Source organism: Lagopus leucura, unplaced genomic scaffold, assembly GCF_019238085.1.
Source record: "Lagopus leucura isolate 7727_CA_CO unplaced genomic scaffold, USGS_WTPT01 Super-Scaffold_100027, whole genome shotgun sequence".
In the NCBI taxonomy this organism is placed as follows: Eukaryota; Metazoa; Chordata; class Aves; order Galliformes; family Phasianidae; genus Lagopus; species Lagopus leucura.
The window spans coordinates 6836484-6949747 of NW_024962278.1; the positions used below are offsets into that span (position 1 = coordinate 6836484).

Consider the following 113264-nt stretch of genomic DNA (forward strand, 5'->3'; position numbering starts at 1 on the left):
CTCCTGTGCCTCTCTGTTAAATACAGAGCAGCTCTGCAAAACGTAAAGAATGGAAAGAAAGAGAAGAAGCCCCAGCAGCCCAGTGTGCAGCCCCATTGGTGTGGCTGCAGCAGGATCTGCCCCTGGGCTTGAGGTGCACTGGGCTGATTACTGCAGTGATCTGCCAACTTCTCTACAGTTTGAAATGCAAGGCAGCCCTCTGTACTTGCCAAAGTTTTATTTGTTTCATAAACGAGTAAAATTATATTAATGTAAAACAGGTAAATGGACAAAAATAAAACACACACGGCACTGATCACAAGGCTACAGAGTATTGACATGTAGAGGTGCAGCTCCCCCCCGTGCGTCCCCCCCACACCCCAGTCCCAATGAGTTGCTTGAGAAGCTCAATGCAGAGGTCCAACATCTGTGTCAGCTTCAGCATGTTGTGCAGATCACAGGACTGAATCATAAAGGAAGCAAGAGTAACTGCCTCTAAAGGGGAAAGGAAAGGGGTTCCCCTCACTCTGCTGTTTTTTCCCCTCTCTTCCTCTTTCTAAGAAAGAAAATGAAATCAATAGGAGCAGGGGGAAAAAAATATCAATGGAAATTAACACTATTTTGCTACTATATATATATATATATATGTAACTTCATACACATATATATATATATATAAATACAAAGCAGGCTTCTTGGTGAACACAAAACTCTACAACACTACCATTGATCTGTGTTATGTTCTCCCCGTTTTATTTTAAAAGTTGTTTTTAAAAAGGATAAAAAGTGCACAGACACCCTTATAAGGCACAAACAGATCTTCTGTACAAATCATGTAGCATCAGACTGTTTAAAAAAAATAGCAATACGAGTACTAACGATTAAATCTGTTAAAGGCTGCCTTTTCCTGGAACTCTTTTTGAGGGGCCTCTGCCACTGTTTTCAAAAAATCCCTGTTGCTCTCTGGCAGGGAAAGCCCCCACTGCTGCCTGTTACCCCCTGTGCTGGGTGCTGGCACTACTCATTCCCCCCAGCAGCTCACTGTTGCTGGTGCTGCCCTCCTGGAAATCAATCGCAGCTGCAGCAGCAAAACCCACCCCTCTGCAACCTGCCTCAGCTGGTAATTTTTGCCATTTCTCTTTGCTGGCTTAAAATATAAGAGCTGCACCAAAAAATGAACCAGGTGTGTGCAGTCAGCCCTGCTTGTTGAAGACCTGAGGTGCCAGCCAAGCAAATGGGCTACATGCATCATTGCAGCTGAATGCCAGCTCCAAACAGAGCAGGCAGCCCTGCAACAGGGAGTGTGGGGACAGCCAGTGGCATCTGTTAGTCCAGTGTGATCCCACCCAGCATCATTTGCTGTGAATTCAGCTTTCCTTGAGCTCCTCCTCATGCTAAGAGTTCCCCCTGCAGCCCATGCACAGCAAGGGCACAGGGCAGCCCACCTGGCCAGGTGTCACCCAACAGCCCCACCTGCGCCACCGCAGCTCCCCATGCTGTGCCCACTAACTACAGCGAGGCCTTGAGCTATAAAGGCTAGGCTAAGCAAGTGTTTGGGGGATCCACAGGCAGGCAGCCTTGAGGTCATCACTGCAACACTTCAGCTGCTGGAAAACACCTTGGCCTCTTGATTATGGTGGTGCTGTACAGGCAGGGATGAGCCACGTTTCCCAAAAGGGCTCTGCAATACCAGCAGGCACTCGTGTCAATGAAGCAGGACAGTGGCTGAGAAATCCCATTTTAAAGCAGCCTCTCCTCCATACACTTAATTGAAACGCTCATTAGCTCTTTAAGTTTTAAAACAAAAAAAGTTTTCTCTATGCCCTGCCTGCTGGGTGTATGTAGGACAGCTCACTGCCCCCAGGGAGAGAGAGAGCAGCCCCACAGCCCCCACTGGGCAGCATGGCCAGGCCACCAACAGCAGTAGCAGCAGAGAGTCAGCAGCACAGAGTCAGCAGCACACCCATGGCATGGAGGGACAGGAGCATCCCTCTGCACTCAGCGGCCCTGCAGCACATGGGTTGCTTTTCTCCATTTTTGGACTGAAATGTGACAACTACACCTTTCTTACTCACTTGGTGGCACACAATCATTGAGCTAGAATGACATCAGCCCCTCTTTCAGCCTCTGGTTTGCATCATGAAATGCAGCCAGGCCTGAGTCTTGTGTGGGAGGAAGCCTGCAGGGGGACAAAGGATAGGGGAGCTCCTGTGGGAGCGTCAGGGAGGACACCAAGCCCTGCACAGACCCACTGCCTGCCCATACACTTCCCTCCTCCTCTAGATTGCTGCTGCTCATGGCTGTCTAACACCACAGCTGAAATACGTTTACCTTTTAAGTCTAATAATAGCCTCAGAGCCTTTCCTTCCACCTCCCCAGCAAAGCCAAGTTTGATCCCTATTCATCCCAATGAGTTCTTGCCTGTGGCTGAAGCCTCTCCTGGCAGCCAGTGTGTGGGCAGTGGGAGCTGTGCTGGGAAATCCAGAGAGGCAGAAGAAAAATGGCACAGTGCCCAGAAAGAAGGTGAGCCCACAGGGACTGGGGAAGGATAAGAGACATGAGCCAAGCAGGTCCCTATGAGACCGCAACTGCCCCATGCTGGGAGGAGCAGAGCAAGACCTGGGCCCTGTTCCACCAAAAAAAGAAAGAGCTGCTGCAGCCAAGCCAAAGGAAGCAGCTCCTCCACATGCCCCAGCAGCCTGCTCAAAACCCAAACAAATGACAGTCTAGTTGTGCTACTATTTTGGCCTTTGCTTGCTCCCCTTAAATGGATGGGTATTAAATTTTCAGATCAATTTTGTCCACTCCAAACCCTCCCACTGGGCCACATTCTAATTTTGCTCCACCACAGCACCAGCAGCACAGAGTTGTCTGAGCTCTGGGGCCGGGCAATCCAGCAGCACCCAGCGAACTGCAGCGTTCCCTCCCAACCCACATCACATCAGCCTTATCCTCTGCAGGATAAAAAAGCTTGGCACAGGGAATTTCCCATCTGCAGCTGGGTCGGATTCCTACCGCAATTCACTCTGTGGGCACACAGCCCAGCAGCACTGCCCCATGTGATCCTTATCTCAATTTGATCCCTGAATTATGCCCTACCAATCAAATAAGGAAACACAGATAACGAGCCACTTGATTACAACTGACCAGCACGATAACCCATAAGCAGGGACGGAAAGGCATGGTTACTGCTAGCGGCGGTCTCCCTTCCCAAGCCCAAGCCGGGCGCTACGGGCGGTAAATCTTAATAACATCTTTGATGACCCGTCGGCAGATGGGGCAGCAGGCGTTGAGCTGCTTCTTCAGCTTAAGACCACAGGTGTTGCAGAGGCACATGTGTCCACAGGTATAGATCACTGTGTCCACCTCGCTGTCAAAGCAGACGGTGCATTCCCCGTTTTTGCTGCTGGATGGCTCCGGAGGGGGGAAGACGGGAGAGACAGGGGGGCTCAGGGGAGAACTGGGAGCAGTCACTGGAAGAAGGAAGAAGAACAAGGTCATTTAGTCACAAGTGTGCACATTTGATATTATACAACATGTGGGTATGAGTGAGGATCGACGGTTGGACTAGATGATCTCAGTGGTGTTTTCCAACCTCAATGATCCTGTGACCATCCCCAGGTCTATGTTTTAGGCCCTTCTTTCTATAGCCTTCCCCACACATGGCCCAGCATCCTTCACCAGCCAGTATCCACAACCCACTGTGCTGCCCACCCAGCAACCCTACGCTAAGCCCTCCTTACCAAGCGAAGACTCCGAGGCAGACGATGACCTGTTGACACTGAAGGCCATGTCAGAGTCGCTGTCGTACTGTGAGCCACCGGGGGACCCTGAGGGTGAGACGGTCACTGGGCTGGACTGCACAGTGCCTGCAAGTACAGGAGAGGACTCAGCCCCCTTGGGACAGAGGGACACATGGACACACAGAGCTGAGCCCCATGGTGAGCTGATACCAACCCACAGCACCAGAGCTGCCCTCACAAAACCCACTGCTCTTAACAAAGGCAGGAGTCTAACACCTGTTGGCTGGAACCATGGGCTTATAAAGAATCTTCTTTACACACAACTCTGAAAACTAGCCAGATGCACACACAGCTCTCCTGGCTTCCTTACATGCTGTTCATTTTACCTCTTAGATCTCAGCCCTTCCTGGAAGGTTCACAAAGGCATCTCTGGCAGTGACAGCTGCCATGAGTTGCTCCCTCCTGCTCAGCAGCACAAGGTTGGGTCAGAAGCTATGTATGCTCATCACTGATCACCTTACACAGGCAGGTGACGACAGCCCATAGCTCTCTTTTACCAATCAGGTGCTCCCTGTTATTCTGTCCTTCAATAACTTACCCAGTATTTTGAGCTGGTTGATTACACCATGGATTGTAAAAAACACCCAGAGAGACTGCGAGGTATCCACGCACATCAGCATGCCACGGCTCGCTCCATTCACCCCATGGTGCACCTCGCCGTTTGGCAAGACCGTGAAATTGAGGATGTCACCTCCGCTGAAGACCGGGAAGGCCCGGAACACCACCCAGTACTCTTTGCGGTCCAGGAGAGAGTCCGGATCTGCTGGGAGCTCGTTTGTCCTTAAAGTACTCGGATCACAAGAAGTGATGCCAAACGAGAGGGCCCCGTAGTATGGCAACCCAAGGTGTCCCACTTCCACAAACAGGCTCTCGCCGACGTGCAAAGGACGGTCAGAAAACACCAAAGTCCTACTGCTCTCTTGCCAGTTGGTGCAGGCGACCATCCGGTCCTGGGAAAAGGTGATGTCAGGTCCATGGGTGGGGTGAAATCGCAGGTCTGTGTCCAGGAAGGCCGGGACCCCCTGCACACGCAGCCGCCGGTTGGGGCAGCAGGGGATGATGTGGTTGTCTGTCGCAAGTCCCGGCACCCGGCTCAGGTTTAGGTTTGCTATTTTGGCCACCACTTGATTATTCTCCAGTTCATTGTTATTGAAGTTGGCCGAGTCGTGGTTGCTCTGGGGAAGGCAAGAGCTGAGACGGGCGGTGTTGAGACGGGCAGTGGTCTCTGCAAACATGCTATCTGTGAGATAAACCCAGCAACAAGGGGCATCAGAAACAGTTGGCTACTTTTACCACTACTTGTGTTGTTATTTCAGCCTATGGATGACCTGAGTTCTGTTCCTCTGAATAGAAAAACAATGGAAAAATTAGATAGAGGTCAACTGCTGGCAAACAGAGCACTCATGGGGAGCAGGCAGCAAGCGAAACAGCTGCATCTTGGCACCAGCTGAGATGTTGTGAAATACTCATCTAATCTGGGAGCTCCTTGTACTGGTGAGCCAGGAGAAGCTGCAACCTAGCATGGTCCTCCAGCTTTCTTAGGACTAATACCTTTGAGAATACTTTTTAAAAGAAGAAATACCTCAATATCCCAGTATCCAAAAGTCTTTCGCAAGCCAAGTCTGCAACGCAATGATGGGTGAAGGAGTGGAGGAATCAGTGTGTATGTATTTTGCACGTCTTGTTACCTTATGACAATGACATACGTAGGCACTGGTGTGTCTAAGAGAGGTCATTCTACAAAAGCATTTCAAGCCTCATACCTCAGGGTGCAGCACTGCAGAGACTTTGAATCACAACACTAGAACGTGATGGAAAGTACCACAATAATAGCATGGTGGCAAAGTCTTCAGCTACAGCAAATAAGAATGAACTCAAATGCAGCAGCCACAGAAACACAGGAAAAGAGCTGCTTACCTTCAGAAGGCCTCAGGTAGGCAGGGATCTCCAACAAGAGATGCCCTCACCTCCACTGCCATCCCTTAAATGAGGTCTGGGATTAGCTGGCTCCATCCCTTCTGGTCATTCAGCTGCATTGCATGCACCTGAGCTCCACTGGGTTGGCCCTGCCTTCCCACCAGGTGCTCAATCACTGCTTCAGGCCATGACTCAGTATTTCCACTACAAGAGTTTGTATGATAGCTCCTTGCTGCTGATGTCAGAAAGAAGATTTTTTACAATAAGGGTTGTTTTCCCCTTTTACAACAAAGGTCAGGTCAGGATGATGACTTTTAACTCATTTCTTCACCTTGGCCATGTCAGGCCCAGGGGGGATTTCAGGATTTGAGGAGGTTCAGGAGTTGTCTTCCTTCTCCATGCCACCTGAAGTGGCATGAAATGCTTCCCCAGAGCTGCAAGCCACATCTAAGCTTCATGATGCTGAAAGATACATTTTATGCATCTGTATGCTGGCTGCATTTCACAGCTTTCTCAACTTTCAGGATTTGGGGAGGAGGAGTCAGAGAGAGGAACAGGTCTGCTAAGGCACCACCACATCTGGAGGGAGGAAGACGCATCTGCTGGTGCCCAATGGCTCAGCATCACCCTGGTGTCTGGGACAGTTTATGGGGCTTGGCACCCTGATGCAAACCAAAGCAGAGCACAGGTGCCCCTGGCACAGGCTTTCACTGTGCACTCTGCCTCCACAGGCAGGATGGAGTGAAAGCAGAAATAAGCAGCATTTTATTTGTCTAACTATAACCTACTGAGGAAGAAGGGCTGCTCTGGTGAAGCAGCTGAATTGGGCAGAAACAGCAAACACCTCCTCACCTCTTTGATGAGCACCAGAGGCTGGAGAGTGTCATGGTTGCAATTGCAAGATAAGCTACAGGAAAGGTTTAATTACACATTTGAGACAGAGCAGGCAAGGGCAAAGTGTTGTTTATGCGTAACTTTCTGGGCTGTAAAATAATTGGTACCATTCTGAAGAATCTGTGTCAGAGCTGCCTGCCCCTAGACTAACCATTTTGCAGCCTGCAGCTGGGACCTGGCTGTAAAACAGCACCATGTTTTTCCAAATCCTAGTAGCAAATCTAACTCCGTACAAGCCAAAGAAAGCTACATGTAAAGATTTACATCTAGCCCATCACATGGCTGCTGTGATGTACAATGGAGATTTAGATTAGGGGTCAGAGAGTGGTGAGGCACTGGCACTGCTGCCCAGGGCTGTGGTGCACCATCCCTGGAGGTGCCCAAGGCCAGGTGGGATCGGGTCCTGCACAGACTGATCTGGTGAGAGGCAACCAGCCCAGGGCAGGGGTTGGAAGTGGGTGTTCTTTGAGCTTCTTTCCAACCCACCACATCCTGTGATTCTATGACTCTTAGGACTTTCCATGACTGATTTCTCTGAAACGTCGTGTTTTCTGCATCCCACGCCAAAAGAAAAATCATTAATTTGATGAACAAAACCAATCAGAAATTAGTTGTTCTTAAGTGTCCCACAGAAGCAAACAACCAGATAAACCACGCATTTGTTTTCCAAAAAGATGCTGCAGTGGAAAGAGCAAGCAGAAGAGCAAGCCACGGGCCAAAGACACACTTACCTAGTATTTGCACTTCGTGGGTAATTCCATAGACATCTATGAGTGCCCAGAGAGGACCGGAGACTTTAATACCACAGTGAAACAATATCGGCTCCTCGTCATTAATACTGTAGAAGACTCTCCCGTGACGGTCAACCCAGAAGGCCAAGACATTGTCCCTGACAGCAAACCTTTCTGGCAGGGCTTTGGCCCAGTAGCCGGGCCGGGTCACCAGGTCTGGGCAGGCGTACTTTGGTATGTCGTCAGAGCTCATCTGCGACGGGTCGTGGATGGTGAAGCCGAAGCGCAGGGCCCCGCTCCAGCCATGGTGCACAGCCACCAGCTTCAGCCGCACCTTCTCGTAGACGTGGATGGGCCGGTTGGTGAAGGTGAGCCCGTTACAGAAGCTGTTCCTCCGCGTGGCCCGTCGGGAATGGGCGTCCAGCCGCACGTTTTTGCCCTTGGCGTGGGAGTGGAAGCGCAGCGGCTCCGTGACGGTGAGCACTGAGCGGCGCTCATGGCTGCTGTTGGGCAAGCTGTAGTAGGGACGGCTGGAGACCGAGCGGGTCTGGTGGCCTGTGTCTGCAAAGGGAGAAAACAGCAGTCTGTCAGAAGGACCTGAGCGTGGCCGTGTGTTGGCTCAGCCTTGAAACTCCATTACCAGCCTTTCCCGGTCTGGTGCTTAGCACTGTGTGCTGGGAACGACAATACTTTTAAAATCACAGAATTGAATCACAGAATTGTAGGGGTTGGAAGGGACCTCCAGAGATCATCGAGTCCAACCCCCCTGCCAAAGCAGGTTCCCTACACCAGGTCGCACAGGTCGGCATCCAGGCAGGTCTTGAACATCTCCAGAGAAGGAGACTCCACCACCTCCCTGGGCAGCCTGTTCCAGTGCTCCGTCACCTCACTGTAAAGAAGTTCTTGCACATGTTTGTGCAGAACTTCCTATGCTGCAGTTTCCAGCCGTTTCCCCTTGTCCTGTCTCCACTCACCACTGAAAAGAGTCCGGCCTCGCCATTCTGCCCCCCACACCTGAGATATTTATAGACCTGGATCAGGTCCCCTCTCAGTCTCCTTTTCTCAAGGCTGAACAGACCCAGTTCACTCAGCCTTTCCTCATAGGGGAGATGCTCCAGGCCCTTCACCATCTTCATGGCCCTTTGCTGGACTCTTTCCAAGAGATCCCTGTCTTTTTTGTACTGGGGAGCCCAGAACTGGACGCAGTACTCCAGATGAGGCCTCACCAGGGCAGAGTAGAGGGGGAGGATCACCTCCTTTGACCTGCTGGCCACGCTCTTTTTAATGCACCCCAGGATGCCATTGGCCTTTTTGGCCACAAGGGCACACTGCTGGCTCATGGCCAACCTGTCGTCCACCAGAACACCCAGGTCCCTCTCCGCAGAGCTCCCCTCCAGCAGCTCATCCCCCAACCTGTACTGGTGCATGCAATTATTCCTCCCCAGATGCAAGACTCTACACTTGCTTCTGTTAAACCAGTTTAGCCCTCTGCTTTGTGCAGATATAGAGTAAATGTGGCTCTTGGGTGGAAAGGTTCGCAGCTTTCCTCTACACCCTGCAAAGCTGGACAAAAAACTTCCTTTTGTTCTCATTGAATGCATCCGACTGCATTCGGAAAGGCCTGATACTTTCAACTGCAGCTCCCCATTTCCTATGTAAAATGCACGTGTTGTTAAATCATCATTCCAGCTGGCTGGTGCCAGATTCGCACAATCTCTGAGAATCTTGCTTGTTAAGATCAGAGATGTTCAACATGAAAGGCATAAGGAAAATTTTTGTGGGATGTGTAGCCACTGGCTTCTCTGCCCCTTAATTTTGTAATGATGAACAGGAGCTTTTGAGCAACACAAACAAACCAAGACATTTAGCAGCTGCAGGACTACCTCTACATCACCAGAGTGTTCTTCCAAAACTTTCAGCCCAGCCCTTGGTTCAGATATCAGATCCAACTGGCACAGGAAGGAACATTTCATCCCGCAAAGGCTCGCCTTTACACAGAACCTCCCATTTAAGCTCAAAGCACTTCATAAACCATGATTGTTTGCAGCTTCGCAGCACCACAGATGGCACAGAGATCCTGCCATCCTCCTTTTACAGATGGAAGAATTTATGGGTGAGATCTCGCAGCGTTTGAAGTCAATAGCAATTTCGAGACCAATTTCAAGAAAAGCAGATCTGGGGCCTAAAGTGAAGTTCAGACAAGCGTGAAGCAGAAATGAAAAAAGGAACACTTTCAGTATTGAGCCCTAGCTGTACGTTCCTGGAGGCTGAGACCTTTGTTTTGCACATCCTGAAAGCAGGTCTCTGCTCTGGGACACCCATAATCACCACCACAATGTCACCACCACTTTGGTCTCCTCTCTCTCACTCCCCATCTTCTCTTCTTTGCAGATTTTTAAAGCAAAAACGAACGGCACCCTGGGTGCTCAAAGTCACGCTATTAAATATAGCACCACATCACACACACACAGCCCTTTTGAGACTTTTTGCCACGTTTGAAGCTTCAGAAAACTCCTGCCTGGCCCTTCCTTCAAGCTGCTTCCTCCCTGTGTGCAGCCCCTGGCTTTGCTCTGGGACAAGGGAAGGATTTTCTGACGCCTTCCTCTCATGGGAAGGAACATCCAAAGACACCGGGAGCTCAGCTGGGAAAGCTGACAGGGGAGCTGGGCTAGGACACCTTGTTAGCAAGCAACACCAGCTATAGAGGTGAGAGGCTCCTGTAGCCACTGAGCTCAGTGGGGCACTCCTAAATTATGACAGGCAAATGCAGTGGCTAAATAAAAGCTCTTTTGTGTTCTCCTCATTCAAATTGCATGTAACCATGGCTGCTTAACACAAGGTAATGGTTAATCCCATCTGCACGCTCATGTAAATAGATGCATCCCTACCCTAATGCCAGTAGGTGATTTGCCACTGCAATGCCAAGGACAAGGAGTCCTGGGTCAGACGGGCAGGGGAGCCCCGGGCTGTGGCCATCCTCACACAGAACCTTCTCCACAGCACAGGGCAGAGCAGGAGCCCCCAGGAGAAATCCCCCTTGTCTGCTCTCACCCTGCCAGCAAGGAACTTTGGGACAGGGTTTGGGGATTTTTTTGTTGTTTGTTTGTTGTCAAAACAGGAAAGCATATTGTGACTGAACAATAGGAAAATCTCCAGAAGGAAATGAAGGGATCATTTATTTATAACGACGTTCCCCCCGCACGAACACCTGTCTGCTGCCACCAGCCTGACTCAACGTGGGGCAGCCAGGCATGGCCTGCCCTCTGCAGTGTGCTGCCATGTGTTTTGCTCATCGCGTCCCGCGGGGGCCAGCCAGCCCAACAGGATGTTTGTGCACTGGGATTGCCCTCATTTCCTAGTTCGCATCGTGTTTCAGTACTGCTGCTATTTCTCCAACCTCCCCTCTCTGACCTCAACACGGGGTAATGGGGACCAACACAACCATATCTAGTTATCACACATTTGAAGGCCCTGCACCTTCTTTCCAGAAGCCCAGCGCACTTATTTCTTAGGTTGTGCTGACCTTTGGAGAGGGTTTTTAATAAACATGCACTTTGCATTTCAGAAAGATACGGCGGTCAGTACAGTACCCCATCACTGGAAGTGCCCAAGGCCAGGTAGGATGGGGCCCTGGGCAGCCTGATCTGCTGGGGGACAGCCAGCCCATGGCTGAGGTTGGAATTGGATGGGCTTTAAGGTTCCTTTTCATCCATTCCATGACTGCATGATTCTATGAAAGGCTGATGTATTCAGGTATGGGACAGAGAGCAGCCCCAGCCCGGCCCCATGGGCATGGGGCAGCCAGTGGAGAAAGCAAGCTAGCCCCAAAGCAAGGAGAGGAAGACAGTGATCTGCATTTCCAGTGTGCTCCAGGTATGTCCCAGGTTTGCCTTAACAGTACAACCACTGCATCATGATGCATTTGCTTGGACCCTTCTGAGTAAATCCATGACAAATGAAGCTTGGGATCACAGGGGAAGCAAGTGATGGGTCAGCAGGTACCCAACAGGAATACATGCTGGAGAAAGCAAGGATGTGAAGGGGACAGAAAGCACTGAGACTGCTACTACGCAGCTCACCAACATGCATGATCACCCCGTGTTGTTCATGCAAGGAGAGAGAAAAGGCTGAAGGGTAGCAAGAAGCACAAAATCCATCCAGTAACGCTCACCGCACAAGCGAAAGGGAATGGAGCCAGTGCACCGTGCCTTATCTTTATGGTCACTGCTTTATCAGCAACATCAGGACTTTTTCCTACTACAGTAGATAGGTTGCTGCTACAACAACCCTGTTGAACATTAAACAAGGCTTCTGGAGAGCAGGGCAGGTGGCTTTTTCTTTGAAACAGGAATAATACTAACAGGTGGGGAAAAGGCAGGCAAGCTTAATGCCCCTACTGCACACCTATAGAGCCACTCTTGTGGACCTAACAGCATCCATGCATAACCCTAGTCCTGCTGCATGCTGCTGCAGAACCCCAGCAGCACACTGCCATGGCAGGATCTTATCTGCTCAGTACAAGAGATAAAATCTGGTCACCTAAAAATGTAGTGCATGGACATTTTCTTTTTTCTTTTTTGAATACAGAAAATGTGTCAAAGCTCTCTGGGAAGTGCTGGGTTTCCCATGTTCCACACTCAGCCATGTGCACGTGTAGTTGGGCTCCCAAAGGCACTGTACGGCTGCTGCACAAAACCAGCCCTGCTTCCAAAACCCTGACTGATTCCAGTGTGCACCAATTGGAAAATGCAACCATACAATTAATAAATATCCCCACTGGAATTCCTGTGGTTTGCATGAACAGCCCAAAGCCCAGTGCTGACAGAGGTCTCAGCCTCCCACCAGTTACTCTGATCCTTTTCTACAGGCAGCAAACACAGGCAGGGAATGTGCCAGAGCCCTGCAGAGCCACCAGCGTGTACTTCAAAGTTATTTCTAAGGCGGCGAGGCCCTGGTGCTGCTGCCCAGAGCTGTGGGTTCCCCATCTCTGGAGGTGCCCAAGGCCAGGCTGGATGGGACCCTGGGCAACCTGATCTGGTGGGGGGTGGAACTGGGTGACCTCTAAGGTCCCTTCCAACCCAACAACATTGTGATTCTATGACTCTCATCACTAAATACAGTGTAGGTGTGACTTTGATGTGTGGCATTTTCAGAACAGTGTCTGCTGCCCCAAAATCTCCTAAGGTGTCTGCGGATATCATCAAGTCCCCCTGCACCCCCTGCATTCTCTCCAGCTGTGCCTCTCACTCTCGCTGCGCACACGCATGAGTTCTGCTGCAAAGTTGGCACCATCTTTATTACAGGTTTTTAGTCCTCCTGCATATAAATAGCACTAAGAATATACAGAAGACAACGATTAAGCAGAGAAAAAAATCTCCTCTCCCCCGTATTATTAGTGAATCTGGGTCAATGAGTCTGCAACTCTAGTAACAAATTCTTAGCCTCAGTTAAGGAGAGACAAAGCAAGGGCGAGCGGGACAGAGCTGGAGAAAAGGCAGAGTTCGTGCCATAATCCCTGCTTAAGCACTTTGGTGCACACGCTGAAAGCAGCAACCTTAGCAATTCAAGTATGGATCACTATGACTTCTTATTGCCACTGCTTCCCACAAGAACACAATGAAGTGCACCGTGAGGCACGGAGCAATGGAAGACCCAGCACTTGGGGCTGGGCAGCAGTGAGCTCAGCTGGGGACGAGGAATAGCAGAGGGCTGGGAAACCCTCTTATTCTGCTTGGTTTTACTGAATGCATACAGAAATGGGGTATTAACATCTAATCTCCATAGGTCTGCAACACTAACCTATTTTTGTTCCCAGTGGTTATTGCTTTGGGCAAGGCTGGAATCCACTCCCATCTTTCCATGAAAGATGTTTTGTTAAATCAAGTGCACTGTGCTCACTGCCAGTTAGACCCAGCTTAGGTCAATGCCCAAGGATCTCACTTTCAGTAGCAGTTCTGCTGTTACATCACACACTGCTCTCCTTGTGCATTCCCTTTCTCCACAGTCTGACTCCAGCACAGTCCCACCGTGCTCTTTTCTCCCATTACTCCTACAGTCATTAGACATTGTCTTGACTGTGCAGCACAGCTCAAGTATGGATTTTCAGAGACACATTCGCAATTTTCATGGCACACTGTGCTACTGGGGTCTGTCTCACACGTACAGACCATAAGCACAGCCTAAAGACAACCCAACGACCTCAAATCCAAGGACTCCCAACCCAAGGACTCCCAGTGCCGGCCATGTCCTCAGACGAGAGGAGTGTGTCTGTGGGACAACCATTGTGTCACTGCTTCATCATCCTGCATGGGATCCTACTATGATATTTCTCACAGACTAGAACACAAACCTGGTTTCGTCTCCTTGCCCCTGGTTTCTCTCCACTCATTAATTCCTAATTTCCAAGCCAACTTTTTTCTCCTCCCTCCGGCACAAACTGCTCAGAATTCTTTCTCAGAGCCATGCTTCATGTTTGAAACCCATTGCTTTGAAGTCGTGTTTTGTTTCCCCAAACATGACAGTGATTTGTTGAAGAGTTACGGGCACACACGTGACTGGTGGAATCGCCGACGCTGAAACGCTCCACGTCCCCTCGCCGCCGGCAGAGCACATAATGACCATTAATGTGAACAGCCTCCCTCTTTCCATCAAACCTCCTTTCTTCTGACCAGCTGCACCAAGTCATCTGCACCGGGGGTTTATAAATAGTGGCCATGCCATTCCAGTGCTAATGGCTTTTAATGAAATCGGAGAATGAAATGCATTCCCTTCTAATACTCTCAGAGCAGCAGTTTTATTCCATCTCAGAGCTGCAATACGGGGCTCATGGAAAGAGCGCTGCAGCCCAGCACATCCTTCCCATCGGCCCATCCAGCACAGGCAGGAACAAATAGAGGGAAAGAATTTTATTGTCTTGGACGCAGGAAACCCACCCATCCCCTACAGACACACCAGGAGGGCAGCTTGTGCAACAGGAAGCAAACAACACGTGAAAAGCTGCGGAGGTGCCTTAGCCTAGCTTTGATTCCATTGTTCCCTCCAAACACTCACAATGTCGGTGTTTATATTGCCTTCAGCACCAAATTCGGGCTGTGCACAATGCACACTTATCCCCTTCCTACCCCAAAACAGCCCGGTTGGAGGCCAGCCAGCACCCAACCTGCTGCTGGATCCCGGTTCCACGGAGCAATGCTGCCAGCAGGGCTGTGAGCCCAGCCGGACTCCCAGTCTCTGACAAAAACACATGAAAACTTCCCCGTAAGCACTGAGATTGTTCAGAGACAGGGCTGCACAAAGGAAGAAAAGCACAGGTGAAGAGTGAGAGCAGCACTTAAGTGATGTTACAGGAGCAGAAAGGAGAGCCAGGCCGTTCATTTCAGCTTTCCATTTTTTTTCCAAGAAAGCCCCACAATAAAAGGAAAAAACCTGCTATTTTTCTTTGCCTCAGATTTGTTATCGAAGCCACTGGCATCTTTATCTCCTCTGTACGCAGTGGATCTAAGAGTTTTTTTCCTTCCCTAATTACAACTTTTCTAGACGGAGGACAGGAGAGAATTCAGTTAAAAACGACGGAGCAATTTCAGTCCAAACAGGCATGGATAACCATCAGACATCACAATGGCACCCATACGGGGCTTTCATCTGTCCTAAGGGAGCCACAAAACCACAGGCAAAGGGGAAAAAAGGCCTCTAGGAAGCTGTGCTCCCAGCAGCCCTGCGCCCAACATGGAGCAGCGTTTTTAAACTGTCCATAGCTCTCTTTATATTTACACACAGTTTAAACAGTGATCTGGCAGAGAGAGGGGAAAATGCTTTGGGAGGAACGCATGGCTGAGGAAGCTAAATAAAGAAGTGGCCAGGTCTTCAATCATCCTATATTTTATATATACAAAGGCTGTGATTTCACTAAGCTTTTCAGAAACAATATGTAAAGAATCCAAAACAGGGCAAAGAGATGGGAATAACTGGTTACAATTAAATCCAGGGGGCAAAGCACCGCTCTTCCACTGGGCCAGGAGAGTCTCCTGCAGGATCCACAATGCAAAGGGGGAATGTGTTGGAAATGGGTCCTTGTGGTTGGTGTCCGAGGCCACCACATCCCTCCAGGGATTGTACAGTTGACTGTACATCAACTGGTATTGGCTGAACCCTGACATTGGCCATAGCCAAGCACGCCCAGCCCGTGTGCAGCAGCTTTCCTAGTGCTCACAGCTCGCACAGTCTCTCCTGCCCCAGTGTTTCTTCTGATTTGGGCATTTCTTACCAACAAATGTACATTCTGTGCTTCCAGCTATGTCAGACAAGCAGATTTTTCCGGAGTGGATCTCAGAATGTTATTTTCGTAGAATCACAAGGTTGGAAAGACCTCAAAGATCATCAGGCCCAACCACCGATCCACCCCACCATGCCCACTGATCACATCCCTCAGTGCCACATCTTCACAGTTCTTGGATACCTCCAGGGATGGTGACTGCACCACCTCCCTGGGCAGCTGTGTCAACGCATCACCACTTTCTGAGAAGAAATTTCTCCTAAAATCCAACCTTTCTTCCTTTCTTTATTGTTTCTCCTCCCTCCCTGTCCCATCACTTGCTGGATGTTTTAGTAGCTGCTCTAAATAAATTTAATTCTGCAGCATGGAAATGAACATGGGAGGGCCCCACTTGTCCCTACTGTTCCTGGTTCTCCTTCTTTCACCGCCTTTATTCTCAAGCCCTTTGATGCCACTGCAGTTCTCCTTGTTTTTTATGATCTCATCACAGATGGAAAGCAGGATAATTTGTTAATTATTTTCTTTACCATTCAACTTGGGGATTCTTTTATTTATTTTTTATAACGAGTCTTTTCCCTGCCTCTTTTTGAAATAGCTCTTTTTATGGCAGCATTCCCAACTGCTTAAATCCTAAAGACAGATTGGGTTTAACCATAACCCAGAGAGGGGCTCTCAGGCCAAGCAACTGAAACTGCTCAGCACAAAAAGCTCCAGCTATGCAACTGCAGATGGACATCTTGTCAGGGATAAGGAGACTTATTGCTGGAGATCCTTTCAGATATCTCAAGCAATGTAATGCAGAATAAAAGGAGCATCTGCCTTTGCACGCTATGCCATGATTCTACAGTGTTTCATTTAATCAGACAGCTCTTCTGAATGTCTGACCTCCTCATAACAAATGTGCAGATGGGATTTCACCTAACTCACATGCAACTACAGTACACCTTTTACTGGCTGGCTGCTTCAGTTCACGTTCAGCTGAAGCTACAGATTTTTCTAAATACACACCTTCAGAAATAAAGCCAGAAGTGTTTAAAATGAACAAGCAAACAGAAATAAAAGAGAGAAGAAAAATAAACAACAGAGCATTCCTTGCTGGTGGAAAAGACAGAAGGAGGAAAAGACCAATTCCTTTTTCCTCGGCTGAAGCTCTGTGAGATGTGTAGCTCTGTGCTGCAAAGCAGTGTGAGATGGAAGGTTGTGCAACGCTTGGCTGCCGTGTGGCTGAGATCCCTTTCCATGATATTTACAGGAATTAATCAGAGGAAACAAGAGCCACTTCAAGAAATTAAACTGTCCAAACAAAAGAAAATACAGTCATACCAGTACTGGACACACAGTGACCTCAGCCCCTTTCTTCAGCTCAAACGCCTTCAATTATTTCAACACAAGAAGGATTTGAGAAAGAGGTTAATTTTTAAGCCTTTTAAGCATTTTAATGTCAAATGCCAGCAGGATTGGATCCCAGCACACCTCAAAAGATGTCTTTCCCCCTTTTCTCTCCCGTTGTGGCACCACGTCCAGAAGATGACAAAGACAGAACCCTAGCGCTGTGAGACATTTCCTCCCCTGAAGATAAAACTTCTTTTTTTTTTTTTTTTTGGCCAAAAAAGAAGGAGAGGCACTTTGTCATTCCCTCCTTCCAAGGGAGGAATTGCTCCCGAGAGATGGGAGCTAATGTGTGAATTACACACACTTTGGGAGCAGAGCTCAGACCACTGGCTCAGCGGAACACACTCAGTGACTTCGAAACAGTTTGCTGCGGAGGTGCAAGCTGCTGCTTTCTTACAGCTGGTTCACATTTCTTTGTGTTCGTCATAGATCACTTACGCCAATAAAATCCCACTGTATGGTCAACCAGCACCCTCCTTGCTAACTGTGGGACTGGGAATTCTAGAAATCACAAATGAAACAATATAAACAGCTATCCGAAACCTCCAGTTTCCACCCAGATGGCTCTTGTTTCAATTAACAGAATCAATCTTCAATTCAGAGTCCGTCACTGGCCCTGTTTGGGTTTACTTGGAAAAACACTCCTATAAATCACCAGAGAAAAACTGTGGAGGGAAAAAATTGGTTTCTCTCTGGGTGTTGTTTTTTGGTAGAGCACAGCGCTGCTATCAGACAAAGACTGCACACTGCTGTGCTGACAGCTGGGTGCCTCTGCTGGTCTGCAGTACGAGCTGTGGCACAGACACATGTCCCTCCACTACTTCAACCCTCATGGCACCAAGTATCCCCGAAACTGCACATGACTCTCTCAGGGGTTTCTGATAAGGAAACATACAGAAAAAAGGATGCCAAATGCATGGAAAGCCTGAATCCACCAAAGCAGGCCCAAACAAGGGCTGTTCCCCAGACCCAGACCTGCAGGTCCAGTGCCATCGCTCACAATGCCCTGAAACCATCCCGATGGCAATGCCATGGCACAGCCTCATCAGGAGCAGCACAGTCTGGAGGTGACAGTGGTGGCACGGGTCCATAGGGGACATCCAGCACTGTGCTGTCACAGCGTGGTGAGCACACAGCTCAGTACCTGGCTGTGCTTCCCCCTGGCACCCGCAGCGAGGCACTGCCACCTTCATCCCAAGAGCCAACTGCCTCGTGGTGACACTTCATGCCCCACAGCACACAGTGCTGAATGCATTCCCTCAGCAGCCCTCCTGTGACAGCAGGACAGGGTGTTTCTCCCTCTTGTCACTCCAACAAGATGTTCCCCATCAGGAAAAGCTCCGGTGCGCTGCACCCACCCACCCAAAGGCACTCGAGTTCACCTGAAAGGAGGAAACGCTGGGATGGTTTCAAATAAGAAGCGGCTTTGCCCTCTCTGCAAGGAGCACACCTCTGCCCCCTGGGACGTCTGCTGAGGGCTTGAGGAGGTGGAAGGGCAGGGAACGTCTCCAGGGAGCTAGGAAGCAAATTTTCATTTGTTTTGCTTCTAAAGCTCGCTTTTCATATTTCTAGGAGCAAGAGATATTTCAAAAGCAACGTGATACCCTGAACGTCAATCCTGAAATGGGGCTAATTTCTAGTGAAAATAAATTTTAGAGGAGAAAAATGCGAGCACTTCTACAAAGTGACACATCCCAGCTGTTCCATGCAGGGCCTGCACTGGGGGGCAGAAAGCTCTTCCCAGTGCTCCCAGTGTCCTCATGGGGCCACTGCTCAGTGCTCCCACTGCCGAAATGAAGCAAGGAAGGGATTGCTGAGTGCTTGGGGGTTCCCAGGCCTGGAACCCCCCATAACACAGGTAGGAAATAGCCCATAGTGCTGGTGGGAAGGGGTGCAAGCTGGCACAACTCTTGTCTGAGTGGGAAAGGGACTGCTTTAACCAATGAATTATTAAGGAGATGAAACAAATGAAGTTCTGTTCATAGCTGCCCGAGCTTCCATTGTAGTTCTGCTCTGAGGGATCAAACCCTCCAGACAGCATCTGTCAATCTGATGGTTCTGCTGTTAAATGGGGGAGAAAAACACGGTTCTCTCCCACCTGCACAAAACTGCCTGTGCTTGGTAACTTGTTGCCTTGATAAATTCAATTTGCTTGAGTTTCCCTTTCTAGATTTGGCTGGTCAAACTAAAACATGAAGATTATTCATGGAAACGCAACCACAGTTGGTTACTAGGATACAAAAAAATCACTCAGTACGTTTCTCCAATGAATAATCCCAGCAGAACACGCACAAATTCAATAAATTATGAATTTCTCTTTCTCTTTTGCATAAGCAGTGCGGTTGCAGAGGTATTTCTTGGAACCTTTTAAAATAAATTAATATCTTAATTACTATGCAATAGCAAAACAAACAATAGCACCAGCTGAGCCCTGCAGGTGAGCTGCATCCTTTGTCCAGACATGCACGTTGTTTTGGAACAAAGCAGGGTGCAGAGGGACAGCGGAGCCATCACTCCAGTATCTGCAGTACATGCTCATGTATCGGAGCAGACAACGTGAGCAGGAGGCTGCATCGATTTGGAAGAAGGCATTCTTTCAGCAAAAATTCTGTTCCCGCACAACTCCATGTATACAAAAGGTCTCATGTAAAACCATCTGCTGCCCATTGCTGAGCCTACAAGTGGAGGAGAGAAGATCTGCTTGGGGTGGCAGCTGGCAAGGTGCTCCATTGGAGGCCTGCAGCACCATTGCTGCAGCGGGGAAGCACTGCTCAGAGCGCAGCCAGAGCAAGGCCGCTGTCTGGCGCTCAGACATCTCTGCAAACAACACCCAAATTTAGGGATTGATTGCGGATACTGAACAGCATTTGGTCTTTTTTGGTGTGTGGCATTATTTTGCTTTACATTTCCCTCGCCCTCGTAATGCCCCCTAATAACAGCAATCAATCCCCAGGCACGACACGGTACAGACCACTGTTCAAGGCTGCGGTATTTAAAGACACACCAAAGGCTCTGCTGGCTAAGATCAGTTTTTATAAACTTTAACCGAGATGGATTTCCTTGAAACTGTGACTTGTGAAGCATCTGTCCCTCTCCCCCTCTCCCTTTGATCACATTGGCAGCACTGCTGCTATGCTGCTGGCAAACCGCACGGCAATTGCTATTTCAGACTCACAAATCAGATGCCAGCGTGAAGATCTGCCTTGTGTTCTTCAGAGGACATCTCCCCTCCAGAAGAGACCAACCGAAATGCCTGGCATTCTGAAATGGCTGCAAGCCCTCTCCCACCGCATTCTGTTTCCCAGCTGACGGGGTCTCACTGTGCAGGTCCTGTTCCCACATCCCCGTGTCCCCAGCCCTGCTGGCACACACTGATATTTGTCACCACTGGCCCCAAAGAGCCCTGCTGCTTGTGGCCAGGTGGTACCAGGCCATTCACACTCTCCTGCCACTGTGCAGTTGGTCCCTGCAAACCATGGCATGGAAGTCATCACTGTTTTACAAGCCCACCCAAAGGACATAGCACTATTTACAGGCTAATGCTATAAGTGAAGCAACAGGCAATTAGTAAACGATTAAATGATTTCAAGTCTCATACTTGGAAGCCCTTTTCAGGATGAAGTCATCAGCAGTTTTTGATGGCATCCCAATGAGAGCCACAGAACAGCCCTGGCAGCATCCCTCAGGGACATGGTTAGTGGGCATGGTGGTGGTGGTCAACAGTTGGACTTAATTTTAGAGATCTTTTTCAACCTTAACAGTTCTATGATTCCAAGGCTCACCTGGCTCTCTCTCACCCCAAAGGGCCCAGCTGATGAGTGGGTTGGTCGTTAGGATCTCAGGGATGCATATCACTCCAGTCCCATATTCCACCACGGTTTTGCTTTGCAGAACGTGTGCTCTGAGGTCTGCTCCTCTCCTCTCCCCAAAACTGCAATGTTCTTCAGCCTTAGTTGATGTTGGCAGCAATTTGGTTACCATCAGTACTCCAGTCTGGGCATCTTATCCCAGTCCCAAAGGCCACCTGCAGCTGTAGGGCAGCAGGAGTGAGGCAAGCTGGAGCAATGGGTCTGCAGCCTCAGCTCTGCTTAAGGGTTTTCTCTCATCAAAAAAGAGCTCTGCCCAACCATGTCAAGTTCAAGACCCCAAGAAATTGCAATTTCCCTTCATTAGGAATTATGCTTTCAACCTCAGCATCGCACCGAGGAGATAACTTCTGAACTTCACTCCATAAATCACAAAGCACGTTAAGCTGAGAAGCCAGAGCCCCGTGAGACCACAACAGAAAGCGGGCTGAGAAAAGCTGCTGCCACAGCGTAGTTATCACCGAGGAAAGAGAGATAAACCTGAAGGAAATTATTTCATTTCTTCTGCCAAACGGGATATTCTATCTTTTATCTTCGGCTTGTCAAGCGGGGTTTGGAAGATGTAACATTCGAGTTATGGAGGAGGGCAAAAATCAAACAGCTATTTTCCCTGACATTTGGAAACCCGACGGAAAACTTTCGCTCAGGAAATTCTCCCCTGTCTGCCTGCCTGCCTTCCCGTGTTGTTGTTACACAGGCTATGAAAAGCTGAGATTTGCTTTTATGTGATCTATTTATTTCTCCCACGTAGCTGTAAGGCATTATGCCATCAGGAATGCAATCACAAGAAAACAGGAGTCACGGACATGTGGATGGTTAAAATGGGACAATTCCTAAAATACAAAAGTCTCATTATTATGTAAATATCCACAGTGGAACAAGAAAATGAAAGTGTTTTATGCGTGTATCTAGAAAACAACTCCACAAACACAACTGCATCCATTTTCTTCTCTTCAAAGAACAAGTAGCTCTTACAGAAATCCTAAATGCGATTTCCCTGCTGTACCAAAAAGCTTTGAAACGCAGTTAAATGGTTTTATTCTTTAAAGAGTCTTCCTGGGTAATTCTCAGCAGCAAGCGAGAAGTCATTGCTGATGTTCTGATTTGGTTTCTTCACGCCAGTGGTGTTGGTGTAGGAGGGAGAAAAACATGGGGCAGGGAAGGGATGGGGTCTGCTCCTCCTGGTGGGAGAGCTCTGAGCTGCCCTGCTGCTGGAGGGCTGAAAGGACAGGAGAGAAAACACTCCTGGGAGCAAAGCAAGCCCAAGCTTACACAAAGCAGAGGAAGAAATCTCCCTGGACACAGAGGGAAAAACAAATTAACAAGCAAGAAATCACCTTCCCCTCCCTCGCTCTGCCCTAAAGCCCTGCTTCGTCTGTTCAGACACCAGGAATTCAGTGCTCAGAGACAACAGGCAAACCAGCTCTGGAGAGAGGAGCTGGCACAGGTATGCCAAGATGCAGCTTTCAGACAGACGTCTCAGCGCCAGTGATTCATGGTTTTTAATGTATAAGAGAAAAAAATGCAGCCATCAACAAGATACAGAACAAGGCAGAGGAAACTGCACCTCCTGCCCAGCCGGCACACACCTTACCAAGGGACCCATGGGGAGCTGACACCCCGTCAGCACCACTGCCTGTGCAGCCAGGTGGGACAGAGTGGTTCTCAGGGCGGTGGCAGCAGCTAGGGGCATCGGAGTCACCGAAACAGGCACACTGACCACAGCCCTCCAGGACGTGGCAAGCAAATGATGTACATACACCTCTGGGTACAGCCTGGAGAACCAGCAGCCATGCTGTGCTTTGGTGCCAGGAAGCCTCAGACAAGCCAGCAGCTTGTTAGCAACCAGGATCAGCAGTGGGCACAGGGAGCCAAAACGCTGCGGGCACGAGAGAGGAGAACAAAAGGGATAGGCAGATGGGAAGCCAAAGAGATGGAGGAGATTGCGCACACCTGCCCCAGGTAGAAGCTGGGATGAGAGCTGACACGTGTTCCAGGGATCACATCTGGCCTCATTGCACCTCATTACCCCACACACGTCCCTGCTCACAGCTCCAGCCAGCTCTGCCCCTGCCTGGCACATCCCACCTTGTGCACACCTGCCCTGCGTGAGCCCTCGGCACGGACAGGCTCCATAGGCAGCAGGAGGCCAATGTTTCCTTGCAAGGCTAACGGTGCAGCAGGACAGAGAATGCCTGAAATTGCAACTCAGGAACTCAATCAGCTCGAATGCTAAATGCAGAGGGGCTAATGAGGAGCAAGGTGCTTATTTTCGTCCCTAATTGAAAAGCCATTGTATGCGATATGTGAGAAGGATCCTTACTAGAATGGGAAAAGAAGCATGGCGTGAGCTTCCAAGTGACTCATCCTCTGCACGCCAAGTAAACATTAATTCCTGCACATTCAAACTTGACTGCCTAAAATTAAACACCTTAAACACACTTAAGCACGTCCATGGGCCATATAGCTTTCGTGGATGGGAAGCAGCAATTTCCTTTCCCTGCAGTGAGAGCTCTCCAGCAGCTTTGCCTGCAACCACAGCCCGAGGTGTACCACAGTAAGGCTCTGATGGCGTCACGCAGGTCCTTACCTGTAGCAATTACCAGAGAAATGAAAACGTGCTGTTTACCGGATCCTCTACCACCTCATACAGCAATTCCCCTTCCGAGTAACAAAACAGGAGGGAAGGCACCTGCAAAGCACAGCCCAGCACAGAGAGCAGCGAAGCGTGCTCTGCTCCGATGACACACTTGGCAACGTGCTGCCAGCCTCTGGCAGCCCCGAGGGCCACAGGCACAGCTCAGCGCAGCGCTGCCCTGCCGGGTGCTGGCCTCCCAGCCCCACTGCTGCACCACCACGGATGCCGATGGCAGTGTGGAATTAATCACGCCAGTTGGCTGTGGCACATTTTTGGGTATGTGCTGCGCGAGGCTGGTTAAAGATAGTCCTCAGTAGGAGATCAACCTGTTCCAGCTCTAAATCACAGCGAGGGCTGAGCAGTTTCACAGGTTTCCTTTTGAAGAGTGGAAAAGCAGAAAGCTACAAAGGCAGCAGTGAATTAATCTATTCTTTGCACTTCTGTGACCTTTCTCCTGGAGATGCTTCATGTCTGCATGTTAATTAATTAACTCTCATATGCCCAAGTGAGCCAGCGCTGCCTACCTCCCCAACTACAAAGCGAGACGCAGGGAGATAAAGCCACTTGCTCAAAGGTCGCACAGGGAGTGGGCAGCAAAATCAGTGACAGACTCCAGAAAGCTCAGCTCCTGGGATGGGAGAGGCAGGAGAGCAGGCAGAATGGGGCTGTTATGTGAGGCAGAACAAACACCTGTAATCACAGACATGAACTGGATCCAAACCAAAAACTGGGCTGAACGGGTACTTTCTGCACTCAGATCTGAACAGCCTGAAGTGTTATTGTGTAGTTTTGCTGAAGTCAAGCTGAAACCAAACCAGAAACCTCACAGCATTGATAACTCCTCCTACAGTGTACCACTGGCAACTAAACGACGAGGAGAGATAACAGAACAACTCTAAACAAAAAATGCTTCTTGAAGCTGAGATTTTACCCCTGGAAAAGGCAGAGAGATTTTTTTTCCACCAAGTGGTCATTGCTGCTCACTCCATTCGAAAGAACAACGTACATTTCTACAATGGGCCACAGAACACTAACAGGGATACAAAGAAAGGACACCTTTTATCCACAAGCTAAGAATTGCTGCTGCTCTGTTGTACCTGGGACCCCCTGACCATCACCACTTGGAGCCCATTCAGAGATGGATGCACCAGCCCAAAATAGGTCAACTACTCGGATTTCTGACTTGCTGGGAAGAGTTCAGCATTAAAAGCATTTTTCTTGAGCGTACAAAATAATGTCTAGAAAATAAGAAATTGAAGCCATTTCTCCTAAAAGAAGCCCCTTTCTCTCTCCTGTTTACCAGACACAAATGCCACTCATACTTGGTATTCCTCGCGGTTGTGGGAGAAGCGCTGCACCCAAATCCCAGCCGGATTCTTAAAAGGGAATTTGGCTCCTTTGTTAAATACCAACAGCCCTATTTGGGCCCGGATCAACAACTGCATCCCAACTGCAGTGTCCTCTGCTCGCCTCCTGCCCTCCTGCCCAGCTGTCCTGGTAGCACTGCAGGACACTTGCCGCTTGCTAGCTGTCACCCCTTCGATCTCCCACACCTTCCTGCTCCATGTAAGGGCTTCTCCAGGTCAGGGCACTTTTACCCTCTCCCAGTCTGTCTGTCGTCACAGGGATCCCTATTCTTCACACCCTCATCCAGCTGCTAACCCAAAGCAAGCAATTAGCAAGGAGAAATTAGCACCATCCGCAGCAGCCCCAGTATCAGCAGGGCCATGCAACCCCGCAGCAGGATGCACTGCTCAGGTTCTCCCCACCCACCCTGCAGGTCGGGACAAGTTCCTCCCGTCAGCTGCAATGCTGCAATGCTGCACGGCCCGTCCGTCACCTGTAGGAGACAGAAAAACGACCTGCCTCAATCACCAGGAATTCGCTCTTGCCTCATCGCCTGCCCGCAAATTATCCTGAACAATGGGCAAGGGTAAGGAGAAGGAGGCACAAAGCCTATGGACATCCAAGTGTGAATTTCCACAGCGAGGTCACAGCGTGCTCCAGGAGGGCTGGGAGGCGAGGAGTGGGCGCCTATGGAGGGCTGCCACCCAGCACCCGGCTGTCATCACAATAAGAGCACTTCCACCAGCACGCACCCCAGGGCCACCGTGAAGCGTGTCTGACACATCTCAGCCAATTCCACCCCAGTGCCTCCTCAACCAATTCAAATCTAGAAGCTGCCTCTTGTCAGCCCGTGCCTATTACTCATTTCAGTGCCGCTCCGGGTAGAAGCCTTACTGTTAATTTGACAATGCCTTCATCCATTGTGTGTTAACCACGAGGCACTTGGCAAGCACAAGTTTCCCAAGCTCCCGATACGAATTTCTCCCACACTGATGGCGTGTGCTCCTCTGTCATTGAATGGAAATGTGGACAGAGGGGATTTAGAGCTGCAACGAGCACTGAAAGCCTCTTTGAACAAATTTGTATTTAAAAATGAACTGAATTGTGTTCAACAGGATTTGAAATGTAATTTCTCTGTTTGAGGAGAGCATGTTCGTTTATGCATAAAACCCAAACTGCTGATTTTTTGGCTTTTTCAGGGGCTTAAGGATGAAGGTCCCTCCAAATTCTCTCTACAACTGAATAGAAACAAAAGTCATTTTCCACTTTTACCTGTCTGAAGGAAAGAATGAAAGTGGAACAACTTCTGCAGGTTTCATCCATTAGTCAATGTAATATAACTAGTAAGCAAATATTGGTGTGAAGGAGTTTCATTTTCATTTTATGTTTAAATAAACTATTGAATGCCATTGGACTGCGATGAGCAATTCCATTCTTAGCTAAAACAAGAGTGAAAATGCAGAGCTCAGCCTGTCAGAGTGAAAAAAGAGGTGTACTTTGGACAAAGAAGAGGAAAGACTTAATTCTGACTGATCATCTTGGAGTAATTCTAAACAGCCGTGGCTTTTATAAATAGGACTCCATCCAATCATTCCATCTTCCGGAAAAACTTCACAATTTTCAAACCTCCTGTTCCAAGAGCAGCCCTAAGCCCACCTCCCTCCCTAATGCCACGTGACTGATGAGAAACAACGCACCCAAGAAGATCGATATGAAAAATGGCTGAATTGCTCAACAAGACACATTTTTATACTTCAAAATAGCCAGCGTCCACGATCTTTTCTGCAGCCATGGGCAGCGGCTTCTTCTGACCACCATCACTCCATAGCAACAGGACATGGCTCCACGTGGGGAAGACGCGCTCTGCCGGCATCTGTCAGCACATCAGCAAATAACATCCAAGTGTCCTGCGTGGCTTTTGCGCAATATGACAAATGGCTGCGAATGGACTCTCCCCAGTAAGGCAATGCTCTGCAGACAGCCTCCACCTGGCAGGACGGGGCTGAGCCTTTCTAGGCCGTGAGCACAACGTTAGATTTGGGAGGTCTACATAAATCAAGCCTTAAGGTTTTTTTTCTATCCAACTTTTTCTCAACGACTTCTAAAAGTACCACGAGGAACTCTTTCATCGCAGAACTGCGGTACTGATGTCATCCCTTTTTTTAACTTCACGTGTGTGAGGCTGTGCATGGGAAGGCTGCTCAGCAGAGACAGCTCTAGCAACGGCAGACACAACGCTCAGCTCCTGCACAACAGCTCGCAGCGAGACCCCAACCCCTGCAGGTACACAGATCCTTCCTCTGGGAAGTCCCAGCCTGACCAGGGGACCCTCCGCTGACCCCAGGATGCAGCCCTGGCTCTCCAGGCTTTTGGCATACATCCCTTGGCATAGCCTGCAGCTGAAAAGCTGACCCACAAAATGCATTTTCTCCAAGGTCATGCACTCCTTACAGCACCAATTTGGGAGGTATTTTAAAAAAATGTAAACTTCCTTCTCGTGAAAGAATCCAATTTCCCATTTAAATGTAACAGAGAGTGAGAGGAGATGCACAAGCATGAAACTAGAAACCTAATGACAGGTTCAAACCACAAGCCAGAAGCTTTCTTTTGTGCCTTGAAGGTCCCAAGTAGCCCCTTAGAAAGGCACATCCAAATGCAAATTCATTCCTCCCTTTATTTCTATATTCAGCTCTCTGGCTGATTACAGAGAGGTTTGTGTGCGCTTGATAGGTCCTCCTGTTTCTTAAATAAGTTTAATACCCTTTTTTTTCATGGGAGCCCAAAGTGCAAAGGATGCAATACAGCAGCAAAGAGAAGCTGAGCAAACTAGCTGAAGATACAGACAGGCAAGGGCTCAGCGATCCAGTAGTGATGATTCTATAGGAACCACTGTCATTGAGGAGGAAAAAGCCCAGCAATTATGAGCTTGCAAAGGAAAAAGGATCTGCACGGCTCTCGTGTAAGAGCAGAATTAGCTAAAAAAGCAGGTTGCAAGCAGGGCAGGCTACCAACGTTTCGGAGCTGCTTTCCAACGGTTTTCCTCTGGCGACTGCTAACAACTGGTGGCTTCCCGCGTTACAAAGTTGCGTTAAAAGAAGAAGCGGCAGCAGCAGAAGAAGAAAAGGAAGAAACGAAGCGGAGAGGCGCTGACAGGACCCGCCGGGCAGGCAGGGATCGCTAGCGGAGCAGCGAGAACAGCTCCGCTTGGCCGCTCCGCCGGCTCTCACCCGGGCGAAGCCGTACCCCGCCGCCCGAGCATCCCCGCGCCGTGCCCACCGCACCACCCGCGGAGCATCAGCGGGGCTCCGTCCCGGCTCCGAGCGGCTCCGCCGGGGTCCGAGGGCGGCACCGCCCCGCCGAGCGCCTCCCGCCCGCCCGCGGCGCCTCCAGCTCCGGGACGCCCCGCAGCCCCCCGCTACCTGCCAGCGTCTTGTGCGCCGTGTTGCCCATCGCTCCGCTCGGCGGCGCGGCGGAGCCCGGAGCTCGGCAGGGCCATGGACAGCGCCCGCCTCCTCCCTCCGCCGCGCTCCGCTCCGCGCCCAGCCCGGCCGCGCCGCCCCCCGCCCCGCGCCGCCCCGCCCCGCCGAACCCCGGCTCCCCGCCTTCCCGGGACGCCCGGAGCCGCGCTCCGCCCCGCGGTGAAACAGCCGGGGGTCAGCGGGGCTCGGGGGCTTCCCGGGGGGCAGAGCCCCCAGGAACCGACTGGGTGCGGCTTTCAGGCTCTGCGCTTGGGGCCGATCCTTCTATCGGCGGTGGTTGCCCCAAGGCGCTCAACCCCTCCGGAGCCCATCAAGCTGGGCGGTTTTGCCCTCCTTTCCATCTGTGAGTCCGAGCGGAGGCATTCTGCGTCTCGGTGACACCGCTTCTCCGGTTTGTGGCACTGAGGGCACTAACGGGATTATTGTGTGGGCAGTTCATCGCTAGCTTGAAGCCCACCGATGCCATGGTGACGGAGGACACCGCAGCCACAGCCCGGAGCGCAGCGCTGCCGACACTCGCGGTGCAGTTCTGCCTTCCCGGCTCAGCCGTGACAGTGAGCAGTGGGCCGCACTGGAGATGAGCACAGGGTCCCACTTTCCTCCTGGACCCGCTCCCACTGAGGGATGATGCCACCAGGCATCTCCTCCCTGAGGCTGTTTTCTTATTTTAAGGATGGAGAAACGGGAAGATTAGAGCCACAGCACGTGCTGCAGCTGGCACCAGGCTGATGCCAATGTGCAGTGTCTGTGAAAGGCCATCACTGCTCTGAGCAGTAGGCCATCACGTGTCCCAACACAGAGAAAGTGGGATGAGAGGGTGAGCCCAGCAGCCTGGCACAGAGCAGGCTCTGGTCTGCTGCAAGGAAGCTGAAATACCACCAAGCCTTTAATCCCTAGATCGTGCTGAACAGGTCAAGTGTGGCTCAGGAGATGAGAAGGGACAGAAAAACCTGACATCCAGTATTTTGTGCCGTCGCAGGGATTTGTTAAGAAATGGGATTATCAAAGGAGACACAAGCAGCTGTTCTTAAAAGACCTTGCCCCCATCTGCTGTCATCTCAGGTTAGCATGTGTCTCCCAGTGCTTCGGTGCAGGAGCTGTGGGAGGGCAGAGCTGAGATCCAAGCATGGGGCTGCCCTGCAGGGAGAAGGGGAAGGGAGCAGAGCTGTGCCCACAGAGGGGAAAGTCCTTGCTTCGCTCGTGAGCGGGAGGCTTTGGCTAATCCTGAGCAGTTTCCCTCTGCAGGGAGTGGCAGTTGTTTAGGGCTTAACCGAGGCTCCGGAGCCAAGAGCACCCAGGGGTTCCCGCAGCGGGGCTCTGCAGCTGCCAGGGCAGCAGGCATGCCAGCCCTGTGCCGGCTGTGTGCCACCTCCCACAGTCTGTCTCCAGCAATGCAAGGCAGTCACTGCCTGACCCAAGGGTGTTCCAGCCCTTCCTGCCCCCCAAAAAGGGACAAAAATAGAAGACAATGAAATGGCAATGCGTATCCTTAAGGACATGGAGACAGCCTTCAGGAACGCAATCAGCACTCCTACTTCTTGGCATTGTAAGAACGTAGGGTTTGTTAAAATAACCACTTTGCACAATGCTAAACAATAAGCATGAGAAATAGTTTGGTGAGGATGACTTCATCCTCTCCAGAAACCACAGTGAGGAAGTACAAGGAAACCAGAGGATGACACTGAGCGGGGACTGAAAGGCGAGGCAAAGCTGCCCCTCAGCTGCAGGAATCATAGAGTTGTTTGAATTGGAAGGGACCCTTAAAGGCCATCAGGTCCAATTCCCTGCAATGAACACGGACACCACAGCTCCATCAGTGCTCAGAGCCCCTCCAGCCTGACCTCATGTGTCTGCAGGGATGGGGCACCACCACCTCTGGGCAACCTGAGAAATGCAGAAAGGACATGGACTGCCCAGAGCAAGGCACCACGAATAAGAGCTCTTTAGCATGTTGAAATTATTTCTGCTCCAGCAAGATTGGGTAACTATCAATAACACATCTGAGTGATTTCCTCTGTAAGCCTGGCAGATGGCTGCTCCACTGCAAAATCCCCATCCCTCTCTCCCCCTCATGCTGACCAAGGGATGGGATGACCTGTGTATGTGTCCTTCGCTTTAGTACCCACATTCTCACTTCCAGACGTAAAAAAGTAATAGCACCCAAGTTCTTCCCCAGTGTTTTTTTATCACTGGATCTTAAACCATTCCACAGATGAGGTGAGTGACATTATTCTTCTTTTATAGGTGATGAAAGTGAGGCACAGGAGGCACACACAAGGTCACTCAGCAGCAGCTCAGAGCACAGCCCTGACTGGAGCAGCCCCAGATGGATCTGTGTGGGGTTCAGCCCATTTGACCAGTTGCACTGAGACACACACACTACACTGCTGCCTCTGCATCTCCTAAGCCCCCCATACCAAATTCAATTCATGAAAAAGGATCTGAAAGGCATTCTGTATTACACTGATGTAAGACATCTCTTTCCAGTTTGCTTTAATCGCCTCTGTGATGTGCATGGATGTGTAACCCAGGCCTCTCAAATCTGGGACAGTAAAAGGAGCAGACAGACAATCTTCCTTCTGAATCAGACATGGATGAATTCCACCTAAGGGTTGTTACAGAGAGGGACCCTCCTACAAACCCTCCTACACCACATCAACCTTTCACAAATGACATGGGCTGTACCCAGTGGTAACTCTCACAGAAACATACCTGTACATGTAGGGACTCAAAGCATTCCCACCGACTGATACCGACCTCAGGTAACTCTTCTTAGGGCACCAAAAGAGTTGCGTTGTCCGTATCAGTCCCTTCAGGCTTTGGGTTTTTTAGGATGAGGGACGTGAGATGTAAGGTATGGCTGTTTTCAGCTATCATCAGTGCATATCTGACAGGTGGCAGTAAGTGGTGACAGGCTCAGCCTTTTTAACAGCAGCAAGTTAAACCTGACAGATCTGTCCACCCCTGCCCTGCAGGGCAGCCCCCTGCTCCTGCTGATCCTGCAGCCACGTGCTGGGTGCTGCCAGTGAGCCTAGCTCTGCTCTCTTCTCCCAACACTTCAGTCATGTTCAGAGCTGAGCTCCACTGAAAACTTCTCTCATCCATTTTGCTTTTCTCATCTTTAGAGATTCCCCAAATCCCCATCTTCAATGGAGGTCAGAGGGCAGGATGGGGTCAGAATTGTATGTATGAATTGTATGTATGTATTGTATTGTAAGTATGCCTCCAGAGCCATACTTAGCACTGCTCCACAGCGCCAGGGCTGTCCCCTCTCGCTCCAGATTCACACCCCTGCACCTTCAGTTCTGCTTCTTCCTCTGTGGCTGTAAATCTGAATAGACTCTTGGAGCATCCATTTCTTTTCATCCCCAGCTCTCAGGAGCGCTGAGACTGCCCAAAGCACTTCCACTTCCATCACATCTCTCCCTGAGCCCTCCCACACTGAGCAGGAGCTCCTGAGAATTCTCAGAGGCTACAGAAGGAAGATACCCTATAAAAATATGTGAAGTGATGGTTGGAGCCTCCAGTGCACCTCCAGCATGCAAATATCACTGCATCTAAAAGTGTTCAGACTGACACACAGTTACTCTGGGATGGTACCGGTGATACAAAGTGCATCTTCTGCAACAAGCACACATCCAGCATCAACACACCAAGCAGTATCACCAAAACATCACAGAATCACAGAATGGCCCAGGTTAGAAGGGACCTCAAGGATCATGAATCTCCACCCCCCTGCCACATGCAGGGCTACCAACCTCCCCATTTAATACCAGACCAGGCTGCCTAGGGCACCACCAAATCTGGCCTTGAACACCTCTAGGGATGGGGCATCCACAGCCTCTCTGGGCAGCCTGTTCCAGCACCTCACCACTCTCATAGTAAAGAACTTCCCCCAAAATAGTTTCCTTCCTACTGTCTGCACAGCAAAAAGCTTGTTTCTGTACTGCTGAGTAGCAAGACGTGCTTCCCCCTATGGAAGTCACTCCCACTGGCACCTTGTGCTTCCTCTCCCCAAACTGCTGGCTCAGGCAGCTGCCCGGGGACACGGCACATCTGACTGATAAGAACAGCTATTTCTCATCTCCCAGCCTCAGCACCTCTCCTCTGGAAGCAGAAAACTAACAAGCCCCACTCCCTCTCAGAGAGAAGCAAAAAAGCTGTTCCCTGAATTCCCATAGCACGCACTTGGGAGGTATTTGTTTAGGAGGGATGTGCGTACAGAGCGTCCTCCAGCACGGCACCGTGCCGTCCTGCCACCCATACGTTCCAACTGCTGCGAGCAATCACTTTCCATTGCTTCTCTCCCTGCTCTCAGCACTAGCACAGGATGCACGGGGTCCCCCCAGGTCATGCACAAACTGGCTTTTACTTTCTTTTTTTTTTCATTTAAGAAATCAAGGGAAGCGGGAGCTTCCAGCCCAACAGTAGGAAAACCCACACTTTGCCAAGAGCTTTGTGAACTGGCCTTGACTGCTCAGCCACTGAAGCTGTTTCCTGATCCAAGCCCTTGCTGCCTGTTGGAAAAGTGGCCGCCATGAGGCTCGTTTACCCAAACTGGGGACATTAAAGCACCTTTTCTGGGAGATAGAGCAGAATGGTGTTAGACTAGAGGTGACCCATGGGATTCGATGCAGACAGGGAAATGCAGCCCACAGAAAGGCTCAGCCCCATGGCCAAACAATCCCACCATGGAACAGTGTCCATCCGCCCAGACTGACAGCGCTTGCTGTCCGCAGAACCAAAATGCACAACGTCATGTTACTCCTTGCCCTTTCCATAGGGCACGGGGAGAAGGCACTGCGGTCCCACAGACGTAGAACTGCTGGGGGTGCCCCGTCTGCCCGGCCCAGATGGATGCCCTTTCCTTCGGCGGGGGCAGTGGGTGGGTTGGGCCCCTGTAAGGAAGAATTTCCAATTTAGAAATGAACAGAGGCTGTTCCTATTACTGCTGGTGGAATGTCAGCGTCTCTGGTCCCAAGCACCGCTGTCAACAAATGTACTCACAAACACTCCTTCAGCTTCAGCCAAAATAAAAATACCCCCCCACACCCCATTTCTTTCAAGGAAAGCATCTCTAACTCAGCATTCATCACACACATAACAAGCTCTCTTTTTTTCTTTTTCAACCCAGTCTCGTCCACGTAATTTTAACATAAAGGAACTGGCTGTGGGCTGCGTTATCAAATGAGTCATCATTTTATGTGACAGTATAATATGATTTTGAGAATTCCTGGCACGCCAGCATGGGTTGTGCATTATAATCTCCTAATTTTGACTGCACAGCAATGACCGGAGCGAGAAGGAAGGAGCAGGTTGTCCAAATTACAACTGCTCCGCGGTGTGACCTTTGCAGACAAGTTACCTGCTGTGTGCCTCGCCTGCTCCAGCTGCAAGGCAGAACCATGCCTGTGTGTAGCAGCAGAGTGAGCTGATGTTTGCAGAGGAGATCTGAAGAACATTACTGAAGTGCAAATTATTATTTTAACAGGAGGAGAAAAGCAGAAGCAGTTTGTTTTGGATGCAACAGGCTGAAGGCCGGCAGTACTACCAGAAATTCCCAGGACACGATCCCTGCATGCTGTATACCAGTCACAAGCTAACTGGGGGTAATGAATGATTTTCAGAAGCATGAGGAATAGGAAGTGCTAACAGGAAACCTACTGATTTGCAAACTATATCTCTTGGGGAAATAATTTCTGACAAACATTGACACACAGAAGATAAATAAGAACCCTTGCAGAAGCCCTCTCAAACATTGCATGGTTATGCAGTCCAAACTGGCTCTGAAGCCAAATGCACTTACTGACAAAGAGGAAAAGAGGCAGTGACAGAAGCAGGATGAGCTCCTGCTGCCCCCCAGCTGAGCACTGCCTGGGCCACAGGGGTGAGGAGAAGGACTGGTTGCCTGGTTTGGCTTCATCTGTGTCATTCTGCATAATTCGATGGTTTGCTGCTAGCAAGGAGCAGCAAGGAAGAGTGATGTTATAAAACCTAAATCCTAAGAGAGGCATTCTGGGAGACTGAGAAATCCTCCCAGAATGAAAAATCCCATTCAAATGAACTAAAAAACACACTCTCTATTTGTTGGCAGGAGGAGTTTCTTTTGAGCTCTTTGAAAAACAGCATACTCCTGCCAAAGTGAATGTGTTGGAGCCGGGAGACATCTGTGGTGGATGGTTGCCGTTCAGGGCTCACCGAGCAGCAGCATTCCCAGCCAGCAGGCATGGGGAGGTCTCTGGGGGGGGGAAGGAATGACCACAAGCAGCACAAATATGGGATGCCCGTTCGTGTTTCCAGCTCTCTCCCATTACTCATTTCCCCAGCCAGGGCAATGACTTTCAAATGCAGTAGCTGGTAATAGTTTCTGTCTTAAGAGTTTGTGTGCAAACAAAACAAACTGAAACACTATTCTATACTACCTCTGATATATTCCAAACATGGAAACAACTTCTTAAGTGCTTACTTGAGAGTTATTCCTTTGAAGTCAAATAGGAAAAGGAAAGTGAAAGGAGGAACGATGGATAGCCCTGAAAACCATCAAGGGAAAAAAGATCTTTTGCTCCTTGCTCAACCTTCTCAATCTTTGACACATTGCAAAAGGTAGCTGACCCTCGATGGCTGGCACTTAATGTAGAAGCAGGGAGCTCTGTGCCCAGGGTATCCCATGCTGCAGTGACAGCTGCCCAGAGCAAGGCTGCAGCTGCTGGGGCAGAACAGAGCCCACCAGAACCCACACCTCTGTGCCCATCGTGCCTGGGCTTTGCAGGGAATTGCGCACGTCATCGTGGGGAAATGTGCACACAACGGCCAGAGAGATTCATGGAGAGCTACACAGGAATGAGCACAGCCTTTTCTTCTGCACATCCTCTGCACCCCACTCAGGGCATCCAGCACAAGTGAGGGGAGATGATTCACGGCTCTCACGCACACTGGATTCGCCTCGCCAGGGCTGAGCTCTCGGATTCCCCAGGAGGCAGATCATCGCTGGGCAGGGGCAGCACTGGGCACAGTGAGCAACGACAGGACTGAGAGCAGTGCCACCAAACGCCCGGTGGTTCTGAGCCCCAGCTCGGAGCATCCACTGCACTTATCAAAAATCCCATTGGGATAAAGGAGAACCCAAAGGAGACAAACTCTGGACTTTCCCTTAAGTGTGAACACATCAGGGCTGTGTGAATGTTGTTCTGCTGTCAGCTTCAGCACTCACAATTAATGTTATTTCCCATTTTCCACAAACTGTCCTTCCGGAGCTGCAGCAGTGAGCCCTGACCCCACGTGCAGAACACTGCTGCCTTTATCCCCAGCCTGGAGAGCATGAAATCAGTTGACAAAGAATCCAACCTCAGCTGTCCTCTTCAAGGCAGAACAAGACACGATTTATAGGTTTATATACACACATGCCCATCTATTCATCCTCTTAGCAAACAGTTCATGAAGAGTGCCTTAAGCCTTTCTGAATTGGGCAATTCTCTGTGTGGACAATCAATCCCTAACTGAGAGTCTGCAGGGAAAGACATCATGTTGCAGGAATGCTGCAGAAGCTGTTGCATATACTGTTCTCTTTGTTGAGAATAGCATCCTTGCCTTGGATATATTTTTTTTTCTCCTTAGCCATTTAATTCCATGAAATGGGGCCCGGTTCCAGCAGGCAAGAAGAACATAGTTAGATTTTGCTTCTTCTTTCCTGAAAGGCTGAGAAACCAGATTTAAAAAATGTGTTTAGTGGGCGTTTGGTGGGACGAATTCTCTCCCATAGTTCGGCATTTTTGAGACAGAGCAAGCAATAGTTCCATTGCATATGGTGCCTGGTTTTCCTTCCAAAGCAGGTAGCCTAGAGAGCTGTAGCTTCCCCCGCCCCCCAAAAAATCCTGATAGCTGTTTTAATTCAGAGAAACAAGTTTTGCAAGATGCTTCAGGTTAGACCTCTTGTAAAAAAGGCTCGGTGCACAAATGTCTAGAAATTTGTTTAGTGTGCAATGTAATGCTGTGCATAATGAAAAGCAGATCTACTTTTACAAGGGCACAGCATGTCTCTCTGCAGCTCTGTGCAGAATACAACATGGATTCCCAGCACAAAGCTGGGGCTATTGCTCTTTCATATACAACCATAGGAACAATAATAGTGAGAAACATCTGATTCACCTCTCAGATGGACTTTAAGCCAGGTGCAACTCCCTTGCATGTAATGTGGGGGACAGCAGGATCAAGGCCAACGTCCCTACTCACATAGGAGCCTAAGGGTCTCATTCAGTATAACCATTCCTGCAGAGTTGGCAAAATGGGCAATATGGCAATTCTGACCCCATCCTGCCCTCTGATGCCATCTGCAGCAGCGATGGTCCCACTGAACACCCAGCCAAGCCTTTTCTCATTGTATTCAGCAGGTGGAAAAGGTGTTGGAGCTTGGGCTTAGAGACCAAGAAAACCATGGTGATTCCATCTTAAGCCACTGCAGATGGCAGGTGTGCAGATCTGGCTCACTCAACACATAAAATGAATCATAGAATGGCCTGGGTTGAAAAGGACCACAATGCTCATCTAGTTCCAACTCCCCTGCAGCCCTGTGCAGCGTTGCCAAACACCAGACCAGGCTGCCCAGAGCCACATCCAGCCCAGCCTTGAATGCCTCCAGGGACAGGGCATCCACAACCTCCTTGGGTTGTGTCACACCAGACACTCGCCTGCTCAGTGTGCAGAAACACAGAAGGGTGCTGTGGAGATCCCTGGGCACCACTGGAAAGGGTCAGGAGAGCATGCAAGGAACACACAAGGGGAACAAAGCAGAAGGGTTCCTAATGAATGACACTCCTGTTTTTGTGCATTCTTAGTAGCAAATTAAAAAGGAGAGACAACAGTTGCCAAGATGTGGTGTGATGTGCTACATCTGCAGAATTGTCTCCAAATTAAAAGTGTGTACTGGTTCTATAAAGCATTTGTAATTCTCAAAATCTATTGTTTTTTTAGATACCAATTTTAGAATCTTCCCAGGAGATTCAGACCTAAACCTGCTATCTCAGCCATTAAAGAAAGAAATGGGATTGAAAAAAAAAACAACCCACCACACAACAAACAACAAAGCAACACCCCTGAGACTCAGCTCGGCCTGGAGCAAACAGCCCTGCAGCCATGAAATGCAGCTTGAAAAAGACTCCATTAAACAGCTCCAGTTCCTAAATCTGCCAGGCCAACCCTCAGCTCACAGCACAGCCCTTTGGCACCGACTTGCTGCTGAAAACAATCTCTTAGACCAACACACACTTCCTCACAACCCACCTTGATTTACGGCTATTTGCCTATATTTTAATTTTTAACAGACAATTTCTGGCGATGAATTCCAATCCCGTGACTGCTGGGAGCACAGCCAGCACTAAGCATACAGGGCTGTGTCCCAGCAGGTGCTCAAGACATTGAGTTCGCCCTAGCTGAGACCCAGTCCATGCACCTGGTGAGCCTCCCTCCCATAAGCAAGGCTGGGATCTGAATCCTGATGCTTTGTTTTCTGTGACTGGGAGCAGGATCCAGGATTCCTCTCATGTTTGGAGATAAGCAGCTGATAGACAGCTACTACAGTGCCACGTGGATTTGGGGATGTTTACAAAACTGCAGAAACCAGAGCTGTCTAATAAAGGGAGCACGCTGAATTCATTACGCCCCCAGGCTGGGTTTGGGCTCAAAGAAATTTCAGATGCAGGGGATGTTACGAAACTTAACAGGACATTAAAGCCTTTCTTTTATGGTGGAGAGAACCAGCCTTTTGTCCTGACATTTAACCCTTCCCTTTGAAAAGCCCCATCCCAGGCTTTGCACACACACACACATAGTAAGACCCAGCAAGTCCCTTAGCCTGCATGTACCTCATGAGATGCACACCAAACCAGCACCAAAACAGCCAGGGATGAGGAGCAAGGTTGTGACCTGGCCACGCACACTTCTGGCAGCTGATTTTCCCAGGATAAGGGCTCAGCTCTTTCTGGAAACTTGTCCTTTTCCAAAGCATCTCAGGTATTTTATGTAAAAATAAAAAAGAGAGAATGCAGCAGTGATGCAGAGTTTTTGGTAGGAGCCCCGCAGCCACCAACTCCCAGCAGCTCTGGGATGGGGGCTGTGTTGGTGGGCATAGCATGGGAGAGACATTCAGGCTCTGCACCTGCCAGCAGCTCAGCTCTCGCCCCTTGGACCAGCTCCCTGCCAAGCAGTTACGTGATGCCACATCCCCTGCTTGTGACAGATGGATTTCTTCATCATGCACCTATTCCAGCTCAGTGGCGGGGTCCTTTGGCCTGGACTGGGTTTGCTCAGGGTTGAAACTGCACTGAGTTCTGAGAGGAATTCGACAGAAAAACTGTCACTGATTTTCCTATGGCCACAAATTCAGACAATGCATTTTAAAAACATGTCTATTCTTATTCTGAATGGAAGGATCCATTCTCACAGCACACTTTGTTGCTGTGGGGCTTTATCTAAGTCAAAGAGGAAGCAGCATCTGTTTTATATCTGCACAATGAAGAGATGCTTTGCAATGCAGTGATACATCCAGGTACTGAAGAGAACAGTTTGCAAGACATCACCTCCTCTGCCTGGCAAGGGCTGAGCCTGCTGCCTTCACTGTGCTCTTGGCTTACTCTGCCCCATCCATCACCTGCCTTTTTAACTTGCAGTGATGAGGAAATTATGCACGTGGGTAGCCACGTGCAGCACAGGGTGTAATTCCTAATGTCCCATAGCAAACATTTTTCCTGATGCCAACAGGTGTTCCAGTCCTTCATCTGGACTTCTATGAGCAGCGCCGCTGGTATCTCCCTCCAGTTGCTCCCATCAGCTGTGTGCCAACTGGGAAAGACAGCAGGGATGGTTTCTGGGGCATCCCAAGCATCTAGGAGTGCACTGAGGGTGTGCACTGCCACCACCATTAGCTTAGCTGTAGGGGCTGGGGAAGGAGGAAGGGATGGGGTCGGTGGCTCCTCATGTTCCCTTGGACTTGCTGGGTTGTGTGCACAGCCAGCACAGCACAGGGCAGCGTGCTGCAACTCGGCCTGGGACACGAAGCCATAGGACAAGAGGGTCACTCAGCTACGGGCCCCACAGCAATGCTCACATTGGTTTGAGCTCTGCACAGACAGACTGTGGTCCCTTCTTCCTGCCTTGTGCCCTAACAGCTGCTCCGCCATCACAGATGCACGCAGCTTTCTGGGACTGAGTAAACTGCACTGTAAGTAAACTGTGGCAAGGAGCATCATCTCCAAGGCTCATCCCTGCAGCTCAAAGAAACAGAGGTCAGAAGCACTCAAGCTGTGCCTTTCCAAGGAGGGGTTCACCTCCATGCATCTCAGCACTTCATAACATACACACAAGTCTCAGAGCACTGCTAGGAGGCGAGGGCTGTTGTATGACATTTCTGCTTGGAAGCCCAGCAAAGAGACATCACATACCTGGCTACAGCCCATAAGCCACCAGAAAGTCTCTCTACTTCTTTGTGGCATGTAGAAAGGGCTCTGTGCTGGGGATAAGCCTCCCGTCAGGCTCCAAAACAGCTCTCATCTCTAAGCTGTACCAGCCCCAGAGGCCAACTCTCCAAAAACCAAAAAGTCAGATCACATAACTCTGCAATGGATGGTATTTCTGGGTTTGCAGCTGTATAAAGTCCTCAACAATGAGAGAGGCAGGGCCCCAAGTCAAATCGCTGATTAACAAAAATGGCATAAGGAAAAACAGGATATGTGTTTACTTTCCTTACTTCTTTCTCGGTAATTGTTCCAGATCTGTCCAAGGAAAGCATCCCTCAGGGCTTATCAGAGCAGCCACCGCAAAGGAGAACAAAGGAAACACCAATCATTTCCAGCAAATCAAAAAATGACAAGCTTTAACCTTCAGGAGGGAGCAGATTCCTGCAAAGGGTTTGGCTGCTCTGTCTTTGAGTTTCCTTTTCCCCAGTCCCAGTTTCCTAGCAGAGATTTCCTTAAACAATAGAGATCAGCATCAAAAGAAAAAAGATATTAAAAAAAAAATGGCTGTAGAGAACTGAAGGCAGTTCTCCCCTTCTTGACACCAATTCCCTCTGCACTTTCTCTCAGCTCATATGCATATGCTCAGATGTAAAACAGATTTACAGAGGTCTCTAAAGGCAGAAATGGCTGAATGTCGATCACGTGGCATTGAGGGACTCTGTTCTCCTTTCAGAAAACCACAAGATGCTGAGCAGGATGGGCATGAATGGGAATTCAGTCCAACCTGAGAACATACTGCTTTAAAAGTAACACCTGAATCAGGACACGTAAATGAACCACACAGAAACACACGTCTGTGACTATGAGAAAAGAAACCATGCAGGGCTGAGTAACCCAGAGGTTCCTTGAGAGATGCAGATGTGAGATACAGCTGGATAATTGCCCTGGCTGCTGCAAACCTGAACTCAAGGGCCGCTTTTTCATGGAGGGTGCTTTTCAAAGCCCTGCAGAGAAAAGAACAGAAAGTCCTTTCTGCTTTATTCACACATCTTTCCTCACCTAAGGAAAAATATTAGAAAGTCTCAAAATATTTTCTGGGGAAAAAAAGCTCCATGGTGCCCCCACCAGTGCTGCTCCTGGATGAGCAGTGGGCTCAGCACAGGCAGGGCATGCTATGGACAGGTTTGATCCTCGTCCCTGCTCCCCCTCCATTGCTTTGCCATCCTTTAATATACCTGGGTTGTGACTGATAAGAAAGATTTGTTCTCTGGGAAGAAATGCCTCAGTTGACTGCAGCTGAAGCAAGAACTATGAAAGGGTAAGTGGCTGCTCCCAGGAATGTGCCCCAGCCTGAACAACGGGCTGTGCAGAAGTCTCTGCTCAGACCTCAGCTGGAGCCAGGAGCTGCAGAGTGCTGCTGGTTTGGCTGTGCACGGTGATACTCAGCAGTGCATGCAGAGGGCTGCTTCCAGCAGATCCCAGAGCCCCAGCACTCAACGTCCTGCCTCACACAGGGGATGGGTTCTCAATCTTAAGAAAGATGGAATCAAGAGGATCGCAGCCAAGTGGGACTTCCAGTATTTTCCCAGTCAGCAGAAGTCTTCATGCAAGGAATAACTGAACAGAAAGGAGGTTAGCTAAAGTGAGGAACGGGTGATGAAATGGTAAGAGACAATCTGAAGTTTTGTCAGTGCCGACCTGGGGAGGTCCTGGCTGCAGCCACGGGCAGCAATGGGCTTCCCTAGGAGAAGAACACCATCACACTAACATTGCCTTATAAATAACCATGCCTTTGCCCTCCTCCAGCAAACTGAGCTACCTAATCACGATGCCCTGAGCATTGATACACTGCACAGCCTGTTTGGCAGCTCCGTGTTTGAGACGTGACTCACCAACACACTAGCAGCTCATTGCCTACCCAACATCAGCAGGAACATTGCCTGGCAATGGCCCTGCCAAGACCTAGGGATGCTCTCAGAGCAGTTTTTTCATTTTGACAGGAAAAGATTATGATTGTGAGGCTGTGCAGGTGCTCACTGCAAGTACAGAGCGGACTGGGAGACTGAGAACAAGTGCTGGTCATGGAGACTCTTCATCCTTCCTTTGCATCTCCAGGATAAAAGGATTCAAGAAACATAGAATCATTAAGATTGAAAAGACCTCTAAGATCATGTAGTCCAACCATCCACCTACACCAATATTGCCCAGTGACCCATGTCTCTCAGTACTACATCTACCCCTTCCTTAAATACCTCCAGAGACTCTGACTCCACTGGTTGACTTCCATGCTTTGAGGGATGCTTTCTGAACACACTAGAGCTTCCCTGACCTATTTGCTACAGTTGTAAGCTAAGGATAAATTGCTGGAGACTCACTTCTGTGCTATGGAAATTAGCCTTCAACAGAGTGATCTGTCCCAGTGGTTTCCCCCACAGACAGGCAGCAGTGACTCTCATTAATGCCAGGCTCCAGAAAGTCCAACATCTCCAGACAACGGTTGTTCTCAGCATTACAGACACCCTAGCAGGTTGCCGGCTATCTGCAAGACAGGGAAACACCAGGAAAGGAACTTGAACTTGCTTTGGGTAATTGACCCAACCACAGCACCCATATATCTCTGGAATCTGCTCTGAACACAGCTGCCAACTCCTGAAACCCATCTGCAGGAAGAAAAGTTCACATGAAGGAAAAAACCTCCCGGAACAAAGCTACGCTTTGCAGAGTGTCCCAGCATCACATTCAGACTCCTCATCCTTCAGTATCCATCACCTCCAAAACCAACCACTATTAGCTGCTCAGAGGCTCCACATCCACAGCCCCAAAGCCTCAAAACTCTCTGATATGACGGTGCTTACACAAATAAATGCTACTCATGGAGCAAAGCCCTCAAAAGCAGGCTCTGTGCTCATCTCCTTACCCAAGCAAGGTTCTCAGAAGACATGTGCATGGAGTCAGTGTGGAACTGAACTGACTGAAGAGATATAAGATCTCAGGAAAAACTCGTGCTTACACAGTAATGTGTTAGAGCACTCAGCCAAAGAGACTCTTTGCTCACTGTGTGCTTTGGTTTTCCCCAGTAATCATGCTGGAGTTATCCATGTTCCTTTTCCTAGTCCAGCTTCAGTTCTCACTGTGGAAATGCTGTTTTTTCCTGCCAAAAGTTAATAAAAATGAGGTGAATTCCCCGTCAGAATGATCAGCCGCAAGAAAAAGCCATCGCACAACAATAACAAAGCTTTTGTTTGAGACCTCAGAGGCGTTGTGGAAAGGAAAGTCTTTTCATCAGCATTTCATGCGCTCTGATATAAACTTTGCTGTTGTAAAATCTCTTCTGCTTTGAAGTTGCTGTAGTCTCAGAGCAACCTGATGAAGTTTCTGTAGTCTCAGAGGAGACTTAATTATGCTAATGAGAATCGGGGCACATGAGGAAGCCTTTTCATAGCAGTTTTTGCATTGTTTGCCCTGCTGTTCCATCAGCTGTTTAATTAATTAAGATAACCTCAAAAAGTCACAGAGAGAACAAGATGAAGCCCTTTGGTTTTGGAGCACCCAGGCACAGCATTGCTCAGCTCAGCTCTGTGTCCATCACTGCAGGACCTCATGAATACACAGAGCCAGCCCACACCTGCAGTGACAGTAACATAAACGCACCCCTCTTCTGATCTCACAGGTCCCTCCCTCCAGGTTGGCTTTAGCCCAGGTCACTTATCTAATCAGCTCCTGCGCTTGCACATAGGAGAGGAGCCGGTGTGATGGCAGGATGAATGGAGGCTGCTTCTTCTAGTGCCAAAGGTGCCTTTTGCCCCTGAAGTACAGGTGAAAACCTGCCCTTAGGTGCTTTCTGTGCCAGCAAAGGCATCCAGTGCAAGCCTGGATGAGTGCCAGCATGAAAAGCAACTAGAGCCACCACACTGCTGTCCTGAGGGGTCCCATCTTGCCATCCCACAGGTTTGGTTGATAGCAAAATAAACCGTAATTTATTTATTTATTTATTTTCTGCACGGGAACAATTAGTAATTTGCCTCCATTTCACTTAATTTCCTTCAAGAAATACATTTGGAGACCGTCCTATGTCTGAGCCATTGCCCTGTGCATTTGCAGTAGAGAAATAACCCCTATAAAGGAAATGGTAATGGAGGTGAACCATAAAGACTCTTCTTCAAATTAACAAGAGAGAAGCTCATTAATTTTATATAGATGGAACTCTAGTTTTCAGGAGGCTTTGAAATCCCATCCACTGAATTATTAGATTTACAACCTAAAGGCTGTTCTGTTATTTTCCCCAGTATGCCTTTTCCCTTTTAAAGATACGGGCAACATGCAACTGAGGAGTGAGAGGAGAAGTGGTGAGCAGCTCGATGCATGAGGACAGGACACCTGGCTCCTTAATGGAGAGCAGATCCCTTGGGAGCATGAGTTAGCTCCTTTGATGTGCATGAGCACCGCAGATAGGCCTGAGTCCAAGAAGAGAGTGCTCGGGTAGCTGCCAGCGTTATGATTTCTAGGATGAGGATGGTGTCCAAGAATAGTCCACTTGTTCTCCAAAGACCATCCAGTGAAGTCACAGATCAGGAGGGACATAAAACAACTCACAGAATACTTATATATATACGTATAAACCCAGAAAGATGTGCCCAAGCCCTGTAGTTATGGCTCCTGGAAAGGGCAGAGAGTTGGACATCTGGTGTTTTTGGTGCCTGGTGTGCACTTCAGACTGAAAAGTGCCTGGAATTCATGGGCTGAGAGTCACTGCTTGGAGACATCAAGGGACTCTCTCAATGCAAATGAACCAGGTTCCTCTCTCCCAGCCAAGGTGTTTTCTCACCTCACTATGGAGAAGGAAAATTCAGATGGCATTTAAACCATGCAGCTGCTAATTAGGAATGATTGTCTTGCATGCACCTCATCTCTTGATTCCTTTAATTACAAGGTGGGGTCCTTAGTTCCCTTTGTCTACTCCAAGGATAAGAAAAAGTTGGAGAGAGTTAAAATATCTCTTCTGGGACAGGTATCCCATTTTCCCTGAGCCAACTTACTTTGTGTGACCAACTGCAGTGTGTATAACATGCAGTGTACAAATCTGCATCTCCAAACCCGACAAGTATGGGGCAACTATATGTCTGTGCATCTATTCCTGCCAGCATACCAGGCCTGAGTTAACACTGCTCCAGTATGCCCCTTTTGGGACAGCAATGTGACTGGTATGCAGGGACTGGAGATGAGCAGTGCTGGTATGTGGCATCACCCAGCCCCTGCAGCCCTCTTCCAGCTCTCTGTTCTCACGGCACCTTGGGGCTTCTGGGCGCAGGCACAAGGCATTCAGCAGCAGTGCAGGGTTCAGATATCTGCAGCCCTTGCTGCTTACTGCCATCCTTCTGCCCTGCCAAAATGTGCCCAGGCCCCATCCCAACTACTTAGCTGCCTGGGAGTGCTGTAAATTCAGGGAAAGAAAACTGGTTCAGCTTGGAGAAAAGAATTCTCCACTCCCATTCACAGTGAAGGTACAGACAAATAAGACTTAGTGCAGAAATGGGAATAACACGGCGCTGCCAACCAATAGTTTATGATACAAATCTACTGCCTTAAATAAAATCTACTGGGCAGCCCATATGACCAGAGCACCTGCCGTGCAGTCCCTGGGCTAAAGACATTTCCAACCCAAAACTTAAAGATAGAAAGGACACACCTGAAAAGGGCAATCTAAATATAATTTATGAGGTAGGTAGACGTAGAATTAACCCAAAATGTTCAATCCTTGTTTCTCTTAACATAAAGCATCCATTACCCAAAAACCCAGGAGCAGGCACACACATCCATCGTGGTTGTTTTCTGCCCAACTCCTGAATGCAGAATCAGGGTTTAGAAGAGGATTTATTGTTATGTCCTACAGAGTTCAGTGGGAAAGCTAAGGGTGAGGCCAGGTCTTCTCTTTGTCTTAGGCCTAGAAAGGGTCATTATAGTAGGATAGGGTCTGTGCCTCCCACGGGGGCTTGGGAGAGGTACAAGACAGTGAGGCATTGCCTCACTCTATAAGGGCTGTGTCCACAGCAAACACTTCCACATCTCTGCATCCTTTTATAGGTAAGCTCAGAATAAGCATTTGGTATTAAAATTAAGTCTGTGAGTATTACTGAGCTTAAGACAAGACTAGAAACCATGCCAGATCTGGATTTTATCATATTGAGAATTAAACATGTGTAGTTAACCTATTCTTAACCAAAAAGTAAATTTAGCAGACAGGCTCCTCTTGTTCTGAGCGCAAACCATGGCTGTAACCCTAGCCCCAAAAGCTGCCTGAGGCTGACAGATTAATGTCAGTAGAAGGCAGAAGTTGGAGTTTCTCGGGGGTCAGGGATTTTCCAGAAGACTGCATTGCCCTCACCTGCGTGACAAAACTGAGTTGCACAACAGAGTTAACTTCATCCACCCACTCATTACATCATTTCAGACTGCAAGTATAGATTCAGTGATGTGACTCCTGGGACAACAGGGTTTTCCCCTTCCCCACAGAGCATCCAATTTCCAGTGGAATTCAAAAGATCATTTCCTGAGCCAGTTCAGCCCATCCCAGCTGGGGAAGGCCAAGCGGGACGCTGAGGAATACGGCCCATTCCAATGGCAAACAGCTTCTTTGTGCTGGGGGAAGGGGGGGAGGGGGGCAAAGACTTGGAGCTGGGCTGGTGCCAGGCAAGTGACTGTGGGGAGCAGACACTCCATGCTTCTGCACATACAGCCTGTCGTTCTGCAGAGCTGCTTTTCAGACTTGTTAAAGCTACTATGCTCAAGCAGACATCCAAAAGATGGATGGATGAGCTAAGATGTGTGAAATGAATGAGCACCGCTCTCGTTCCTGAAAATGAGACACTTCACATTTGGCAAGAGCATGCAACCAGTCTCTCAGCTGCTTTCCCTGTGGCCGTACCTGCTTAGAGAAACACCCACACTGGCTGCAGAGTTTCAATCTCTGCCAGAGAACAGCCACCAACAGAGCACAGGGTGATCCCACACAGAACAATCTTTGTTTCATGTTGCTCTTCCTATTTGCAGGCAGATGTTCCTCTGCCATTCCTAACAAACCCTAATGTGCCTTCCTCAGGGCATAATAAAAGCTAATGCAAACTTTTCTCTCCATTTTTTTTATATCTTACCCTTTATATACATTATTCAAACCTTTGCATCTACCAGCAAAGAGAAGTGCCTTCTGGGCACCAAGGCCACCTACTGCCTCTGCAGAGCTATCCAAATGGAGAAGCAGCAGCTCACGAGGAACATTTGCACAGCAGTGGGACAGCAAAAGTGCAGAGACCACTCTGCTTCAGTCACAGGTGAAGGGCTATTGGAAGTTGCGTGCATTAGGGCATAAACTCCAAAACTTTTCCCATAATGGCAAGAAGAGGCTATGAGATACGGAAATAGTGTAACTATCAGGGTTTTCAAGAGGAATTCTATTTTGGGATCTAGGAGGAGAACTCCTTAACCTTTACTCTTGGAAGGAATTGTTGATGATCTCACTGCATGGCTATCAGTGTCCTGGGCCAAATACTCCTTATGCTTTTGGACTTCTGATCAGCTAAGAACGCAGATGCATGTACTAATTAAAGAAGCAGAGCCTGCGTCTTCTGCTCCTTACAGCTCTATATTCAGTAGCTGGTACACGACACTTCGTGAGCTGATGCTTGTCTGTCTGTGATCTAAGATGAAAGAAACATTCACAAAATAATCCAAGGGGATGGGAGACCAAACACTCTCTTCTTGGGCTGTATCAGCATATGAAGAAACAAAATCAATTACAGAATCCCAAATTCATGGGCTGTAATTCTCCAAAATGCCATTACAAAAATAAGCTGATCTCCTCTGGCAAAAAGCACTTCATACCTGAGATGACACCACGTGGTATTTGTAATCTGATTTTGCAAGAGGACAGACTGTGACCAAGTTCCATGGGTCTTTTCAATCTTTAATAGCTATAGGATATATTAAACCTATAGCATATTCCATAGGAGACAAGAGACAATAACAGAGCTGCGTTAGCTTGACTCTGAAAGAAGCATAAATGATCTCAATGCCATTAGCTTACTGCTGTTTGACATAGGCTCTCAAGGAATTTTTATAGGGCACATGAGGAATATCATTAAAAATAAAGCAAACTAACATGTGATTTAAAAAAAAAGAAACCTTCTCTTTTCTGAGTTATTTATTAACCAGTTAAGAATCTGCCAAGACCTTCCTAACTATTAACAAACAATTCCCAAGATCAAGACAGAATCTCAGACCAAACGGCACGATTTAACGAGATGACATTTGGAAATTTATTGCTCTCCTTGTGCAAACACTGGTCTGCAGCTGCACACAACCACATCTCCCCCACATCTCTGAGAGGAGGGCAGAGCACGGGGTGCTGCTCTCCACAAACACCGCTCCCAGCACTGCAAGGTGAGGCAGGACTAAGGAGCCATAGAAACTGAAGGCTGACAGAAACACTCCATGAGGATGACATTCTCATACACCCACTATTGAGAAACATATTTAGCTGAGGAAGATGTATGTGACTGCCTGTTTTAATACAGAAAATATGCCACACATCTAGCAGGAAGGCAACAGGCACGGCAGGCATGGTAGGACACATCTTGGGTGAAATAACGACCAGAAAACCAAACTTCTTAGCTTTCAGTGCTTCTGAACAAAGCAACTAAAAGCACTGAGCCCTGCACCAGCCCTGCTGGGCTCTCAGATCTGCTCACAAGCACCAAGGCTGACGCAGACACTGAGGGTATTATGTCATGAGCAGCACTGGGTAAAACACAACCGATGTAAGAGGAAAGCAATAACATGAGTTTGTATCACAGCTTGGAGTCTACACTTCTGGAAGTCAACTTTGAGAAACATGACATTTCAGCTTCTCTTTTTCACCCACCAACTCCATGTTACAAGGGCTGCCTGTGTTGGCCTCTGCAGCACAGAAATATCCCCATAACATGGACAGGAGCTGCTAGATGTCACACATCACATCACCCTCTTCCCAGTGCTCCATACAACCAGTTCACTATGTGGCCCAGGTGAGCACTGAGAGAAGGTGCCACTCTGGCCTCCAAATCCAGGCACTGCTTCACCCCATGCCATCTTATCCACACTGAAGGAGCAGGGCGCAGGCAATGACTGCGTAACCACCTGGAGTTCTCAATGCAAAGGCTTCAGAGATGGTGGGCATTAAATTCCCCTACCAAAGTGTGTTGTTAATCCATCTCAAGATGCCCAGCTGTGCTCGCAGAAACATCCTTCTGGGCAGCACCAGCAGAGGAGAATGAATCAGAGAACCTGATAAGAACCAACTGGTCCAATTTCATGTCCTGTCTGATAATTGCTTGTATGGGTGGAAAAGAAAACCAAGTGAATTTGTTTACCACTAAATAAGTTCTCTTATCTATAAAGAGGCTCAGTTCAACGGAAAGTTCCTTTGGGCAAGGACATGGCATTTAAGTTATGGCTGTGGGCACAAAGCACATGTCTGATGTACCATAAAGATGTTCTTTTGACCATTATTTACAAAGCGCAATGAACTAGCATTGCTGGAAAGCTGTATTTTGACATTTCACTCCCCCTGCCTCTCTCACGGGTGTCCTTTGGGCTCATCCCAAATTACAATTGGAAAACATTCTCTGTTTCTTCCTTTTTCAGCCTTTTATTAGCGTTTGGATGTCTCTGTCCTCCCCATGGGCCATAAATGATCTTTGACACGCACATCCTCCTCAAAGCCTGAGTCATGGCACAGTGAGCTGTTGTGCTGACTAGCAGAAATCTGCCTTACATCAGTTTGTCCCTAGAAATTTCAAGCAACATTATCCTAGATTTCACCTCTAAGTCAACATAATCCAACTCAGGTTGGATATTAGGAACAACTTCTATGAAAGAGCAGTAATGCCCTGGAATGGGCTGCCCAGGGCGTTGGTGGAGTCACCATAACTGGAGATGTATAAGAAATGTGGAGATGAGGCACTGAGGGACGTAATCAGTGAGCAGTATTGGTAGCAGGTGGATGGTTGGGCTAGATAATCTTAGATGTCTTTTCCAACCTTAATGATTGTATGATAATCACTGGTTATTAGGATCCTTCAGCTCAAAAATGCCCAGCCACATTCCTCTTGAAAAATGGGCTTTCCTTCCCATCATCTGGAATGTGTTCTTCCAAACTAGGAACAACTACTCTTTTTCCCATTGATTTAATGCCTTTTCACTTGAAATATATCAGCTTGTGCTACCTCCTCCCCTTCTCAGGGACCACATGCCAGCACGGTTCTGCCTCGTTCAGCTCCTTTTCCAAGAACATCATCAGTACTTCCCATCAACACTAATGATGCCCTGGAAACAGGACTTGTTAAGAAAGGCACGCTCTGTGCTGCTCGCAGAAGAGAGCACAAATACTGCAGGGTCCCTGCAACACTGGTTTGGACTGCTGCGATGGTTTGACTTCCTTGATACCAGGTCAGCGAGCTCTCCTTCGCTGTTCTGATTCTGCATCCTGTAAGCTGTTGAAATCTCCCAGCTGTATTCTTGCATCTAGAATCGTCCCCTGGAATAAGGAGTCAGTGCTTGGTACATAGCTGTTGTGAAGGCATAAGGTAACATGAAATCCAGCTGACAATTTTTGTTAGTTCTAAGCAATGTGTCAACCCAGAAGAAAGGAGGGGAGCTACTGAGTAACAATAAAGTCATTTTTACAGTCACTTCCTTAACAGTTGCCACATCTTCCACGTGCAGTTTGCTCCAGGCTCTTCATTTCACTGCTCTAACTGACTGTCACTCGCTGGTTGCTGCCATTTCCCACACAAATACCCAAGAGAAATGTGCTCCACTTATATTTTGATCAAAAACATTCATCTGATGCTCCTGTTTCTCTGCAGACATCACCATCCTTGGGGCAGCCAGTGGATTTTGCACTTTGCGTTGTCCAACACTTGTTCTCCTGCATGCAGCCCACCTTCCCTTACTGCCCTAAAGCACAAGGCATGGGTGAGACAACACAGCCCTATGCCAGCTGCTCTGGATAACGGAGCCCGGAGTGAAACAGGTTCAGAAATGGGAACACAGACCCAGCTTCTTCCTTAGATGTTTCGTAGGAAAATATCTCTCCATTTACCTTCGTATTTTAATGTCCAGCATCCTCATCCCACATAAAGGGAGACGGCAGATGCCCTTACCCCACTAACAGATGGACACCCACTGACATCAGTTCTTGGAGAGGTATCTTAGCTACTGTGCCTGCAGTGTTTTCTTGGAGCAAAAATCAGACCTCAGCTACACCTGTGCAGCTTTGACAAAGTCAAATGCCACTGCTTGGCACAGTGCATGACAGCAGAGCATGGATTTACAAACTGTAAAATCCTCATTCATGGAATGTATCACAGAAGACAGTTTCTAACTGCTACCTCGTACTTTCCCCAGGGGCATTCTTGTTCTCTGTATGAGAGACATGCCTAAGGTTCTGGGAGACGAGGATGCTAATGGAACAAAGACAAGACACGCATGTTTTCCTCCCTACAATTGCCAAAGTTTTGCAGTTCCTCAGAACTGAGTTTGAAAGCAGTTGGAGACCACATCCTGCTCCCCTTTCCATCAGGATTAACCCCAAGAGTTGCTTTTTTGTTATTTATTTTAAGCAGATGCGAGGACAAAAAGCAGGACCAATGGCAGTGAATTTCCACTATGCTCCTGCATACTGTTAGACTTTAGTTTGTGGATGCAGAATTTAAGAATACCTAATCAATTACAGATGTAATCTGGAAGGGAAGGTCTAGTTTCCAAAGCTCATGACCTCTGGGACCTGACCTGCCATTGGGCGTCTGTGTCTTCATGGGAGGGCACACAGTAGTAAGGCAAATAAAATGCATAGCTATTATGACAGAGGAGGATTCTTGGAAAGTGAGGCATTTCCCCACACCTGTCTGAAAGGACTTTGTACTCGTTAAGTTCAGATTCTGCTGATAATTTCCAAAAGCATGGGGTTACCAGGGGGACACCAAGCAGAGGCACTGGTCACCTTGCTGCCTTAGTCACATCTTATAGACATCTAAGGCACTGGTTATAACCCACAGGGTCAAGGCAATGAGAGCTATTGCTGGGAGATGCCCAACCATCTCTGATCTCTCCAGAAGATAAATCTTTTTGCAGTGTGACTGACATCCCTGACTCATTCTCCTGTAAGGACACTGCGTGGCTGTGCAGCCCCACCTGACTTCCTTTCATGAGTCTTAGTCACTTTATGGTAACACAAGGATCCTGCTTCAGGTCACAGATCTATGCAACTGTACTAGGTTTCAGAAGACAGCTTTGTAGCAGTCAGAAATGTTTGTTTTCCTCTGTGCAATGGCATTATGCATCCCAAAATACTACCAGCCACCAAGCATGTGAAGCAATGATGTTCAGATTTTACCCCACCAGTTTCAGCTCTGGTTTGCCTGCTGCGTTATTCACTGATCCTGGGGTTTTTACGTCCTCTCTGCCCTAACACCACAGTTCAACTGCTGGCCCTACTTGTATTTAATTGTATGTGCCTTACACTATTAGCCCGTTAGAGCAGACCTTTCCCACACCACCGTACATCAGCTTGCAGCTTTTGATGTGATTGAAACCGCTTTGGGTTGGCAGTCACCAAACAAGAAGCTATGGACAGAAAATCCACTTCATAGAATAGAATCATAAAGGTTGGAAAAGACCTCGAAGATCATCTAGTCCAACCATTGACCCACCCCTACCACGTCCATTAGCCATGTCCCTCAGTGTCACATCTCCATATTTCTAGGAAGCCTGCAGGGATGGAGACTCCACCACCCCCCTGTGCATCTTGAACATAAACCACACAGAAATGCAACTATTCTTTCACAAAAGCAGACTAGTAGCAATGAAACCACTCGGGCCCACAAATACCTTTAACTTACATTTAGCATACACATTCCTTTGCCAGAATCCCACAGCTGTGCAATACTGTACTGAGGCTCTGAAAATCCAAATCTAACTTCAGAGAGCAGTATGCAGATTGGACGCTGTTCTCTGTGTTATTTTAACTTTCTTTCTAGCAAGACAGATCCTCATCCATCAAAAGAAACCCCATTTCTGCACATATTTATCCCTAATCCCCTGCCAGGACTTCAGAAAGCGTTGCTGTGGAGACCGGCGTACGGCCACGAGCTCCAGCATAGCGCAGAGAAAGGGATGAAGGCTGTGCTGGCCAGCGCTCCGTGCTGCTCGGGGCATGAAGCCCTGCCTGCTGAGAAGGCTGTGGAAGAAAGCTCTGGGCTGATACACAGCATTTGGGACCAAGCAGAAAGGACAACTACCCCTGACAGCAGAAAGAGTTGCCCTTGGCCTCGTCAGAAGCCCAGGGCTCTTTGTGGGATAAAACTTGCACAGCTGCAGAGCAGAGAGGAGCTAACATCCCTTGAAGTCAATGCCAGGCTTTACACCGGCTTCACCGTATGCAGGATGAAAGCAATACTCAACTCTTCTCCTTCACCCCAGGGCTTTGAATTATCAGACTTTTTCTGAGGGGAAGAAGAAACTCGATTAAATTCTCTGCTAGGAGAGAGACCAAAGAAAACACAGGTTCTGAAACCCAGCTTTGGGTGAATGTCTTTACTTCTGTGATGCCTGTTCAAATCGGGAAAGGGAAAAACTGGAAAAAAGATTGTCTTCCACAGAGTCATCTCAAATCAAGACCCATGCTCTTGTTGCCAAGGTAGTTAGGATGTTATAAAAGACAGACATCAGTAGGTGGAAATGAGCAGAAAGATCAGCTGAGACTCCAGTTCCATGCAGAACACAGTATGAAAGGGAAAAAAAGTCCCCATACAGAGAGACACAGAAGATGTAAGCAAGCTGGCTCAGGAACAGAATGACCGTGACAACAGAAGATCACCTGCTCCTTAACAGTAGGCTGAAGGCTGCATTTCCTATTAGGCATTACCATAAAATAGGAAATATTCTAAATAACTTTAAAAATATATTTATATTTGGAGGAGGGGGAAGAGAGAATATATGTAAGTACAGATCCCTGCAGCCAGTAGGGCTTAGAGCCAAATCTACTTCCTGCTGTGCTCAGTCATTGAAGCACTCAGGACTCCAGACTTGCTAAAATTGGGTACCTCCAGACTAACATTTTAACTAAATCCTATTTTCCAATAGCAGAATACATCTGGGACCTCAGCTGAAGAGCTGTCGCTTCTTTTAGCATACGCGGGTAGCTCATGGAAACCATGGGCTCCATCTTGGGTGTTCCTAGATGAAGGAAGTACTGTACAAAATAGAATTTGTTATGTAAGTGAAACTCAATTTCATATTAAAGCAGGGGCAGCTGCCTTCTATTCCATACCATCATAAGCAACCTAAGAACCCCCTGCAAGCTAGCTGACATGGCACTACCTCACATGGGTTTGGGATGACCCTAGCTCAGATCAACGACATGCCCAGAGAAGTGGTGGGTGCTCCAAACCTGGAGACATTCAAGGTCTAAATGGGGCTCTGAGCACCCAATCGAGCTGTAGGCGTCCCTGTTCATTGCAGGGAAGTTGGTCTAGATGACCTTTAAATGTTCTTTCCAGCTAAAAACAATTCTATGAATCTATGACATTTCAGGACCAGGGCAGCACAGTCACCAAGCTGCACCCTGATATAGCTGATAAGGCAAAAAAAAGATCTATACATCAGAGCACCCAGTCATTGGCTCATTTTCAGTGACTGGGCTACTGTTTTACGGGCCACTGCAAAACCCATCTCCTTTAAGTCCAAACTTGTGAAGGAGCCAATGCTGTGCTACTCACAAGTCCACTGGGAGACTGCATCAAGCTCTTCCATGGCTATTAATAGCACGGAGTCCAAACAAGGACTACCAGCAATGTTAACTCATTGACACTAGATTCAACAGAGAAAACACAGCCTTTCCACAGCCTTATCAGCATGCTACTGTCATCAGCAAGGGTAGGCAGAGGGGCAGAGAGAGAAGACTTGCAACCACCTGAGCCATTTTTTTTATCAGCCCAATCTGTCTGTATTGACTCCTCTCCCCTCTATATTTAGTGGCCTCATTGTCTGGTACTGAAGTGTGTTGTCAGGAGTCACATGGGTATCTCAAGCCCACCTCTGTGGTCTTTTTTTTCTTCCCTTCTCCCTAAAATCCTCAAACAATTTCTTGCAAATAACCTTACCCCCCCCCCCCCCCCACCACAAGCAATGCTATCAGCTGTCATCCAGCACCACGTGCTTCAGCCTTAACTGGATCCCTTACACACCCCACACCACTCTCCCCAGGTCTGTCATAGTTACTAAAACCTCCTAACAAGCTGCTTTGCATCTAATCCCATCTGTCATCAGATCCTCCTTAAACACCAAGAATTACCTCTCTAATGCAGCTACTTCCTCAAACAGGACAGCTTTCTTCCATTGATCTCGAAGCACTCCACAAGACAAGCTGAGCTTCTCTGAGCCCCTTCGTCTGCATGATAATTGATGCACAGATAAATAGGGCAGCCCAAACTCAGTGAACAACCTGGTGCCAGGAGGCACAAAGCCCAGATGAGATATCCCAGCCTTGACTTGCAGCTACAACATCAGGCTGCCCGCAGCACACATCTCTCTGTTCCCAAACAATGGGTCACAGGCAGACTAACAGCATGTGAAATCTGGAAACACTGCAGGTCAAAGTTTGTACACACGCACCAGAGAGAAAGAACCTTTTGGTGTCTACAAAGAACCATGTTGGCGCATACAAGCACTCCCATACCATGAGAGTCTACCTGAAGGCTCCCATAACATGCCTGCATGAAGCAGCAGAAGCCCTATGGGAACTGCATCCCTGAGGCAGCATGGAGGGCAGGCTGCAGAAGTAGCCAGTAGTCATTCTTGTGTAAGAGAGGATGCAAAAAGAAAAGCTGGGCAACTGTGCTTGTTATTATTCATTAAATGTACCGGAGATGCCTTGTGTGCTAAATGTTCCTACCCTGATGATCTTACCAGCTAATTAAAAAAGACTGATGAAGTAAGATAGCAGTAATGGGTTGGTACTTCCAAAACGCAAATGGAAAATTGAGGCAGAGAGAGCATACATACATATTACCTACATGAAATAGAGAGTATGAAATTCTGTACAAAAGCTGGCCCCGTTCCTTCAGATCAAAACACTCCTTCCTCTCTTTGAAACCCTGCACTAGCATGACATATCAGCAACGTCCTCCTTGCCAAAGTAATTACCTGCTTTGTGATGCAGGCCAACGGATTTGAGGAGTCCAGGATGGCTGATCAGAGAAACCGGTGTCTGGAAGCATGAAGGCTGGGAAAGTTCTGCCAAAAATACTGCAGAAGTTGTCCCCATAGAAATGCTGGCCTGGGGCCACTTTTGGAATTGAACATGAATCAAGCCTTCTAGAAGGGCTTATTTATACTTACACGGGTTGATGACACCAAGTACTGGGATACAATGAGAAAGCTGGTTCTCATGGAGTTTTCCATCCTGCATTTGAGTTGTTCAGATCATTCAGTGGTCCAAAGCCCTTGGAAAGAAATCCAGCTCTACACCTTTTGGGCCTTCTCCAAATAGGAGAAATAGGGATATCACAAGTTATAACTCCAGTTCCCAATATTCCATCCAGATGAAAAATTCCCAGTTAGGTATTCAAAAGACTAATTCATCACCTGCATATCATAACTTCAGCCAAGGAAAGGAGTTCAGATTCCAGTTACACTGTTCAGTTTACTATTGTTTCCATATTAATTATTACAAATACTCAAAATGCTAGATATTATTGCAATGAAAACCTTGGCATCCATCCTTATGACTGGCCATAAGTCTTGAACAAGTTCCCTGTGATTTAGCTCCTACTTCCAGTCAGGCTGGAATTCTCACGGAGCAGCGTCTATCAGAGTTTGACATCAGAAATTACAGATGCTGATGAAAATGGAAACAACAAAAAGCCAGCTTAGGTTTTTTGTTGGATTGTTGTTTCTTTTTTCTGGATTGAGACTTTCTCAAGAGATTTACGTCGAGTCTGATTCACAAGTCTGGACAGGTTCCAGCTTCATCCCAACCTGCTTGTCCTTAGTATGGCAAAAAAGCTGGATCCTATTTTCACTGACTTCAGAAGAAGGAATATCAAGCCCAACAGTCACATTAAAAACCACAAATCACATTATATCTTTGGATTCTGGTCCATCAAGCCACATCATAAACAAGACTCCATCCACATTCAATGATGTTTGGACAAGCAGAATCACAGTTCAATGTTTATCAGACATTTGATGGTTCAACAGCAAAGTTCCTCTAATTGCAAGCAAGGCAGCACTGCCAAGCTTTAAACAAAAGCCTGCTATGTGCAGCCTGAATAACATGAAGTTTGGATGGGGCACAACCTGCTCCTCACTGTGCAGAAGACACCTTGGCATCACCTGGCCCCACAGCCACTCCTGCACAGAGAAGGCCCCTCTGCTGTGCCAAAAGGTGGGGGACAAGGTCTCATCTTCCTATTTTCAACCCTTTTCCTCTCAAGTCTGGGTATTAGCAGAGGAGCCACTCTGCAAAAAAGCAATTCAGAAACCAGCTCTCCCAAGCCTTTCTGGCTCTTCAGCACCAGAAGGGCAATAGCTGAAATGGTTTTCTTAGCATGAGCTGCATGGCACCAGAAGCCTTACAGAAAAAAGGTGCTACAAATGTAAACAAATTGCTAATGCTTTCAGAGCAGAGCCCTTGCCTTGGGGAAGCTGCCCATCACCCCACAAGGACTCCCCAGGGATGCCCCTGGCTCAACAAGTTCTCATAGAGTGCAAAGACCAATATACAGCATTCCAGAGAATGCAAAGACTCAGACAAATATTTACAAAACCAAAGGAAGGTGCTGACATAGAAGCTCAGGTAGGGCATCACTTCCAAATCCAGGTGCCTAAAGTACTTGGGCTGCTTCTCAGATCTGTGTGCACTGAAGGTGAGAAAAAGCAGCGGTGGAATGGAGAGGACAACTTTACCCTGTGGCACAGGGCAATTTGTGTAGGATGCTGTACAGGCCTTCAGGGGCTGTGACCATTTAGTATCTGGGTTATTCCCGGCTTCTTTTTCAAACTGACTTGAAGTTTCCAGTATTTGTCATTTCAGCTTGGAAAATGTAAACTGATCCCTTGGTTGGTTCCTTCTAAAGAGCCTGGAAGAACGCAGCTTCCTGAAAATTAACTACCAGAGCTGGGAGGGACAGGAAGATGGAGATGGCGGATTGAAACGGTGTTAAAATGTTAACAAATACAAAATCCCTTTTCATCTCTAGACTGAAAGGAAGTTTACCAAAGCTTCTTCCTCCACTAGGATGGAAACCCAGGCAGTACAGTGAGGGACCTATTCCTCCTGCTGCCCGTGGGCACTACACAAAGCCTCAAACCCAACGAAGGAGTCAAGAAGGGGCCAACAAACAGCATCACCAGGGACAAAAAAACCTATGGATAGGAGGCTGGAAACAATAGAAAAGCACATAGATACATACACACACAGGATAAATAATGACCTCCCCTCCCACCTCAACAACATAAAGCCATGGCAACCCAGCAAAGGATCAGAGGAATTCTGGTTGAGATAGTCCTTGGTGAGCTCAGCTGAGGGGAAGAGAAAAGCAAGGTACTGAGGAGGGTACAATTCTCTCCAGGTTCACACGTAGCAACAGCGCAAGTTTCTATAGCAACACCAGGCTTATTTTTAGCGTTAGTCATATTTTAACAGTAACAACCCAGTGTGGATCTGGGGTGGAGGGCTGCATTTCACCCCCACTGCTTCTTCCTTTCCTCCTGGAGATGCAGAAGCACAAACAGAGAACTGCTTAAATTCATATATGTGAACTGATTGCACTTGCAAATAGAGACAAAAGGCAAGGGCATCAGGTAGAAAACCCCTTCATTTCCCCCACCACGATGTCCATTTGCTGATGTCCCCTCAACGGGTCCCACAGCCCTGTGAGGTGCTGACCCCAGTGACAGCAGTGCTGGGCACCCAGCCCACAGAGGACAGTTCTGAGGCATTCTCACATTTCTCTTTAGCCTTGTTAAGTTCTGAAAACATATAGGAAAGAGGAGAGGAGTCAGAGGTCCTTCTGATAGCACAGTGAGATAGCTGAGTGATGGTATTTCAGATAGGCTTTGTTTCAAGGAGGGCTTCTCCATCATGTTGGCTGCAGGTATTTGTGAAAGGAGGGCAAAAAAACAGCTCCTGGGCATAGGAGGGTGCAGAGTGAAAGGAAAGGTGCAAAGCATCTTTCCCCAGCATCAGGGCCATGAAATAAAACACAGCCCAGGTGTGCTGCCTTGGAGAGCAAACAACAGGATCAACCACAACCTACAGCTTTTATTTTTCATAATGCAGATATAAAGGAGGCCAAAGAGATACAGCTTTCTAGGCTCTACAGACAAGCAAGCATCCTTAGACAAGTTTGGAAATTCTCTTTATTTCTTTATTGTTCTACAAAACCCAGGGCAGCACAAACAACAGTCTTGCTTAACAGTTACAGGAGCTGGCAGCAAACAGAGCAGATCCATGACAGTCTTGGCCGTGCAAAAGCAGGGATGCAAATTACAACATCTCCCAAGTATCTGTTATCCACCCACACAGCCACAGACAGTTCCTACTGCCACTCAGAGCAAACCAAATCATTAGCAATAAAAATACGTGCAGTGATAATTAATAATTTCCTTTGCTCACAGTCTCTTTCACACAAAGAAAATCCAACAGTGTTTCACAGTTCATGTTGTCACCAAACTGTGAGCAGCTTTCAGCTTTCCAACAGGAGCAGGAGGTGCCCATGTACACCTCAAGAGCATCCCCAGCACTGACAAGGCACCTGCTTGAGCTGGGACCCACAGGCAAGACCTGCCTGCCCTACAGTCGTGCCAAAGGAAGGGAACAGCATCTTTCCCACTCTGTGAGTCTCGACATACCTTAAATTTAACGTTATCACACTGCCACTTCCAAGACAATGTGAGCATGCACTGCACTTCAGGCTGGGAACAGATACAATGTTTCCCAAGCTCTCTTAACAGTAAATAAATTCCTTACTGGAAACAGCTGCTAAAGCAACAGCGGTGCATCAGACTCCCCAGCCTCCTCACTGCCCACCTGACTCCTCATGCTGCAGGCAGGTGGTCCTGTTTCAGGGCACATGGATCCACGGAGTTAAAAACAGAACATCATCTCCTATACAGCAGCTTATTGACCTAGCAGAACGCACTGAAAGGGGATATCTCCACTGGCAACACAAATCAAATCAGGTTTTAAACAGCTGTCAAGGGAGCCAGATCTTGACTGTACCTATGGAAAGCATTCTTTGCTCATCTCCTTCTCAGACTCCCTTCTGCTCACTCCTGAGCTGGTGCAGAAGAAAGGTCACCATGGAGCCCTGCTTGGAGTAGCAGGGAATCACCTCATGAGCTGGAAGCAAGTTTTCCATCTTTATTTTCTGCACTGAATACAGTGTTTGTCACACCATCTACATTACTGCATCCAACTGGCCACCAGATAGCAAGTCAGAACCAGCTCTCATTGGCTCCAGCAGCACTGAACAACATGGCTGGCATTTCCAGAAGAGCACAATGCGCTGAATGACTGGAGAAGTCGGTCCTTTTTTGCCCACTGGTTTATGCAGCCTGTGGATCCCCCACATACTCTAGAACAGAAAGCAAATACAAATGCCCTTGGCAAAAGGCCAAGTTTGTCTTGCAAGTTAATTGCTCGTATCCACGGCATCCAAAGAAACAGAGAAGCTCCTTAGAGACAAGCCTGCTGCCTTGTGAAATTATGGATGCCGCCTTGCCACTTCAGTAAGTACTCCATGTTCCCAAAAAAGGGAAGGTTGATTAAAACAATTTGCTCTTCAGCCTTGGTCCATCTGCTAAAACACACTGATCTTCCCCCAAGAACGCTTCAGCACAAGCCAAGTCAACGGGAACAGAGAAGATGGGAAAAGCTCAGATAATTGGGCTGTCACCACCATAAGGGAGCTGTATAAGCTGGGAGAGACAAAAAAGGCCACCTGGCTGCCTGCCAGCAGAGCTGTCATACCTGCAGGTGAGCTAATATTAGGCTCTGGGGATGAAGGCAGGAGTGCAGGCTGCTTGCTCTGCTCTTATGCTGGCTTCTGCACTGCTCTCAGCCCCTGCCCATAGAGCTCAGCCCCGGGCATCACGCTGTGTCAGGACCATGTTATCCTGCAGCTATTTTCAGATGTGACAATGAAAAACAGAAGGACCTGTGATGCCCCAGCTGAGTGGCAGCCAGCGGAGCTGCTGTCGTCACTGCATGAAATCCTCAGCACCTGCCACCTCTGCCTTTGGCATCTCTCCCTCAGGCTCCCTACCAGGATGATATCATCTGCATTTCTAACTACATTTCAACATCTACCTGACACTGAGTTATGTAAAACCCCATGATTAAGCCAACTCGAGCAGGACCCAGAGAGCTTCAGGATGTTCCTGCTCTGGAAGGCAGGGATCACCCTGCTTTTGGGCTTCAATCCCTACCACGGCTCTTGGCTGCTGGCCGCAAGCTCGGCACAGCAGGAGGCAGACCAGACCTCGTTAGTTTTTGGCAAGCACTGCAAGCACTCTGGTTGGAAACCACTGGAGAAAGACCAGACCTTCTGGCATTTACCCCTTACTTTTCTTATTTCTCCAGGTCACCAGGGCTCTGCTTGCAAAGAATGTGCATTTTCTCCCTGTTAGCTTAGCACAGACAGTGGCTATGCAGGGAGGTTCAGATGCACTTGAGTTTTAAAGGAGTCCTACAGCACACTGTGCCTAACAGGTATTAGTTAGAACCAAATTTAAAAATGCACAACAGTTCCTACCTGATAGAGGTGTGTCTCTGGTCTGCCTTGGATTTCTAGACAAGCAGAAACCCCCTGTCTGAGAAGCCTTAGAGAGCGCTACCCCGCACCATCTGGTGCTAAACCCACTAAAACAGTTTGTTTTAGAAACTAGCAAACTCCTGTCCCAGCTCCCTCAGCATCCAGCTCCTGCTACGGGAGTTTGGCAGAGGCCGAGCTCCCCCAGTGCTAACTCAATACAGAGACAAGAGCTGGATTTCAGGCACTGGCTCTGGGCTGTAGAAATGGCAAGAGAGGCTTCTTCTGGCCAAAGCTGTCCAGAGGGGACTGCAGGACAGTAATAACAAGCATCCTTGATGGGGCTGGGAGCAAGAAGCTGCAGCTAGCTTCCATCGCTTTGGACTGTCTGGAAGACACTTGCAAGGTTACAGCAGAGCTGACATTTCAGGAAGAAGATGAAGAACATGATTGTTCCTACACGATCTGCAGTTTTTTAGGGGAAAAAAAAAAAAAAGGACACTATACAGACTGGTCTGCTGCTTGTGGGAAAGACCTGGAGGTACCGTACGGACTAGCAGCTAGTTAAACTGCTCTGGATCTCAGTAAGCATGCTAACCAAGAGAATTAATTGGTAGTGTTCTTTCTTCACTCCCCTATTATTTTAAGCACACAGGGATTTTCTCACAAGCCTGGCAGAGCAAAAGCTCTTTTCCAGAAAGAAAGTCTACCTCTTGCTCAAACTGGGATATCCAAGGAGGAGATCCCAGGGGATGAAGGCGCCTGACTGTCATGCAGCCACCACTTCTTAGATACCCAAATTCAGCTCAAGCTCCCCGGCCTCCATTGCTCAGAACACAGAACAACAAAGCAAGAAGCAGCACACGTCCATGGAAGGCTCTGCTCTCCCATACTGCATTACCATGGGGAAGCTGTGCTGGGCTGATGAGGAGCAGCACGCCTGGCCTGCCCTCTGCTGCAGCACATCTCGTCTTCCCTGAGGAAACAGAGAATTTTTCTAATTAAGCATTAAACTGATTCAATTATGAGGAATGCTCTCTTGTTGAGTTAAAATCCATCTCAGACAAGAGTGCAGTGAGGCTGTGGACAACTCTAGCGAGGTTTTGCTGAGTGGTGGGTCAGGAAATATCACATCTCAGAAACAGGATTTTTTTTTTCCTTTAAGAAAAATGCTGAACTGCAGCCTCGGCAACCGTGGAAGACAATGGAAAAACAAGAGGAAGCGAGACAAAGAGAATATGTAAGAGACACAGACAGGCTTCTTGAGAAGAAGCATAAACCCAAGTATTTTGGGCTGCAGGCATCTGCTGTGAGCAGGGGGTGTGCCCCAGTCCCTCCCAGCCTGCCATGGACAGGAGGAAGCTGGAATTTGTGCAATTACACAGGATACCTCCTGCCAACACAGTCCTCACAGCCCATCTCAAAACCCCTGATGAAACTTGCTAACTGGCACATTAAGCCACTATGACTGACAGCTCCCCAGTTAACACAGCCCCCCTGTCAGCTCTGTGACATTCCATGAAAGGTACATCGCTATTTATGTCCTAAGAACGAGCAGACCCCTTTCCTGCTGGGCTGCTGCCTCCAGCACACACATCTCCAGTGGCAGCAGTTTGGAGAGGCCATGGGTCTTGGTTCAGCCAGTGAGGAGCTGCTGGACCTGTGTGCATCGCAGCTCTAAGGGGACAACCCTGTGGCTGCTTTCCCAAGCAGGACTCAGTCCACATCCTCTCCTCCCAGATGTGAGGGAGGAGCAGAAAGACCTCCTGGATGCACTCCCAGTGCTGCCAAACCGGTTCTCTCTGCAGGAGCACTGTGTGAGTCCAAGGCAGGAGCCAAGGAAGCACTGACAAACCAGAGAATGCGTACTCTTTCAATTGCAATGTTCAATATGGACTAGGTTCGGGGAGAGAAAAAAATGTAAATCACAGACATTGTCTAGACAAACACAGCCACCTTCCAAGATCCCCCTTCCATCCAATGACTCCATTTGCCTTCACACTCTCCAGCTGGCCCGCTCAACATCCATCCCCTGTCTGCTGCTCTGCGTTAATGAAGTCCCCATGTGAGTGTTTGGGGGACTCCTTCCAAGCCAGCACGCCATGCACTAGCAGGGCCAGTCAGCCAGCGGCACAACTGCACCTTGGAGGCATGTCTGAGCCAGCTTTGCATAGATGAGGTGGTACTGATAGGAGCAGAGCTCAGTCTAAAATCTGGCTAAGAAGCTGAAAACAAACAAACAAACAACCTCTTGCAGGCAGCGTGCCACCAGCTTCATTCACTCTTCATTGCTGTCAGCCCCCAGTGACCAACATGTGCCATAACATGCTTTTCCACCAGCCAGCAAACTGCCCTTGAAACAGCCTGGCCTGCTACAGCATGGCTGGGTACAAACCAGCACCACAGCACGAGCCCTTCTCCAGCTCCATCCCCACTGTTCCAGTGAAGCTCGCTGCCTGGGGCAGCAGTGGGAAATAAGCAGTGCGCAGAGGGCTCCGTAACAAGGCAGTGGCAGTGGGTGACCTTCCACAACCCAGAGCAATTTGTGCCCTACTTAGATTAATCCCTGGAAATCCTGGACCATAACCTCAGGACCTGCCTGCAGCACACTATGCTAAAATTAAACCAAACTTTTTCCAGTGAGGTTTGCAGACCTCAGGCATGTGTTTCTCTATGCAGAAGCTTTGCAATTTAACTGTTTGCAGCCCAGAAAGGTGAGTTGTGAATGGGCATTGGCACTTGCAAGAACTTGCTCTGTGGCAGCCTCAGTGTGGGCTGGTTGAAGAACTGAAAGCCTCGGTAGTGCCACCTGCAAATGGAGGTGACTCTCTACCTTCACAGAGCATCTTATGGACACCAGGTGAAGGACGAGGAAATGTCTGAAGATTATTATCCTGAATCATAATTACCGTGACAGAAGAGACTCTGAGAACACCACCTGGCAATAAGAAGAGATTATTTCTGAGGTATCTTTTCCTTCCTGCCTACCCCCAATCTCTTGGCATGCTGTTCCCAGTTCAGACCTGCGTGTTTCTCCAACCAGGACAAAGATGGTTTCCTTCCCAGCTGGAAAGTCTGCTGACCGAGAACCCCGCTCTCTTCCCCCCAGCAGGAAGCAGATACCATGTTCTCAGGAAGGAAGGTACATCCTCAAAGTGACAAGCAGTATCAAACGAACATTTAGACAAGCCACAGTTTGGCCCAGGTTCAGCTGACCTAAATTCTGCCTAAATTCCCAGCCTAGTGTGGGAAGACCCACAGCTTTCAGCAGCATCTGCCAATAGGAAACATCAGATGGAGACAAAGGTGGAAATTAGGCCATCTGAATCCGGGCCAGCACTCTTCAGTCTTGAGATCCCATCCCTGCTGCTGGGGCAGGATGCCACCAGCCCAGCCATGTGCCATCGCAGGCCTCATGCTCTTCTCTTCTGCTTTACATGACAAAAGCCAGGCACAGCAAGATGGAAACCTGGAACTTCAGCTGAAAATCAGGAGCTGCCATTTACAAGCAAACTATTTCTTCATTCATTATTCATCCATCTCAAGCCACGCACGCTACTCTTCCTGCCACTGTGCCACATTTCAATCACCTGCAGTAAAGCAAATCGATCATTTACATGACTTACTACTTGGCTCAACCTACACACAGCTGAAAAAGATGAGGGCTCTCCTTGAATTGGGACAATGCATTACTGGAGTGAGGCTGACAAGAACAGGATTTCTGGCTCATCTCCTGCTACTTGCTGACAGTGATTTAGAAAGGGCTGTTTAGCAGTAATTTCCCCTTTACATTCTTATGCTGCCTGACTGCAAAACTACCAGCGCAGAAACAAAACAGTTCAGAAGAAGGCAGTAAACCATTTGAGTCAGGTGCCTCTCATTTCTCCACCCGATATTTTGCACAAATTTTGACTAAAAGAAGGGAAGAGCACAGGCTCCAAGATGTGTTTGAAAAACTTGCTCTGAGGATCCTTCCCCTCTTCCCAGGGATGCTGTGACTAGTAAGCATGCTGCATGGCCACGGCGTGCCTTCTGCTCAGGGGTACCCGGGGGGGCACACTGCACTCCTTGGGCCAGCCACCTACCTGCTCAGAGCACGCTGCCCTAGCCTTGGTTAGATGTGAGAGAGCTGATTTTTTGGAACCTGGCATATTCTACAGATGCTCTTCTTTGCTACAAAGATTTCTGGTGCTTTGCTATTCTTGAGATCTCACCTCTTGAAATCTTCTACCCAGGCACTAAGCCACTCTGCTGCTGAGCTGCCAGAGGATTTGCTCATACATGTCTTCTCCCTGGAACTGCCCCAATATCCACGTCAGTCATGATCAACCAAATTCCACATCAGGCAGCTTTCTTCATCTGCCTCGAAATATTATTTTAGCCTGCTGTCACAGAGACACAGAGCAGTATCAATTTTAGATCAAGCTATTTAAAATACCCTCGCCACCTTTCTAAAGATTTCTTTCCTGTCTAACTGCAGGCAACACGTGCACCCTCAAGATGCCTGAACTTTTGGTGCAGATCGTGGTGGAAAACCCACTTCCCCTACTGACTGCACTTCCAAAAATGAAGGACTGTGCACAAAAACTTAGGCCTTAAGCCGCATTGTTTCCATGAGGATGACTACAGTGAGGGACAGAAATGGCTGGGATGACCAGAAAGAACACACACTGTATGCAAGAAACTCTTCACCACAGTATGTGTCTGTGCAGCCCAACATGTCTCAGTTACTTACAGATACTGATGAACACAGTGCTCCTCAGTGGAAGCAGAGTCCTCCAACAGCAATCAGGACACAAGAGCCTTTACTGCATCTTTTATGATACACTTGAGGATGAAAATCCCTTCTCGTCTGCCTACACCCCATGCAAAGAAGTTTTATCAGACATCTATCTATAGCTGCAGAGGTTGCCAGATTAAAAACATAACCCTCTGCAAAAAATCCGCCCACTGTATTTTCCCCTTGGAGATTTGTCTGTCTGCAAGCCTGGAACAGGAGCTGCTTGGAGAGGAACTGTGCAGCCCCCATGCACCACTGACACTGGCACCAGTGCCATGCACAGGCATGAGGGAGAGCACTGGGGACCCTGCTGCATGCTGTGCCTCTGTGCTGCCAGAGGATTTCCTGGAGGAGCACAAGGAATCAATGGGGAGGAGATGAGTAATGAGAGATTCTGCAGTGAGGAGAAAATATCCTTAACACACATAGGAGGAAAGGATGGAGGAGAGCAGCTGAAGCTCTCGTCGCTTGTGCACCTTCAAGGCAGACAGTCAGGCTTAAGAGATGTCACATTTACTCTTTCTCTTTGCCCTTTTCAATGAAAATATTCTGGTTCAGTTCTGACGTTTATCTCATCAGAGTGCAGAGAATAAGGAGTACAACCACATCAGCTTGTCTTCCATACTCAGAAAAAGCAAACAGAAGGAAACCTTTCAAGAACATGCACATTCCCTCACATAGTGCAAAGAAGGGCACAGAGCTCCACATCCCCACTCTTTCTTCAGTCACCTTCAACACAAAGTGTGTAGTGTGCTGCAACCCCAACTCTGGTATTAACTGATTTATGGGACCGTAGCATTGCTTCTAGGCCAAACAACCATTGCCTCAGCACAGAAATGCCTCACAAAGCATTAGCCTCACTGTCTTCCTGCTGCCCTCCTGCTTGCGCAGGCAGGAGGCACTTTCTTAGCACTCTGCTGTGCTTGGCAGCATCTCGGGAATGCTAAGTCAAGCAGACTGCCTTTCAGGCATGGGAAGATCTTGATGGAAAACATAAATAGATTGTGTGTCTTCAACCACCGCTTACACTGAGCACGTAAACAAACGGAGCAGACACAAACACAGCCCCAGCGCTGCGGTGGAGCTCTCCCTGTGCCATTGCTGCCACAGAGGGGGCACAACACGAAACCCGGGCTGAGATCCAGTCAGGAAGGGCAGCAGAGCTCAGGAGTTTGTGCTGAGTCCTTTGGAGGGTGACAGTGGTTGAGGAGGTGGCAGAAGAGCAGAGAGAGCAGGCAGAAGTAGAGGCTGGGCACCACAGGAGCAAAGCTATGGCAGAAAGTCAGAAGAGACAACAAACTTCCTTCCTCCATTTCTAAATTTATTAATTTATTTTTTATTATTTTAAAATTTTACCCTTCTGCACCCCTCTCCTTAGTCTCATCCAGAGCTCTTTGCATCCAGGCCATATTTCTCAATCCCTCGCCTGACGCTGCATGTTGCTCCTTCAGTTTCTCCCAGCTCCTTCATCCAAACACTCCTCACAAACATCCTTTTCCCATTCAGAAGGCACTAAGAAAACGAGAGAATACAGGGGGAAAAAATAAAAAACCTAAACAAAAACCAGGGCATCGTAATCTGAATTTGGGATCACTGACGCTTTGCCATTAGTCTTTCCAGTCTCCACCCTTTCAGCTGAATGTTTCCATTTCAGTTGCAGACTTTGGGGGCAACAATACCTTTTTCATTCTGCCTTTGACGCACTTTCTGGGAAGTGATTAAAATCTGAAGTGGATGGGAACAGACTTCTTGGAGTACACAAGAGCCCAGCATGCCCCCTCCTCATCCACCACAGACCAGGGTGCGAATGGTTGCATGGAAAATGCCAAAGCAAGATCGTGAGCTGAGCAACCAGTAACCGGGGGCACAGCAGCTCTCACACACCATCTGGAGCAAATCACAACAGCTTGCAGATGGAAAGTGCCAACTGGCACAAGCTGAGACCCAGCCCTGAAAGCAGTGAGCACAGCTCTGTCAGCAAAGACCAGGAGGTCAGCTCCCTTGGCTGGAGTTGGACACACTTCACAAGTAGTTCTCCTACAACGAGGAACTCATGGGGCTGTCCATGTACTCAGCTCAATAACAAACTCTCCCAATTCCTTCCCTACTCATAAGCAGTCCCAGTGGCAAGCCATTAATGGGCTGAAGATGCAAAAGAAAATAAGGATGCAGGACGCTTGGCACAGGCTGTTTGCAGTGTGGGGGAGCAGCCAAGGTTTGAAGCAACCAAGGACAAGGGATATTGCACTGACATAGAAATGCATGCACCTCCGTTTGCTCTTCAAAAGCCTCAGAGACAATCCTCAGATTTCCTGGTAGACACAGCACCTCAGAGATGGCAGGATGAGAAGCCCACCTGGGAAAGAAATGACACCTTTATCTCCCAGCCTGATGCTGAAATCCCAGAGCTATTAACACTGGGAATCTAGCAATAAACAGACTAGCGTGCGAGGCTTTCTCCTGGCTGCAGCCAAGCATGAAGATCCCTGAAGGCACATGCATGCTCTCTGTAGGGTGCTTAATGTGTATGGCTTGTTTGTGGAAGGTCAGCTATGTAACACAGCAAATTAACATGGCTGAAGAAAGTTACCAAATGTTTTGCTGCTCTCAGCAAAACTACATCTAATAGATACAGCTCTTCCTTTTACTAACGAGCATCCTTCCCAGCTTGCACGTGACCAGTACTAAATCTCAGCAGCTCCACCAGCCTGTCCCAGCACTCGCCTGACCCCTTGTCACTCCAGGCAATCTGAGCCCTGGTCCCACTGGCACGTACACATCACTCTCTCCCTCCATCTCCCCGCTGGTTTCCTTCTGACATGAAACATCAGCAAGCCATCTTCTCACCCACGCTCCCGTAGCAGCTCTGTCAGTTCTGATCTGCAGTATGCTCTGCCATCGCTTTTCCCCTATTCCTTTTCCCTGGCATTTGGACAGAACTCCTCAGCGTTGTAACATTCCTTGGTTTATTCCTTCCTGGTAGGACTGCCAGTCGTGTCGCAGTGACCCACATCATGCAGCTATTTCTGTCAGGCCAGGAGTGTGGTTTTCAGGAAACTGATGCTATTTTCCCTTGCCATATCAAAACTGATAGGAGCACAGGTTCTTCTTAGGTGATATCAACTTTGAGTTACTTACAAAACATATTGGCTGTGTCAGATAGAAAGAAACACAGAAGAGAAAATCAAATAGGGAAAACCTCCACCAACCCACATTAAAGCCACTGCTCTCAGTGCAGGACAGAGCTGGCTACAGATGGTGATCAAGCACAGCAAGTGCAGCATGGACCTATTCCAGATCTCAACATGACAAATTATGCCCTCAACAACTGGGCCAGAAGACAATAGTGAACTTGGGACACACTGGATCCTAACCAGCTTTGACAGGACAATAGAAAAAGAAATCATAAATAGAAAAAGAAATCATAAATAGAAAATTGCTGGAGTGTTTTTCATTTGTGAGAAACCGACAGGAGATTCTGAGTGACCTGACCCAAAACAGAGAGGAAACCTGGATCAAGGAGAAGGTTAAAAAGGGCTGAAGATATAGCCCTGGCCTTCTGATACAGCTCCAGCTTGGATAAGCCTGGGAAAGCCACATCTTGTATGGAGCACCTGCCTGACGTGCTCCATGCTGAACAGTCACCGCTTCTATGGAAAGGATGGCTGGGAATCCAGTTGCAGATATCAGAAAGTCAATTCCTTTTATTGCTTTTGTGATGTTCACAAACAAGCAAACTATTCTAAAACTTCATCCTAAAGAAAAAAATGTATCCATCCTCATTCCCATGCTCTCTTACACAAACTCAGTTTCCCCAGAGAAGCTACACACTTAGTGCTGTTATTTATGTCACTCTGGAAAGCCAAGATGATAAAGAAGTATTTTGAATCCACGTAAAATTCAGAAACTTCTGTAAGAGTGCAAACCAAAATAGATCTACACAAAGATTATTTTCAACATATCACTTCTAGCACTTGGAAATAAGCATCATGCCCAGTTAACAAAGGGACGTTCCCAGGTTGAGCATAACATTCAACTTCATGGGAAGAAAAAAAAAAATTGAAAGAAGGAAAAACAATCAATTGAACAGACAGAAAAATCTCAGTGATCCGAAAGCAAAAGCATTGAAGTATTTATCTGTGCCATGGCAACAAAGAAAAGGTTGTAAAACACATACAGTGTGAGGCACAGCCATGGGCTGGAGCCCAGCATTGGGCTGCGATGGGTTCCATCGTTTCAAATAAGTGAATTAACGTGCTGTGCACATCAAAGTGAGGTGGTCTAAATGTGGAGAGTTAAATGCACGCTGCAATACAGCCTGTGTTCCCCTCCACATCAAATCATGAGCCAATAATTCTTGATCTATGGCCTAGCATTCAATTTGCTCAGTTAATTTTGTAGCTTAAAAGGCTATTGAATACCTCAGGGAAAGAGAACTACAGACAAATATAATCTCATCAGATCCTCTGCCCGTTGGCTGCATGTGAAGCATTAGCACAGCCGGTTCAGCTCTCCCTGCTATACAGCAAGCTTAGGGGGAGAGGGGGAGGGGTTAACCAACAAAATCACTGTTGTATGCAGTCCCTCCAGGCAAACCTGGAAACCTTTGCTCTTTGTTCATGCCTACTGCTGAACATCCTCCTTGCAGAGGGAATACAATGCTGCAGAGACAGAACAAGGTCTGGCATCGCACATCACTGAGCTGAGATGGCCAGAAGCTGCTCAGGATGTGCAGGCTCAAGCATCCCGCTTGGATGCCTGGCATGGAGGTGCTCATGATGTGTCAGTGTGCCACCAATGGCCTTGCCCAGGTGATGCAGACCAGCAGGGAGCCATGCAACCACACCTTACCACATTTAAGTGCCATCCATCATCACCTGCACAGCAAGGAACTAACTCCAGCTCTCACAAGTCTGCTTTACCTAGCAGGCCATCATTCCCCTCCAGGAAATGCTAGGCATATTTCCCAACTAAGTAAACTTGAACCCTTCACACAAGGGAAAGGAAAAGAAGCAGCTCCCACTGGACTTGGGGTGAATTCTTGGCAGAGATTGTATTTCTCATTGCCAATGCAGCCACAACTAATGTTTCCTTTAGTGAGTTATCTTTACAGCCAGGAAGTGGGTCTTTCCATCTGGACAGTGTCAGTCTCTTGGCTGATTCTGCCTAAATGTTAACAAATCCCTGCTGCTGCCTTTATTTCCCCTCCTCAGGGATACTCGGAATTTTTATTTTTCTTCATAACCACTGAAGAATACATATTTCACAGAGTCCTGTGATCCTCTAGAAGGACTAACCGGGAAAGAAAGTCTCAGTGGGTCTCAAGGTTATCTGTTTAGCCTAAAAAAAGGCATAATGCAGAACGTGAAACCAGAGGTTGCACAAGAGATTTGCAAGGCCTCAGGAGATGAAAGATTCATTTACCAAATGGATTTCACAGAGAAATCCCACAAGAGAAAACAGATACAGCCAGATATACACATTTGCACAAACAATACTAAGCTCCTGTTATAAATAGGCATTTACTCAATTTGAAGCGAGATGGGGGAAGGCTTATTGGCAAGGCTAGGTGTTGTGGCTGAGCTGTCGTGAGAGAGTAAGAGCCTCACTGTCCTGCCAGCAGCTCAGGCATTGGCTTCACGCTGCTTTATGTGCACAGAGGAACCATGGCTCCCTTCCTCTTCTAGTGTAAGCCCAGAGCCAGGAGGGCAGGGATGGAAGCTCACATCCATCGGGCTCCTCCTGGCAGGGCTGGGGTGCAGGTGGGGAGTGCTGTGCCTTGGGGTGTGGAGGAGAAGCAGCTGTGCCTGCAAGTAATCACACTAATTAGGGATGTGTGAACTGCCTTCACTGTCAGCCAGGCTCAGCTCCTTCAGAGCAAGGGACTGAGTATTTACACCCACAGCCCATCACTGCAGCTATTTTCTTCACCACCCTGGAAGACCTGAGGTGCTAAATCAGGAGGTCACACAAAGGCAGAGGAGCCAAACTTGCCTTAAAGGAGAGAAAAACTCACATCAGGTTCTAGCCTTTGCCACAAGCATCTGTGAGAAGTTTTCATCTCCCCCACATTAGCTGTCATTCAGCTGAATGATTCTCATCAGCGTCCTCTCCGTTCTTCCATCCCTGCTGCCTCCTCAGTATTGAGGACACCAGTGGAAGACGACAGCCCCAGTTCTGCTGTACCAAGCAGAGAGCATGGCTTTCCAAAGGAAAGGTAACAGAACTCTGACAAATCCTCAGAGCATGAGGCACCCTTACAGAAGGGAAGTTTCCCTTTCCCAGAAGCTAGGGAGCTCAACTGAAACATGGTCCCATAAACACCTGCATGGACCAGGTGGAACTCTTCATGTGATTCTTCATAGGATTCACTCCCATGGGATCCTCAAAGTCACTTACACACTTGGGGCAACAGAACATCCATCGGGCAAATGAATAAATCACAAAAATCCCTTTTTCTCCCTGCCATGGGTGTGTTTTCAAGCCTCTGGATGAGAAGGGAGCATCACTCAGCCCAACCCTCAGTTTCCTTTGGTTTTAGTCCAACTGTCCCAAACAAAAACATTTTGGAACTGGCAAGAAACATCCATCATCAGACCAAATTTGTGAAAAGTTTAATCATAGTCCAAGTCATTTTATTTCCCAGAGAGAAATGACTCAATAGGATCAAAATATCTATTTTAAAGTCAAGTTCATCTTCACCACAAAAAAAATATTCCATTCCAAACAGGACCTAAGAGGGCAGGTAGTTGCTACGCAACTCTGTACAGAGGATGGCAAGTCAGAAGGGCACTTTCACAAAATTAAGACCTTTGTAAGAAGTCAGAACATTCCCATAAAGTATTATTTTCATTGTCTCAAGTTCTATTTAATAATTATATAACACTGGCAAATAAATGCAAATAAATAACGAAGGGAGGATGTTTCTTGAAGCAGATGAACCAGGATGTTTAACTAGGGAAATTCCGTCTTCATGGAGAAATATCTCTATTTTCATAAGATAAGAACTGCACATTTCTAAATGAAAAAATATAGAACAGCCAAGATAACTGCCTTGCCAAACTGGAGCACTTCACAGACCCAATCCCAGCACAAGGCAGTCAGCACCACTCGCTCCATCAGCCCAGAGCTCATGGATGCATAACCCTAAAATCACATCCCTATTGCACTCACACTGCTGAAAACACTCTGGCTCGTTTCAGAGTGGAAGCTGACAGCTCAGCCAGACTTCAACACCGAGGAACATAAAATACCCAGGCACCATTCAGTGGAAACAGAACTCTTGTCCATATTGTGCTTTTATACGCTAATGGGATTGCTTAGTGAAATATAGCTGCTGTCTGCCCTGTAGGGAGGATCTCTGTCAGTGGTAGGGCAATGCTTCGGCTTGCATGGAGCACCTCGAGCTTCTTACATACACCATAAGTCATGCCTACCCAGATGGAGGAGTTTGCATTGCCTGAGCCTGCTGGCAGCTTCCCAGCTCCACGGGACTCTGCTTTGCAGAGCCTTCAAGCAAGATTCCAGCAGAGCACTGCACTCCATGCCTTCACCTAACCAGCCCTCAGGGAGCACATAAAGACTAACAGACAGCTAATGGCAGAAACCAGAAGTAACTCAGTGGGATTTGGGAAAGATAAGAGAACTGTGTATTTAAAATAACAAACACCATAAAAGAAAACCACACAAGATAGTGAGATGGCAGTGAGCAACAGCTGAAAAATCAGCCACTAACACATAAAGGTTTCCCTAGATTTACTCCAACCATGTGGACAACCCCCATAGGCTCATCCTGGGCCACTCTGCACAAGAACTGATGGGAGCACACACTGATGGGCAAGGGACCATGACCCCTGAAGATCTGCAGCAACTGGGAAACTCATCCTTCCCCAGACTGTTCCCCAGACTCCCCACTGTTCACAACCTTGCTATCCACGTAGGACACAGCTTTTCAGTGCAAAATTCTTTCAGTTCAAGGTCAAAACTCATTCCTGGGCATTTCTGGGCTATCTCTATGCCAAATCCAAATTCTTAACTTTAATTGCCTTTCTTATTCCCTTCCATGAATCACAGATATCTATTCTCTGTCATTTCAACAGTCAGGCACAACATGGCATTGCAGACATGACAGTTACTAGAAGGAATTCAGACTGATGTGGGGACAGGCTGACCCAGATTATTCATATCCTGAAGCTACATAACCCCCTCTAAGGAAACACTGTCGGGGGAAGAGAAAATAGTGCTAGTTGCAGCATTTTGGCTTTCCAAGAAGCATATCTGCATTGATCCTAATGAATAAATCAGCTACAAATAGGCAGTGAAAAAAATGTTAATGTGATGCAAAACAGCTCCAAGCATGCGGGCACTTTTGATATCAGCACTTCGTAAGACACTGATTGTGCCACCTCTGCAGGTAGCAGGCAGATGCTTTCAGACAGGTAAGAGACGATCACTCATGCGATAAAATGATGCCTAAGCCATCATTCAAACACAGCAATGGCTGGGAAAGGAAAGGTTTGCTGGTTCCTAATCCGTCTCCACAACACACTAATGCATTGTTCCTATTAATCCATCATGATGCAGCAAGTGAAAGGCCCAGCCAGGTCCCACCACAAACTGTTATCTGGCTCCAAACAATGAGAGCTGAGTGCCAGCTTCCTTCTCCAAAGTGAAGCAAGGAGAGACAATAATATCCCAGCGTAGGCAGCTTAGCACCATCTGCACTGTCTGGCCAGCTGCATGGCCTCATGCCTTCCCCACCACTGCAGACACGTGCTCACACTCCCCAAAGTGTTTTCCTTACCCACCTGACACCAGCCCCTGAACAATGGTTGAATGTGACTGATGGTTTGGACCATACAGCAGACATTTTCTGCCCTGAAGAATCTGCCAAGAACAAGCATTAAGTTCAAAAATGTACATTTTTGCTCTTTCCTATCTTGTAAAAAAAACTGGACTTGATTTTTTTCTTTTGTCCAGTGTTTCCCAGCAGAATCAGCAGTTTCAGGTCAGCTCAGCAGCATCACCAGCCCCAGCCTGCTGTCAGCAGGAGAAGCTTTACTTTAGAAGCGCAGAGGCTGGAGAGAACTTGAAAGCGCTTCATTGTAGAATACAAAAACCACCCCACAAACCTGAGCATCAGTATCAACACTAGCAACAACAAAGCAAGCCATCGTGTACAACTCTGACAGGTAACCTTACTTCTAAGTTTGAAATAATTTGTTTGAGGATGGAAAACGGGAACCAAATACAGCAGGAAAAGGCTGTAGGGAGACTGCAATAGTCTAATTCCTGTTCAGCAAACCATGCCATCCACATACTGTTATTTCCACAGACTTCAGGATGTCAGCACAGAGGAGCTGGATGGCTTTTTTCCCTGCAAGGTTCTCCGAAGACAAAGAGAGGAAAGCAAGAAGACACAGCCCAGCCTCTAATGCAGCTCTGCTGGCTGCTCCCAGATGGGTTCCCAAACCTCCCAGCAGGATGCTGTAGTGCATTATCAGCAAGGCACAACTTTCGATGTACATTAATGAGAAACACTGCTGCGCTACCAATTTGTCTGGCTTGGTGTTGGCAGTGTTTCTAGGTTGGAAATCCCATAGTTCACATAACTGGTCTATTCACCCCGCTGCTTAATCTGTCTTCACTTGAGGAGATGAACTCCATATATAAACATGCAGTGCTGTATGTAAACAGCCCCCAGGCCCACGGACAGCAAGAATTAAGCTTTGCATATGTGTGTATACACGTATATGTGTGTGTGCTTGGGAAAGAGGCTGCTATTTGTTCATTTATTATACTACTCTGAATTGTAAAATGGAAAGTATCTGAACCCCAGGCTGGGCTCCAACCTCAGAGATAAACCCTGAGCAGAGGGGCTGCCAGGGGCAGACTCACAGGCAGCAGGATCCTGCGCTGCTTGTTGTGGTTGGCAGGTCAGCAGAGATTTCGCTCTAAAACAAGATTAGGAAAAAAAAAAACCAAAAAAACCCCACCCCAATAAGCCCAGAGATTCATCCTGAGTTCTGGAGCAAAAGATTAAGGGAGGAGTACAGGCTGTGGGAAACACAGCTCCTCGGCACAGAGCCCCTCCAGAGGGCACAGCCCCTTACACACGGCTCAAGCTGTTTCCCATAAAGAAATGACAACAGGGAAGATCATGTTTTCCTGCTCTGCATTTACAGAATTTGCCAATTTAAATGAAAACAAATCCCCTCAGTTCAGTTGAGGTCTTTTTCATGCTTTTTGTTGGTGGTTCAATTATTAGTTAGCACAAGCTTCCCTCAAAAATGTCAGAAACTATCAATAAAGGGAAAAAAAAAAAAACACCCTAAAAGCTAAAAGTGGGAGGGAGGGAAATCCCACATGCATCAGGGATCAGAATTCATCTAGGTCACCAGAAACACAACCGGCTGCAAAACCCTGAAAACCCTGCTGGTCGTCGGCTGAGGGAGGCAACTCTGGCTGTGCAGTGTGTGCAGAGCACATACATCTCATCTTTCCCCACCATGAAAACTAAGGGAGGAAATGGATGAGAAACTCCAAATTTGGCAATTCTAAATACTTCACATTTCAGAGGGGGAGTTACTGCAGGCTGCACACAGAGATGGGGCAGGAGTTTGTCAGCAACTCAAGTGACACTTCTGCTGCTGTTCAGGGACTGAGGGAAGCAGCATTTTTTCCTTCAGAATTTGAGTTTCCTTAATGAAGTTTACTGTGTCAGGCTTGAAAGGGATTTATTTTTACGCTGTTCTGCAGACAGAAGTCTATGAAACAGCTCCAGAAAGGACCAGCTCACTGTCCCAGCAGTACCATCATGCCAAGCCCTTGCTCTAGGAGCAAAAAAAAAAAAAGTCCTTCAAAACATTATAAACCACAGCTTAATGGCCCAGTAGGCAGAGAACTTCAGGAACTGCATGTGCCCATCCCCTTTTACACAGCACAAAACTACATTCTAGACACTGGGCATGCATTGGACCAACGTTCATTAGTCTCTTACAGTTGCTCTGCCTTAACACAAACCCCAGTGCAAACCATGCAGACTAAGAGCCCTAATACACAAAGCGTGGCCCTGCTGTGTTCTCTGGGCTTACTAACCCACCCAACTCCTGAATACTACCAGCAAGGAAGGCTCTTTTGCAGCAGGATGCTTGTCAGGAGCAAGGGGTACAAGAACTGCCAAAATCAGTCGCAACCAATTTGTTCCTGAGTGCCTCCAAACAGCCTTCCAAGAGCTCCAGTGGAGCAAAGGGGACCTGGAGGCAACTGAACAAACAAAACGGTCACAAGCAGCTTCCTGCCTGCCTCTCCCTGTCCCTTCCCAAGACAAAGGCTGCACCCCAATCGCATGCACGCACTGCTTAACCCACGCTTACTAAGATCTAAGCATCAGCAGTAGGAGCCCAGTGCACGCTGGAAAAGTTGAAAAGCAAGTAGCTGGGCTCAGAGGCCACAGTAATACAAAATCCTGCTAGGAAGCTGGGAGAAGCTGGCTCTGCTCCAGGAAGCCTGGCTGGAAATGAGACCTTTCCACAACTTGCAGCACAGCCAAGCCCTAAGCAGCACCCAGGGAGAGCAGGCGGAGGCAGCATGGGCTTTCTGTTGAACCCAAATCATTTGTTTCAAAATAACCAGCCCAGCCAGAGGGGGAAAAGTGCAGCTTCTGTCCTAAGGATTCCACAGCATGTTTTAGTGCTTTGCAAAGAAGAATCTAGAAGCAAACAACCAATTTGCCAGCTCACGTGCACCCAGGAAGATCTGTAGCAGTCCACTGTGACCTGTCTGTAGGCTACCAAGTGTCATTCAACTCAGATGCATTACTTCAATTCTGGTGAGCATGTCATATCTAGAGCATAAGGAGTGAATTGTCCAATCTGCCCAGCCCCATCCATCACAGAAGATCGTAAAGCCCCCCCTGCACAAGGCAGTTTCTGCCAGAGCAGAAGGCGTCAGCTGCTTCAGCAGCACAGTCCAACTGCAAATGGAGGAAGCTGCAAAAGCAGGAGAAATTACATGGGAGTTTTTCCTCCAAGAACTCAAAAAAAAAAAAAAAAACCAACCCCAAAACCACTAACATTTTTTCCAAACTACCAGGACCCCACTACTATAAGAAAGAAGGCTGGGGTTTTAAGTACCCTCTTGCAATTGTTATCCAACTGCTATATATGCTGGCTACACACATTCCCAACACATGTTCTAATGGATAACCATCATACCAAAGCCCTGCAGTTCAGTGGCAGATTCTGTTTTCCTACCTTGGAAGCTGCTGTACTTCCCTCTCTTTGCCTCATTCCTCAGGGACATTGTGCCATACATGTCCCAGTACCTGGCTCTGTTGCTCACCACCAGAGCAGCGCTTCCCATCTCAGGAGCCTCCTGCTCTCACAGCTGTGTGCCCAGGAGGGGCTCAGCCCTGGCTGTCACCCCACTGCTCCCGTGTCCCAGACTCCCTCTGGAAACCCAACACTCAGGGTAAAACCAGGATCAGATTCTCAAAGGAGGGCAGCACACCTGCCCACCATATGGGCACAGAGGGATTAATTACAGCTGCACCAGGGGACAGAGTATTCATAACCTGAGCCAGGGCACTGATGAGTGGATCATCACTGAGGAGTGATCATCTGATCTGAGGCACTGAGGAGGATCATCAATGATACAAAGGGATACGCAGTTAGTGTAGCTTGACCCACCCATGGGGCTGTAACTCTCCATCTCATTAACTCCTGTCTGAGGTCCGCTGTCAGCTAATTCAGAGCAGCCTCAGCAATGAGGGTTTCCAATTTAGAGCGGTTTTCTTCCCAAGGCCACAAGGAGCCAAACTTCCACCTGCGTCCTCCATCATTGTGTGAGGGATCAGCCAGGAGACAGTGGTGACCCTTGGGGAAGGGCAGAGACATTTTGCACGCACAGCCATGTCAGTACCTAAGGAGATTCAGCTGAGGTTACCCAAGTCTAACTGGAGCTGTCTAGAAGTAAGAAACACTAATTCAATTTCCCAGTGCAAATATACATCCACCACAGAGAAGAGGTTTGCATTAACCATTAGGGAGTTTCAGATATAAAGAGAATTCCCTGCAGCCTTTCCATCAGGTCATTAAGAAACTTCTTATTCTTACAACTGAACAACTGAGATGCTGTTTCTGCATTGGATGTCCTACGATTTTTTTAAATTTATTTTTTAATACAAAGTGACTTTCCAGATGTCCTTAGAGACATTCCTCAAAAACCTCCCTGTCTCGGGAGATCTGGATTCAATCCCAGCTCCCACACCAACTCCTCTGACCTGGAACAGGTCTGCTGCCTTGCTGTTGATCAGCAAGTTCTTTACAGGTCTCAGCGGTGCTGCAAAGGTTAATTATCTAAGGCCATACGTGTTAGGAAAGAAGGGTATGATCTACACGTCCACCAGATGGTTTAGACATCAGATTTTCAGGACAGTCTAAGATCTTACTATTATGTCAGTGAAAAATATTCAGAGAAAATATGTTTAAAAAAAAAATCTTAATTCAGATACTTACTTAAAGACTGACCCATTTTTCTCTAATTCACGTGGATATGCTTATCAGTCAAATAAGCAGCAATGCAAGGAACCTAAAATGAAAAATCAACAGACATGTAGTGAATAAGGCAGACATCAAAAAACTTTGTGAGTGTTCCAGAGACACTGAGCATATCTGCCTTCTATCCTTGTTCATCAGCAAAGGTCCTGCTGTTGCTTCTTTGCAGCAAAGCCTCTGCTCAGAGGTGGGAGTATTGCCATGGATTTCAGGGGGTCAAGAAAGTCCTCCAGATGGGAAACTCTTTGCTACTCATGTCACGTACTTTGATGAATGGATATCCTGCAGCAGTAAGTCTGGGCAGACCCGTTCTGCTTCAAATGGCTAAGAGGGCTATACACCCCCAGAAATCAGAGTAATTTACATCTAGGTCGCTCGGATGCCCTGTGACTTCAGTATTACAGCCCTCTTAGGAGCAGGGCTTCAAACTAAGTAGTGGCTTTGCTTTCCTGCATGCACGTGGCCTGCAGGCAAACCACAGCGACAGCCTGCTATCCGGGGCAGTCAGACTGTACTGCGCTGATTCCAGTAACGAGAATCACAGATGTCACAGCTAAAATCTAATCAGTCCACCAAAATAAGGAGAAAAAGCGTCTTTGTTTCTCTGGACTAACCTCACCATTTCACATAGGAAAGGCAAGGCAGGAGATGCATGCACCCAATATTCATGTCTTTTCTCCTATCTTACAAAACCTACACAATTTGGATGGAAGCTTGGACTGAGTTCAGTAATCTGTGGTTTGCAATCCCTGAGAACATTTCCAGCAGTGGTGCAGTTTGGTGAGCATGTGTGATCACAAACATGGTCCCATCCTTAGCCCTGCTCTACAGCAGCTGCCAGCATCTACCTCCAGGCCAGGTATTGCTAGTGAGTGCTCCGCTTCCCTCCCTTCCTTCCCTCTCCCTCGCTCACCACCACCAAGACTTTTTGTCCTGTTTTGTTTCCTACCACCCTGTCAGTTCTGTGCTTGTTTCCTATGCGGGATGGAGGCAGGAGCCCAGGCCAGCACATCACAGCAATGCTTAATTAATTGCAACTACTCTAACAGAGGCTACAATTTGGGCTGTTCAGCCAGACACATGCACTCTGGAAATAATGGTTCCAAATCACTTCTCTGATTTAGCGAGCTGTCAAGGTCCTGGCTGTTCTTTAGTACATTAAAGCTGAGAGCATAGCATGGTTTTTAAATCAGTCTGTGATGCATGCTATGGGTTAGTACAGCACGTAACACTTTATCTAGAGCAACATAACCCAAAAGAGCTTTTCAGTTTACAAGTGTAAGCTACTATTGCCTGAAGGGGAGTATTAAATGCATTAGAGCTGACTCAGAGGCAGGTCCTTATCCACAGTGCCAGCCACCCACTGGCAAAGACATGATCTCTATACGTTCAGTGTACGTAGGTAGAAGGAGTGCAGCTGACTGTGGTGGATCCAGCACACTCCCTTGCTACTACACAGAAACAACTTCATTAAAACTGTACAGAAAGCAAAATATCAGAATCATTGCAGTAATTTAGCACTCGAACCCCATTTATTTACAAGGTGGATTTAGTACCCCAAGGCACATTAGGGAGCAACTGCATAACCAATGAATATACAGATGTTATCATTAAGAAATACATGAGAGAGTTTGGCTAAGCAGGTTATTACACCAAAAAAGAATAGAGGGCTTACCCTTGTCCTGGGCTCACTGGCCAAAATGCCAAAAGGAGGGATCTCCAGAAAGAGATCCTTCCCCTCTGGTAGTCAGCTCTTAAATGGGGTCTAGGAGATGTGGAGCCAAGCTCCACCCCTTCCAGCAGCACGGGTGAATTGCCTTCAGCTGTGCTCCTAGGGCTCACCTCAGGTGATCCATCAGTGGTTCAGGCTGTGATTCAGCAGGTCCCATACAGCAACGTTCTGGTTCCTCTTGACATCTAACCACCAGTTAAAGAAATGAAGAGCCGGTCACAAGCAGACTTTACATATCAGGAGCTCCAAGGTCACTGAATGATCCAAAATAATATATTCCTTTGAAAAAGTCTTGTCTGTCTTCACAGTTTTTGGATTAAAACCTCATTCCAATTATATCATCACCAAGACAGACTGGTGCTTTTATCTGCAGCCAATATCCATATCAATAGACATGCTACTTGTAGAATTAAGCCAAAGCTAGTTAGCAACTTCGCTGTGCTCTTCATCTCATACAATTTCAAAGTAGCCTACAAAAGCTGCTAAGAGCTACCAGAATTAGCATTCAATGGAAAAAAATAAGTTGCAAGAGCTGTATGACTTGCCCAAATTCACATACTGGATAACCATAAGATTTAGACTGTAAACTATAAAAAAAGGCCAGGTAAAAATGGCATGAATGCTTTTTATTTTACAAGTGCTAGACAATCCTACCAGCAAGCCTTTAAGATTAATTAGCTACAGATGTAACAATTTATAAGTATCTCCAAGTGGTTAAGTGACATCACATGTGTGATCTGCATGAAAGAAACTGGAAGGAAAAAAACCCGATTCCTATGTCCTTCAGAGAATTGGTTTGGTAAGCATGAAAGTACAAAGGCCTTGCTGACTGATGACCAAGCTGCGCAAAGTCATGGTCACACAGATTCACTTTCAGAATCAGTTTCTTAAGGACTGACATTGCAGCAGGGGGAGAGCTTGTTTGAGGAGGGGGAAAGGTATGGCTCTGGTGTGGGTGAGCAGTTCCCCTATGTCTATGCTTTGCAGAGGGAATTTGCTTTTCTAAGTCTTCAAGGATAGGACTTGGAAGCAGCACATCAGTGAAGAAAGCATCCTGATCTCAGGCACAGGTGAAGAGCTGGGGCTGCTGCTTCCCCAGTGAGGAAGCACTGGGAAGGACAGCTCTAACAAGGTTAGGAGTTCCTAGGAAAGTAATAGCAAGGAGCTGGAGCTTTCACTTCATTTTGCACCACTGCTATTCCCAGAAATGGTGATAACATCATACATTAAACGACTAGTGTCTTCTGACCACACATTCCCAAGTATCAGGTCAGTATCACCTTGGGCTGAAGCAGGCAGCTGATAAAACACCATTTGGCAAGCAGGGCACTATCTGAGGATGGAGCAAAGGTCTGGTGCGTGCTCCAGGAATCTGAGGGATTTTCTGGAAAAGGCAGGTCTCAGTGAGGTGGGGCAGCAGCACTCAGCACAGCCCTTTGGCTGCCCATCTGGAGACCTGCATTTCTATCCACTCAGGTCAGAGGCAAAATGAGTTCAGCAGCCTCATTCCTCCCAAACACAGTCAGTACAACATGACACAATTCAGTACGACGGATCGCTCTCCTGGGCCAAAGCCCAGAGCTGAGAGCAGACAGAGTGCAGGTGATGACCACAACATCCTTGAGCAGCCCATGGCCGGGGCAGAACTCTGTGTGAACTTGGGGAGCCCAGCATGGGTGACAGCAGGATGGAAGGGAGGAAGGACACGCAGGCACAGCATCTTCCTACACCTGGCATCCTGGCCATCACTCGTCCCTGGGAAACTAAATCCAGCCTGCAGCTATTGCTGCAGGTGGGGAACACTGTGTAGCCTCTGAGCACATTGCATGGGATTCCAGATCAAGTTGTCCTTAAATTCACAGAACGAGTACAGAAAGGACCCTTTGTCCTCTCATCTCTCCAGGAAACTTTTCACGTTTTGCTGTTGTTTTTCTTTCAAATACTATGCACCACCAAACAGTTTCGGTTCCAGGCAGCTTTTTCTTTCTGAAAGAAAATGCACAATTTGAGTTTTCCGTAAGACCAGATCTCCTGTAGGCTTTGAGGATGAGGAAGGGAGGTTCTGGGACTTCAAAAATGAAACTGCATCCCTCCAAAATCACCTCCAAGGTGATTTTTCACCAGCTGTGTGGCTCTTCTAGGAAGTTTGGGGGAGTCACCATGAAGAGCTACAGGAAATTACAGCAGAAGACACAGATATCCAGAGAAGGTAACTTGAAACTCAACAGCTGGAAGAGCTGTACTTTCTGTGCCAAATTGTGAAAAAAAAAAGCAGAAACAAACAGGAAAACCAGTAAGAGGCTCAGCAAGTAGTTCCATTTACCATTTTTCATATAATGAATACTACTGAAAAACAAAAAAGAATACCTTACTTGTGCCCAGTTGTGTCTGCGTCTCATGAATGTGTCTGGATTGCTCACAACTCAAAGTGAGCCTCATCTCATGCTCAAACCCATTATTGCTGGATTATTCTGGGAAAGCCACTCACCAACACTATCCTCCTCCTGTGACACAGACAAAGCAGCTCTGGAAGATAAAGCTGAGGCCATCAAGAGCATGTTCCTAAAGATACACAGGTGATGGAATGTGCCATTTCACCTCACATAGTCCTTGTCCTCCTAGGCTCACTCCCTAGGACTCAAGACAAGTCCCGAATGTAACTGATGGATAAAGTCTCATGGCAGCCTGCACAGCAGCTGTTGCACACATTGGGAAATCAGGGCACAATGCTCAGCTGAGCCCAGCTCCACACTGAATTACTGAAGAACCCATCATCCAGGCTGGACAAGGGGCCGTGATGTCCTGCAGGGCAGCACCCCATTTCCACAGTCCTCCAGTCTGAGAATTTGCACCTTCAGCAGAGCTCAAGAGTGATGCAAGAGGCATCAGTTGAGTAGCATCAGAAAATAATGCTATCGCTCCTCTTTCCTGAGTAATGGCAGGGAATGACAAAAAAGAGCTGATTATTTAAAATATCATTTGTTCTGCAGCACTATTGCTAAAGCATCTGGAGCAGGCACTGTTCTATTAATGGATGAGGTCTTTCTGAACACCACCACCATTACCCTTCCCCTCTCCCTCCCCCCCCCCCCCCCCCAAAAAAAAAAGGAAGAAATAGAGACAAAACAAGAGGAATAGAGATGGAGGAGGGCTCAAAGGAAGCATCCATTTCAGATCAGAGTAGAAAGCTGTCTGTGAGTAGGACAAAAAGCAGATATGAGAAATCATCAAAGCCTATTCATGAGCATGACCGTCCCTCCTCGGGTCTCTTCCTCAGTCTGCCTCCAGCCATCCCTGGAGAATGCAAGAACACATCCCAGCCTGCACAGCAATTGCACTAGGGCTCTAAGGTTATTTTTATGATAGAGTCATTACAGCTCTTGTGACTCACTGACTTGTAATGATGGAAGTATGTTGTTTGATCTGTGCAGACCCAAGCATCCAAAGAAGAAAAAAAATAGGGACCCTGGGGAAAAAACATTAAGTCCCGCTGAAAACAACAAGGCAAAAGGAAGATGGGTCAGCAGAGCAGAGCCTGGTGCTGACCTACACTCACAGTGCCAGTTCTGCCCTTGGAATGCAATTTTCACAGCTCCATGCTGTCCACGGTTTCTCAGGGCCCTTTACAGTGCTGCTCTGAGGCAGTTACTGCATAGAGGTGCATCAGAGATTGCCAGAGCTGGCTTTCCTGGACAGAAAGGGTAACAGGAGGCAGCTGATAAGAAGGACAGCCAGAGTGAACCCCAGGATGCTGCTGTCCGTACAAATACCAGGGCAGGCTCAAAGTACTGCATGTAACTTCCAAGTGACTTTTCTATATGAGAAGAGGCAGTGACATCACATGCACTTCATCCACAGCATGACTTGAAGGCTGATTTTCTAATGTCGGCACGAAGAAGCCATCCAGTGACTTAGGCCACTGCAGCTTTTTCTTTGATACCACAGAAGCACCCAGGGTTAAACCCAGAGCAATGAATTTCCCTGGTCTTTCACTCTTCTTCACTCATACAAAGGTGCAAAGCACAGCTGCCCTGGTTTCTGCTCCGTATAAATCATATGGCCGGGGAGCAAGGATCATTTTGACAATGAATACTTTTGAGTTGCTATTTCTGTTCCTTTGTTTGTCCAGACACAAAAACTCAGCCCTTTGTAGTTCCCAGATCACAACGTCTGTGTTGCATGAGATCATGTTTGTGGTTTTGGACATATTTTCTTTTTTTAAACAGCACCTATTGAATTCCCTCAACTCAGCACTTCCCTTCCTCTTGCCCTCAGTTGATGAAATAACATCAAACAGAGCCTGGGGGCAGCACATAAACATGTCCCATGTGTTTTTAGAAGGCCAGATGAGGCAGCTTGCTCTGCATGGTAGCTTTTCAGGTGGGTAAGTGGAGGACAGAGCACCTGGCAAAAGCAGCCCAGGGCAGCTGGGATAGAGGTAGGAACCAAGAAGTGAGCAGCAGAAGAGAGAAGTTCTGAAAGAGTTGGCAATAACAGCAAGGACAAATAGGATAAGACTTCATCTAGGCAAAGATAATGAATTCCTTGCTTTGTACATCACAGTAATCTGTCAAGAGATAACACTAGGCAAGGAATAACATCAGCAGGCTGGGAACACAAAGCAGAAGAAGCTCCAGCTCTTTCTCTTTCAGGTAGCTTTGAAGAAAGGGCACAGAGATGCCCTGGGCAGCATGGTGTCAGGAGCAGAGGTTCTGTCCCAAACACATATGTTCACGGCCACCCTCCTGAAGCCATGGGAGAGCTAAATGCTCAGACAGCCTTGAAGACCAAGGGCTGGTTGGGATGGGACTGGGAGGCTCTCCCAGTGCTGACACAGCAGAGGTGCAGGGCAGCAAGCCAAAGCAATACTTAGTGTGCAGCTGAATGTACAGAAAAATGGCTTTTAGAAAGACAGAGGCTAATTCACTCAGACAAATCTCTGATTTCCTGGCCTTCCCACAGCTAGATTTTTCAAGAGGAAAGGGGGTCATAAAGCAGTGAAGGAACAGAAATCTCATCTCTGGATGCCAGCTCACATCCTCCCCATTGGACCATAAATACCATAGCCTCCAAATACAGCATGCAAACAGGAAAACATTAAATCATGATATCCAATTAGCAGTCTCCATCCAACATGTTCTTAATGAACATTTCTCATCAGCATCTCCCCCTGTACAAGCAGGGAGGTGCTCTGGCCCCGGCCCCATGCAGGGGCTGTCACCAGCATTGCACAGCAATGGGGATCATTTATAAAGAGTTGATGAGATTCTAAGCAACTGCTACCAATAACTTCATTTCACTCTAAGTTTTCCATTGTCAGACATCTTCAGTTTGTTTTCATTTAATTGATATCTTATTACATTCCCTATAAATAGAGCTCGTGAGCGTAGAGCTTCGTGTTGGCAGGGGCTGAAGACCAGCGCAGCACTGAGATGCCCCCGGAGAGGAGAGAAAAGGGGCTTGCAACTGTGCAAGAGAAGTGAACCACCATAGGAGCTCCATAGGGAGAGAGCCAACCTGCCATGGGGAGCACTTGTGCTACGTAGGACCTTCTTGCTCTCAATTTACCCTGATGTCAGCTTCAAGCAGCCCCAAGGCCTGCTTGCACAGAGATGCTGCTGGGGCCAAGCTACCATCCTGCAGTGTACAGAGAAGTCCCTCAGCACTCGTCTGCGGGAGGGACTCGGCCTCCTCTAAGTGCACATCATTCATCTTGGCAGAACTCCAACTGACCTCAATGGATGAGAGACACAAAACATCTGCACCCTGTCATATACTGCTCAGCAAACAATTTTGTTCCTTAAGCTCCGTGCTCCCATACCCAGGGCAGTGGCCAGGACAACTACGCTCTCCAAATTAACCAGCAGCTCTCAGCAGCTCATAATACCCATCCTACAGCACCTCCCCAAAACCCCATCACATCAGCTCCACACACAGGATAGGCCTGTGTTGTGGAGTCATTTGGATGTTGGGTGTGAGGAAAGACTTCATTTCACCTCCACCTTTGCTTTGATAAAGACACGTCTATGGGGCTGATCTATGAATTTAAGGATGCAAATCTGGAAACTGCCTGATTGCAATTTCTTTTTAGGGGGGAAATCAAGGTGTAGAGGGAACGAGTGGCCCATCTGAGCTCCCAGTGGAAGCAGGAGGCAGAGAAGGGGCAGGCTCACAACAGAGCATTCCTCTCCTCCCACCTGCAAGAGCTTTGCACTCGTTTCCCATCCTCAGAAGAGCATTAAGAAGAAAAAAAAACAGAGCAAATATATACAAAGGGATATTTCTGTTCCTAGGGCAAGTGCAGCTGCCCTAGCAATGGCGGCTGCAGGGCACAGGAATGCAGCACCCACATGGCCCCACAGGGGCTTCTACCCAGAAACTCCTCGCAGAGTTTATAATACTTCTCACCAGGTGGTCAGAAAGCTACATACAAATAATCACATGGAACGTTAACTGACTGCAAATTGCTTTTATTCTCACTAACCATTGTTAGTTTAGATCTAGTAGAGGTCTGGGTTTTTTTTACAGTCACTATCTGATAACCATATGGAAAACTTCAGAGCACTTTCCCAAATTACGCCCTTTGAAGCACACGCTGGAAATTAATATTACCATTAAAGTCACATGCAAAATCAAAGCTGAGAAATAAATCATTATTGTGCTAATTTGAGGTGGAGAACTGCAGCAGAGCAGGAAGCTGAGTGACCCAAACAGAGGCACGCAGTAAATCAGCTGCAGTGCTGCAGTGAGCGCAATGCCAGCTACACATAGCTAAGCCAGCAGCACAAAACTCATCAGCGCCTTGGACCAAACGTGACTTCTCTGCCACCCCATCCTCCTGCTTCAAGATCACAAGTTCTATTGATGTTTGAAGCCAGTGGGGAGGCCAACGAAAGGCCTTAGGGTGTAGACAGATAAATTCCAAATAAATTGTAACGTGTTGATATTAACAAAATACAAAGTGACAGCACTGTGCTGCTAACTAATAATAAAGCATTGTGTGGGGAGTACCAGTGGCACTCCAGTGGCCTCTGCAGAGCTCCTGAGATAAATCAGGCCCTGCTGTGTCATCCCTGCTGCTGGTGAGCCCACCATGAAGCTGCCTCCCTGCAACACAGGCATGCACTGCTCCTCCACCAGAGGAGATGCTGAAACAGCCAGCCCTCCATGTGTTATAAAACCACACTCTGCAGGCTGTGTTCCCACCACCCCACTCTGCAGCACCCAGGAGTGCACAGAGCTGCCAGCAGCTGCACAGCAAGGCCCCTCTGCTCCACGCATCTCCCTGGCGCAGCTGCTCAGGGAGGAGAGAAAAAGAGAAAAGGAGGAAAAATGAAAGGAAACGTGGCAGAAGTGTTGATCAAAGGATTTTCCTCCACATCCAGCCTAGTCTTCACGGTCCCTGAGCTGCTTTGCATTCATCAACATACTCCTCGCACCAAATCGCCCGCCCCTCAGCCATGGCTCTGTCTTACACTGGGGCACAAGGAGAGACGGGAGGCTCCAGGTCCTGTTGGGAGAGATCCCCTGGGACTGTGGAAAAGTGACTCACATTTCCCTTGACCCTGTTTCCTCCTTCCACAACCAGCACAATCCTCACCTGCTGTACAGAGAGGGGTCCACCACACCAGCTCCTTTTTCTGCCCATTTTCATTTTCTATCAGACATCTCCCAGCATTCCCAAACCACCATCCTTCCTTTCTTTGCCTCACAAATTGTAAAAATAACCCAGACTGCAATGCTTGCTCCATGTTTACAGGACACTGTGGAAACTCACAGCTCAAGATAATCAACTTTAAATAAAACGTTAATCGACAGTAAATACAAAATAGAGTACAGGTTGGGGAAATGCTCCAAAATCCACTGGTAGAAGTCAGAGCACTGAGGGTACAAATTAGTAACATCTATTAATGGGAGGATCTTGCAGGATTAGGCAGACTAATAGAAGTGATAATAATTAACAACATTAGTCACATAAAAAAAACATAATTGACTTCCAATTGCTTCTAACGTTATTTTTCTAATGAAGTTGCTGGAAACTGATCAGAGTTGGCTGGATGGCTTATCAGGGACAGCCACAGCCAGAGGGATTAGCACAGTGTGCTTCAGCAAAGGCAGAGCTGTGTGCCCACCCTGGGGCAGGAAGGGAGCCCTGGGCAGCCCACCCTGCAGTGCTTCCATCCCCACCACGTGGGAATGGTTGTCCTCTACATCTCCACACTGATTTGGCTGTGGCCATGGGCAAGGTCCTGAATTCCTCATTTTGGTGGCTTTTTTTTTTTTTTTAATAATGATGATGTTTAACTCTTACAGCCATGTAGAAGAACTCAGCTTTGCCACCTCCAGACAAAAGGACACATGATTTCCACTCACAAGCTCTGAGTACTGGCCCTTTTCCTCCAGGACTACTGACTTTTCCATTAGAGTGTTCTGCAAATAGCAACATCCTTCAGATCTTGCTAGAACTTCTCAGGCTCCGACAGTCTGATGTTGCAGCCGCTGTATGATACCAGCCACGCTCTGTGCTGGAAAGAGAAGCAGTGCTCCTACTGAAGCCATCCCTTTCTATTCAGCAATGCTCTGGGCGGGCATGGACAGATTGCAAACAAATTTCTGGACAAAGGTTCCTTTTGCAGCAGTCTTTTCCATTCCCCAACACACTGCTGCCTGGCTCACGCCACCAGCCAGGGTCTGTGTCCCTGCTGGCCCATCCAAAACACACCCCACTGTCATGTGAGATGTTTCATCAGCCCCAGGGATCCCATTCACTTATTTACCAAATCAGCCATGCTCCCAGCAACCCAGGGGGCTAGGATAATGAGGGTGACATGGAACATCATCTGTCCATCCCCGAGGAGCAACACAGCTAATTGAGCACTAACATCCTCAGCACGACATGGTGTCACACGCTGCCATTCCCCTGCCTGATAGCTTTCATCTGATATCACCTTTTTTCCCCATTCAGCAGCAGGAAATCAGCTCCAACAACAGCAGCCTTCATCAGCGCCTACTCAGAGGATTTGGAGAGGATGTTCCCACCCACCTGCCCCTCATCATCCTCAGGGACCAGGAGGCTCAGACTTGCCAGTCATAGTGAAAATCCATTCACGCTGGCTTGGGGAGCCCCAGGCAGAGCATGCAAGTTCATTATGGAGAATCCAGATCACATTTTTCCACCTAAACACTATCTCGTTGGCACCTTCCCTACCCACCTGCCCGCCCTCCCTCCCTCCCACGAGCTGCAGGAAGCTCACTGGGTTTCTCCCTGCCTAAATGTTTCAGCTGATCTTGTCGCTCCAGGACACACCAGTTGAGTGCTGGCAAGAGGCAGCAAATCCTGAGCTGCACGACTAACATCGAGCATTTGTATCCTTCATTAAGGAGGTGGGGAAAGATGCATCCAGCAAGAAAGCACAAATCCCTATTTCTAGTTGTTTTGTGCTAACAGCAAAACATTCCTCAGGATTTCTGAGAGGCAGAAGAGGTGAGCGAATGGATTGCTCAGCACCTCCTGTTTACTGGGAGGAGATAGCAGCAGGCTGAGCTGAGCGTTTCTTGTTCACTGCCAAAGCACTAAGAGCTGGAAGACATCCAGATTTCATCCTTTGTCTTTAAGAACAAAAGGGACCACTCCCTGTTTTTGGGGAAGCTCTGCAGGCTGTGACATGATCAATAAGGGCAGCATCACCTTGAGGTGATGGGACACTTCCCAGACACCTGCATTCAGGTGGCACGACTGACTTCTGCCACCACTGCTCACTGCTCTGCCATGGCTGTGCCCTGGGACAACGCTCCCTTCCAGCACAGCATCTGTCCATGCTGCCACACTGTTCTCCTCTTACCCAGCAGGAAAAACCCAGCCCAGCCTGTCCCACCCAGATGCTGCAGCCTCATGCTGGGTTCTCCTCTGACAACAAAACCCCCAGGTAAAAGCCTGTGCAGTTGTCCACTTACTGGGAGCACAGCCAAGCCCACACACCTTGTCCAGCCCGTACCCATCCAAGCAGTGTCTTGCTTGGAGGTTGGTGCATTGCTGAGGATCTTTGAGTTTTCCAGCGACTCCTCATCATCTCTTCCTTCCCACCCCAAGTTCCCAAGCTATCCCCAAAGACAAACCTCATGCCATTTGGAGATCGAGGTGCATGTTAGAGCTGTCCCACGTGGACAGGAGGGAGAGCACCATGCAGAGGGCTCTCAGCCAGACGGCTCCCAAGGGATTCCCACTCCAAAGCCGACACCTGGATTCTCACCAGGAACTCTTTCCTGGTGGCCAGCAGAGGTCTGGAAACACTTAGAACAAGAACATCACATCTTGTCTACCTGCCATTTTTCCTCCAAATCTCTGCAGACAACAGGGAATTTAGTACAGAAATATTTAAAGAAGAGAATCCAGAGCAACCACTGACTCCTAATAGCTCTCTGCTTTTCTTCTTTTCCCCTCCTAACTTCTCATTTTGCAATCACACTCATTGTTTTCATCTTTTAGGAGGAACGAATGATCTGTTGACATCCTTGAGACAAAGAAAGCTGCCAATGGGCAGCTTTTCCAAGGAGACCAGCAAGACTAACCTGACATACTAAATATTTGTAGGGTTGAAAAATTAACGGTAAGGGAGGATAAAAGCCAACTCTTAAAACTAACAGTAATGTCAGGTTTCATAACAAAGCAGAGCTGCAAGCACAAAATTACCCTACAAACAAATTACCCTACAAACCACCTATAGGCTACAGCCATCTATTTTTAATGACTAGGCTCAGATGCACTGTTTATGACTGTTGCCTTGGTGTAGCTGCTAGATCACGAAGCTTGCAAATGAGGCAGAGGGAAGAGACCCCACAGCCCTATATAACGCTTCCACAACCAGCTTCCAGCCCTTACCTGGGCAACGGGGATGCCATGGGGCCCCAAATCCACCAGGAAGCCTTGTAGCAGCACCCAGCCAGCTCCCACCACCCACACAGGATTGGCTCCGTCCATAGGGGAAGCTCATGACACCTGCGCTTTGCAGCCAGAGCCCTGCCAAAAGTAATCATCCCTCTGCACTGCCCTCTGTCCTGCTGCAGCAGCCCCAGCTCAAGCGTTTCCCAGGACGGAGGATCCCATGGGGATGCTGTTTTGCCTTGTACCCCCCTTCAAGCCCTCTGCTTGCTCCTGCCAGACCACACAGCATAGGCATGGCAGGCGTCCCCATGTCCCCGCACAGGGCCAAAGCTCTGATGTCCATTAAGAAGATATCTGCTTCCTGCCTCTTGACTTTCCTGATTTACAGCTGCTAAAAATTCACTTCTTCAGGGAGCTGGGCCAAAAGCAGCAAACTGCTGCTCTTTCCCCCTCCTGGGGGCCCAGAGCCCAGCACACAGAGGAGGCATTACAACTATGTAACCTGGGGTCACGCTTCACCCTGGACTCAATTAGCAAGGGTTAAAAATGGAACAAGTCTTTACTTTCCCATAGGAAAGTTGTACTCGGCTGCCCACTGCCCCAGAGGCCTGCTGACACTTGTAGAGCAGGCAGCAGCATCCTCCACTCTGGTGAGCAAGGATTATCCCCCCGTCCCACCACCACATCCTGTTTGTGCAAAGCATCATTTGGTCCTGCCGCAGTGGGAAGCACCCATCAGCCTGCACACAGCAGCAGCACAACACATTGCAGCCCTCATTCCCCCACTCATGATCCTCACAAAGAGGACAGAGCTGATAAGCACAGGAAAAATATCCTGCAGAATGCCAGACACCTCCCTGCTGATGCTGTACATCCCTGAGAGCAGCAGTTTGGGTACTGCAGCCACGTCAAAAACCATCTGCTAATGGGCTCTGGTACCTTGCACCACATTTTGCCCTTCCCTGTCCCGCTGACTTTCAGCCACCTGAGCAGCAGACTCAACTGAGGAACTGCAGAAACTGGGGCAGATCTGAGGGGACACTCTTGTCCCAGCACCAGCTGACCACAGGACACGTGGTTCTGCAGTGTCACATCTAGGAGTGCACAAGGAAGCTTTGATCACCCAGTGGCTCACATATTAGCAGCTGCAGCCTGCTGCTTCCCCCCTTCCTGTCCTGCCTGCAATTTCTGGAGGGATCCCTGGGCATCACACCCCAAGCAGCATGCACCCACAGAACACAGAGCTGAGCACCAGCTGAATGCCTGCCTAGGGGAACAGAAAGGCTCTTCAGCAGGAATACAGCTCCCAGTCAGGACCACAGCAGGAGCAGAGATCCCTTGTCGCTAACCAACTCATCCTAAGGGAGCTTATAAGCAGAATGAGGACTGACTTTTACAAGGTCTAATTGTGACAGGACAAGGGAGAATGGCTTTAAACTAAACAGGAGATTTAGGTGACCTGTTAGGAGGAAACTCTTTACTCAGAGAGTGGCGAGATACAGGCACTGCTACCCAGAGCTGTCAGTTCTCCATCCCTGGAGGTGCCCAAGACCAGGTGGGATGGGGTCCTGCACAGCCTGATCTGGTGGGAGGCAGCCAGCCCACAGCAGGGGTTGGAACTGGATGGGCTTTAAGGTGACTTCCAACCCAAGCCATTCATTCTTCCGTTCAAATCTCCCTCAGGGACTCTGTGGAGACCGTGTTTCTGTGTAAGAAAAACAAACAAACAAACCAAAAACCTTCAGGGCAGCCGACACAGCAGAACCAGAACAGCTCTCATCCCATGTCTGCCCAGCCCCAGAGCCACCAGAAAGTGAAGGCCAGGCATTTGGCTGCTGCCAGCTCCAGATTCTGCAAGGGCACCAAGGGAGGGATTTTCATACCTACAGCTTGTGTATAAGCAGAGCAAACCCAAAGTGTATCTAAAGACAGGAAAGCATATGCAGAAAGAGAGAGAAGCCACATCCATACATCCAGTTTCCTTACAGGACAGAGGATGCTGCTCTAGCAGCAGACAGTCAGCAGCCAACCACCTTCTCCCCTGCCCAGCAGGACCCCCCGCAGCTGCATCCCAGAGTGCAGAGCCTGCACTGATGCAGCAAGGATGCACTGTTCCATGGGCTTCAACTCATGCTAAAGGGGATCCATTTGGAAAGGTCTGGGCTCTCTGCCACTTCCCTGTGCAAAACACGAATGCATCACGTTTGCTGTACTCACTACCACCCATTTACCTCCTGCTGTTCTTGTGGGCTGTTGGCTCCCTGCATCAGCCAGAGATCCCCTAAATGCAACACGATGTTCAGCAGAAGAAAAATGGGAGAAACAATCTAATAGCACAGCAGTTGGGAGCAGAGTGAGAAAAGGCAGCAGCCCTTTGACTCAAAGGGCTCCACAGCAGTTTGGGAGGTTTCCCAGCTGTGCAGAAGGGCGTTGGAGCTGCTTATGCACAGCGCCCAGACCGAAGGGATTATATGTGATGCGATTAGGCAGGAGGAAGAGTTCAGTGCACAGATACACAGCAGTGAGTCTTACTGAGATGTATCACTGCTCTTTCTGCATGGAGCCTGTCAGCTCACACAGCCACAATGCTGCATGCAGCTAAGAGAGCCCACACATACCTTGCACAGCTCCCTACACTCCGCAGAGCAGCCCCGCTCAGGGCCGTGCCCCATGCACATCCTCACTGCAGCAGGGCCACGAGGATGCTCAGGAACAATGACTGTCACCTGGCAGAGGGACACTGGTGCCATGGGATCTCCTTGCTGGGACAGGGCCAGGGCTGCAGGTGGTCAGTGCACGCCGCCGAGTCAGATTTCCAGCAGTGCCAGGCAGCTTCCATAGGATACTTCCCAGCACCCAGCTCAGGAGGCATTTGGAAAGCCTAGCCCCAGGGTGCAAACCCCACCACCCAAAAGACTACAGAAAAACACGTGTAGCAGCATGTTATCCTCTCTTTCCCCCCACACACTGCAGCATATATGATTTCCACCATAGCAAAGGGAGAGATCCATCAACAATCCTCCTTCATTTTTCTCACTGAAAGCTGCTGGCTGTAGGATTTGGCACCATGGAGCAGTGGCACAGCTCACACAGCTGCACTGAGGGGCTCAAGCTCCACATGCAGACCTGTCCTCCGACCTCAGCCCCATGGCACACCACACTCAGTTATATCACTCATGAAGAGGGATGAAATTAACCTTTAAAGGTTGCTTTCACATGGAACAAGTCTAAAGCCAAACAGTGACTTGGCAAAGAGTGAATTGGACTATTGAAAGCAACACATTTCAGTGCAGGTCTTATTTCTTTATTTTTTTCCCCTCCTCCTTTTGAGCCTGATGGTGGATTATTTTTCCTTGACACAATCCCGCCTCCACTGTGATAGATGACGGCACATTTAGTAGTGTTCAGCCAAAACTTTTTATCTCCATATGGAAGATGGATGGATGAGGACTCTGAAGTCTGTATCAATCCCTTCAAGAACAAACAAGGATCCAGCCCAGACCCCCCTCCAAGGACTGTTTAAAATACACAGAGCACAGGGCCGAGGGCAGGATCTTATAAAGCCTCATCCAGCAGCGTTTGCAGTGTTCATGGAGCAGAATGGAAGGAAGCTGCCCCAGGACTTGCAGTCACCACAGCAGCAGACACGAAGGACTGCTGGAGCTTGGACAGGCACTGTGCACTGCCTGCACCTTCCCACGCTGGGAGCACTGAGGATGTTTCCCAGTGACCCTGAGGAGCAGGGACCACACACAGCTCCTGAAGGACAGAAGATAGAAGGGCCATAGAAGCCAAATGGCCCCTAAACAAAGCAGCAGGCACTCCACCTGCAGCAGTGCTCACTGAGGGTGGGCAACGCAGGAGAATCATCTTCATTACTAGGGCACCACTAGCTTGAGGCAGGCAGGAAAGAAAGGAGAACACACAGGAGATGCAGAGGCTGACAGCCAAACACCTGCAGGAAAACATTTTGGCCATATCTTCAGACAGCAGCGACAACAGCACCAAAACCAACACATGCATCAGAGCACATACACACCTCATTAAAAACACCTAGAGATTCTCATACAGCGTGCCAGAGGAGTTACCTAACCAGTCACAAAAACTTCTTGGGCCTTTTCTCAGGTACAAAAGCCAGCACTTCATCTTGTAAAACACAAAAGCCCCCCCAGTGTTTATAAAGCTCTGCCAGGCTGTTCAGTGTGAGCTCCACTGCAGCACTGGGGATGTCATCCAGCCATCAGCACCTCCTGCACAGCCCCACATGGCTGATGGCAGCTCCACAGTCACTGAGCAGCACCATGACAGCCCCAGCCCGTCTTGGTGCCGCCCCAATGACGCGCTACCATCCCCACCACATACGGCCACCCCAGCCCACCCAGCACAGCTCAACAGAGCTCCTTCCAAAAGCCAGGGGCTGTGGGTGCCCCATGGCACAAGGATGAGGGTTCCAGCCCACAGATCCCCTGGGTCAGGTGGGGGACCCCAGGGCAGCAGGCGATGAGGCATTACGCATGGGAAATCCTCCGGCATTTCCTGGTGACAAACCCTATCCCAGCTCAATGGTTACAATCAGCCAAGTAAGCACAGCGTGTATTTATTGCTCCCAGGAAATGCTTTCATTTCTTTCTCCCCCCTCCTCCACGTTCACTTCAAGACAGAAGCAGCAAGCTATGAAACGCTCCCTCCATTCGGTGCTGCTATAGCCATGGAAAGCAAGCGCGTTGGTTGGGCAGATCATTATCCCTTCATGCACAGGGCTGAGGAAGGGGGTGGCAGTCTATAATGACGTTAATTAAGTCACTAAGTGTCTCAGTAAAAAGCAGGTAAGGCTTCAGCACAAGGCAGAATATTCCATTAAGGAGGGCTTCACCGTAGACACAATGCTGCATAATGGGATCCTGTAATTATGCCTGCACTGCAGACTTCTTTTTTTTTTAAAAAAAGAAAAAAAAAGAACCCTGTTTTACATTCTCTAATGCAAACAGCATGAAATGATGTTGCTTAGAAACCTTTGCACTCCTACAATGTGTGCAAAAAAAGTTATTCCAGACATCTGTATTTAAAATAAAATTCAAAAACAATCCTACTGCACACACTCACTTGGATTTTGGCTTCATGTTGAGTGATGAAGCCTATGAAATGTCAGAGGAAATTTAAATTAAAAAAATAGCACATGCAATTCTAAACTTCAGCAGCTTGTTAAGTCATTTCAGGTTATGTCTGGTATTATTCCACCTCACCCGTTCACATGGGGCTGTCGCTGCAGATTGATGCTGCCATTTGTACCAACACCCACTTGCAGGACCATAATCATTGACACATTCCTTCTAACCTCAGATATCTGAAAAGGATGTTTTCCTGTCCAAGCTTTCACTCCAGAGCAGAGCACTGCCCAGGTCCCAGAGCTAGGGAGCCCTATGCAGCACAGCAAGCACTATAACAGTATGCACATGATTTGAGCAAAACCAGCTTCAAAAGGGATGGACCCCAGATGTGTCCTTGCCAGCTCTGGAGTGGTGTAGAATGTGGCATGGATGGATTGTCCCATCTCCCCTCCCCAGCCCCACAGCCCATATGCCTGTGCCTTTCTTTTTGTTACACCCTACTGGCAGAGGGGCACAGGGGTAAGAAACTGAGCCACAGAGTCATTCAGGTTGGAAAAGACCACTAAGATCATCAGCCCATCACTACTGCACCCAGTAAACCATGTTCTCACCAACAGAAAAAGGCATGGTGAGATATGGACAGGCTGACACCTGTTCTGTGACATTCTATGACAGGGCTGGAAGGGACCTCGAGGATCGTCTTGTTCTGACCTGACATGGGCAGCATTGCCAACCTTTAGATCAAGTTGTTCTAAGCCCCATCCAGCCCAGCTTTGAACACTTCCAGGGATGGGGCACCTTATATGGAAATTCTCCACTGATGGGACAGTGGTGTGTCAGCTGCTGTACCTCTGGTACAAAGGCAGAACTCAGGGAGGTGATATCTGAGCTGAGCACACAGCAGCCTGTCAACTCTGCTGTTGCTGTTCTCTCACCCATGGACCCTCAGGGCACTCTACTTCTGCCCTGTGTTCCTCACCCCCACCGTTACCCAGAGAGGGACCAACTGCTCTCAGCCAGATGCAGCGAAGTCAGACTAAGAATGCTCTGCAAACTTCTAGTAAAATAGGAACGAAAATTATCAAGTTGTGATCATTTACTTCATCCAGACAGCAGATGCTGGCCAGCTGCTGAAGACAGAGGGCTGGCAAACTCCCCACCGTACGCTGCTCATCCCAACTGGAGCAAACAGCAAAGCCATCTTCCTAGGAAGAGAGCACTGAGCATCAGGGCTATGCAGCTCTCCCTCTGCTGGCTGCTCTCCTTCAGCCAAGGAGATAACAGCCTTCTGGGCACATTCTTATTTTATTCTTGACCGATTAAAAAAAATTATCAATTCTAATTCCACAGTTCACACTGTTCTTAGTAACTGTTGGGTGAAGTCTATATCAGATCCAATGCAACTCCGCAGGCAGAGCACTGCTGGTTCACACTGTCCATTGGAGACACACAGGGCAGATAAGTGCGAGTGTGCACGCTCATTCTGCACACCACCCAAGCCAGCAGCACTGAGGGATGGGAGGTTATGCATACAAGTGGAAAAAAAAGAAAATGAGGAGCTCCCAGCATACACACACACACACTCCAGAAGCCAGAATTTGGAAGTCAACACTCAGCACATGAGACCCATACAGCTTTAGTCATCTTCCACTCTGACATCCATATAGGCAGCTGAAAATTCAGTGTGCATTCCCTGAATCTTCCCTCATTACCAAAGCTCAGGTGTTGACAGTAACAACTGCATATTTTTGGGGGTGATTTGGGGTTGTTTCTTTGATGTTGTTGTTTGTTTGCATTTTTCTAATCCCAGTAAGGTGGTTACAGGGCAAACAGTTAAAAAACAAGTGCAAAGTCTGAAAGATAACGGCAAAATTCCATGCGCTTGCAACTTTCACATATGCTTTCACTTCCAAGATGCTTCAGAACAAACTGAGATCAGGAGGAGGTCCCATGTACCAACTGTGCATTCCCACTTTGGATAGGCCCAGAGCACAATGAACATTTTCACAGGTAATTACACAAAGCATAGGTTTCATTTGGCTGCCCTTTGCATGACTAATGGATCTTAAACAGAGGGTGGGTAAAGGGCAGAGAAAAAAGAAACTCAAAGATTTCTATTAGAGATTAGATAACAGCACCAGCAGAGCCCACGCATCACCACCTTGTGCCCAAGAAATGAAGGCTGTGATCCCATTGCTGGCTACATCTATGCTGTACTGTTAAGGAGCTGCTTCAAAAGACTCCATTCGAGGCCCAGAGCAGAGCAGAACTCCCCAGCCAACTCCAGCAAAGAGTTAAACACATGCAACCTGTTGATTAATTTACAGGCAACAAGCTGCACTAATAAAGCGCCAGGGACCTTAATCAAGCTGTTTGCTGGATGCCAGACCACAAAGTAGGAAGATGGGCAGAGCTGTCAGGATGGATTAGTGTTTGCTCACTGGCAGCATTTCTCCTGAATGAGAGCAGGGGAACACAAAGGGGAAATGCAGAGCCTGCTGCTGGCTGGCAGAGGGTCACAGGGCCGGATGGCTGCGGGAGCTCAGCAGCCCACGCAGGGCAGTTAATTGCAGGAGATGATTTTGCATCTTGAGTTTTACGTTCACCTCCATTGTTTGCAATTCCTTCCGAGAGGTAGGAAGGAGCTATTTCTTGTTTGTGAAAAAAACATTGTTTTCCACTCAATAAGTTTCCCTGGTCCCAGTTCTCTTCCTATTCCAGAGAGCTAAAGGAAAAACTTATAATTTGACCCTGTTTTGAAACACACGTTGGGGTGAGGATGCTATGCAAATTCAGCGTAAGTTCAAAAAGGAACATTTCCTTTCATTATTAGAGTGTTTGACCTGGGTGCCTTTTTCTTCCTGCAGTATTTACTGCTCTGACACAGCACCGCTGGGTTAACGCAGCAGAATCCAGCCAAACCCTTCATTCCCCCATCCCTTCGAGCTGCAAGGAACCTGATTGGAATTAGTGCTAGAAAAACCCAAGAACTACAGATCTGAACTCTATTCCTGGTCATACACAAGGAAAATCTTCAGTTTACGTAGTTAAAATTTATTTAACCCAACAGTCCTGTCCATCAGCAGTATGACCCTGCTTGCAGCCAGAAAGCATCTTCCTTGGGACAACCTGTTTAACAGATTGCTCTGTGTCCAGGTGGCTATATAGAACTTGTAATACACCCCACTTAAGCAGAAATAAGCACAACAGACCAAAAGATTTCTTGTTCAACACAAACAGACAAAAATAGAGGAACAGAGAATTGCTTGACTGTCTCTTACTTGTGTCAGGTATGTCTGAATTAAGTCCATTTTCTCCGCCAGCTTTCTGCTGCTCCAGCCAGCAGGAATGAAATAACCTGCAGGCATTTCTGCAGCTGGTGTAAATTGCTACAGCTTCACTCTTACCAGCACAGCTTTGATCATCTGCACCAAAGTTCTTCCTCTCCTATGTTTACAGCTCCACAGAGCCTCACAAGGGACAGGGCTAAGACGTTGACACCCCATGACTTTGTACCCATGGATGAAGGCAAAGGGGACATCAGCACTGAGCAAATGCAAATGCAGCTGAGGATTAGCAAAAGCAATTATGAAAAACAAGTCATGGAAATAATGATTCATCAGGAGTTGAATCAGATGTTGGGCCCAGTCCTGCCCTTGGTGGATTTGGCGACAGCAGTGAGAATGCTAGCCCTATAGAGATAACTTTTAAAGCTTTTATAGTGTTCCATAGCAGCAAGTGCTAGTTGTATAGCAGCACCTTTTTGCCCACCCTACCTTTCAGACAGCTTGATACCTTGACAAGTACCTGTTATCCTTTTCACTCTACAGATACCTCTTTAATAACATTTTGGGTCAAAAAGAACCACTTCATAACACAAGTACATAGAAAAAGTGACAAGAAATTATGGCTTACATTAAGCCAGAAGCCCCATTACAATACCATAACTGCACCTGCATACATCATTGCTCAGCAGATCTCCCACACGCTTTACAAAACACTGGCAACGTCAATGGCATCCCACTAAGGGCTGGAGGTTGTGGAGGCAGAGAAATGCAGGAAGCCACGCTGAAGGGCACATCCTCCAGCAGAGCCATGGCTGCTCCCAGAACCACCAGTTCTGCCCAGAGGAATCAGGCCAGGTTCATTGCACAGAGTGTGGCACCAGCAGGCAGCTCCCAGCCATTGCTGGGATGTCTTCTTGAGTTCGAAAGGGCCAACAACAGGGATGTTCCTGACCTTGTTTCCTGACCTTGTCATGGCAAAATATTTCCATCCTTTTCACTGTGAATTGGATCAGGCCCAAAGCTGGGTAAGAGCTGGTGCAGAAACCTGTTAAGGACTAAGGAACACCAAACCCTGAGTTAAACCTCCTCACGCCAAGAAAGCAAAATAAGCCTACTCTGCCACTGCCAGTTCTCTATCTTCCAATTTCCATGCTAAAATTTCACTATTAAAGAATAAAGTCACGTGTCAAATCAGTCACTAAGATAAAGACAAAATAAGAAAGCTCTGCTTGAATTTCCCATCCCACTCTACAGGTAGCAGCCAAGACATTCTCCATCAGCTGCAAGCTTCCTGCATCTCCAAAAAGATTGCCAGTGAAAAGCCAGTAGAGCTCTTTTGCCCAATGCAGCCATTTGATTCCCCCAGGCTGTAAATCCCCCATCCCTTAGCTAACACAAAGCTCTGCCAGAAAGGCTTTCACACCACGCTGACACACTGCACCTGCCCTGCTGCTTCAGCTCTGAGTCCCTTGTGATGCTTTTCCTAGAACTGGGAGAGCTGGCAAGGCATGGTTGGTTGTGCCATGGGCAAAGAGGCTACAATTGCCGACCAAGAGAAGACTTTGCTCATAGGCTACTTCAGCCCTGAGCTGCACCGCTCAGTCTCCTCTTGAGGCCAAATTATTTCTCAGAGACCAAGGCACAGTGTTCCCAAAGCATGGGTAGGCCACAGAAGGGCAGAACTGCTATTCCTGTCCAGCTCTGTTCCCATTAAACAGACCGTTGGGCTATTTCAGTAGTTCTGAAACAAAACCCCGGGTGATGCTCTGCCATCAGACAGAAGATAAAGCCTGACTAGCTGAGAGGGAATCAATGGTAACAACTGAAATGCAATTTTCCAGCAAAAAGTTAGAATACAAAGATAGCAGAGGGAGTCCATCATAAGCATAAGAAAAATAAAGACTATTCAGAGGAGACAAAAATCAATGGGGAAAAGGGTGGAGGGAAATCCAATATTCAGAGCTCAGATCACACAAAAGAGTAAATAGATAAAATACCTATTTTTCCTTCTTGTAGTCTAACAGAATATTATACAAAAACATAGAAAAAATAATCTTACAGAAGCAATGGAGTGTAGCCATAAATTACAACTAGCAGATAGCTGAAAACAAAGTCAAACAAGGGAGATTATTTGCAGGAGAATTTTATATGGCTCTGTGGGTCACCTCGATCTCCAACAGTTAAAGAAGAAAAAGAGGGGACAGAGAAACTAAATTATTTATGTCAATCAAGCTTTACTGTGACAGCACTACACCTTTCCACCACTGTGCTTTGCTAGGATTAATGAACAGGCACTACCTGGAAGTAGGCATGAGGAGAAGAAAAGCTGAAGCAATTTGGTGTTGGAATAAAAAGATTTGCCCCCCGGCTCAGCTCACACACACCAGAATTCACAAGGAAGCATTCCTGAACCAGCAGAAGATGCACTTGGTGGGAGGGCAGGAGGGGGAAGGAAAAAGCACAGAAAAAGAAACTATGGGGTAGTGAGAGCTCCAGCTCTACAGGAAAGGGCATCCAGAATTGGCGAGTCAGTTAGCATGGTGCCACTGCCCAATAAACTAATTAAGACGCTAATGAAAAACAGAGCACTTTCCTGTCTGGGGCTCACATAGAGACAAGCTACAGCCAGAACAACTCTCACCAAGGAAAGGGGATGGGGGAATGAAGAAGGCAGCATAGAAGAGCTGACTAACAGCATATTCAGATATTCACATGGTCCTCGATGAGACCCTTCAGAAGAGGCTGCTAAAGAAACCAAGTAGTTACAGCAAAGGAAATTGGTTAAAGATGGGATAAGGAGAGAAAAGAAAAAAAAAAAAAAAAAAGAGATTGAAGTAAACCAGTTAGTGATGTGCACTATGTGAAATAAGGCTCACAGGCCCAGTCTGTGGCAATGGAGCCCAGCATTGCAAATAAAAAGGGCATCAAAACCAGGGATGAATGAATTCATCCTCCTTAAGAAAGCTGAGTAAGGGGAAGCAGCCCACACTCTACATCTCTCCTCTCCAAGGAAGTCATCACTGGTGAAAGATTTAGGCTGCAAAATGAAGGATCTGAAAGTCAATAATTGTCCAAGTTTGTACAGTGGGATCTTAATTCCTGGATGCTCATCTGGTACTGTGAACACAGCAGGTGTTTGTATGAGGGGAAAAAGAATGCATTTAAGGGTTACGTTTGTGTGTTTATCTTTGCTGCCTTTCAATGTGTTTATTTCTGTTTGGGTGTGGACAGATTTGCTGGAGGAAATGATTTAAAAGACACCATATAATTGCACAAAAGAGCATTGTGTTTCATTGCAATCATCCTCTCATTAAATACATTGCTCAGCATCAGCAGCACTCAGGCTCCCATGAAGACTGCAGTGCAGATGGGACACCCTGCTATGCGTGGTTGCACCCTGCTAGCTTCCACCTCATCCCTGGTGGAGTAGAGGGAGGCAGCAGCAGGGCTCTTCCACCCTTCCTTGACCCTTCCAGGCTCAAAGGAGCCCCAGATGGAGGCCAAGGTAGGAATAATCCAAGATGCACTGTTTTAATGAGTTATTACTCCTGCACACTGCCAGGCAATGGCTCCAGAGCAGCAAGGTGTCAGTGCCAGCAGCCCCAGACAGGGCAGGCAAGGTGCCCATCACCTGCAGCCCAGGTGTTTGGGGACATGCAGCACATTTGAGAGCCCAGCAAAGCTAACAAGGCAGCACCAATCCCCACGCGCAGCCCTCACAGACACAAAGGGAGCAGGCAGCACAATTACCTAAATAGCAGGACTAACCAGAGCTATAAAAGATGCTGATAATAGGATTTTCTTAACTGTTTCTAGAGCAGTTGCTGCTGCCCTTCAGAAAGCATCTGAGAGATTCCAATGACAATTAGGGGCAGATCACTTCACCTACACATCGACTGTTCTGTGAACCCCTGGCAGAGACTGGGAGGGATGGGGGGGAGGGTAAAGGGTCTCTGCAGCAGCACCAACACCTGAGCAAAGCTCTGTCCCACAGGCTGATGTGCTGAAAAATGTGGGTGGAGGGGGAAGGAAAGGGTCGCTTATAGTTTCCACTTGTACCCAATGTGTTTCTGGCACTTTTATAACTTTTTTTTTTCCATAATCAAGATAGTGAGGCTTTTTTTCTTTAAATAAACAAAGGACTATAATGGGGCGTCTGTGCTGTGCCATGTCTGGAGCCTCCAGCTTATCAGAGCCAGCACGGGACACAGAACCTTTGTTCATTTTATCTGGAAGTCAGAAAAGCCCACAGACCCAGCCTGCAGCATGGGACGGAAGCTCCCCATCTCCAGCAGATCTGGGCTTAGCAGGACAGCTTTAACTGCAGGGTCACACAGAAAGAAGATAGCAGACACTGCTAACTGCTGCCACCCCAAGCTCTGCTGTGAGACTCCAGCACTAAGTTACAAGCAGCACAGAAGGCAGACACAGATATCATCATCCCACTGCCTATTTCTGATCCTGAGAAAGCGCTCTCCCCAAATACTCTGCCCAAGGGGGTTTCTCAGCATCCTGCCCTGGCTCTCATATCCTTGTCCTGGAGCTCCCAGGAGATGATCCAGCTTTCCCATGGTCAGAGCGGGTGAGCAGCAGTCGTCAAGCATCCAACACTGAGCTGGCACAGGACCACAGCACTACAACCAGGAGGGCAGCAAAGGCCACATGGGGGACAGCCCTTTCCCCGTTGGGTCTGGCTGTTCCTGGCTTCATGCCCACCTTATGTCCATAGACTGCTGAGGAGGGGGATGCTGAACAGATGCAGAAAGGCAGATAAAACTGTCTGCTCTGAGTGTGTTTACACAAAAGCTACTGATTTACAAGGAACAGCTCAAAGACAGCGTGCAAAGAAACACCCTGTAGTTTTGTTTTGTTTTTGTTTTTTAACTTTTTTTTTTTTTTTAATTCCTTTGAGAAGCAAAAGGTTAGGAACAGAAATAGAATGAGAGAATTTAACAAAACAACTGTTGCTCACTCCTCTCATCCTGCATCTCCTCTTCTATCCCCCTGCCAATCCCATCTCCCCCTGCCAGCTCCCATTTCAGGTGGGACATCCTCCCATTGCTTTTGGGCACACAGTGGGATCTGGTAAGGAGCACTAAGGATCTGAAAAAACCTGCACCCAGGAAGGGGAAAGGCCCCAAACAGCAGTTGTCACAGCATGGCCAGGACAGTCTTACTCACATCTGTTTCTGCACATCAGCATGAAAGTAAGGAAAGGAAAAGAAGCTGCTCCCCCCCAGCCATTCCAGCATCAGCCGGGCCCTGAGACATCTCACCAACACTGTTGGATGCAAGAAGAAGATAATAGCAGCCAGCTATCTAACCCACAGGCACAAGGAGAGGTGCAATTTGTCAGTGAGACACATCTCATCCTCCCAAACTTCAGGACAGCATCCCAATTTGTCACTAAGCAGATGGCAGCTGCAACAACCTAAGCCCTTCCCTAGGGACAGAGACCAGACTGCAACCCAGGTCACAGCCCATGGCAGGAAATACTTGGGTTATTGTTTCCCTGCTGAATTTAAAGAGGGTTGTTTGTCTCAGCCCCATTAACAGCAAACAAATTACAAATACAAAAAAAAAAAAAAGCGCAGATCTCCTCACAGGCTCCAACCAACCTGCTTTTCCAGTTCATATCGTCAACTTTTGTTTATTGAGAGTCACGTCTGGGAAAGGTGAGAAACACTTCTGCCCCTATAGCATCCCACTGCCTTCAGTTCCCTCTGTGGGGCATGAGCAGGAGGAGGGCTCCAGCCCCACCTGGCAGCCCTTGGCCAAGCAGTCGTGCCCAGCTGAAGGCAAGGAGTCCACTTAGGGCTTTGCGCTCCCTGCCAAGGCCACAGACAGCTGTGTTTTCTCAGAGCATTTGGCAGGTGGAAGGTTTGGATTCGTTGGCACGTCAGTGCCACACACAGGAGAAGAGATGCACGCACATTTCCGGGAGCTGGGCTCTCCCATTAGTAAGGCTAAAGCAGAGAACAAAACCGGTTTGACAGAGAACAAATTAACTCAGCATGAAGACTTTCTAAAACAAAGTTTATGTCGCTGACACATGAAAAATAGATAAATCCTTGCAGGAGATTACTTTAACAAGGCTGAACATCCATCATAATGCTGAAGATAGAAGGCTTTAAAATGCGCGCAATATTTTTACACCCTAAGCTTCAGAAAAGCAGCACAGTTCAGAGATTACACCGAGGATCCCAGCCAGGATTCATGGCCTACCCCAAGCTTTGAGGGGATTGCTGCCACCAGAATAGAAGCCCTCCATCACAGGCTTCATCCTCCTCCCTTTGCCCAGCAACCCTCCTCACTGGGAAACACGGCCCTACACACCAACACTGTGGACAACCCTCTTTTGCTGTGCTCTGACTTCCTGGCTATACCAGTCTGGGGTTTAACCTTGAAAGGCATGTCAGAGTTACTTCTCTCAGCACGTTCTGTTAGAAGCTTTTGAATGCACACTTAACAAAAAGAACTCTGCCCCATCTCCTCAGCAGAGCTCTTCAGATTTTCGATTGACTCCTTCAGGATCCCACAATCCAGCTTGGTTTGCAGGCTGCCCCTCCACCTCACAGGTCCCATATTCAGCCAGGCTCTTCCAACCTGTGGGAGCAGCTGTGTTTTCTAACAAATCCCTCATCTCACCCTTTCCTCCCAGGGAAATAATTTGCAGCCTCTGTCCCATGCCCCAGTCTCAGACAACCAGGTCCCTCCAGCACAGCCTTTAGCAAGTCCTACTGCATTCATCCTATTGCCAGAACAAAGATGTTCCAGGTTAGCAGCCTCTGGGATAGTTTTGTAGCTGCTTTCTAGCAGGACGCACGTTGTGACACTTCACATCCATATTTATAGCTATCAAAATGTTTTACGTATGTATTCACAGCCTCATTATACAACCAAGGGCACTGAAGGGCACCACCGGTGCAGGAGATTCATCCAAGAATCAAACAGCAAGACAGCAGAATCGTGAGTGGAAGATAAAGCCTCTGCTTCCAGACCCAAAAAGAGCACCCAGGAGCAGGCTGTGCAGGTTACTGAATTGTACAGGCTGCAGTGCATTGAATATACCGCATCCAAGTACTCTCCTATTGTCCAATTACGGTGTTTAGCCTCGCATTACAGAAATCCAAGATACCTTAGCAACAGCCCGAAGCCTCCATCTCCCAAGCCCAAGCGTAGATCACATCTGACCTTTGCAGGCATTCAAAATCTGTACTGTGAAGTGCACATTGTATTTTGTTAGGCTCCTGTATGAGTTTTCCATAGACACAATGACACAAAAAAAAAGCAGAGTCTGAGAGCCAAGCCGTGGAAAGACGGTGGCTTTAAATAGCCTCTTTGTCTCGCTTTTCTTTGCTGAAATATTGCATGTTTAGAATCAAGCTTCGGTTTTATCAGAAGCCCCAAAATAGAGACAATAGAGGGCAGGGTGAATTTCAGCGTCACTTCAGGTCTTAAAGTTTCTCATTGCTTTCTCCCCCCGCCCCATCTCACCCTCCATGCAGGATTTGTGCCCACATCCCAGCAGTCAGATCCAGACCTCCCAGGGTCCCAGAGGCCAAGGAGCAATCTCTGCCAGAAAGGAAAGTGGTGCTCGTGAGAGAAACTGCACCTCTGCAAACCCAGGGCTGGATTGCAAAACCAAAGCTGCTGTCCTTGATGGGGGAAAGTCTGCAGCTTTAACAGACTTTCAGGCTGGTACCCAGATGAAGTCAGAAAGGAAAGGCTTTCTGAGCACTAAATTAATGGGAAAACTGTCAGGAGAGTAACAGAAGCAATAAACATTTATGTTCCAGTTCAAGGCAAGAGCAGACATTTATAACTGTGCTATTTGAATGTCAGACTCTGTGAGGAGACCTCTCTAGTCAGGGCACGGGGATGCTCCTTTTTAGGAATGTGCAGCAGCCTGCAGAGAAGATAAGGCACTTGCCCTGAGTGGAGAGCCCCAGATAGGGGTGCACCAGGGTGACATAATGGGAATGCCCTTCTTGGTGTATTCCCATCTCCTTTAGGGGCTGTAATTAGTCATTTCATCCAGGTGCTTCTACACTTGCCTGTGCACTGACAAGGAAACACAGCATGTATTCCCTCTCATTACCTTTGTGATAAATGAAATGTGGATTTATCAGGAAAAATACACCTAAGGCTATCGTGTACAACAAGGTCCCAAGATGCCAGGTGAGCCGAACTTGGCACAGCATTTTGTAGAGTGCTGAACTGCTGCTCTGCAGCACACTGTTAATATATGGTACAAAATGAAAGCATTGAGCAAGCCGTGCTTAACACAATGAGAATTATCTATTTTCTCCACAGCTAAGTGAGCCCACCTGCAGCCCAGCGTGTGCAGGTTAGCTCAGAAATGTAACTGCTGTTAATCCATCCATGACAGGCAATGGATAGAAACAGAGTTCGTGCAGGAATTAACTATGGCACACATTTTTTGGGCAGCTGGATACAATGACTTGGGGTTAGCACAGTGGTGAGGACAAAACATGCACAAATTAGTTCCCACTTGTGAATGCAAGACATCATTTGAGCATTAATCTCAAAAGCACACAGCTTAGCCAGCTTCCCTGTGGCATAGCCACACAGGTGAGGAAGGGGCAGCCCCAGACCCTAGAAGGGATTTTGGGGGTCTGGTGACACCTAAACACAGGAATGGTTCCTTCACTCTGGCTGTACAGCTTTGCTCAGAGCAAGGGGAGAAAAAAACCTTCAGAGACAAAACTCTCTTGCTTCTGCAGCACCAGGTCCATAGGGAGCATCTTCAATGGAAGGAATCTGGGAGATGCAAACAACTCAAAGCTACTGCCATGCTGCAAGGCTCCCTGCTGTCCTGAGGGATGCACAATGTCCCTGGAGGACACTGCATTTGGTCAGCTGCGTGGAAGGACAACTTAGAACAAAAATATATTTTAAAAAAGAGAGAAAAAAGAAAAAGGCAAAGACAGGTGGCAGATACGGTGAGTCAGAAGCTCTTTGGACTCTTGCTGAAAGGTGTGTGCCTTTGGATAAAGAAATAATTACTCCCTGGGGATCTGTCTGCCCATTGCAAGCTCTTCTCCAGGAACAAAACCAGACACTGGTAACTGACCTTCCTGAACAGATCTCAACCAAACTGTCTCCTTCAGGCATCATCCCACAGCCGCTACCATTAGACACTGAACTAAATAAGCATCATTCTGAGATGCCAAGAAAGTCCCCTGCACTCTGGGCTGAAGAATTAAACATCCACCCAAACGTAAGCAGTGCTCGCACCATGAGCACAGCAAGGCTGCCAAAAGCTGTCAACCACTACATGCGGGCATAGACAGGAAATAAGCACCCACTCTCAGGTGTGCCCTCTCCTGGGGACCGGCTGCTGGGCAACATCAGCTCTCCAGCAATAGCAGCCTTTTAGGCGTCTGCTTCTCAGCGCCCTTCTCCGGTTATAGATGGAGCTCCTCCTTCCCCCTCCCATTCGGTCCAGTTACCCAAGAGCAGAGCTGATTTTCCTTTTTTTTTTTTTTAACATCGGCTGCCCTCTAGTGGGAATCACCACCGTGGCACCTTGCTGTCACCGGGCCTCTCCCAGCCACGACCAGGGAGTCCAGGCCAGCCATCCCCTGACCTTACCACCCAAGCTTATGGTCTGCACAAGCATCACACAAAGCCATATGTACAAACGTCCCCTCATACCTTAGTGACGATTCCAGCTCTTAAGGGAAATCCACATGAAAGCAAATGCCAAATTAGCACCAAGACACCAAGCCCTACTGCAGCTGAGGCAGATGTGCAAGGAGGTGCTTTGGCCAACAGAACACTTCAGCTCAGATCAAGAATGGCACAAGCAGCACAGGATCTCAACAGAAGGGGATGCCAACAGCTGGGACGTATTTGGTAACCCCTGAAATCTGCCTATCCCTAACAGGCTGCAGGATCTGCAGCACGCAGCCCTCATGGAAACCATTGCATGGAGGTGGCACAGCTGGAACTTCAGCTATGGAATAGAATACAGTATAGAAGCCAGCTGGAAGCCGTGCAGTCTGGGCACGAGCAGAGCTGCTGGCTTTGGAAAGTTTAATGTTTGGTGGCTGTATTGTTCAATTACAGAAAATACAGCATGTTGAGGGCAGGCTAAGAGTTTCATATATTTTTTCTTTTTCAATCCTTGACCACTAACTCTACCTTTGTTCTGATATCCAATGCTGGAACTAAGTGCAATTATTTATCTTCTCTGTTGAGCAAACAGGAGTGCAGCAGTAACTGTTGACACAATGTATTATTGAGGTCTGACTTGCCTGACAGTGCGTTAACTTCAAAAACATTCTCTCAGGTACTGTTTTGCAAAACTGGCTTTATAATCAGGACTTTGGATTTCAAATCAAAACCCAGCACTGGGGAGCACAGTTACATATCAGTTAGAAATAATCTCCTACTATATAGCAAGAAGATAAATCTAATGGGACTAACCACCCCTAAAAACAAACATGGCATCAGCAACACTCAGGAGAAAGAACAGCAAGGAGGACAGGAACCAGCAACCGATCTTTGCCCACACCCAAGGTGCACATTCTCTTGGAATGCAATCAGCACCCAATCCCTGGCAATAGCAACACTCTGCAAAGCAGCAGAGACCCTCCCTTTAGTGTACATACACACCTGAACTCAGTATTGCCCCACACACCTGAGAGCAATAGGAGTAGGAAACAAGGATCAAAAATCATTGGTCCTGTTTCTCGTTCTGCAACTGCCTACAGTCACACATTCCCTGGGGTGAGGAACTTAAATCTGCAGCAGTTCTCCCAAACCCTGCTCTGCATTCCTTTTTCTTCTGCAGTAGGTGGCAATTGGCATCACAGGATCCTGCCTAACGCCGAACACCTGGGCCTCTGCAAATGCATTTGCTAATGAGCAGAGAGGAGAGCAGTGTGACCTCAGGCTCCTGGCACAGCCCCAGGGCAGCCATTCTCTGCCCTCTTCCCCCATATCACTCACACTCAGGTGAAGGCATCCAGCTCTGCAGCTGTACATCGCTGCACAACTTGCATCTTTTCAGTAAATCACTACACTCGCACATTCCCAGGAGCCAAATATTTAGTTCTCCCCCCGGAGGAAAAGAAAACTAAATGAGACACTTAAGACTTTTCAAAAGAAGTCATTAAGCCACATCACCCTGGGGACACCTGAAAAATCCCATTTCTAACAGTGCCATTAAGAATCAGGTGTGAAGAGTGGCAACGCCTTACTTAGAAACGAGCTCGCGGCAGGTCACACACATCTGCAAGCGATATGCCAACCCCAAGGGCACGGAGCCAGAGGGATGTTAAGGAGAAACAAGTTCAGTCTTGTTCGCTGCTTGACAGGAGCAGCAGCGACAAGGCACGGTCGGCACACACGTTACCCCAGGCTTCCGTGCTTCTACCCCGCGTTATTTGCGTTATGGAGCGCGGGTTGGCTGAGCGCAGTTATCAGCTCCCTTCAAATCCAGCCAACCAGGCTGCCGGCCTTCTTGGCCGCGCTCAGGGCTCATAAAAGGCAACAAAACCCGACACCCGCCGCACAGACAGCGCGAGCCCGAGCGCTATGCCAAGTCCGTTTCCCAGCCGGCAGCTGAGCTTGGCGGGCGGCTTGGGAGCCGAGCGCTTTGAGTCGCGGTACAGGACAACAGTGCGATGTCACCGCTGCTCCCACCGCGGGGACTGAGAGCCCCACATACGGCAGTCTGGGGTTGAACAGCACACAAATAGACAAACTGAACACAAATAGACGGACAGCAGTAAGCCTGTCCTACCGGCGGTGCACCCACAGCCCACCCGGTCACATCGCAGGCGCTACCTGCCGCCAGCACGACCGTCACGTCGCGCATCCCCGTTGTCGCAGCCCACGCTCCGAGGGACAACGCGGGGCAGCCCGTTCAGCTCCTCACCCTCTGCCCACAGCCAGACCCAACCCGAGCGGCGCGGGGACACGGGGCGGTCGCCCCGCACTTACCGATGCCGACAGCAGCGCCGTGCAGGACGGACTCGGCGTTCCCCATGGCGGGACGGATAGGCGGGCAGCGCGGTGCTTCTGTCGCGCCGCGGGTTCGAAGCTGCCGCCCGTCCCGCCCCGCGCCCCCACCGCCAACCGCAGCGCGCGGGCGGAGCTCGGGGCCGATCGGGGCGGTCCGTGTCCTCGCGGCGGCTGTCGGAGCACCGCCGCACCGCGATCCCTGAGGGCTGCTCCTCCGGCACGGCCGCATCTCGCGCTTGGTGCTTTGGATGCGCGGGCGGCGGGCATGAGGCTGCACGAGGCCTTCTCTGCAGTCCCCGCACTGTGACG

The 113264-nt window shown here is 48.3% G+C and overlaps 1 protein-coding gene across 5 annotated transcripts; it reads right to left on the reverse strand.

Moving 5' to 3' along the window:
* Nucleotides 1–1719: 1719 nt before the first annotated feature.
* NEURL1B (neuralized E3 ubiquitin protein ligase 1B) lies at nucleotides 1720–112983 on the reverse strand. Of its 5 annotated transcripts, none has more exons than XM_042880685.1 (6): nucleotides 81792–81865; nucleotides 79911–79983; nucleotides 7325–7885; nucleotides 4321–5022; nucleotides 3723–3848; nucleotides 1720–3452 (listed from the first exon to the last, which is right to left on the reverse strand). In XM_042880685.1, the coding sequence occupies exons 2-6, from the start codon at nucleotides 79924–79926 to the stop codon at nucleotides 3208–3210; spliced, it is 1650 nt and encodes a 549-aa protein (XP_042736619.1). In that variant the 5' UTR covers nucleotides 79927–79983; nucleotides 81792–81865; the 3' UTR covers nucleotides 1720–3207. The 5 variants fall into 5 exon arrangements, with proteins under 5 accessions (XP_042736619.1, XP_042736618.1, XP_042736615.1 ...); XM_042880684.1 differs by lacking the exon at nucleotides 81792–81865 and adding an exon at nucleotides 81625–81664; XM_042880681.1 differs by lacking the exons at nucleotides 79911–79983; nucleotides 81792–81865 and adding an exon at nucleotides 112935–112983.
* Between the last annotated feature and the right edge of the window lie 281 nt (nucleotides 112984–113264).

Excerpts from the sequence above, each read along its gene's own strand:
- NEURL1B (XM_042880681.1), bottom strand. The coding sequence starts at position 112,980 with ATGGGGAACGCCGAGTCCGTCCTGCACGGCGCTGCTGTCGGCATCG. Across the intron at positions 5,023-7,324 it reads CCACGAAGTGCAAATACTAG|ATAGCATGTTTGCAGAGACC; the intron begins GTAAGTGTGTCT and ends TTTATCTCACAG. Across the intron at positions 3,453-3,722 it reads TGCCTCGGAGTCTTCGCTTG|TGACTGCTCCCAGTTCTCCC; the intron begins GTAAGGAGGGCT and ends TCCTTCTTCCAG.